The sequence below is a fragment of the Lepisosteus oculatus genome, unplaced genomic scaffold (genome assembly GCF_040954835.1).
Source record: "Lepisosteus oculatus isolate fLepOcu1 unplaced genomic scaffold, fLepOcu1.hap2 HAP2_SCAFFOLD_40, whole genome shotgun sequence".
In the NCBI taxonomy this organism is placed as follows: Eukaryota; Metazoa; Chordata; class Actinopteri; order Semionotiformes; family Lepisosteidae; genus Lepisosteus; species Lepisosteus oculatus.
The window spans coordinates 1,109,838-1,251,942 of NW_027167934.1; the positions used below are offsets into that span (position 1 = coordinate 1,109,838).

The window sequence follows — 142,105 nt, forward strand, 5'->3', positions numbered from 1 at the left end:
CCATTAGAATCAGCACTTTTATACAGTATATCGCCTTTAAACACATATATTTAAACACGCGTTTACGATTTAAATCAAAACGCGATTCAAATCAATATAAATGTTTATTTTGTAACGCATAGGTGACTATTCATTGTTATTAAAAAGACGTAAATTCGATCATGTTGTGATATTTAGAAATATAAATTTGTTTTGATGCGAGTGAGGTTTTATTTAATCTCTGACCAAGGGAAATGTTTCATTTTTTCAAAGAAATGTTTGTTAAAAATTAAAGTCATAGTTCCATGAGATTCAACCACAGACCATGTGACATAGGAGTCAGGAACCTAACCCACAGCACCACCAGCGCAGACACATGCTGAGGGCTGAAAAAGCACTACAGAAACATTATCGACTATAAAATAATGTAATTAGGCACAGAAGAAGTTTACAGCACAGTACAATAATAAATGCTGACCATGACTTTAGAAGCATAAATTACCTTACACTCAATTTAAACACAAGCTGTCTTTAGCCCTCTAAGCTGGTTCATACAGAAATGTAGAGAACCAGGCTCAGAACACACAGCTTCATTAGCGAATACATATGCAGAACAACTAGAGAAGATGTTTTACAGAGGATGGATTTTTAGAAACATCCCATCAGTGACATCACTGAAGTCAACTCCTAGGTAACTGTCGTGTGGATAGTTTCACAAGAATCAGACAAAGGTTTAAGCATCACTTATTTTAGATAAAACTGCAAAAAAACAACAACAACCCATAATGTACTTCTTTGCGGCTCTGTTTGCCCAAATCATATATTCACAACGTGAAATTAGAAAATAATATTACGTAACCAAAAACCGCAATATGGAAACAGAACCTGTGTAATTGTTGACAGATGATGTACTCGTAACATTTTTACAAGACGAACTACAACATTTAAAAAATGACTTGTATGTACTTGATATCTCTAATCAATCCACTGCACTGCATTAAAACAAAACGAAAACTAAAACGCCCTGGGCATACCGTTTCGCGCTTCTTATCAGTTGCTCAAAAGCAATTTGACCGTATGAAATGCATAATATAAACCTAGAAACATATACGTGAGGAGTATTTACGTAGTATCGGTGTCAAGACATACCTCTCAAATACTGTAAATCAAGTTAAAAATATCTCAAGACCGATTCTGGTCATAATGAAACCATGTTTCGTGTATGTTTTCTTTAAAGTACCGAGACCAGCCATATACTGTATGTTTATGTTCCAAAATTAATATCGTTTATGGCCTTCACACGTGTTGCAGTATGCTCCTATTCTTTTTATGCTCAGGCACTAAGATTTCCCTTCAGTGGTAAAATTCCAAATAAATATTCAATACTTAAACGGGCACAGTTAAGACATTACATATACATATACATATACATATACAAACTGTATACAGTACAGTTTGCATACGGTAATATGTTTATGTTCCTAAATCAACCTCTTTTATGAGCATGTGAAAGGCATGGTGAATCGATTCTCAAAAATTACTGTACTTTGCATGATTGGAAAAAAATGCGTGATTGCGAAATGCTGTGGTGTTACTTTTACAAAGACGGTCAATGAAAAAAATAATGTGGACCAGGGCAATACTTTGAGTTTACAGCTTGTCCAAGTTCATTTATTATTAATACTATTAGTAATATCTTCATTAAAGACTTTGATGGCTACAGCTCAAACATGAGAAGTTGAGCTTTATTAGCGCCACCTTGCGGAAATTCCGGATACTATTATTTTGCTAGCGGTATTTACCGGTAACTCGCGGTATTTACCGGTAACTTGTGGTAGACTGCGTACAGCGTACGCCCGCGCATTTTGAATGGCTGCATCTGTAGCAATCATATTGTAGCAGACACTCAATTGCCTGTTTCACAAATGATCATATTTTACTAGAGATTCTGTTTGGGATACGGATGTGCATTCTGACAGCAATCTCTTACAAAAAATGATTTTACCTTATCGCGGCTTTGCCCTTCTTGCCTCTTTGGACAATATCTCCATCTTGTGGTCGTTGTTGGTAATGTCTAGACAATATCTCCATCTTGTGGTCGTTGTTGGTAATGTCTTCTTATAGATAGATACTTTATTGATCCCGTGAGGGAAATTGCAGTGCAACAGCAGCTTAACACACACAACACAGCCACAGTGTAACAATTATATAATAATAGTACAATACTGTATATATACTGTATATATATATGAAACAGAAATAGAAACAGAAACAGGAATCGCTTACTACCTGGAGAATCTCTGTAGGAATATCTAGCATTTATCAATGGAAATAAAAGCTGCTTTAATACAGTGCATGTTCAAACTCAAACCCTCAGCTGCTGTTCTTGTTTGTTTTGGGACAAATTGCAACTGAGCATCGCATGAGCCGTTACGTACCCTTATCTGTTAGGGAATTTCAAGGGAGGAGTTAGGTCAGAATGGGTAGGCTGCAAAACAACAAGTAAAGATTTATTCCGAGATGAAACGTTGTGGCGGTTTTCTTATCTTTTCAGCATGGACTAAACTTTTACGTGTTCCTTATATGCTATATATGTATATATTAGCACCAATGTCGTTCTTAAAAACTAACATGAAATTGTCAGGGACATTCACCTATATACAAAGACGAGACAGACAAAGTAATAATTCTATATTAACGTGGCCTACATATTGACGCAATGATCGAACTAAGTGACGTGTTCTGATTCAGATCCCCTGCAGTTCATGCCAATTAGAACAATAGCAATGCTGAGTCCTCCCCACCCTACTGAGCACAAATTCAGCTGCTCTCCAGTTCTGTTCTGCATGTTTTTTCATTGCAATTGAGCTCGGAGCTGGAGATGATCTCCATACAGTTCTGTGTTAACTAGCCCGCACTTGCGTGCTAATTTACGGGTTGTGGCAGATGCTTTTCTATAGTTCATATACATGACGGCAACCTGTTACCGAGGAACCTGAGAGGTTTAAAAGCCTCACAAACCAGGCAGGACTCGAACCTACAATCTTCTGATCCAAAGTCAGACGCGTAATCCATTACGCCACTGGCCCATAGAACATGTGTTTGCATTCCACCACAGAGAGCTCTACACTGCTACCAGTAGTACACTTCCCCATCTAAATTTTCACAGCAAGAAACTTGTGTTTCCTACTATTTTTATCAGGTTTAAAATATCATCTCCTTAAAACAGAAAAAGTGTTGGTGTGTCGTGCTGAAATTCTGATTGATTTTGAATTCAAAGAAAAAAGGTTTTCTTCCAAAACACCGTGAAATTGTCACATCTTGCAGACAATAGGTGTATTCCATGTTGAAAAGAGAAGAAAGAAAACCATGGAGCCTTTTACAGGTGTGAGGCTTCTTCAGGTGTGAGAAGACCTCACGGCCGAAACGCTGTGTTTCCGTTCTTCTCTTTTCAGCATGCAATAAACCTATTACTTGTTCCTTTGCAGCCGAGGCATGCTGACGTAGCTACCCAGCTGAACATCTTGCAGACTCTACAGTACTTCTCTCCTGTAGAAGTAAAGCAGGGCTTGCTGGGTGAGCTTTTGCTCCGGTAAATTAGGTCACGTGTCATGTTAAATCACTTCTTCTAAACACAACATTTGCTGGTGCTAGCTTTCCCCATGAAAACAGACATTTCCCTTACAGTACATGACATATCGTTTTTATTCTATCAATAAGTATAGAAATAAAACAAAAGAAAAAATGTTGTCGCCAAAGAATGCACAGTTCTGTCGCCTTGGGGAGGTGTCAAGGGCATTGAGCTCCTCGGACATGAGAAGTGCCAGATAAATGCCATTTCTCATCATTTCTCTTGGCGTCAGTTCTGCTATTAAATGGGACGGAGGCAACGGGCTCAGAGAGCAGGTTAAGTGCACACCGAACGCAGATGTGTCCAAGTGTCTGTAAAAGCACGGTGCTCTGCTGGCGCTGTTCCCTAGTGGCTTAAAGTGCCTGCCTAGTAAGCAGGCGATCCTGGGTCTGAATACCAGCGGTGCCTCTCTCCGTGTCTTGTTGTGCCGCATGTCTCATTTCAGACAAACATGTACAGCTTGGTTCAGTTTAATGCAAGAATTCATTTCCTTTCTGGAATAACTTGTTTTTGAAGAAATCCATACAGCTTGTGAAAGATGAAATCCATTTCTTGGTTGTCAGTGGAAAAAGATTGCCGGCTGCAAGAAGCGCAAGTGATTGTTTTCTTTGACCATAAACCTGCAAATGTAGGGCGCACAAAAGACTGTCAGACTCTGTGGTGCTGAAAAGTTGGTGGTTCAAGCCCCTCCAGTATGCGTGTCTCAGTTTTTCCAATGTAAACATCATCACCATTGCTAAAGAAGATGGCGCAGAAGGCTCCACAGCCGAAACGTTGTGCTTCTTTTCTTCTCTTTTCAGCATGGAGTAAACCTTTGCTTTATCCTTTGCAGCCTAAGCATGCTGACGCAGCTACCTTTCTCTTAACACGCCTCAATCATTATTCACCAAAACGATCAGCAGAATAAGTCGCCTTTGTGGTGATGTCACTCCTCTGCTTCACAAATGTCCTTAGTGACGGGCCATTTCTTTCTGCCATTTTTCCGGAGCGGTTATTGATTGCTCCATCATTTCCCTCTTACTTTCCATCACTAGATTGAAAAAAAAAAACAGAAACAGGCTGACAGGACGACAATCAAATTGCAAAAACTCATCAAAGCACTCGATAGAGTATTTGAATCCACAAGTAGCTACGAGCAACTTTGTCCTGGCTTGCATGAAAGTCGGAAAATGTCAAAAAGAAAAAGATGGTGGCTTTTTCATATTCGTTCTTTTATTTTTGGTTCGTTGCTTCTTCTGTCCATTGTCCTCCTGCCTGGCTCTTGACCTGTGACTGTTTGAACGCACACAGTAGACTTTCATGCAGGGGATTTGTCCTGAGCCTCTGTGAAAGACCCACCCACCCCCATAAATAACTGCTCTAGAAACACATGAATGCAAAACTAAACCACAGCTTAAAGAGGAGCTTGTCATGACCGCCAGGCAGTTAAGACCAACTCTTAAGCAATCTAAACAGCACCAGCAGCGGGTGATTATTAACAAACGCCGCCGCACGAGTTAACCCACCTGCACACACTCCACCGTGCGGTACGCAGTGCTATTTTTACCATCTTTACCTGCTTCCCGCTGGTATTGAGTCTACTCCTTGAGAGCTCTACCTGGCGTTTTTTCCATTACCTCGTTTATTCTGGATATTGGACTCCCCTTCTGCCTTTTCGACTTTGGACCTCGCCTCTCACCTCGGACTGTTTGCCACCAGTGTTCTCCCTGGATTACGACTTACCTTACGCCTCTTGACCACGAAACAAAGCAAAGCAGAGCAAAACAAAATGAACAAACGAAAACCCTCACGTCCCGCACTTGCATATAACGCCGTTACGTGCCCAAGCGGTATTTTACGTCATCCTAGCACTGCACCCCGGGGCGTACGGTATATGGGAACGAGCACACGCCACGAATCATCTCGAATCACTCCCTACAGCTGTAAGGCACCTTGAAGCATGCACCCCCAACATTCTTCTTTGCGCATCTGTGAAAGGTAAACTCTTGAGCAAACTCTGAACCAGCTCTAAGGAAACTAATCTGATTAGACGTTACTTTGACTCATCTTTTAAGGGACCCTTGTTAATTGGAGAAATCAATGATTTCGAATGAATTCTGTATGCGTTAAAAGACAGCTATACACAGAAAACATGCAGGACACTTCTCATGATGTTTCCCGAGCCGAAACACAGTGCGTTTTTCCAAGCCATCTGACAAAGCCCGCCCACTGAAAACTGCAGCAAATCGTGTAAAGACGTTCAACTTTGTAACTACTGCACGCACAGGAAGCAGAATAAATTCCTCTTTTCAAACTGTCAAAGGTTTGCTTTGCGAACACTGCAGGACATCGCACAATCTCTTTTGAACGGGGACAAACGATTTCTTATGGGGCACAGTAAGTACAGACGTTTAAAAAGCTCCACTCATGCCGACGATGCAGCATGAAGAAGCGCAACCTAACGTTTGCATTCCTAGCAAATTCCTTTTATTTTTTGATAAATAAAGACAGTCTTGTTTAACAAACAACACACACAACATTTTACATTGTCAATTCAATTCAAATCAATGTATTTCTATATAGCGCCTTTCACAACAAGGTTGTCCCAAGGCACTTAACAATGCAAGTTGTTAAGAGCCTTGTGTCTAATATGCCGCCTAGGTAACGTGCTGTCTCTTTGAGGCAAATGTTTAAATCCTCTGAGTTAAGTGCTGAAGTTATAGTAGTCCTATCAGTATTGTTGCCTCCGATCAACAGATCCTCATTTTTCTCAGAGTTGAGTAACAAAAAGTTTTCACACATCCAAGTATTTCCTTCCTTAATGCATTTAACTAAACTGATAATAGAAGAGTTGTCGTTTGGTGTAAACAAAATGTTTATTTGAGTGTCATCAGCATATGAATGAAAGTTCATATTATTTTTTCAGATTATCCTACCTAGCAGCAGCATGTAGAGAGAGAGAGCAATATTGGTCCCAGCACTGATCTTCTGGTACCCCAAATTGAACTGGTGACATTGATGAAGCAGTACAATTATTAGATATTTGAACATAATGAAAACGATGAGTAAAATGTGAAGTAAACCACTGAAGGACGGTTCCAGATAAGCCAACCTCAAACTCAAGCCTGTGTAACAAAACAGAGAGGTCAACCGTGTCAAAGGCAGCTCTAAGATCTAGAAGCACAAGCACTGTTGCATTCCCCGCATCAGTAGCTAAGAGAATATCATTTACGACTCTTGTTAATGCAGTTTCAGAAACCAGACTGAAATTTCTCAAGTATATTATTTGAATCCAGATACGATTGACGTTGGGCAACAACTATTCTCCCAAGACTTTTAGATTGAAATGGGACCTTTGAGACAGGCCTGTAGTTGTTAAGAACTTGTGGATCCAAATTTGACTTCTTAAGGAGCGGTCTAACAACCGCTACCTTAAATTGATCAGGTACAACGCCTGACGCAAGCGATGCATTCATCATACTAATTATAGGTCCTGCCAGTCCTTCGAGGGAATCTTTGACTAGCTGAGTGGGGATGGGATCTAGCGAACAGGTGGTTGACTTTGTCTTACGTCTGTGTTCATGAGTCCACCATAAGAAAAAATCTGAACAGGAGTGGTGATCATGTGAGGTCACCATGGAGGAAACCACTGCTCTCCCCCCAAAAAAAACCACCACTGCCCCTCTCAAGTTTGCTAAAGACCACATGGATGTTCCACAACTCCTGGAACAATGTTCTGTGGACAGACGTGACAAAAGTTGAACTTGTTGGTAAATGTGCACAGCGTTATGTTTGGAGATAACAAAACACTGCATACCAACTCCAAAACCTCATCCCACCTGGGAAGCATGGCGGAGGCTGTACTGCTTGCAATCATCGAGGGACCGATGAATTCCAAGATGTATCAGGAAAATCTACAGCAGAACGTCAGGGTGTCTGCCTGTGATCTAAAACTCGAAAGACGCTGGGTCATGCAGCATGACAAAAACAAAGGAGTACATCAACAACAGAGTGGCTGAAACAAAAGAAATTCCGTATTTTGGGATGGCCAAGTAAGAGTCCTGACCCCAATCCCATTGAAGTGCTGTGGCGTGATCTGAAGCAGGCCGTTCAGTGCAAGACATCCCAAAAATATACATGAACTGAAACAGTTTTTCATAGAGGAATAGGCCAAAATACCTCCTAACCGCTGCTCAGGTCTGACCAGCCGCTACAGAAAGTGGGGGTTGAGGTTTTTGTCATAAAGGAGGTTCCACTAGCTCCTTAATATAAGGGTTCACGTACTTTTTCCATCAATGACCTTGATTGTTTAAACCATTTGGTCAATAAAGAAACAGCAATGTCAAATGTTGGGCGTGTGTTGTTTGTTAAATCAGACTCTCTTTATTAATTATTATGACTTAGATAAAGATAAGATCACATGTTAGGAGCCATTCATGCAGAAATCCACATCATTCCGAAGGGCTGTTTACAAAAGTTTTTCTCCCAACTGTATGTGAGAGAAAAGCAGAGACGCTCACTGAGTAAGGTGGGGTTGCAGCTTTGCAAATCAAAAGGACATTTGTACGCTCAAAATGGGACAGGAGCACCCCAGATGGGACTCAAACCCACAATCCCTGGCTTAGGAGGCCAGTGCCTTATCCATTAGGCCACTGCGCCACACTGGGTTGGGTCGATCATGCTGATGAAGAGCCAGTTTTTTTTTCCTTTGCTTTTTCAAAGGGATCCCCAAAATTAGGAAAGTTAGGCAGCAGAAGGTTTACTGTGACCTGAGAAGGACCGGCATCCAATCACGGTGGTACACACAGACACGCTCTCACTCATCTGAGCTACACGGCTACCAAGATGATCTCAGGTGCGCCGAGCTGGTACGGAACATATTGAACTGATCGACGGCGAATTGTCTCTCAGACAGGCTTTTCACCTCTGAGCTCCCTGACTGACAGTAATCAGCTAGGTAGTGAAACAGTCAGCTGCTTCTAAGCCTTAAACAGCTGCATCTCGGCGCTTCCACAGACAGATGATTTGAAAGCCAAACATCGCCCATTGGGAACACCTTACTATCACTAGTTTAAGAGACTCTTAAGGTCTTGCAGAGGTGCCTGTCTAATAGCATGCGCTTTGCAAGCTATAGGTGTTTAGGCTGAGGCAGAATGCCTGTTAACAAAATGTTTTTCTAAAGGGGCCTCGCACTCTTTTCCAAGCAATGGTCACCATCCCCACCGAGTGTCACAACGTAGTCATGTCCTAGGACATCACCTGTTAGTCTCCATTTGTCTGCCACCAACACTTTAGGTTACGGAGTCACAACCGCACCCCGGAGACCAGAGGAGCCGTTGGCGTTCTGGCGGCGCAGATTGGGCTGAAGGTGGGGCGCTTGAATCTCGCTGTTGGAGGCCGTCTGAAACTGACCCAAGCCTTTCCCTTGAATTAAATGTAAATAAGAAATGAACCCCAGATGCACATGGAATCAATCACGTGTTTCCTTTGAGCCGTTTTAGAGACTGCTCCAGAGTTTACCTTGCACAGATGCGCAAAGATTAATGATGGGGGTGCACGCTTCCAGGCGTCTTACAACTGTAGGGACTGTTTAGAGACAATTCGTAGCTTGTGCTCATTTCCCTCTATTCCCCGTGTTGCAGTGGTAGGATGACGTAAATTCCTGCTTCGACACGTAACGGCATTATAATCAAGTGCAGGAGCTGAGGGCTTTAGTTTTGTTTCGTTTTCCATGGCGTTCGTAAGCGCGCAAATCAAAGGCAATTCCTGCGTCTAACACGAATGTAAATGCTTTTGAAAGTGCAGTGTGGTGCAGCTTGTAAAATCCTTTTCCACATTTGTGGTTTGTTGATGTTTTTTCTGTCTGCCAAAGTTGCATTTTGACATCCGGACTGGGGGACTTTATCATTTGAACGTGAAGCCAGCCTTAAACCCTCTGAGGCGTGTCTGTCTGCCGGCACGAATCTTGTGTAAGGTATTTTTTTTTTAACGGAGAGCGACTTTAAAAAGGTTTCCGCAGCAACCTCGCACTCCGTGTTAGATTATAGGAGGAATGCGGCGGCAGCGAGCTCGCTTTTGTCATGGCCGAGTGGTTAAGGCGATGGACTCGAAATGCGTTGGGGACTCCCCGCGCAGGTTCGGAACTTGCCGACTCCGGCGTCTGCCGCAAGTCGCCTTGTGCCTGCGCGGCAAAGGCAAAGTGCCGCTTCTCCTTTCCCGGTACTATAAAAACGCTAAATCGCTTGGACCCGCTGCCATGGAAAGCAGTTCTTCAGATTACCACACATTCTGCGTTCGCACCTCTGGTGCTCTACTTATGCCTTTGAAAACCTAATGAATAAAGCTGAAAGAACCGACACGATATGTAGGTGCTCGTAAAGCACGCAGTAAAGAACTGTTAACAGCAAGGGTTTCAGTGGGTTAACTGAGGAGAAGGCGTGATCGCTAATTGTTGACTTTTTATTTGGTGTTAGAATCACTCTTACTGTGCATGACGTGCAACAAATGTAGCCACAGAAATTGCATCACGCTTTCATGTATGCTATTGCAGACACCAACGTTGCCTAGATAGAAAACCGAAATAGCCGTGGGTTTGCTTGCTGGTCTGAAGGATCTCTCTTCGAATCTCTATCATTTGTCAATGGAAGTAAAAGGCGCTGCAATCTCATACGTTCAGAATCAAACCCGCAGCTGTTGTTCGACTTTATTTCTTGACTAATTACAACTGAGTGTCGCATGAGCAGTTACGTAAACTTGTCTGGTATATTTGAACACAAATGCCGTTCTTCAATTAAAACTAACAGTACATTGTCAGGGACATTCAGTTCTATACAAACAAGAGACAGACAAGAGAATATTTCTACCTTTCATGTGGACTACGTGTTGACTTACTGATCGGAATAATTGAAAAGTTCGGGTTCATAGCCGATGCAGTGCGTGCTAATTAGAACAACAGCAACGATGAGCTCTCAGCACCGTACTGAGCCCAGGTGTTTTTCTAAAGCTGTCAGGTGCAGTTCATTTACATGAAGGAAATCTCTTACTGGGTACGATTACAATACAGTAAGTAGCACAGGCTACTTAGGGAGTAGCCTGATGCGTTTAAAAACGACCCGAGCCAGGCAGAAGTCGAACCTACAATCTCCTGATCCGTAGTCAGATGTGTTATCCATTGCACCACTGACCCTGGTGCAACACTGCAGGACTGCAACCCGGTGAGCTCAGCACTGCAACTAGTAAAATACCCCCGGTCCATTCTTTTACAAAAGTGAGAAACACCTGTTTTCTACATTTTGTCTGTTTTAAAACCATATCTCTTTAAACCAAACCAAGAGTTTGTCTTTTGCTTTGATATTCTGATTCATTTCGATTTCAAAGAAAAAAAAACTACCTTCCAAAGCATCATAAAATTGTCCCTTCTTCCAGACTCTACTTCTCTCTTGTAGTAGTACAGCAGACCTTTCCAGGTGAGCAGATCACAGAGTCCGAAATGAGCTTCCTCCATCAAGCAAAGTACCTGAACATGACTCTGTCATCATAAAAGCGCCCCTGTAATAAAGAAATTCAATCTGAAATCAAGAGGGCAGTTGCCTACTGAAATACAAGAAGTCATCAATTTTAACCTAGCAACACATTAAAGGCTGCATCTATACAAGTACGATTCTAGAAATGCTCACCAGATTACGTTTTAAGAAGGAACTGCGCTTCAGGTTCTGCCGAGATCTTAACTCGGATGGCAGGATTCAGAGTCCGGAGTGCGGACTGATTGCTCACGGAGGGTCCATATACTGTGGATCCCTCAGTGATCTTCCGCGTGTTCAAACAGCCAGCGTGTGACTCCCCTGTCCCCGTGACCTCATTGCTCTGCTCTCTCCTCTGTGCAGCCGAGCCCGATTCACGGTAAAGTGAAAAAAAATATCCCCTCAACGTGAGATTTACTCTGGAGCGAGGATAGATGTTACCTTTTTATCATTGAACAGGATGTATGTGATGTGGCGACTAGGTTCAATTTTGTATCCTCTTTAAAAGATTAAGGACTGGGGTGAGCGTGATTTACCACCCTTTCAGCTAAGAACCCGACGTGCGCACCGTTTAAGCTGCATAGACTCGGTCGTTTAACTCTTCTCCATTAGCAGGGTTAAGGTTAAAGAAAAAAAACATTGCTGACTTCTTTTTTTTTTGCCAGCTGCTAGCGCTGATTAGCAAGGTTTGTATTTCATGTTTTGCAAGTTGCATCCATTTTAAGAAAAACAAGTCGTGTTAAAGACAGGAAATGAATACTTGCATTTAATTAAGTCTAGCCGTAGGCGGTTATCCACTGGGATTCAGACCCAGGGTCTCCTGTTTACTAGACAGGCGCTTTAACCAACTAAGCCACAGCGCCCCGGGAGTGCTGTCCTTTTGCAGCCACTTGGACACACCACTCAGACACATCTGCATTCGGTGTGTGCTCCGCCTGCTCGCTAAGCAAGTTGCCACCTTTACATACAATAGCAACATCGACACCAAGAGAAAGGATATCAAATGGCTTTTATCTGGAACTTTTCATGTCCAAGGAGCTCAATGTGCTTTCTGTGTACAACAGGGCCACTGAACTCCACGCTGGCCACTGAACCACAGCAGTGGCTTGCTGGCTTGACATCTCCCAAGGAAAATGTTGAAATCGCATGTGGAACAGGAAAATGACCCTCGAGTACGAGGGAAAAAAAAGAAAAAGATCATCTGGAGCGCGCCAACCCAGTTGGGACAGCCCAGTTTTGTTGACGAAGTGGCCGAGTGGTTAAGGCGATGGGTTGCTAATCCATTGTGCTTTGCACGCATGGGTTCAAATCCCATCCTCGTCTGTTTCCATTCTGTTTTTGATCCCTATTGCTCAATGCACAGTGAAAGCATTGCATACATGTGTCTGACAATGAGAAATGGGCCCCTGAGACAGTCATTTGCCTGTTTCACAAATGATCGTATTTTACTAGAGATTCTGTTTGGGATTCAGATGTGCATTCGGACAGCAATCCCTTTCAAGAAATGATACGTTCTGGATGAGGTCAAAGGTGCATCATTTGGACACTTTGTGGGCTTGAAATACAAAGAAAATCATGTTCTATGGTACAAGATAAATACAAAACTTAAGCTTTTATTATAATTAGATTTGTTTATAAAGCATAAGCAATCATTTATTACATTAATATATGTAAAAATAACATTTTAGCATCATACGTTTAGTATATTTAGTCCCTAATGCTGAAAGAAATGATCATAGAACATGACTTCTAACCTTACCTGCGGTGTTTTTGATCCCTATTGCTCAATGCACAGTGAAAGCATTGCATACATGTGTCTGACAATGAGAAATGGGCCCCTGAGACAGTCATTTGCCTGTTTCACAAATGATCGTATTTTACTAGAGATTCTGTTTGGGATTCAGATGTGCATTCGGACAGCAATCCCTTTCAAGAAATGATACGTTCTGGATGAGGTCAAAGGTGCTGGAACACTGTATTTAGGATGTGTTTGCAGTTATTCTGTGTTTCTAGCTTCAACCCAGTGATATATATACAGTGCCTTGCGAAAGTATTCGGCCCCCTTGAACTTTTCAACCTTTTGCCACATTTCAGGCTTCAAACATAAAGATATACATTTTTTATTTTATGTGAAGAATCACCAACAAGTGGGACACAATTGTGAAGTGGAACGAAATCTATTGGATTTTTGAAACTTTTTTAACTAATAAAAAAATGAAAAGTGGGGCGTGCAAAATTATTCGGCCCCTTTACTTTCAGTGCAGCAAACTCACTCCAGAAGTTCAGCGAGGATCTCTGAATGATCCAATGTTGTCCTAAATGACTGATGGTGATAAATAGAATCCACCTGTGTGTAATCAAGTCTCTGTATAAATGCACCTGCTCTGTGATAGTCTCAAGGTTCTGTTGAAAGCGCAGAGAGCATCATGAAGACCAAGGAACACACCAGGCAGGTCCGTAATACTGTTGTGGAGAAGTTTAAAGCCGGATTTGGATACAAAAAGATTTCCCAAGCTTCAAACATCCCAAGGAGCACTGTGCAAGCGATCATCTTGAAATGGAAGGAGTATCAGACCACTGCAAATCTACCAAGACCTGGCCGTCCCTCTAAACTTTCAGCTCAGACAAGGAGAAGACTGATCAGAGATGCAGCCAAGAGGCCCATGATCACTCTGGATGAACTGCAGAGAACTACAGCTGAGGTGGGAGAGTCTGTCCATAGGACAACAATCAGTCTTACACTGCACAAATCTGGCCTTTATGGAAGAGTGGCAAGAAGAAAGCCATTTCTCAAAGATATCCATAAAAAGTCTCGTCTAAAGTTTGCCACAAGCCACCTGGGAGACACCCCAAACATGTGGAAGAAGGTGCTCTGGTCAGATGAAACCAAAATCGAACTTTTTGCCCACAATGCAAAACGATATGTTTGGCGTAAAAGCAACACAGCTCATCACCCTCAACACACCATCCCCACTGTCAAACATGGTGGTGGCAGCATCATGGTTTGGGCCTGCTTTTCTTCAGCAGGGACAGGGAAGATGGTTAAAATTGAGGGGAAGATGGATGCAGCCAAATACAGGACCATTCTGGATGAAAACCTGTTGGAGTCTGCAAAAGACCTGAAACTGGGACGGAGATTTATCTTCCAACAAGACAATGATCCCAAACATACAGCAAAATCTACAAAGGAATGGTTCACAAATAAACGTATCCAGGTGTTTGAATGGCCAAGTCAAAGTCCAGACCTGAATCCAATCGAGAATCTGTGGAAAGAGCTGAAAACTGCTGTTCACAAACGCTCTCCATCCAACCTCACTGAGCTCGAGCTGTTTTGCAAGGAAGAATGGGCAAGATTTCAGTCTCTCGATGTGCAAAACTGATAGAGACATACCCCAAGCGACTTGCAGCTGTAATCGCAGCAAAAGGTGGCTCTACAAAGTATTAACGCAAGGGGGCCGAATAATTTTGCACGCCCCACTTTTCATTTTTTTATTAGTTAAAAAAGTTTCAAAAATCCAATAGATTTCGTTCCACTTCACAATTGTGTCCCACTTGTTGGTGATTCTTCACATAAAATAAAAAATGTATATCTTTATGTTTGAAGCCTGAAATGTGGCAAAAGGTTGAAAAGTTCAAGGGGGCCGAATACTTTCGCAAGGCACTGTATATATGCTCACTGATTTTTTGGTACATGCCCAGGGCAATAATCATTATGAGGATTTATTTCCATATGTGCTAGAGGTAGTGTTGTGAAATTTTTCAACACACTGGATCGCAGGTTTAAACCTGCACTCTTACTCCTTAAATACCAACAAATGCAGATATGTAGCAATCATATTGTAGCGGACACTCATTTGCCTGTTTCACAAATGATCATATTTTACTAGAGATTCTGTTTGGGATACGGATGTGCATTCTGACAACAATCTCTTTCAAAAAATGATTTTACCTTATCGCAGCTTTGCCCCTCTTGCCTCTTTGGACAATATCTCCATCTTGTGGTCATTGTTGGTAATGTCTAGACAATATCTCCATCATGTGGTCGTTGTTGGTAATGTCTTCTTATGCCCTTTTTTTATTTCAATTCTTTATTAGTTGATTCTAGAATCTCTACAATAGAGCTGAAAATATCAGTTTTGTAGCAGACAATATGACATTAGTTATAGTCCAATTAAGACTTTATTACCCTGTTTGTAACATAACAAATTAAAATTGATTAAAACTAAGTTTGGAACACCAGGGAACATAAAAAATGATTTTTAGGAAAACCATGAGGTTCTCTGTGTCCAATGCCTGCAAGGGGAGAAAGCTAGAATCCTTTGCTTTTTCAAAATTTGAAAATAAACATCATATAACAACAGCTTTCATTCCTAGGAGTGAAAAACAACCATTTTTGAAGACATATTAGTTTCTAAAACACTACAATAAAGTTAAAAACATCCGTTTTATATTACTTTTAGTATTTTTAGTGAAATTAGTCATTTATTGCACTATTTTTAATATAATCTCTAATTAAAAGTGAATAGAATTAAGTTTGGAGCAACAAGGAACACAAAAAAAAAAGATTTTAAGGAAATAAAATGATGTCTTCTGTGCCAGGTCCTGCAAGGGGAGAAAGCTAGAATCCTACCCAGGCTCCTGGAGCTCTGTCCTGGCTAAAGGAGGGTGAATCCATCCCCTTCAAAGCTCCATGAAAAAATGATCATTTAAAATTTGAAAAAATAAACATGATATAACAACAGCTTTCATTCCTAGGAGTGAAAAATAACCATTTTTGAAGACATAGTAGTTTCTAAAACACTACAATAAAGTTGAAAACATCCGTTTTATATTACATTATTTTTTGTGAAATTAGTCATTTATTGCACTATTTTTAATAAAATCTCTAATTAAAAGTGATTAAAATTAAGTTTGGAACAACAAGGAACACAAAAAAAAAAAAGATTTTAAGGAAAAAAATGATGTCTTCTGTGCCAGGTGCCTGCAAGGGGAGAAAGCTAGAATCCTACCCAGGCTCCTGGAGCTCTGTCCTGGGTAAAGGAGGGTGAATCCATCCCCTTCAAAGCTCCATGAAAAAATGATATTTTTAAATCTGAAAAAAAACATTATAGAACAACATCTCTTGGTCCACAGAGTGCAAAAATCCAACTTTGAAGAAAATCCATTGACTGATCCCCGAATCCTGAAGTTTCTTCGCATGATATCGGGCTTGCAACCACTTTCTGGAAAATGAAAAATGCCAAAAATGAAAAAAAAGTTATCAATTCTAGAGCCTAAGAGGAAAATAAGACAAATGTATATCTCCAAATAATTTTATGTGCTTCAGAAGAGCCCAGGAAAGTTTTTTGCATACATGAAACCACGCCCGTTTGCACGTAAGCAGACATGGTTGCACACACGACTGCATGAAAGCACGCGTGCATGCAAAATCATCCTGTTAAGCATTTGAAAAGCCGCACCACGGCGCACTTGAAATAGCTCTTACATTAGTGGTAGACGCAGGAATCGCCTTTTTATTTACGCTCTTACCGACGCGATGGAAAGCAAAACAAAGCAAAGCAGAGCAAAATAAAATGAACAAACGAAAACCCTCACGTCCCGCACTTGCATATAAAGCCGTTACGTGCCCAAGCGGTATTGTACATCATCCTAGCACTGCACCCCAGGGCGTACGGTATATGGGAACGAGCACACGCCACGAATCGTCTCGAATCACTCCCTACAGCTGTAAGGCGCCTTGAAGCGTGCACCCCCAACATTCTTCTTTGCGCATCTGTGAAAGGTAAACTCTTGAGCAAACTCTGAACCAGCTCTAAGGAAACTAATCCGATTAGACGTTACTTTGACTCATCCTTTAAGTGACCTTTGTTAATTGGAGAAATCAATGATTTCGAATGAATTCTGTATGCGTTAAAAGACAGCTATACACAGAAAACATGCAGGAAACTGCTCATGATGTTTCCCGAGCCGAAACACAGTGCGTTTTTCCAAGCCATCTGACAAAGCCCGCCCACTGAAAACTGCAGCAGATCGTGCAAAGACTTTCAACTTTGTAACTACTGCACGCACAGGAAGCAGAATAAATTCCTCTTTTCAAACTGTCAAAGGTTTGCTTTGCGAACGCTGCAGGACATCGCACAATCTCTTTTGAACGGGGACAAACGATTTCTTTTGAGGCGCACTAAGTACAGACGTTTAAAAAGCTCCACTCTTGCCGACCATGCAGCATGAAGAAGCGCAACCTAACGTTTGCATTCCTAGCACTGTTGCAACCTAGCACTGTTGCATTCCGCGCATCAGTAGCTAAGAGAATATCATTTAAGGCTCTTGTTAATGCTGTTTCAGAAACCAGACTGAAATTTCTCAAGTATATTATTTGAATCCAGATACGATTGACGTTGGGCAACAACTATTCTCTCAAAACTTTTAGATTGAAATGGGACCTTTGAGACAGGCCTGTAGTTGTTAAGAACTTGTGGATCCAAATTTGACTTCTTAAGGAGCGGTCTAACAACCGCTACCTTAAATTGATCAGGTACAACGCCTGACGCAAGCGATGCATTCATCATACTAATTATAGGTCCTGCCAGTCCTTCGGGGGAATCTTTGACTAGCTGAGTGGGTATGGGATCTAGCGAACAGGTGGTTGACTTTGTCTTACGTCTGTGCTCATGAGTCCACCATAAGAAGAAATCTGAACAGGAGTGGTGATCATGCGAGGTCACCACGGAGGAAACCACTGCTCTCCCCCCAAAAAAAACCACCACTGCCCCTCTCAAGTTTGCTAAAGACCACATGGATGTTCCACAGCAACTCCTGGAACAATGTTCTGTGGACAGACGTGACAAAAGTTGAACTTGTTCAACTCAAAATCAAAGGATTCTAGCTTTCTCCCCTTGCAGGCATTGGACACAGAGAACCTCATGGTTTTCCTAAAAATCATTTGTTATGTTCCCTGGTGTTCCAAACTTAGTTTTAATCAATTTTAATTTGTTATTATGTTAAAAACAGGGTAATAAGTTTCTAATTGGACTATAAATAATGTCATATTGTCTGCTATAAAACTGATGTTTTCATCTCCATTGTAGAGATTCTAGAATCAACTAATAGAGAATTAAAATAAAAAAGGGCATAAGAAGACATTACCAATAACGACCACAAGATGGAGATGTTGTCTAGACATTACCAACAACGACCACAAGATGGAGATATTGTCTAGACATTACCAACAACGACCACAAGATGGAGATATTGTCCAAAGAGGCAAGAAGGGCAAAGCCGCGATAAGGAGATTGCTGTCAGAATGCACATCCGGATCCCAAACAGAATCTCTAGTCAAATATGATCATTTGTGAAACAGGCAAATGAGTCTCTCAGGTGCCCATTGCTCATTTTCAGACACATTTATGCAATACTTTCACCATGCGTTGAGCAATAGGGATTAAAGATACCAGAGGTAAGGTTTAAAAGTGATTCTGAGGTGCAACACATCAGCGAAACAGCTAGGCATCTGAAATGCGGGGTTTGAGAGCCCTTCAGGGAACACCGTACCCTAAAGGTACCAGAAGTCCACTAGTATAAGCATTAAGTCACTGTCAGCCCTGTTGCAATGTGATTGCTACATATCTTCATTTCTTTGGTTTATAAGGAGTAAGAGTGCAGGGGGTCTAAATCTGCGATCCAGTGTGTTGAAGTATTTCACAACACTACCTGTATCCCGTCTGGAAATAAATCCTCATTCTGATTATTGACCTGGGCATGTACCAATAAATCACTGAGTATATATATATATCACTGTGTTGAAGCTAGAGACCTGTATGTAATAATATGATGCTAAAATGTTATTTTCACATGTAAGAAAACCGGCTCAGGGACGCCAAATATGTAATGTTGCCATAGCAAAATTAAATGTAGTGGCTCTCTGAAGGCACCAGTTCTGTAGGGTTTGGGCATTTACTGAGACAATTATTAATTGTAGCAGTAAATCACAAAGTTGATTCTTTTGATGGCTTTAGAATCCAACCATGTGACATAACTCAAACAACGCGCACACACAGGTACTAATACACGAGGATACATTTATTAATACATAAAATATGCATGTAAACCTAACAGATCTTATTGTTCGTTTTGTTTTGCTCTGCTTTGCTTTGTTTTGCTTTCCATCGCGTTGGTAAGAGCGTAAATAAAAAGGCGATTCCTGCGTCGACCACTAATGTAAGAGCTATTTCAAGTGCGCCGTGGTGCGGCTTTTCAAATGCTTAACAGGATGATTTTGCATGCACGCGTGCTTTCATGCAGTCGTGTGTGCAACCATGTCTGCTTACGTGCAAACGGGCGTGGTTTCATGTATGCAAAAAACTTTCCTGGGCTCTTCTGAAGCACATAAAATTATTTGGAGATATACATTTGTCTTATTTTCCTCTTAGGCTCTAGAATTGATAACTTTTATTTCATTTTTGGCATTTTTCATAATTTTCCAGAAAGTGGTTGCAAGCCCGATATCATGCGAAGAAACTTCAGGATTCGGGGATCAGTCAATGGATTTTCTTCAAAGTTGGATTTTTGCACTCTGTGGACCAAGAGATGTTGTTCTATAATGTTTTTTTTCAGATTTAAAAATATCATTTTTTCATGGAGCTTTGAATGGGATGGATTCGCCCTCCTTTAGCCAGGACAGAGCTCCAGGAGCCTGGGTAGGATTCTAGCTTTCTCCCCTTGCAGGCACCTGGCACAGAAGACATCATTTTTTTCCTTAAAATCTTTTTTTTTGTGTTCCTTGTTGTTCCAAACTTAATTCTAATCACTTTTACTTAGAGATTATATTAAAAATAGTGTAATAAATGACTGATTTCACTAAAAATAATGTAATATAAAACTGATGTTTTTAACTTTATTGTAGTGTTTTAGAAACTACTATGTCTTCAGAAATGGTTATTTTTTACTCCTAGGAATGAAAGCTGTTGTTATATGATGTTTATTTTCAAATTTTGAAAAAATCAAAGGATTCTAGCTTTCTCTCCTTGCAGGCATCGGGCACAGAGAACCTCATGGTTTTCCTAAAAATCATTTGTTATGTTCCCTGGTGTTCCAAACTTAGTTTTAATCAATTTTAATTTGTTATTATGTTAAAAACAGGGTAATAAGTTTCTAATTGGACTATAAATAATGTCATATTGTCTGCTATAAAACTGATGTTTTCAACTTCATTGTAGAGATTCTAGAATCAACTAATAGAGAATTGAAATAAAAAAATGGCATAAGAAGACATTACCAACAACGACCACAAGATGGAGGTATTGTCTAGACATTACCAACAACGACCACAAGATGGAGATATTGTCCAAAGGGGCAAGTAGGGCAAAGCCGCGATAAGGTAAAATCATTTTTTGGAAGAGATTGCTGTCAGAATGCACATCCGTATCCCAAAGATAATCTCTAGTAAAATATGATCATTTGTGAAACAGGCAAATGAGTGTCTGCTACAATATGATTGCTAGATATCTGCATTTGTTAGTTTTTAAGGAGTAAGAGTGCAGGGGGTTTAAGCCTGCGATCCAGTGTGTTGAAGTATTTCACAACACTACCCCTAGCACATCTGGAAATAAATCCTCATAATGATTATTGCCCTGGGCATGTACCAAAAAATCAGTGAGCATATACATATATCGCTGTGTTGAAGCTAGAGACACAGAATAAGTGCAAACACATCCTAAATACAGTGTTCCTGCACCTTTGACCTCATCCAGAATGTATCGTTTTTTGAAAGGGATTGCTGTCGGAATGCACAACTGAATCCCAAACAGAATCTCTAGTCAAATGTGATCATTTGTGAAACAGGCAAATGAGTCTCTCAGGTGCCCATTGCTCATTTTCAGACACAATTATGCAATACTTTCACCATGCGTTGAGCAATAGGGATTAAAGATACCAGAGGTAAGGTTTAAAAGTGATTCTGAGGTGCAACACATCAGCGATACAGCTAGGCATCTGAAATGCAGGGTTTGAGAGCCCTTCAGGGAACACCTTACCCTAAAGGTACCAGAAGTCCACTAGTATAAGCATTAAGTCACTGTCACCCCTGTTACAATGTGATTGCTACATATCTTCATTTCTTTGGTTTTTAAGGAGTAAGAGTGCAGGGGGTCTAAATCTGCGATCCAGTGTGTTGAAGTATTTCACAACACTACCTGTAGCCCGTCTGGAAATAAATCCTCATTCTGATTATTGACCTGGGCATGTACCAATAAATCACTGAGCATATATATATATATATCACTGTGTTGAAGCTAGAGACCTGTATGTAATAATATGATGCTAAAATGTTATTTTCACATATATTAATGTAATAAATTATTGCTTATGCTTTATAAACAAATCTAATTAAAATAAAAGCTTAAGTTTTGTATTTATCTTGTACCATAGAACATGATTTTCTTTGTATTTTAAGCCCACAAAGTGTCCTTTGATCTCTATTCTGTGGTAATCCACGATGACCCCGTTCTTCAGGTGATTCATCATGTCCTCCCTCGCCTGTTGAGAGGCCATCCTGATCTCTTCTGCCGTGGCGTGCTTCATAAACGCCCTCTTCAAATGAGCAGGAAGCTGATCAAAAGTATTCAGGCACATCTTGCACACCAGGGGAATCCTCGCGGGTTTCCTTTGAAAATAAATAATACCATCTGTGTATAGAAACAAGCTAAGACTGATTTATTAAATTATCCTTAAAATTCTCTCTCATAGTTTGAGCATAATGATTTTATTGCATTTATATAAGAATTGCTCATTGCTCCAAAATAAATAATGGTTTCATAAAAAATTGAACACTTACTTGGTCTCAGTCACAGACTTTCCAATAGAAGCCATTGTGGAGTTCAGCAACTGCAGGTCCTAGAAGTGGGGAAGGAATTTTAAAAGAGAAATTGAATTACAATACAGAAGGAATGGCTGAGGGTTCACTGAAATATATAAATATACAAATTCCAAAGACTGAGTCCATATAGAAACAACTACTTTTCATTTTCAGTATAAGAAAAAAAAAACATTATCTTCCAAAGCATCATAAAATTGTCCCTTCTTCCAGACTCTACTTCTCTCTTGTAGTAGTACAGCAGACCTTTCCAGGTGAGCAGATCACAGAGTCCGAAATGAGCTTCCTCCATCAAGCAAAGTACCTGAACATGACTCTGTCTTCATAAAAGCGCCCCTGTAATAAAGAAATTAAATCCAAAATCAAGAGGGCAGTTGCCTACTGATTTCGTACTAATCGTACTTGTATAGTTGTATCTATACAAGTGCGATTCTAGAAATGCTCACCAGATTACGTTTTAAGAAGGAACTGCGCCTCAGGTTCCGCCGAGATCGTAACTCGGATGGCAGGATTCAGAGTCCGGAGTGCGGACTGATGGCGCACGGAGGGTCCACATACTGTGGATCCCTCAGTGATCTTCCGCGTATTCAAACCGCCAGCGTGTGACTCCCCTGTCCCCGTGACCTCATTGCTCTGCTCTCTCCTCTGTGCAGCCGAGCCCGACTCACGGTAAAGTGAAAAAAAAAGATGCCCTCAACATGAGATTTACTCTGGAGCGAGGATAGATGTTACCTTTTTATCATTGAACAGGATGTATGTGATGTGGCGACTAGGTTCAATTTTGTATCCTCTTTAAAAGATTAAGGACTGGGGTGAGCGTGATTTACCACCCTTTCAGCTAAGAACCCGACTTGCGCACCGTTTAAGCTGCATAGACTCGGTCATTTAACTCTTCTCCATTAGCAGGGTTAAGGTTAAAGAAAAAAAACATTGCTGACTTCTTTTTTTTTTGCCAGCCGCTAGCGCTGATTAGCAAGGTTTGTATTTCATGTTTTGCAAGTTGCATCCATTTTAAGAAAAACAAGTCGCGTTAAAGACAGGAAATGAATATTTGCAAGTCTAGCCGTAGGTGGTTGTCTGGAAGGACCAGTTCTGTTTGAGAAGACAGAACAAAGAAGGCACTGCTGGGATTTGAATCCAGGATCTCCTGTTTACTAGGCAGGTGCTTTAACCAACTAAGCCACGGTGCCCCGGGAGCACTGTCCTTTTGCAGCCACTTGGACACACCACTCAGACACATCTGCATTCGGTGTGTGCTCCGCCTGCTCGCTGAGCAAGTTGCCACCTTTACATACAATAGCAACATCAACACCAAGAGAAAGGATGACAAATGGCTTTTATCTGGAACTTTTGATGTCCAAGGAGCTCAATGTGCTTTCTGTGTACAACAGGGCCACTGAACTCCACACTGGCCAGTGAACCACAGCAGTGGCTTGCTGGCTTGACATCTCCCAAGGAAAATGTTGAAATCACATGTGGAACAGGAAAATGACCCTCGAGTACGTGGGGAAAAAAAGAAAAAGATCATCTGGAGCGCGCCAACCCATGTCCGGACAGCCCAGTTTTGTCGACAAGGTGGCTGAGTGGTTAAGGTGATGGACTGCTAATCCATTGTGCTCTGCAGGCATGGGTTCGAATCCCATTCTCATCGGTCTCCATGACTGACACGTATGCCTGTTCGACGTCGGCCCTCCTGTTGTTTGCTCCGGTGCTAGAGCTGTACATTTTCTAGCAGTGGCTGAACATGGTATAGTAGGCCAACGTCGGTATCGAGCAGTGACAGTAACAGTACTTACTGCGCCCCATAAGAAATCGTTTGTCCCTGTTCAAAAGAGATTGTGCGATGTCCTGCGGCGTTCGTAAAGCAAACCTTTGACAGTTTGAAAAGAGGAATTTATTCTGCTTCCTGTGCGTGCAGTAGTTACAAAGTTGAACGTCTTTACACGATCTGCCACAGTTTTCAGTGGGCGGGCTTTGTCAGATAGCTTGAAAAAACGCACTGTGTTTCAGCTCGGGAAACATCATGAGCTGTGTCCTGCATGTTTTCTGTGTATAGCTGTCTTTTAACGCATACAGAATTCATTCAAAATCATTGATTTCTCCAATTAACAAGGGTCCCTTTTTGAACCTGCGAGAAGCATTCTTTCAATGTAACAGATTTACTCCGGGGAAAAGCAGCATGACATTGAGAGTAGCTCAAGCTTTCAGCACCTGTATCGGACTGCGTGTTTGCAGACACCGCTCAGAATCCCCTGTAAGATTCTCCTTCAATTCCGTTTTTCAGTGCTTTAGCTCTTTCAAAAGGCTTCACTTTGCTAGTCACAATCCAAGGCTCATGACAGCATTTGAAAACATTCGCCACTGCGTTGGCCGGGAATCGAACCCGGGTCAACTGCTTGGAAGGCAGCTATGCTCACCACTATACCACCAACGCACACCCACAGGAAGCCTGCAGGACACCACCAGAGAATGCTTTTTTTAATTTTTTTTTTATTAAACAGAATTTACAAATACAAATACAACAAGAGGATCAGAGTCATGTACAAGAGAAAAAAAACGCAGCAGAAAAAAGCATTTAACTACCAGAGGTAATTAAGTAATTATGTGATCAAATTGTATATTTTACACGTATCATATTTTCCTTGCTTTAATATTTCTCAATTATTTATAAACTTTAGTTTCAACATGCATGCGTTTCCTGTAAAAAATAAAACTCAGCACACAGTTTTTCTTTTAACAACATTTCGAGTACCTCTGGCATTCATGAAAAAGACATACACAAAAGCAAATAACTAACTCTAAGACTGTCTAAACTATTGAGTTTTTCAAAGAACCAGAACTATAACAGTCCTTAACACTTAACTACACCATTCCAAACTAACACTAAAGAAACACTAGTATATACTGGTATAACAAATATAACCAAACATAATCATTAACTGAGCAGTCACTGGGAGCAAATCTCCTTCCCGTCCACAAAGGCCCTCGCTCCCACAAAGTAGGCTCTCCTCCCCTCTCTTCTGGCAGCTTCAACCTGGGGCCACAGCTGGTTCCTGGTACTCCTGTCCGCGGCAGACAGGTCCTCTGCAAACCTCAGTTTGTTCCCATTCAAATACTCATTCCCCCTCGCCGCTCGCCACAGCATGTCCCTCGCCGTCCTCTTGGTGAACTGTATTATAATCGATCTGGGGCGCACTTGCCCAGACATGTTCGCTCTCCCGAGCCTGTGAACAAAGTCAATGGCCGATATTACGTCCTCCTGGTCCGGCAGGGTCCTTTTACAGATACCCTTCACTGTTGCAACAAGGTCCTTATCACGTTCCTCTTTAACTCCAAATAATTTTAAATTCCATCATCGACGGTATCTATCTACATCGTTCACTTTCAATTCAAGTTCTTTAATATGCTTTTCTTGTTTGGTATTTACTTGTTTAAGAACTTTTACTTCACTCTTTAAGTACGCTGGGCAAACGTCCCGAGATCGAATTCTTCCGCGACGGGGGTACCTTTAAAGCGGAGACGACGGCACCGAAAATTTTTGGCGCGCCCTCTCTTTAAAGCCCTGGCCAAATACGAAGACAGTACGTACAGTTATAATTCAAACGGAATTAAAAACTACACATCCCAGTTACCATGGTGGTGCTTGTGATCATTGCGTTTAACCAACGAAACAGGGCGAAAAATCAGTCACATGACTTTGGGGCAGAGTTTCGAAAGCTTAACCTCAGCAACAAAGCGAAATTTACACGATAGGCTACCTCAAACTGTCAGTTACACGACTGTGTATGTCGCTTAAGCCACTCCTATTTGGCATTTTAGTTATGGAGGCGAGACGACGCCCCCCCCCCCCCCTCTCTGGGTGCCTGATTTGCCGCCATCTTTAACCGCTTCGTGTCCAAATCGCAGTAGCTACGCGTACGAAATAAAGTTCATCCCAGCTACAAAACATATATATTTTTGTGGTAAGAGGGAGCAAAACATCAGTATTTACTGCTATTAATTAGTGTACGATTTATAGTTGAAATCTGAGCCTAAATATAAAGTTAAAATCTCGACAAAGCAATGTAGGAAATACAGAGAAAAGAAATCCTTTCTGACATCTAAAATCAGTTTCGATCAAGGTCTCTAAAACGAACAAGAAAAAGAGGATTTTCGGAGGGCAATTACGCTGTGTTTATATAGGATAAGTGATCTATGAGCAATCTAATTTCTTGTTCGTTTAAAACAGTGAAATGTCAGCTCCAAAAGATCGCACCAGAAACAGCACTCTCTCTGCCTGTCATAGACGTTCAGGAAAGGCTGAATGAAGTCATGTCAAGAACAATAATTCGGTGATCAATAATAACAGTTGTAGGACAAGAAACAAAAGATAATGAAAACTTCTTTAGGCTAAAACTCAAGTTCATTCTACAAATTAAGGCAAATGAAAATTCAGGATGTTAAAGTGCTAGAGGTGTAAAAAATACAAAAATGCACATGAGTAAAAAGTTTTAGAAATGGAGCAGGTGTTGCTTTGAAATAAGCAAACAGAAAAAAAGCCATGACTAAAGTGCAGAAGAGGGATGCAGGAACACTTGCTTAGATATACAAAAAAAATCACAAAAAGGTGTATGTTACAAAAGAACATGCAAACATGTTCATCATGTACATCAATTTCCCTTCACGATCAATAAAGTCTTATCTATAAACATGAAACAGAGTGAGGAATCAGAAAATTAGCATGCATAAAAAACAGCAATTCTGTCAATAAGCCCTAAATGAATTAATAGCAACCATGGTTTCATGGAGGGCTTCTCAGATAGTTGGGCATTCAGGTAGATTGCCAGGTGAAAGGATTTGTAAACATACTTTGTTAAAGCAAGTCAGTTTTTTCTGCAACACATAAAAGACATTTTTCCAAGAAAGTTTAGCCTTTGTCACTAATGAAACCACTAAATAAAGACATAAATATAGAAATCCTAAGATTTTGTTATTCAATGTTGGTAGCAGGATGAACTGTGCTAAGTGTATATTTTGTCGCAGCTTTGCTGCAAGATGTTAACAGTGAAAAAAGGTATTTAGAAATGAGTTATTTCAAGAAGAAAATGTTCAGAATAATTGCAAATCTAGCAGGATAGAGAAAGCACAGAAAACAGGCAGTTAGATTGATCAGATTAATATGAAAAGTTATTTAGCAAAGGGAATGAGAAGAGTGACAAACTAGTATGCTTTAGATCTTTTTACAGTATCTGGACCAGGGAAAACTGATCATGTTTCTCTATAACAATAATAAAAAACTTTATTTTATATATCACCTTTAAAAGTGGCATCTCAAAGCAATACAGTAGATATAAAAACAGATAAAAGGACCACAGATTACAAAGTAAATACATATAAGAAAGACAAGCAGTTAGAGGTGCTACCAAAATTAGAAAATGAAGCAGATACAGACACTAAGTCTTCTGAAAAGAAAGGTTCTGAGGTTAGATTTAAATGCACTCAGGGTACGTGACTGATATCACTGGGAATACAAATTGAGAGCTCTGGGGTGCAGCTAGAGAAGACCCTGTCACCCACAGAATGTAGATGTTCTTGAGGACAGCTAGAAGACCAGAGTCAGACGGACAAAGGTGGGGAGTAGACAGATAATAAGCCATATACTGTAGGTACTGAATGAGGATGAGGATTTTGAAGTTGACTCAAAACCTGATAGGTAACCAATGCAAGGACTTGAAAACAGGTGTAATGCATCCCTGATAGGATTCTCGCTGTCATATTCTGAACATATTGAAGATTGCTCAGTGTGGATTTAATTTCCCCAGTGAACAGGATGTGCATTTATTAATTCTAGAAAAAAAAGCCTTTCTTGATTTCTCTAGTTCTTAGTTTCTCTAGTTCCCTTTAAAATAAACTATTATTCCACAATGCAGATTATTATATGGACAGTATTTACACATGATATTTGTGATTTAAAGAAATGAACACAAGCAGCTTTTCGAGATTTAAGTGTTGGCTGAGTTATTGCAGGATAAAAAACTAGAGATGTTGGTAAGAAGATAATTTTGGGATAGCTGAGGAATACACTGATAACAAGAACACTTCCTAATGGGGTTAGGCATACTTTTGATGAAGATGATGAAGTTAACAGACTGTATGTTTACATAGATACTGAAATGAGGATTGTATTTTAGATTTTGTGTAGTTGCTAGCATTGAACTGTGTGTTGGATGGACATGAATTGAAGGAATGGGCAAACATCGCTGATGCGGATCCACAGAGCCAGCATATTAAGATGTTTATAATTAGAGGCAATTTGTTTAAATAACTAGGTATGGATACTGATGTGCAAGAGAGTTGGAAAGGCTGTTTACTTAAGCCAGCACTATAAAATATTTTATTCTCAGTGAGATGCTGCCATTTCATAGTGGGTTTCTAACACTGTGTATAGTTCAATCCACACAGTGCCTTTACTTCCATCCATTTCTAATCTCTTTATCCAGTACAGAGGATTTGGAGCCTATCCCAGTAAGCAACAGACACAAGGCAGAATACACCCTGGACATAGCGCCAGTCCATCACAGGACAGACAGACACAAACACACACACACCAGGGCCAGTTTTCCCATAAACCAATTAACTTACCAGTATGTTTTGGAGTGCAAGAGGGAGTCATATCACACATATGGAGAAAAACCATGTAACCCAGAGAGAACATGCAAACCCCACACACACAGGATGGGACCTGGGACCCCAGTGCTCCAAGATAGCAATGCTAACCACTTTGCCACCATTATAAATGGATGGATATCTTAGTTATCTTTCTAGTTCACAGGTTTGCATGCAAAATTTAATTTTGAAAGCCACTGAGACATCAGGTACTACTGTTGTATTTATGAAAAAGAAACAAAACAAAAAGCATACTAACAACTGTGCCATCCTACTCTTTAGTTAATACAATTTATTATTTATAAATAGTTAACATTGTTAGCAAAATATTTTGAATTATATTTAACCCTATTTTTTCTTTAGTTTTGTATTTAACTTATTATATGATAGTCAGATTTAATGTATATTTGAACAATGAAAATATATTTTTACAAGATGCGGGGGAAAGTGCAACAAATTATTACAGTGCTAAATTTAATATTGATTGCTAATAGTTTATGCTAACACCTAACTTTCTTAATTAGATGTATTTAAAACAGTGAACTAAGTGTAACATACCATTCAGAAATACAATCGAGAATAGTTTTGTGGTGTTTGTATGGATGAAACGTTTCTAAAATGTATAACGTAACAAAATTAAAGACGATTAAAATCTGTAATCTTTCCACTTGTAATGTCATTAGACAGAACAAGACGTTTCTGCTTTGTCTAAGGATGGTATCAAAAAGTAGTCTAGGTGGTGAGAAAGCTGTGTTTAATGATAATTAAGTGACTTAAAAGTAAAAAGAGATGGTTCATATTGCTTGATTAATTTTAAAAACTAAGTTATAAATGCAGACGCGATCGCTGCCGTAAGCGCTCCAGGCAGTAGAACGTTCGTTCTGTACTGCTGCGCTCCGCGCCTCCTCCCTCTCTCGGTGCCGCGCCCCTCTCTGACGGAGGGCAGTGGGCGGTACGCTATTTTCAGAGCCTCTGATTGGGAAAAAAAGACCTGCTGATCAGTTTCACACATCAGGAAGAGAAAAGAATGGGATTTTTTCTCTTCGAAACGTGTGTTGTCTTTATGAAATTCGTGTATTTTAAACGTTTAATTAAGAAGTAAAAACCTTACAGCGTACACAAAGATTCTGAGCTGATCACGAGGAAGAAAAATCACCCATTTTTCGCGCATAAAAAGTGGTTTTTAACTCTCGAAACCTGTTTTTATATGTTTTAAAGTCGTGCAATGTCTAAGTTAAGCAGGAAAACATCATTATATCTCATTATTTATTTATTTTTTTTAAAATTTAAAAATCGTTTGCCCAGCCTACTTTAAGTCTTCAACCTCTTTAAACACACAGTCCATGGACTTTTTAAGACTTTCGATTGCGACTGTATTAGATCAAATCACTTCCTTCAGCTCACCCATGCTCTGTGCCATCATGTTGAAGATGTTGGTCTGGAGCTCCTCCAGCGTCAGGTCGCCCCTTCCTCTCTTGGCTGCCGGGGTTTTCACAGGTGTGCTGGGCAGGGACTCCGGCTCTTCCTCTGGCAGCTGAGTCTCACTTGGGCTGCGAGCGCTCGCGTACGAGCGCATCTCCAGCACTCTTTCCACGTCCCCTCCAGCTGCTTCACTTTTCCCTTTAGTTGCCATCAATTTTCTTGTAGTGCTATACATATACGATTGAGGTTTCTTAGACTTCTCCTTCGAAGACCCAGCACTCTCTTTTCTTTTCCCAGTGTTACTCATATCGAAATTCTTAAACCTAAAAAAAATCGTTTTTTTTTCTTTCAATTATAACTGAAGTTTAAACAAGTAGTGTTAAGTCCTTATTTTTCTGTAGTCAAAAAAAGCAAAAATTAACATTTAGGTCATGAAAAACTCAAAAAAAATCCTCAACCACTAAACTTTACCTCCCACCTGAGCGCCATCTTGAACGCCCCTACCACCAGAGAATGCTCACGATTTCGGAAGCTGTCTCCGGGACGTGCTGATTCCACACATCCTGAATAAATCATGATATTGTTAGTTGCTGTAGCTAGACGTTCAAATGAGTTTCATGGCCAGATGGACTGTTTCCTCCAGCGGTATAGTATTGCAGTGAGACAGCACGATGCCTGCAAGACTATGTCACGCTAAACGCCACAGATTGTGTTTGTCCGTTCGTGTCAGTCATCCTGCAGCCACGGGAAGTGGGACACAAACATCCCGCAATGCTTTCAAGACGTTAGGATTTGTTTGTGCAACATCCGAGAAGAGTACTTGTGGCTTGAATGTGAACTGTACGTGCCCGCCCCCTTTCCTCTGTAGTGCATGAGTTCCTCCCGGCATGCCCTTCGTCATTGTTCTGTCATCTTGTATTTAAAGGGTTGTATTTCTGCTGCTGAAAAGAATCAACGGGTTTCTTTGTTCCCAACGGAGCCCTTGTCTGTCATGAAATTCTTCAAAACCTCAAGCTAGAAGAAGACGACAAATATGAAGCGTTACAGCAACGACATGCCATGAGACGATTGATAACGATTTCCATAGGATCCCCGCGGTTGCCTGGCAACCGTCAGCTTTGCGCAGTGGCAGTATCGTAGCCTGTGAGGGTTAGCCGAGGCGTGATTATTGCCAATACAATCGGCGAAAGCAATTTTTGACAGTCTCGTTAGAGACTGAGCAAGGTGTTTAAAGACAGATTTGGTCATGGTGACATCATGGTAGAAAGAAGCGAGCTTGTTCCCAGTGGGCATTGATTCGTCGAATATACGTATATTTACGGCGAACGTACGGCTATACGTATATATACGTCGCCTCAACGTCGAATTGCAACCGTAAAATTGACGACATTAACAAACGCATATATAACGTCGAAAACACATCTAACACAGTGCCTGAGGCTTTTTACTGTATGTATCGTGTGTGCCGCAACTAGGAGTATACGGCACTCTGCACAGTGTACGAAGTAAATTATTTTCGCAGCAATTAATTTACACGTGTATAATAAATATAGTAAATATAATAAATTAATTACTGCGAAAATAATTTACTTCGTACACTGTGCAGAGTGCCGTATACTCCTAGTTGCGGCACACACGATACATACAGTAAAAAGCCTCAGGCACTGTGTTAGATGTGTTTTCGACGTTATATATGCGTTTATTCATGTCGTCGATTTTACGGTTGCAATTCGACGTTGATTATACGAACCCAGCATATTTTCCGGTTATATACCACAATGCATTGCTAGTATTCGTTGGTCACCATTTTGGACACGTTTTTCAAACGTAGAAGTATATCCGCAAATATCTCAGATATCCTCTTTTGACGAGTAAGTATGAACAATAATAATACTATCTGAATACATACAGATCTTTCTTAATATTATTTTGATTAAAATAGTATGTGAATAAGCAAAAAAATGGCACATAAAATAGTGTGAATGGGGAAGATGACACAAAATCGTTTTGCCGTTTCTCTTATTCTTATTCTATGTTGTACTTTCAAACTTTGGGTACTCTTTAATTAGGACAGACTTTATTGCTCAACTGCTATGATGCAAGCCAAATTTTATACATTTATTTCAGCTTTGAGCTTAGTAAACCGTTCATTTTTTAGATTATACTAAAGAAGATATTAATCATCATTTATTTGGGAAGTAATATTATATAATTTTCTCCTAGCTGCGGTGCTGAAGTCCCACCCTACATCAACAGAAAAAGAAATAAAGGAGCACGCAATGTGTTACTTGAAGAATGCATATGCAAGGCAGGGGGCCAGGAGATCTGGACTCTGAAAATAATAGGTTTTTGGTTCTAACTGTTAGGACAATTAGACAGGGTTTGCAAACAGTGGACAAAAATCGTCTTAACTTCCATTGTAATATTTTTTTTTCTTGGAAATATAGAAGTTGTACATTTTAAAATGTATATTTGAATCAAAATGTGGTTTTGAGTTAGTGTGTTAATGTAATTAGTTTTGTGTTTGTCATTACTATACTGTATATTGCCATGTTACCAGAATTTGTAGCTGAAGTTTAAGACTAGTTGTGTTTTTATGATTATTGCCCATATGTTGATTGTTGATTGATTGTATACAATGTATAATTTGAAATACATATGTTTCAGGTGTGAATGTGTATTTTCAGAATACATTTCTAAACCTAATCATTGGCTTGTTTTACTTGTTTCTACACCTATAAAATCTATCTTTGATGTATAATAGACCTCTACCCATATACGTATAATAGACCTCTAATGTTATCCGTATAATAGACCTCTAACCATATACGTATAATAGACCTCTAAAGTTATACGTATAATAGACCTCTAACCATATACGTATAATAGACCTCTAAAGTTATCCGGAACTCCAACCATATATGTATAATAGTCCTCTAAATTTATCCGTATAATAGAACTCCAACCATTTATGTATAATGAACGTCTAAATATAGACGTATAATTGACGTTTAACTTTAGACGTATATTAGAATTTCATTCTAGACGAATTGTAGACCACATTTAGACGTCTAAGATATGCGTTTATTAGACGTATATTATACGTCTTTTGCCCACTGGGTTACGTCTCAACAGAAACGCTCTTTAGCTCTTTCAGCTTTATGCAGAGAACATCGTCTGTCGAGATCACTTTTGAGTCAGCGCGAAACGCCGTGTGCTGTCAGTTTGATTTCATATTGCTCGTGGCGGCGCCCGGCTTTTGTCTGTCAAACGTTAGGTTGCACTTCTTCATGCTGCATCGTCGGCATGAGTGGAGCTTTATAAACGTCTGTACTTACTGCGCCCCATAAGAAATCGTTTGTCCCCATTCAAAAGAGATTGTGCGATGTCCTGCAGCAAACCTTTGACAGTTTGAAAAGAGGAATTTATTCTGCTTCCTGTGCGTGCAGTAGTTACAAAGTTGAACGCCTTTACACGATCTGCTGCAGTTTTCAGTGGGCGGGCTTTGTCAAATGGCTTGGAAAAACGCACTGTGTTTCGGCTCGGGAAACATCATGAGCAGTGTCCTGCATGTTTTCTGTGTATAGCTGTCTTTTAACGCATACAGAATTCATTCGAAATCATTGATTTCTCCAATTAACAAGGGTCCCTTAAAGGATGAGTCAAAGTAACGTCTAATCGGATTAGTTTCCTTAGAGCTGGTTCAGAGTTTGCTCAAGAGTTTACCTTTCACAGATGCGCAAAGAAGAATATTGGGGGTGCATGCTTTAAGGCGCCTTACAGCTGTAGGGAGCGATTCGAGACGATTCGTGGCGTGTGCTCGTTCCCATATACCGTACGCCTCGGGGTGCAGTGCTAGGATGACGTACAATACCGCTTGGGCACGTAACGGCATTATATGCAAGTTCGGGACGTGAGGGTTTTCGTTTGTTCGTTTTGTTTTGCTCTGCTTTGCTTTGTTTTGCTTTCCATCGCGTTGGTAAGAGCGTAAATAAAAAGGCGATTCCTGCGTCTACCACTAATGTAAGAGCTATTTCAAGTGCGGAGTGGTGCGGCTTTTCAAATGCTTGCGGGCATTTCTCTGTTGTTGATTCTTTTTTTGTGTGTAACAAAGTGGCATTTTCATGTCCGGACGGGGAGACTTTATCATTCCGACATGAAGCCACCCTTAAGTCCTCTGAGGCGTGTCTGTCTGCAAGGCTTGTATTTTGGAAATGTTTTTTTGAAACGGAGAACGACTTTGAAATAGGCTTCCGCCGGCGGCTCGCGATCCAGGTAAGATTGTAGCAAGAACGCAGCGGCGGTGGGGCTTGCTGTAGTCGTGGCCGAGTGGTTAAGGCGATGGACTAGAAATCCATTGGGGTCTCCCCGCGCAGGTTCGAATCCTGCCGACTACGTTGTCCGCCTCCAGTCGGTGTGTTCCGGCGCAAGCAAAGAAGCGCGCCTCCTTGCTGTTCCTGGTGGTTTTAAAACGCCCAATCGCTTAAACCCGCTGCCTTGGAAATAAGTTCTTCAGCGTCCGCGAATGACATTTTGCAGCTGGAAGCAGATGTCGACGCGTTTTGCACAGAGCACCAAAAAACCGTCTTTTTTGAAGGCTCAGGCACTGAGCATTGGTGGTTCAGTGGTAGACTTCATGCCTGCCACGTGGGAGGCTCGGGTTCGATTCCCGGTCAATGCAGTGGCTTTTGCAGCGAGCAGCTCCATCACTTGCATCCCCTTGCAACTCGCAACTGCAAACCCACTGAAGCTAAGTAGGTGCGAGCCAGGTCAGTACCCGAATGAGGGTGAGCTACAGGGAAAAACAAAGCTTCCAGCTGGAAGCGGTGTTAATGGTGTCGGCGGGGGGGCACTCACCCTGAGGTCTGTGCGGGTCCTAATGCCCCAGTATAGTGACGGAGATGCTGTGTTGTAAAAGGGCGCTGTCTTTTGGATGAGATGTAAAACCGAGGTCACAGCGCTCTGTGGTCATTAAAAATGACCACCAAAACCTTTGACAAAAGCTCTTGGTAATTGATGGTCTTCAATAATGCTTCTCCTTTAGGTACATTTTAAATCAGCTGAAAAATGCTGTGAAATGGGGGGGCACTTCAGGCCAGTGTAGGATTTGGGTTACAAGAACCATGAAACTGCACGAGAAAGCCCATACACTGAATTACACGGCTTTCTATTCAAAGGAGGGCAAAAGAAATTCCCTGAGATCGATTTTTTGCAGCACAGAGAGGATTGATGTCGTGAGGCCGGTTAGCTCAGCTGGTTAGAGCGTGGTGCTAATAACGCCAAGGTCACGGGTTTGAGCCCCGTACAGGCCAGGTCCTTTTCTCCTCTCTTACCAAAGCTGTTAGGTTCCTTTCCGTGGTGAGATGGGTTGTCATGCAACGCAGCCACATAGTGCCGACAGACAAGAGTGTTGCGGGAGAAGAGAAAAGTGTTTGAAGATTTAAGAGTGTCTTAGGTGGAGCCAAAATCAAGTGTCACAAATGCAAGTGGTTGGATTTCCAATGTTTAATATGGTAAAAATAAGCAGAAGTTATCTGCCGGTCCGGCACAGTCTGCCATGCTTTTGTCATATACTGTAAAGTGGTGTCGAACTGGGTGTCAATCTGGAGCCTCACCATTTGCATATGTGAGGCTCCAGTTATACATCGAGTGTCACATTAAATGACAAAAATGAAGAGAGTTAAAGCAGCTGGAGAGGTTTTCTTACAACTTTTGAGTTGACACAGTTTTGGAAAATGTTTCCTTCACGCTGCACTGTTCAACATAGGCAGCCAAGAGTCTCCAAAACAAAACAGAATTGACAGATAGGAGAAAATTCCCACTCGTCCTGAAGTTGCCAAAATCCAGCAGGTGGATTTTGGGAACGGCATACAGACCCCTGACACAAGTGGTCTGTGCCAGGGGTCTGTATGCCGTTAACCATGCCGCCATACCAGTAGCACCACCACAGTCTTAAAGGAAACCGGTGTAACAACATGTCCGGGTAACTTGTTCCATTCACCCGCAGCTCTTTGTGTAAGGATGTGCCACATATGTGGCGTTTTTCACACAGCAGCTGTATCGACGAGCGGTGAAAAAAGTGTGGTGGAAACGTCGGACCCTAAGGTGGTGACTGCATCGGAGACGGCTGTTAAGACACTGACCAAAACCAAACGTGTCAAGCCTTCGGAGAGAAATAATAACACGCCTAAAGACTTGGTGTTTGGTGATGTGGGAGACTCAGTGCGGTATATTGCACAGTTAGTATCAAAGGTGGGCACTAATGAGGTGGATAAAAAGCGGGGTTTAGAGAATCTAAGAGCCGCTTTAGCAAGTGTACATTCAGTGTTTCCAAAACCGATCCAGGTTTACGCCGCTAGACTCTTAGACGTTTTTTCTAAAGAAGATGCTGATCTAACCTCTGGATTTCGTTACCTGATAATGCTATTTCATGGTGCACTGGCGAAGACCCACCGGGATAAATGACTAAACATGTGCATGGTGCAGTCCAGAGAATATTGGATGAACTTTCTCCAAACATCGGGGCGAATGATTTTGTACAGCTGCGTTTGACTGCGGGTGGTTTTAACAAACCCTTGTTCTCACGCAGGAGACAACCCGGAGAATTAAATGCTGCTGATTTTTTAAGCCACATCTCAGACCTCTTACAGAGCCACACAGAAATTCTCACCGATGACAGCCTCCGATTAGTGGTGACGATAGTTAGGAATATGCAGGGGGGTGCCCGTCGAAGATTTAAATCCGTTCTGGGTAATTGCTCAGAAAAAAGCGCACCTTATCGACTTACATTACACGGGCGGTAATCTGTGTTTCACCAGGAGTGTGTACGGTTTGTTGAATGAAGGTTGTACCAATGGGGAAATGTTACAGGGCGCTAAACGAATGCACAAAGAGTTGGGTTTTTCAGAGAATCAGAAAATGAGTTTGTCAGACATTACCGCTTTTGAAAAACATTTAAAGGTGGTCATTAAAATTTTGTACCACGACCAGGGTGATTGAAAATATTTTACAACGGGGCCCACACCACCTAATTCTAAAATACTTTTTGTTCTACTGCATGAAGAGCATTTTTATGGGGTTTTAAATATTAAAGCTTTTGTGGGGGCGGCATATTTTTGCACTAACTACCATGCGGCGTATAGCCACAAGAACGCACACGCCTGTGTTAAAGCTTGTAAAACCTGTTTAGATCCCCAGTGTTGCGAAATTGATGCAGAAATTCAGAATTGCCCGGCCTGTAAGGTCTTTTGTCGTAGCTCTCAATGTTTGGCGAGACACTTTCGGAATGCAGCGACGGGTGTTAGTAAGTGTGAGCGCAGGGTCTTTTGTGAGAAATGTGAGGTTTATAACCTCTCTAGTCACAAATGTAAAGAGAAACTGTGCTCGCATTGTAACAACGTGATCGACACCCCTGACACACATTTGTGCTACATACTGCCTTTGGACAACCCCAAAATTTCAAACAAGTACATTTTTTTTTACTTTGAATGCATGCAAGAAACGGGGACACACATACCAAATTACATCCATGCCCTTCATATTAACAATAAACGAAGCTGGGAATTTTATGGTGAAACTTGTCTAAAGGATTTTGTGTGTAAATTTATCGATAGACGTTTCAAAAACCATACATTCATATCGCACAATGGCAAGGGATATGACAATTACCTAGTAATCAGACAGTTGTAAGATGAAAAGATGGACGTTGAACTAATTAATCAGGGTGGTAAGATAATGTGTATGACCGTAAAAGCTCTGAACATCAGATTTATCGATTCTTTAAACTTTCTACCTATGAAATTAAGCAAACTGTCGGCCGCCATGGGGTTCCCCGGGGGTAAGGGTCATTTTCCACACTTGATGAACACTTCAGAAAACCAAAATTATGTCAGCCCGATGCCGCCGCCAGAACTTTACGGCGTTAACTACATGCTGCCGAGGGAGAAAGCCGAGTTTTTGGTTTGGTATGAAGAATGCAAGGGAAGTGTGTTTAACTTACAGAGAGAGTTGAAACGTTACTGCCAGTTGGATGTGGCAATTCTAAGAGAAGGCTGTGTCAGGTTTTGGGACGAGGTCATGAATATGACCAGACAGACACGCGTGACTGAGTCAGGGGCCGCCTGCGTTGTGTGCATCGACCCCTTTCAGTTTGTGACCATCGCTAGTGTCTGCATGGCCATGTTCAGACTTATGTTTTTACAGGAAGAGACGATAGCGTTGCTACCCCATGACAATTACCACCACCAGCAAAAACGATTTTCTACACCCAGCATTCAGTGGCTTATGTACATCGAACACACAGAGCCCGTTAAAATCCAACACGCGTTAACCACGGCCGGTGAGTTCAAGGTTGGTCAAAGCTGAAAGCTCAAAGCTGAAATAAATGTATAAAATTTGGCTTGCATCATAGCAGTTGAGCAATAAAGTCTGTCCTAATTAAAGAGTACCTAAAGTTTGAAAGTACAACATAGAATAAGAATAGAGAAATGGCAAAACGATTTTGTGCCATCTTCCCCATTCACACTATTTTTATGTGCCATTTTTTGCTTATTCACGTACTATTTTAATCAAAATAATATTAAGAAAGATCTGTGTGTATTCAGATAGTATTATTATTGTTCATACTTACTCGTCAAAAGAGGATTGCTGAGATATTTGCGGATATACTTCTACGTTTGAAAAACGTGTCCAAAATGGTGACCAACGAATACTAGCAATGCATTGTGGTATATAACCGGAAAATATGCTGGGTTCGATATTTTCTCAACGTATGCGTTTATTAATGTTGTCGATATTATGGTTGAAATTTAACATTGATAATACATCACGGCTATGTGCCCCCTGCTATGTGCTGATGTGCAATTTTAACGCATGCAGTTAGTAAGGATCGTACTGTTGTATGGTATTATATATAATGACATTATGGAATAGGATGGGGACAGGCCTGGCATCACGGGGGGAGGGAGGAGTGTTGCCCCTTCAGTTTTGGGCAAAAAGATTTACCTAACTTAATTTGCGCCCTAAAAAAATAGTTGTACTTGGTCAATGGTCAGACAACACTAAATGACACGAACAGTCACTCAGTCTGTTTGATGGGCAGGAGGGCTATCCGTCCAGGAACTGCACATATCAGTGTCGTTATTGAGTGTCAACATTACGATCCTGTTTGCTCAGGTGGACCGATTCCTTGCAGTAGTTTATCATTATACTTAAAATCTTTATATAACTAGGACTAGTTATAGCAGTCTGTGCTTTCTGTTGGTTTTACAACATTTTTTTCTTAACGATTCAGAACGTCCATGTAGCTGCAAAAATGAACGCTTATGGTACTTTTCGCTCCAGGCAATACAAACCGTGAGAGTGACGAAAAATGTGAAACTGAACTTCATCGCAAATACCAGATTGCTAGTCGTTATCTTCTATCATGAAGCACTAATCAATGGCATAGCTGCGAGATTTCATTTGGGTAGCTGCACCCTACAGCTCCGTTTCAACCGAAATATCACCCCCCCCCCTCAGAATTTCAGACGCCCCCCTACAGATTTTTCCCCGGGCACCGCGCACTGATGGGGGACAGGGTGTCCAGGAAATGGTATCAACTTTTCTCAAGAAAATAAAAATAGAAACTCTATAGGCACTCAAACATTTTACTGTTTTTTTTTCAGGCAGTAAATTACGTAAATTACTGCTTCGACACGTAATGGCATTATAATCAAGTGCAGGAGCTGAGGGCTTTTGTTTTGTTTCGTTTTCCATGGCGTTCGTAAGCACGCAAATCAAAGGCAATTCCTGCGTCTAACACGAATGTAAATGCTTTTGAAAGTGCAGTGTGGTGCAGCTTGTAAAATCCTTGTCCACATTTGTGGTTTGTTGATGTTTTTCTGTCTGCCAAAGTTGCATTTTGACATCCAGACGGGGAGACTTTATCATTTGAACGTGAAGCCAGCCTTAAACCCTCTGAGGCGTGTCTGTCTGCCGGCACGTATTTTGTGAAAGGTTTTTTTTTTTAACTGAGAGCGACTTTGAAAAAGTTTCCGTAGCCACCTCGCACTCCGTGTTAGATTATAGGAGGAATGCGGCGGCGGCGAGCTCGCTGTAGTCGTGGCCGAGTGATTAAGGCGATGGATTCAAAATCAATTGGGGACTCCCCGCGCAGATTTGAATCCTGCCGACTACGGCGTCTGCCGCATGTCGCCTTGTGCCTGCGCGGCAAAGACGAAGTGCTGCTTCTCCTTTCCTGGTACTATAAGAACGCTAAATCGCTTGGCTCTGCTGTCGTGGAAATAAATTCTTCAGATAACCACACATTTTGCGTTCGCACCTCTGGTGCTCTACTTATGCCTTTGAAAACCTAATGAATAAAGCTGAAAGAACCGACACAATATGTAGGTGCTCGTAAAGCACGCAGTAAAGAACTGTTAACAGCAAAGGTTTCAGTGGGTTAACTGAGGAGAAGGCGTGATCGCTAATTGTTGACTTTGTATTTGGTGTTAGAAACACTCTTACTGTGCATGACGTGCAACAAATGTAGCCACAGAAATTGCATCACGCTTTCATGTATGCTATCGCAGACACCAACGTTGCCTAGATAGAAAACCGAAATAGCCGTGGGTTTGCTTGCTGGTCTGAAGGATCTCTCTTCGAATCTCTATCATTTGTCAATGGAAGTAAAAGGCGCTGCAATTTCATACGTTCAGAATGAAACCCGCAGCTGTTGTTCGACTTTATTTCTTGACTAATTACAACTGAGTGTCGCATGAGCAGTTACATAAACTTGTCTGGTATATTTGAACAAAAATGCCGTTCTTCAATTAAAACTAACAGTACATTGTCAGGGACATTCAGTTCTATACAAACAAGAGACAGACAAGATAATATTTCTACCTTTCATGTGGACTACGTGTTGACTTACTGATCGGAATAATTGAAAAGTTCGGGTTCATAGCCGATGCAGTGCATGCTAATTAGAACAGCAAAGCTGAGCTCTCAGCACCGTACTGAGCCCAGGTGTTTTTCTAAAGCTGTCAGGTGCAGTTCATTTACATGAAGGAAATCTCTTACTGGGTACTATTACAATGCAGTAAGTAGCACAGACTACTTAGGGAGTAGCCCGATGCATTTAAAAACAACCCGAGCCAGGCAGGAGTCGAACCTACAATCTCCTGATCCCTAGTCAGACGCGTTATCCAGTGTGATACTGCAGGACTGTAACCCAGTGAGATCAGCACTGCAACTAGTAAAATATTACCCCCGGTCCATTCTTTTCCAAAAGTGAGAAACACCTGTTTTCTACATTTTGTCTGTTTTAAAACATTATCTTCCAAAGCATCATAAAATTGTCCCTTCTTCCAGACTCTACTTCTCTCTTGTAGTAGTACAGCAGACCTTTCCAGGTGAGCAGATCACAGAGTCCGAAATGAGCTTCCTCCATCAAGCAAAGTACCTGAACATGACGCTGTCTTCATAAAAGCGCCCCTGTAATAAAGAAATTAAATCCGAAATCAAGAGGGCAGCACAGTGGGCAAAAGACGTATAATATTCGTCTATTAAACGCATACCTTAGACGTCTAAATGTGGTCTGCAATTCGTCTAGAATCTCTGCACTGTGTACGAAGTAAATTATTTTCGCAGTAATTATTTACATTAACGAAGAGCATAACGCGTGTACTGTATACACTGCAAGTACAACCCCCCTCTCTGCAGGAGTGCTGGCTGTGACGAATTGAAACGGTTTCACGGGTATTTTCAAAGTAGGAGGCGAGATTTCCAGCGAAAGACACCCCCCCTCAAAAACCCAGTAAATACAGTACTTACTAGTTAAAGGCTAGGCTCCCGACTACGGCGAAAGGAACCCTTCTTTCATTAGAAGACAATGAACATATTTTAGCCCTGAATGAATTAATAGCAAACATGGTTTACATAAAAGACATTTTTCCAAGAAAGTTTAGCCTTTGTCACTAATGAAACCACTAAATAAAGACATAAATATAAAAATCTTAAGATTTTTAAAATACATGACTTTGCTAAAATTTATTTGAAAATAAAAACAATTACAACCGCCAGGGGAGAGAGAGAACAGGGGAGGGATGTTGGTTTTGCATAAGGGGCGGGGCTATGGAAATTAGGTCTGTTTGGGAATGTGTAGTTACATTTTCTGGCTGTTTGTGAATTATCGTTGTTGAGTATGGAGTGTTGAGGTATTGATTTTGTGTAATGCTTTATGTTGAAAATTGAGGTTGATTTTGTTTATGATAAACAGGATAAACTGGGATGGGAGGAAGGTTTGGTTTTGCATAAGGGGCGGGATTATGATAATTGGAGGACTTTGCGAGAGTAAAATGGTTTGATTATTTGATTTTGTATTGTGGTTGTTATCTATGTTTTTGGTTGGTATTATGTTTATATGGTTGTTTTTGTTGGTTGGTTGTTATTATGGTTATTAATAATACGATCTATAGTTGAAATCTGCGCCTAAATAAAAAGAAAAAGCAAGTGATTAGGTTTATGAGCAATCTAATTACTTATTCGTTTAAAAAGCTATATAAAATAAAGTTTATTATTAATTTGCTGGACAGAGCGGTGAATATTATTATGCATGAGACAAAGATAACGATCCTGATCAGTTTAGAAATCTGTGTACGCTGTAAGGTTTTTACTTCTTAAACTTTTAAAATACACGTTTAGAATTGAAAGAAATCCTCTTCCTGGTATAGCACACCAGCACGTCTTTTTTCTCCAATCAGAGGGGTGTCAGATGGTGTCAGCCAATCACCATTCTGCGTTGGGTAGCAACGGGTGACTGTTCTCAGGCGGAAGATGTAAACAGCTTAATGTTCGTGTTAAATAATTTTTTTTAATTAAAATTCATTCTATACAGCAATCGCATATTTGGGTACCGTTTCATAAAACTTTCATGCTTAAAATGTTTAGGGAGAAATGGAAGACTGGTGTGTATTTTTTCTTTAAACTACCAAGACCAGCCATACACAGTACAGTTTACATACATACAGTAATGTTTATGTTCCTAAATTAATATCGTTTATGACCTTCAGATGCGTTATGCTCCTCTTCTTTTTATGCTCAGCTACTAAAATTTCCCTTTAGTGGTAAAATCCATATAAATATTCAAAACTAAGCGGATTAAAATGTGGACAGCAAAGACATTAAATGATTAAATCTTTGCACTACCAACCAATGCACCACGAGTGCCCCTGTCGGTCATTTTGGCCAGCCAATCACTTGTCCTGCGGTACCCTCCGGTGCCCCGCGGTGGCTTGTGGGTAGGTTACTGTACCGCGGGTTTTTACCGCGCATTTTGAATGGCTGCATCTATTAAACGCATACCTTAGACGTCTAAATGTGGTCTGCAATTCGTCTAGAATCTCTGCACAGTGTACGAAGTAAATTATTTTCGCAGTAATTAATTTACACGTGTATAATAAATATAGTAAATATAATAAATTAATTACTGCGAAAATAATTTACTTCGTACACTGTGCAGAGTGCCGTATACTCCTAGTTGCGGCACACACGATACATACAGTAAAAAGCCTCAGGCACTGTGTTAGATGTGTTTTCGATGTTATATATGCGTTTATTCATGTCGTCGATTTTACGGTTGCAATTCGACGTTGATTATACGTTGAGGCGACGTATATATACGTATAGCCGTATTTTCGCCATAAATATACGTATATTCGACGAATCAATGCCCACTGGGAAGGCGCATTGAAGGGTGCACCCCCATCATTAATCGTTGCGCCTCTGTGAAAGGAAAGCTCTTGAGCAGTCGTTGAAACAGCTCGGATGAAACACTTGATTGCTTTCATGTGCATCTGGAGCCCATTTCTTATTTTCACTTCACGCCGCCCAAAGCATTTCTAAAACAGGAGATTCGCGTTTGGGAATGCGCCCTGCCCTACAAATAAAACAGGTCTACGGGTCTGAAAGCTGCTCCACGGAAAACAGTTCTGTTGCGCTTTTGATCAAAGGGAGATTCGCTGTTCTTACTTTTTGATGACATAACACCCAAAGGGGCTTCTTTGGAGCTGTATTCCAACCAGCATCCTAAAGTTTCTTGGCGGTATCCTTTACAGTCCTCTGTTCGGTCGACAAGGGACAGAAGGGGGCAGTTTTCCTCACACATACAGTGCAATGTACTGTAGTGTTCCCGTTCATTGAATTCGCAGTTCTGCATCAGACCTCTAACTCGTTTCCTTAGCTTGGATTTAAGCCACGAAGCAGGCTTCTACTGTATAAACGTCTAGAGGAATCACAAACTATTTGAGAGGCCATCATCCCAGGGGGAACTGACAAAGTCTATCCCTAAACACCTAGCGCAGTCTCTCAAGAGACTGTCAAAAATCGCTTTCTCCGTTTGCATTGCAAGTAAGTGAAAACGCGGTCTCAACCCAGAGCCACTTGGCAGCAGCGGCACGTAAATACTGTTACTGTCACTGCTCGATACCGATGTTAGCCTACTATACCATGTTCAGCCACCGCTAGAAACTGCATGGCTCTAGTTCTGGAGCAAACGACAGGAGGGCCAACGTCGAACGGGCACACATGTCAGACATGGAAACCGACGAGAGTGGGATTCGAACCCATACATGCAGAGCACAATGGATTAACAAGCCATCGCCTTAACCACTCAGCCACCTCGCTAACAGAACTGGACTGTCCCAACTGAGTTGGCGCGCTCCAGATGATCTTTTTCTTTTTTTTCCCTCGTACTCGAGGGTCATTTTCCTGTTCCACATGCGATTTCAACATTTTCCTTGGGAGATGTCAAGCCAGCAAGCCACTGCTGTGGTTCAGTGGCCAGTGTGGAGTTCAGTGGCCCTGTTGTACACAGAAAGCACATTGAGCTCCTTGGACATGAAAAGTTCCAGATAAAAGCCATTTGTCATCCTTTCTCTTGGTGTCGATGTTGCTATTGTATGTAAAGGTGGCAACTTGCTCAGCGAGCAGGCGGAGCACACACCGAATGCAGATGTGTCTGAGTGGTGTGTCCAAGTGGCTGCAAAAGGACAGCACTCCCGGGGCGCCGTGGCTTAGTTGGTTAAAGCGCCTGTCTAGTGAACAGGAGACCCTGGGTCTGAATCCCAGCGGACAACCGCTAGACTTAATTAAACACAAGTATTCATTTCCTGTCTTTAACATGACTTGTTTTTCTTAAAATGGATGCAACTTGCAAAACATGAAATACAAACCTTGCTAATCAGCGCTAGCAGCTGGCAAAAAAAAAAGAAGTCAGCAATGTTTTTTTTCTTTAACCTTAACCCTGCTAATGGAGAAGAGTTAAACGACCGAGTCTATGCAGCTTAAACGGTGCGCACGTCGGGTTCTTAGCTGAAAGGGTGGTAAATCACGCTCACCCCAGTCCTTAATCTTTTAAACAGGATACAAAATTGAACCTAGTCGCCACATCACATACATCCTGTTCAATGATAAAAAGGTAACATCTATCCTCACTCCAGAGTAAATCTCACGTTGAGGGCATATTTTTTTTCACTTTACCGTGAATCGGGCTCGGCTGCACAGAGGAGAGAGGACGGTGACAGGGGAGTCACACGCTGGCGGTTTGAATACGCGGAAGATCACTGAGGGATCCACAGTATATGGACCCTCCGTGCGCCATCAGTCCACACTCCGGACTCTGAATCCTGCCATCCGAGTTAAGATCTCGGCGGAACCTGAGGCGCAGTTCTTTCTTAAAACGTAATCTGGTGAGCATTTCTAGAATCGTACTTGTATAGATGCAGCCTTTAATGTGTTGCTAGGTTAAAATTGATGATTTCTTGAACTTCAGTAGGAAACTGCCCTCTTGATTTCGGATTTAATTTCTTTATTACAGGGGCGCTTTTATGAAGACAGAGTCATGTTCAGGTACTTTGCTTGATGGAGGAAGCTCATTTCGGACTCTGTGATCTGCTCACTTGGAAAGGTCTGCTGTACTACTACAAGAGAGAAGTAGAGTCTGGAAGAAGGGACAATTTTATGATGCTTTGGAAGATAATGTTTTTTTTTTTCATTGAAATCGAAATGAATCAGAATATCAGTGCAAAAGACAAACTCTTGGTTTGGTTTAAAGAGATATGGTTTTAAAACAGACAAAATGTAGAAAACAGGTGTTTCTCACTTTTGGAAAAGAATGGACCGGGGGTAATATTTTACTAGTTGCAGTGCTGATCTCACTGGGTTACAGTCCTGCAGTGTCACACCAGGGCCAGTGGCGCAATGGATAACGCGTCTGACTACGGATCAGGAGATTGCAGGTTCGACTCCTATCTGGCTCGGGTTGTTTTTAAACGCATCGGGCTACTCCCTAAGCAGTCTGTGCTACTTACTGCATTGTAATCGTACCCAGTAAGAGATTTCCTTCATGTAAATGAACTGCACCTGACAGCTTTAGAAAAACACCTGGGCTCAGTACGGTGCTGAGAGCTCAGCGTTGCTGTTCTAATTAGCACGCACTGCATCGGCTATGAGCCCGAACCTTTCAATTATTCCGATCAGTAAGTCAACACGTAGTCCACATGAACGGTAGAAATATTCTCTTGTCTGTCTCTTGTTTGTATAGAACTGAATGTCCCTGACAATGTACTGTTAGTTTTAATTGAAGAACGGCATTTGTGTTCAAATATACCAGACAAGTTTACGTAACTGCTCATGCGACACTCAGTTGTAATTAGTCAAGAAATAAAGTCGAACAACAGCTGCGGGTTTGATTCTGAACGTATGAGATTGCAGCGCCTTTTACTTTCATTGACAAATGATAGAGATTCGAAGAGAGATCCTTCAGACCAGCAAGCAAACCCACGGCTATTTCGGTTTTCTATCTAGGCAACGTTGGTGTCTGCAATAGCATACATGAAAGCGTGATGCAATTTCTGTGGCTACATTTGTTGCACGTCATGCACAGTAAGAGTGTTTCTAACACCAAATAAAAAGTCAACAATTAGCGATCACGCCTTCTCCTCAGTTAACCCACTGAAACCCTTGCTGTTAACAGTTCTTTACTGCGTGGTTTACGAGCACCTACATATCGTGTCGGTTCTTTCAGCTTTATTCATTAGGTTTGCAAAGGCATAAGTAGAGCACCAGAGGTGCGAACGCAAAATGTGTGGTTATCTGAAGAATTGCTTTCAATGGCAGCGGGTCCAAGCGATTTAGCGTTTTTATAGTACCGGGAAAGGAGAAACGGCACTTCGCCTTTGCCGCGCAGGCACAAGGCGACGTGCGGCAGACGCCGGAGTCGGCAAGTTCCGAACCTGCGCGGGGAATCCCCAACGCACTTAACCACTCGGCCACGACAAAAGCGAGCTCGCTGTCGCCGCATTCCTCCTATAATCTAACACGGAGTGCGAGGTGGCTGCGGAAACCTTTTTAAAGTCGCTCTCCGTTAAAAAAAAATACCTTTCACAAGATTCGTGCCGGCAGACAGACACGCCTCAGAGGGTTTAAGGCTGGCTTCACGTTCAAATGATAAAGTCCCCCAGTCCGGATGTCAAAATGCAACTTTGGCAGACAGAAAAAACATCAACAAACCACAAATGGTTTTTACAAGCTGCACCACACTGCACTTTCAAAAGCATTTACATTCGTGTTAGACGCAGGAATTGCCTTTGATTTGCGCGCTTACGAACGCCATGGAAAACGAAACAAAACTAAAGCCCTCAGCTCCTGCACTTGATTATAATGCCGTTACGTGTCGAAGCAGGAATTTATGTCATCCTACCACTGCAACACGGGGAATAGAGAGAAATGAGTACACGCTACGAATTGTCTCTAATCAGTCCCTACAGTTGTAAGGCGCCTGGAAGCGTGCACCCCCATCATTAATCTTTGCGCATCTGTGCAAGGTAAACTCTGGAGCAGTCTTTGAAACGGCTCAAAGGAAACACGTGATTGATTCCATGTGCATCTGGGGTTCATTTCTTATTTACATTTAATTCAAGGGAAAGGCTTGGGTCAGTTTCAGACGGCCTCCAACAGCGAGATTCAAGCGCCCCACCTTCAGCCCAATCTGCACAGCCAGAACGCCAACGGCTCCTATGCTCTCCGGGGTGCGGTTGTGACCCCGTAACCTAAAATGTTGGTGGCAGACAAATGGAGACTAACAGGTGACGTCCTAGGACATGACTACATTGTGGGGATGGTGACCATTGCTTGGAAAAGAGTGCGAGGCCCCTTTAGAAAAACATTTTGTTAACAGGCATTCTGCCTCAGCCTAAACACCTATAGCTTGCAAAGCGCATGCTATTAGACAGGCACCTCTGCAAGACCTTAAGAGTCTCTTAAACTAGTGATAGTAAGGTGTTCCCAATGGGCGATGTTCGGCTTTCAAATCATCTCTCCGTGGAAGCGCCGAGATGCAGCTGTTTAAGGCTTAGAAGCAGCTGACTGTTTTACTGCCTAACTGATCACTGTCAGTCAGGGAGCTCAGAGGTGAAAAGCCTGTCTGAGAGACAATTCGCCGTCGATCAGTTCAATATGTTCCGTACCAGCTCGGCGCACCTGAGATCATCTTGGTAGCCGTGTAGCTCAGATGAGTGAGAGCGTGTGTGTGTACCACCGTGATTGGATGCCGGTCCTTCTCAGGTCACAGTAAACCTTCTGCTGCCTAACTTTCCTAATTTTGGGGATCCCTTTGAAAAAGCAAAGGAAAAAAAAACTGGCTCTTCATCAGCGTGATCGACCCAACCCAGTGTGCCCCAGTGGCCTAATGGATAAGGCACTGGCCTCCTAAGCCAGGGATTGTGGGTTCGAGTCCCATCTGGGGTGCTCCTGTCCCATTTTGAGCATACAAATGTCTTTGTGGTTTGCAAAGCTACAACTCCACCTTACTCAGTGAGCGTCTCTGCTTTTCTCTCACATACAGTTGGGAGAAAAACTTTTGTAAACAGCCCTTCGGAATGATGTGGATTTCTGCATGAATGGCTCCTAACATGTGATCTTATCTTTATCTAAGTCATAATAATTAATAAAGAGATTCTGATTTAACAAAGAACACACACCCAACATTTGACATTGCTGTTTCTTTATTGACCAAATGGTTTAAACAATCAAGGTCATTGATGGAAAAAGTACGTGAACCCTTATATTAAGGAGCTAGTGGAACCTCCTTTATGACAAAAACCTCAACCCCCACTTTCTGTAGCGGCTTGTCAGACCTGAGCAGCGGTTAGGAGGTATTTTGGCCTATTCCTCTATGCAAAACTGTTTCAGTTCATGTATATTTTTGGGATGTCTTGCGCTGAATGGCCTGCTTCAGATCACGCCACAGCACTTCAATGGGATTGGGGTCAGGACTCTTACTTGGCCATCCCAACATACAGAATTTCTTCTGTTTCAGCCACTCTGTTGTTGATGTACTCCTTTGTTTTTGTCATGTTGCAAGACCCAGCGTCTTTTGAGTTTTAGATCACAGGCAGACACCCTGACATTCTGCTGTAGAATTTCCTGATACATCTCGGAATTCATCGGTCCCTCGATGATTGCAAGCCGTACAGTCTCCGCCATGCTTCCCAGGTGGGATGAGGTTTTGGAGTTGGTATGCGGTGTTTTGTTATCTCCAAACATAACGCTGTGCACATTTACCAACAAGTTCAACTTTTGTCACGTCTGTCCACAGAACATTGTTCCAGGAGTTGTGGAACATCCATGTGGTCTTTAGCAAACTTGAGAGGGGCAGTGGTGGTTTTTTTTGGGGGGAGAGCAGTGGTTTCCTCCGTGGTGACCTCGCATGATCACCACTCCTGTTCAGATTTCTTCTTATGGTGGACTCATGGACACAGACGTAAGACAAAGTAAACCACCTGTTTGCTAGATCCCATCCCCACTCAGCAAGTCAAAGATTCCCTCGAAGGACTGGCAGGACCTATAATTAGTATGATGAATGCATCGCTTGCGTCAGGCAACGTACATGATCAATTTAAGGTAGTGGTTCTCCTGCAGTTTTCAGTGGGCGGGCTTTGTCAGATGGCTTGGAAAAACGCACTGTGTTTCGGCTCGGGAAACATCATGAGCAGTGTCCTGCATGTTTTCTGTGTATAGCTGTCTTTTAACGCATACAGAATTCATTCGAAATCATTGATTTCTCCAATTAACAAGGGTCCCTTAAATGATGAGTCAAAGTAACATCTAATCGGATTAGTTTCCTTAGAGCTGGTTCAGAGTTTGCTCAAGAGTTTACCTATCACAGATGCGCAAAGAAGAATGTTGGGGGTGCACGCTTCAAGGCGCCTTACAGCTGTAGGGAGTGATTCGAGACGATTCGTGGCGTGTGCTCGTTCCCATATACCATACGCCCCGGCGTGCAGTGCTAGGATGACGTACAATACCGCTTGGGCACGTAACGGTGTTATATGCAAGTGCGGGACGTGAGGGTTTTCGTTTGTTCGTTTTGTTTTGCTCTGCTTTGCTTTGTTTTGCTTTCCATCGCGTGGGTAAGAGCGTAAATAAAAAGGCGATTCCTGCGTCTACCACTAATGTAAGAGCTATTTCAAGTGCGACGTGGGGCGGCTTTTCAAATGCTTGTGGGCATTTCTCTGTTGTTGATTCTTTTTTTGTGTGTAACAAAGTGGCATTTTCATGTCCGGACGGGGAGACTTTATCATTCCGACATGAAGCCACCCTTAAGTCCTCTGAGGCGTGTCTGTCTGCAAGGCTTGTATTTTGGAAATGTTTTTTTGAAACGGAGAACGACTTTGAAATAGGCTTCCGCCGGCGCCTCGCGATCCAGGTAAGATTGTAGCAAGAACGCAGCGGTGGTGGGGCTTGCTGTAGTCGTGGCAGAGTGGTTAAGGCGATGGACTAGAAATCCATTGGGGTCTCCCCGCGCAGGTTCGAATCCTGCCGACTACGTTATCCGCCTCCAGTCGGTGTGTTTCGGCGCAAGCAAAGAAGCACGCCTCTTTGCTGTTCCTGGTGGTTTTAAAACGCCCAATCGCTTGTACCCGCTGCCTTGGAAATAAGTTCTTCAGCGTCCGCGAATGGCATTTTGCAGCTGGAAGCAGATGTCGACGCGTTTTGCACAGAGCACCAAAAAAGCGTCTTTTTTGAAGGCCCAGGCACTGAGCATTGGTGGTTCAGTGGTAGAATTCTCGCCTGCCACGCGGGAGGCTCGGGTTCGATTCCCGGCCAATGCAGTGGCTTTTGCAGCGAGCGGCTCCATCACTTGCATCCCCTTGCAACTCGCAACTCAAAAAACCCACTGAAGCTAAGCAGGTGTGAGCCAGGTCAGTACCCGGATGAGGGTGAGCTACAGGGAAAAACAAAGCTTCCAGCTGGAAGCGGTGTTAATGGTGCCGGCGGTGGGGCGCTCGCCCTGAGGTCTGTGCGGGTCCCAATGCCCCAGTATAGTGACGGAGATGCTGTGTTGTAAAAGGGCGCTGTCTTTTGGATGAGATGTAAAACCGAGGTCACAGCGCTCTGTGGTCATTCAAAATGACCACCAAAACCTTTGACAAAAGCTCTTGGTAATTGATGGTCTTCAATAATGCTTCTCCTTTAGGTACATTTTAAATCAGCTGAAAAATGCTGTGAAATGGGGGGGCACTTCAGGCCAGTGTAGGATTTGGGTTACAAGAACCATGAAACTGCACGAGAAAGCCCGTACACTGAATTACACGGCTTTCTATTCAAAGGAGGACAAAAGAAATTCCCTGAGTTTGATTTTTTGCAGCACAGAGAGGAGCACTGTCGTGAGGCCGGTTAGCTCAGTTGGTTCGAGCGTGGTGCTAATGACGCCAAGGTCACGGGTTCGAGCCCCGTACTGGCCAGGTCCTTTTCTCCTCTCTTACCAAAGCTGTTAGGTTCCTTTCCGTGGTGAGAGGGGTTGTCATGCAACGCTGCCACATAGTGCCGACAGACAAGAGTGTTGCGGGAGAAGAGAAAAGTGTTTGAAGATTTAAGAGTGTCTTAGGTGGAGCCAAAATCAAGTGTCACAAATACAAGTGGGAGGATTTCCAATGTTTAATATGGTAAAAATAAGCGGAAGTTATCTGCCGGTCCGGCACAGTCTGCCATGCTTTTGTCATATACTGTAAAGTGGTGTCGAACTGGGTGTCGAACTGGAGCCTCACCATTTGCATATGTGAGGCTCCAGTTATACATCGAGTGTCACATTAAATGACAAAAATGAAGAGAGTTAAAGCAGCTGGAGAGGTTTTCTTACAACTTTTGAGCTGACACAGTTTTGGAAAATGTTTCCTTCACGCTGCACTGTACAACATAGGCAGCCAAGAGTCTCCAAAACAAAACAGAATTGACAGATAGGAGAAAATTCCCACTCATCCTGAAGTTCCCAAAATCCAGCACTGAGCGTAAACAAAGTGTCTAAGTAGCGTGGGAATGCTAACCCTAACCCTAGCTGGAGTTTGAGCAATCCAGCACTGAGCGTAAAAAGATGAGTCAAAGTAACGTCTAATCGGATTAGTTTCCTTAGAGCTGGTTCAGAGTTTGTTCAACAGTTTACCTTTCACAGATGGGCAAAGAAGAAAGTTGGGGGTGCACGCTTCAAGGCACCTTACAGCTGTAGGGAGTGATTCAAGACGATTCGTGGCGTGTGCTCGTTCCCATATACCGTACGCCCCGGGGTGCAGTGCTAGGATGACGTACAATACCGCTTGGGCACGTAACGGCGTTATATGCAAGTGCGGGACGTGAGGGTTTTCGTTTGTTCGTTTTGTTTTGCTCTGCTTTGCTTTGTTTCGTGGTCAAGAGGCGTAAGGTAAGTCGTAATCCAGGGAGAACACTGGTGGCAAACAGTCCGAGGTGAGAGGCGAGGTCCAAAGTCAAAAAGGCAGAAGGGGAGTCCAATATCCAGAATAAACGAGGTAATGGAAAAAATGCCAGGTAGAGCTCTCAAGGAATAGACTCAATACTGAGCAGCGGGAAGCAGGTAAAGATGGTAAAAATAGCACTGTGTACCGCACGGTGGAGTGTGTGCAGGTGGGTTAACTCGTGCGGCAGCGTTTGTTAATAATCACCCACTGCTGGTGCTGATTAGATCGCTTAAGAGTTGGTCTTAACTGCCTGGCGGTCATGACAAGCTCCTCTTTAAGCTGTGGTTTAGTTTTGCAATCGTGTTTCTAGAGCAGTTATTTATGGGGGTGGGTGGGTCTTTCACAGAGGCTCAGGACAAATCCCCCACATGAAATTTTACTGTGTGCGTTCAGACAGTCACAGGTCAAGAGCCAGGCAGGAGGACAATGGACAGAAGAGCCAACGAACTAAAAATAAAAGAACGAATATGAAGAAGCCACCATCTTTTTCTTTTTGACATTTTCCGACTTTCATGCAAGCCAGGACAAAGTTGCTCGTAGCTACTTGTGGATTCAAATACTCTATCGAGTGCTTTGATGAGTTTTTGCAATTTGATTGTCGTCCTGTCAGCCTGTTTCTGTTTTTTTTTTCAATCTAGGGATGGAAAGTATGAGGGAAATGATGGAGCAATCAATAACCGCTCCGGAAAAATGGCAGAAAGGAATGGTCCGTCACTAAGGACATTTGTGAAGCAGAGGAGTGACATCACCACAAAGGCGACACATTCTGCTGATGGTTTTGGTGAATAATGATTGAGGCGCGTTAAGAGAAAGGTAGCTGTGTCAGCATGCGTAGGCTGCAAAGGATCAAGCAAAGGTTTACTCCATGCTGAAAAGAGAAGAAAAGAAGCACAATGTTTCGACTGTGGAGCTTTCTGCACCATCTTCTTTAGCGGTGATGATGTTTACATTGGAAAAAATGAGACATGCGTCCCTGGGTGGCCTTGAACCACCAACCTTTCGGTTAACAGCCGAATGCGCTAACCGATTGCGCCACAGAGACTGACGGCCGCTTGTGCTCTCTACATTTGCAGGTTTATGGTCAAAGAAAACAATCACTTGCGCTTCTTGCAGCCGGCAATCTTTTTCCACTGACAACCAAGAAATGGATTTCATCTTTCACAAGCTGTATGGATTTCTTCAAAAACAAGTTATTCCAGAAAGGAAATGAATTCTTGCATTAAACTGAACCAAGCTGTACATGTTTGTCTGAAATGAGACATTCGGCACAACAAGACACGGAGAGAGGCACCGCTGGTATTCAGACCCAGGATCGCCTGCTTACTAGGCGGGCACTTTAAGCCACTAGGGAACAGCACCAGCGGAGCACCGCGCTTTTACAGACACTTAGACACATCTGCATTCGGTGTGCACTTAACCTGCTCTCTGAGCCCGTTGCCTCCGTCCCATTTAATAGCAGAACTGACGCCAAGAGAAATGATGAGAAATGGCATTTATCGGGCACTTTTCATGTCCAAGGAGCTCAATGCCCTTGACACCTCCCCAAGGCGACAGAGCTGTGCATTCTTTGGCGACACCATTTTTTCTTTTGTTTAATTTCTATACTTATTGATAGAATAAAAACGATATGTCATGTACTGTAAGGGAAATGTCTCTTTTCATGGGGAAAGCTAGCACCAGCAAATGTTGTGTTTAGAAGAAGTGATTTAACATGACACGTGACCTAATTTACCGGAGCAAAAGCTCACCCAGCAAGCCCTGCTTTACTTCTACAGGAGAGAAGTACTGTAGAGTCTGCTAGATGTTCAGCTGGGTAGCTACTTCAGCATGCCTCGGCTGCAAAGGATCAAGTAATAGGTTTATTGCATGCTGAAAAGAGAAGAACGGAAACACAGCATTTCGACTGTGAGGTCTTCTCACACCTGAAGAAGCCTCACACCTGTAAAAGGCTCCATGGTTTTCTTTCTTCTCTTTTCAACATGGAATACACCTATTGTCTGCAAGATGTGACAATTTCATGGTGTTTTGGAAGAAAACCTTTTTTCTTTGAATTCAAAATCAATCGGAATTTCAGCACGACACATCAACACTATTTCTGTTCTCTGTGGTAGAGTGCAAGCGCATGTTCCATGGGCCAGTGTCGTAATGGATAACGCGTTTGACTTCGAATCAGAAGATTGTAGGTTGGAGTCCTGCCTGGCTCGTGAGGCTTTTAAACCTCTCAGGTTCCTCGGTAACAGGTTGCCGTCATGTATATGAACTATAAAAAAGCATTTGCCACAACCCGTAAATTAGCACGCAAGTGCGGGCTAGGTAACACAGAACTGTATGGAGTTCATCTCCAGCTCCGAGCTCAATTGCAATGAAAAAACATGCAGAACAGAACTGGAGAGCAGCTGAATTTGTACTCAGTAGGGTGGGGAGGACTCAGCATTGCTATTGTTCTAATTATTATGAACTGCAGGGGATCTGAATCAGAACATGTCAGTTAGTTTGATCATTGCGTCAATATGTAGGCCACGTTAATATAGAATTATTACTTTGTCTGTCTCTTCTTTGTATATAGCTGAATGTCCCTGACAATTTCATGTTGCCTGCGATGTGTCCCCTCTCCCCACAGCAGTGGCAGATGACCAGCCGTCATCGCTCCCCCAGCATCGTCGCGCTGGGCGTCTCCTCCTCCCCATCTGATTCCCCGTGCGCCCCTCCGTTGGCGCCCACCGGTTTCCTCGAATACGGCATCAGTCTGCTCAGCCAGAGCCAGGGCCTGCTCCAAGGGGACCAGTGCGGCCAGCATCACGTGGCACTGCACCTCAGTCGGCGCCGGGGCCAGGAACGCCTGGAGCGCTATTTCCCGGTGGGCCTCCTCCGGGAGAGTAGGGTAACCCTGGCGGGCTAAGTAGGCCACGTCTGCGGCTGTTACCTTCACTGTTACCTGGATACCTCTTTATCTAGAACTCACTCTTCCCCCTGCCTGTCTGGCTTCTTTTAATCCTTCTGTGCCCGGATTGCAGCGGGTAAGATATTTTTCCAAGAAAAAAAGAGAAATTAAAAAAAGAGAAATTTCACCAGAGCCCCTGCTCATGTCTAATTTTTAGTTTAGAAGGATTCAAGCAAGATTTTGGATGAAAGGCAGCGACCTTAATCAAGCCCAAATCATAATTGAACCCATTCAGAGCCTACATTACATTTTAGTGTTTCATTCTGAGCAGAATGCCCTCACACCTGAAGAAGGCTTGCGTTTTCTTCTCTTTTAAGCATGTGTACAATGCTGTAATACAATTTAAAATAATTAAAAGTTTAAAAAGTATCAACTAAACTCCATTAATATCGAGTGTCTTTTATACAGCTTTTATACAGCTTTTAAGTATAGATTACACTTTTCTAAAATGTATTTAAAAAATAAAAACGATTACTAATCTAATCTTTCCACGTTTGATCCCAAAATCCCAAGAAAAATTAATCTAAACTAGGAGAAAGCTATGCTGAAAGTTTATTAATATACTTAGAAGACAAAGATAACAATTTATGTTGCATTTGTCTGATTGTGAATCAAAAAATACATTTAATTAACTGCTCTCAGTGACAGCTGACAATCCTCCATACACTCAAGTGAAAAATTAGTAATGCCAATGTAAACGTCGTATTTACAATTTGTTGATAATAGAAATGTTAAGTTCTCTAAAGCTTTTTGAGGCAGCAAAAGATTTGAACACCCTATATTGTAATGAGCTGCTGAGCTGAGAATGGGTTATGTTCCTGCTGTCAGAGGGGGTGGAAAGTGCCCGCGGTTATTTAATTAGTATTACAATTCACACTGATTCCCTTGCAAAGGTATGGACATAAGAATATTCGTGCGTGGTCAAAAAATGGCATTAAGCACTTAAAATTAATATGGTTAATAAGAGTAAACTGGAACATGCTGTAACAAGATCGGCTAAACTGGGATCTATCGCTTACGCCTGAAATTGGAGCTGCTGTCGCAGTGAATAGCGACTAATAAGTCTGTCTTTCTGTGGGGGGAAGGGAATCTGATCTGATCTGCAAACCTCCAACAGAGCTGTTCAACTGGTTTTTGTCGGGCACATCAAGTGTCAGGTGTAAGCGATAAATATATTTAGCTGAAAAGCTGTACAACGCAAGACATTTCAGTACTCTAGGTTTCGTGAAAAAGCACATTGTGCTGCTGTAATACAGTTTAAAATAATTAAAAGTCTAAACAGTATCAGCTTATGTATGGGTTGTAATTTAAAAAAAGTCAAAAACCGCACTCAAAATGCAATTTAGCGCTTTCTGGCAAGAGGAGACACCCAAATTAATAATGTAACATGCTACTGTTTGTGCATGGATATAGTTATAATGCTATTTCCTTAGACACGTGATTCCATGTTTTATTTTGAATCCCCGGCGGAACCGGGCATCCATAAGAATCAAGTACTGTAACAGGTTTATTCTATGCTGAAAAAAAAGAAGAAAGAAAACACATTCCATAAGAATCAGCGCCTTTATATAGCGCCTTTAAAGGTGGCTTCTCAAAACGCTTTACAGGATAAAAACAACAATAACAACAACAACAACAACAATATTGTGTTTCATTGCACTTTGACAGATTGTCTTTAAATCAACTGTTGATTTAAAGTTTGACAGTAAATGTTTATATTGTAACGCATACAGCCTCCATTTCTTATTAAAAATGTAGCCTAAGAGGGGGGGTCTGCTCTCACAATCCTCCATATACTCAAGTGAAAAATTAATAATGCCAATGTAAACATCGTATTTACAATTTGTTGATAATAAAAATGTTAAGTTTTTTAAAGCTTTGTGATAGTTTACCCAGTTTACCCATTGTTATTAAAAATGACTTGGATTCGAACATGTTGTGATATTTAGAAATATAAAAGTCAATTAACTGTCAATTTCCATATTTATGTCTTTATTTAGCGGTTTCATTAGTGACAAAGGCTAAACTTTCTTGGAAAAATGTCTTTGCTGTCTTGCTGATACGTTAAGCTTTCTAAACTCAGCCACAAAGTCATGTGACTGATTTTTCGCCCTGTTTCGTTGGTTAAACGCAATGATCACAAGCACCACCATGGTAACTGGGACATGTAGTTTTTAATTCAGATTGAATTATAACTGTACGTACTGTAGCGGCGAGGCTTATTAATAAGACAGAATTAAGTGTTGCTGTGCTTTCCCAAATGAGGCCCCATCTCCCTCTTCATCTCTGTGGTGCAGTAACAGAGAAGCTATTCATGCAGACTGATTTAAAGATGTTTTCTTTTGATAAGGTACAGCTCCCAAATGGGGATGCACTTAGCTAAGCCTGGCTATCATGATCAATGGTCATCCATTGGCGCCTAAAGGTCTGCAAGATTCCAAGAGAGAGCCTCATCCAAGTGGTCTACAACCCCAAGGTCAACATCACCAGAGCACCGTCGCAAGCTGAACAGCAAAGCCTGGCATAGAGCCAGAGAGCGCGGATTAGACAGCAACAAGCCTGCAACTGCTTTGTGCCCGCAGGAGATCTGAATCCCCAGAGATTGGATGAGTATTCAACTTCACTGCATGACAGCTCGAGAATTCAATTGTTATCCCAACCAGTTGATATCAATTTAATTCCTAAGAGTTATGTACTTGTTTTGAGTATCTAGTGTAGAAGTTATAACCAAGTTCATTTACGAAACGGTCTAAATGAATGATATACTGAACGTATGTCCTCTTGATATATGTAACTCTTTGTAACTGACTGAATATATACCTTTTGTATTCTGATAACCCTCTCGATAAGATCTGTTAGGTTTACATGCATATTCTATGTATTAATAAATGTATCCTCGTGTATTAGTACCTGTGTGTGTGCGTTGTTTGAGTTATGTCGCATGGTTGGATTCTAAAGCCATCAAAAGAATCAACTTTGTGATTTACTGCTACAATGAATAATTGTCTCAGTAAATCCCAAATCCTACAGAACTAGTGCCTTCAGAGAGCACACTACAGATGTTACCTATTTATCGTTGAACAGGATGTATGTGATGTGGCGACTAGGTTCAATTTTGTATCCTCTTTAAAAGATTAAGGATTGGGGTGAGTGTGATTTACCACCCTTTCAGCTAAGAACCCGACGTGCGGACCGTTTAAGCTGCATAGACTCGGTCGTTTAACTCTTCTCCATTAGCAGGGTTAAGGTTAAAGAAAAAAACATTGCTGACCTCTTTTTTTTTTGCCAGCCGCGAGCGCTGATTAGCAAGGTTTGTATTTCATGTTTTGCAAGTTGCATCCATTTTAAGAAAAACAAGTCGTTCAAGACAGGAAATTAATGCTTGCATTTAATTAAGTCTAGCCGTAGGCGGTTGTCCATAATGACCAGTTCTGTTTGAGAAGACAGAACAAAAAAGGCACCGCTGGGATTCAGAGCCAGGGTCTCCTGTTCACTAGGCAGGCGCTTTAAGCAACTAAGCCACGGCGCCCCAGGAGCACTGTCCTTTTGCAGCCACTTGGACACACCACTCAGACACATCTGCATTCGGTGTGTGCTCCGCCTGCTCGCTGAGCAAGTTGCCACCTTTACATACAATAGCAACATCAACACCAAGAGAAAGGGTGACAAATGGCTTTTATCTGGAACTTTTCATGTCCAAGGAGCTCGATGTGCTTTCTGTGTACAACAGGGCCACTGATCTCCACACTGGCCATTGAACCACAGCAGTGGCTTGCTGGCTTGACATCTCCCAAGGAAAATGTTGAAATCGCATGTGGAACAGGAAAATGACCCTCGAGTACGAGGGAAAAAAAAGAAAAAGATCATCTGGAGCGCGCCAACCCATGTCCGGACAGCCCACTTCTGTCGACGAGGTGGCTCAGTGGTTAAGGCGATGGACTGCTAATCCATTGTGCTCTGCACACATGGGTTCAAATCCCATCCTCGTCGCTCTCCATGTCTGACACGTGTGCCCGTTTGGCATTGGCCATCCTGTCGTTTGCTCCGGTTCTAGAGCTGTGCATTTTCTAGCGGTGGCTGAACATGGTATAGTAGGCTAACGTCGGTATCGAGCAGTAACAGTAGTGGTATTTACGTGCCGCTGCTGCCAAGTAGCTCTGGTTTGAGACCGCGTTTTCACTTACTTGCAACGCAAACAGAGAAAGCGATTTTTGACAGTCTCTCGAGAGACTGCGCTAGGTGTTTAGGGATAGACTTTGTCAGTTCCCCCTGGGATGGTGGCCTCTCAAATAGTTTGTGATTCCTCTAGACGTTTATACAGTAGAAGCCTGCTTCGTGGCTTAAATCCAAGCTAAGGAAACGAGTTAGAGGTCTGATGCAGAACTGCGAATTCAATGAAGGGGAACACTACAGTACATTGCACTGTATGTGTGAGGAAAGCTGCCCCCTACTGTTCCTTGTCGACCGAACAGAGGACTGTAAAGGATACCGCTAAGAAACTTTAGGATGCTGGTTGGAATCCAGCTCCAAAGTAGCCCCTTTGGGTGTTATGTCATCAAAAAGTAAGAACAGCGAATCTCCATTTGATCAAAAGCGCAACAGAACTGTTTTCCGTGGAGCAGGTTTCAGACCCGTAGACCTGTTTTATTTGTAGGGCAGGGCGCATTCCCAAACGCGAATCTCCTGTTTTAGAAATGCTTTGGGCGGCGTGAAGTGAAAATAAGAAGTGGGCTCCAGATGCACATGGAAGCAATCAAGTGTTTCATCCGAGCTGTTTCAAAGACTGCTCAACAGCTTTCCTTTTACAGAGGCCCAACGATTAATGATGGGGGTGCACCCTTCAATGTGCCTTACGACTCTAGGGAGTGATTGAGACGATTCGTAGCGTGTGTTCATTTCCCTCTATTCCCCATGTTGCAGTGGTAAGACGGTGTGCATTCTGACAGCAATCTCTTTCAAAAAATGATTTTACCTTATCGCGGCTTTGCCCTTCTTGCCTCTTTGGACAATATCTCCATCTTGTGGTCGTTGTTGGTAATGTCTTCTTATGCCCTTTTTTATTTAAATTCTCTATTAGTTGATTATAGAATCTCTACAATGGAGTTGAAAACATCAGTTTTATAGCAGACAATATGACATTATTTATAGTCCAATTAGAAACTTATTACCCTGTTTTTAACATAATAACAAATTAAAATTGATTAAAACTAAGTTTGGAACACCAGGGAACATAACGAATGATTTTTAGGAAAACCATGAGGTTCTCTGTGTCCGATGCCTGCAAGGGGAGAAAGCTAGAATCCTTTGATTTTTTCAAAATTTGAAAATAAACATCATATAACAACTGCTTTCATTCCTAGGAATGAAAAATAACAATTTTTGAAGACATAGTAGTTTCTAAAACACTACAATAAAGTTAAAAACATCAGTTTTATATTACATTATTTTTAGTGAAATTAGTCATTTTTTGCACTATTTTTAATAAAATATCTAATTAAAAGTGATTAAAATTAAGTTTGGAACAACAAGGAACACAAAAAAAAAGATTTTTAGGAAAACCATGAGGTCCTCTGTGCCCGATGCCTGCAAGGGGAGAAAGCTAGAATCCTAAAAAAAAGTTATCAATTCTAGAGCCTAAGAGGAAAACAAGACAAATGTATATCTCCAAATAATTTTATGTGCTTCAGAAGAGCCCAGGAAAGTTTTTTGCATACATGAAACCACGCCCGTTTGCACATAAGCAGACATGGTTGCACACACGACTGCATGAAAGCACACGTGCATGCGAAGTCATCCTGTTGAGCATTTGAAAAGCCGCACCACGTCGCACTTGAAATAGCTCTTACATTAGTGGTAGACGCAGGAATCGCCGTTTTATTTACGCTCTTACCAACGCGATGGAAAGCAAAACAAAGCAAAGCAGAGCAAAACAAAACGAACAAACGAAAACCCTCACGTCCCGCACTTGCATATAACGCTGTTACGTGCCCAAGCGGTATTGTACGTCATCCTAGCACTGCACCCTGGGGCGTAAGGTATATGGGAACGAGCACACGCCACGAATCGTCTCGAATCACTCCCTACAGCTGTAAGGCGTCTTGAAGCGTGCACCCCCAACATTCTTCTTTGCGCATCTGTGAAAGGTAAACTCTTGAGCAAACTCTGAACCAGCTCTAAGGAAACTAATCTGATTAGATGTTACTTTGACTCATCTTTTTACTCTCAGTGCTGGATTGCTCAAACTCCAGCTAGGGTTAGGTTTAACATTCCCACACTATTTAGACACTTTGTTTACGCTCAGTGCTGGATTTTTGGAACTTCAGGACGAGTGGGAATTTTCTCCTATCTGTCAATTCTGTTTTGTTTTGGAGACTCTTGGCTGCCTATGTTGTACAGTGCAGCGTGAATGAAACATTTTCCAAAACTGTGTCAGCTCAAAAGTTGTAAGAAAACCTCTCCAGCTGCTTTAACTCTCTTCATTTTTGTCATTTAATGTGACAATCGATGTATAACAGGAGCCTCACATATGCAAATGGTGAGGCTCCAGTTCGACACCACTTTACAGTATATGACAAAAGCATGGCAGACTGTGCCGGACCGGCAGATAATGTCCGCTTATTTTTACCATATTAAACATTGGAAATCCTCCCACTTGCATTTGTGACACTTGATTTTGGCTCCACCTAAGACACTCTTAAATCTTCAAACACTTTTCTCTTCTCCCGCAACACTCTTGTCTGTCGGCACTGTGTGGCAGCATTGCATGACAACCCATTTCACCACGGAAAGGAACCTAACAGCTTTGGTAAGAGAGGAGAAAAGGACCTGGCCCGTACGGGGATCGAAGCCGCGACCTTGGCGTTATTAGTACCACGCTCTAACCAACTGAGCTAACCGGCCTCATGACAGTGCTCCTCTCTGTGCTGCAAAAAATCAAACTCAGGGAATTTCTTTTGTCCTCCTTTGAATAGAAAGCCGTGTAATTCAGTGTACGGGCTTTCTCGTGCAGTTTCATGGTTCTTGTAACCCAAATCCTACACTGGCCTGAAGTGCCCCCCCATTTCACAGCATTTTTCAGCTGATTTAAAATGTACCTAAAGGAGAAGCATTATTGAAGACCATCAATTACCAAGAGCTTTTGTCAAAGGTTTTGGTGGTCATTTTTAATGACCACAGAGCACTATGACCTCGGTTTTACATCTCATCCAAAAGACAGCGCCCTTTTACAACACAGCTTCTCGGTCACTATATTGGGAGATTGGGACCTGCACAGACCTCAGAGTGAGCGCCTCCCCGCTGGCCCCATTAACACCGCTTCCAGCTGGAAGCTTTGTTTTTCCCTGTAGCTCACCCTCATCCAGGTACTGACCTGGCTCACACCTGCTTAGCTTCAGTGGGTTTTCAGTTGCGAGTTGCAAAAGTTGGGATGCAAGTGATGGAGCCGTTTGCTGCAAAAGCCACTGCATTGGCCAGGAATCAAAACCAAGCCTCCTGCGTGGCAGGCGAGAGTTCCAACAATGAACCACCAATGCTCAGTGCCTGTACCTTCAAAAAAGACGCTTTTTTGGTGCTCTGTGCAAAAAGCGTCGACATCTGCTTCCAGCTGCAAAATGCCATCCGCAGACGCTGTGAATTTATTTATTTAGACACCGCTCAGAATCCCCTGTAAGATTCTCCTTCAATTCCGTTTTGCAGTGCTTTAGCTCTTTCAAAAGGCTTCGCTTTGCTAGTCACAATCCAAGGCTCGTGACAGCATCTGAAAACACTCGCCACTGCGTTGGCCAGGGATCGAACCTGGGTCAACTGCTTGGAAGGTAGCTATGCTCACCACTATACCACCAACACACACCCGCCGGAGCCCTCCAGGACACCACCAGAGAATGCTCACGATTTCAGAAGCTGTCTCCGGGACGTGCTGATTCCACACATCCTGAATAAATCATGTTATTGTTAGTTGCTGTAGCTAGACGTTCAAATGAGTTTCATGGCCAGATGGACTGTTTCCTCAAGTGGTATAGTATTGCAGTAAGACAGCACGATGCCTGCAAGACTATGTCACGCTAAACACCACAGATTGTGTTTGTCCGTTCGTGTCAGTCGTCCTGCAGCCACGGGAAGTGGGACACAAACATGCTGCAATGCTTTCAAGACGTTAGGATTTGTTTGTGCAACATCCGAGAAGAGTACTTGTGGCTTGAATGTGACTGAGCAAGGTGTTTAAAGACAGAGACTGAAAACTGTTAAAGGATGAGTCAAAGAAACGTCTAATCGGATTAGTTTCCTTAGAGCTGGTTCAGAGTTTGCTCAAGAGTTTACCTTTCACACATGCGCAAAGAAGAATGTTGGGGGTGCACGCTTCAAGGCGCCTTACAGCTGTAGGGAGTGATTCGAGACGATTCGTGGCGTGTGCTCGTTCCCATATACCGTACGCCCCGGGGTGCAGTGCTAGGATGATGTACAATACCGCTTGGGCACGTAACGGCGTTATACGCAAGGTTTTCGTTTGTTCGTTTTGTTTTGCTCTGCTTTGCTTTGTTTTGCTTTCCATCGCGTTGGTAAGAGCGTAAATAAAAAGGCGATTCCTGCGTCTACCACTAATGTAAGAGCTATTTCAAGTGCGACGTGGTGCGGCTTTTCAAATGCTTGTGGGCATTTCTCTGTTGTTGATTCTTTTTTTGTGTGTAACAAAGTGGCATTTTCATGTCCGGACGGGGAGACTTTATCATTCCGACATGAAGCCACCCTTAAGTCCTCTGAGGCGTGTCTGTCTGCAAGGCTTGTATTTTGGAAATGTTTTTTTGAAACGGAGAACGACTTTGAAATAGGCTTCCGCCGGCGCCTCGCGTTCCAGGTAAGATTGTAGCAAGAACGCAGCGGCAGTGGGGCTTGCTGTAGTCGTGGCCGAGTGGTTAAGGCGATGGACTAGAAATCCATTGGGGTCTCCCCGCGCAGGTTCGAATCCTGCCGACTACGTTATCCGCCTCCAGTCGGTGTGTTTCGGCGCAAGCAAAGAAGCGCGCCTCTTTGCTGTTCCTGGTGGTTTTAAAACGCCCAATCGCTTGTACCCGCTGCCTTGGAAATAAGTTCTTCAGCGTCCGCGAATGGCATTTTGCAGCTGGAAGCAGATGTCGACGCGTTTTGCACAGAGCACCAAAAAAGCGTCTTTTTTGACAGCCCAGGCACTGAGCATTGGTGGTTCAGTGGTAGAATTCTCGCCTGCCACGCGGGAGGCTCGGGTTCGATTCCCGGCCAATGCAGTGGCTTTTGCAGCGAGCGGCTCCATCACTTGCATCCCCTTGCAACTCGCAACTCAAAAAACCCACTGAAGCTAAGCAGGTGTGAGCCAGGTCAGTACCCGGATGAGGGTGAGCTACAGGGAAAAACAAAGCTTCCAGCTGGAAGCGGTGTTAATGGTGCCGGCGGTGGGGCGCTCGCCCTGAGGTCTGTGCGGGTCCCAATGCCCCAGTATAGTGACGGAGATGCTGTGTTGTAAAAGGGCGCTGTCTTTTGGATGAGATGTAAAACCGAGGTCACAGCGCTCTGTGGTCATTCAAAATGACCACCAAAACCTTTGACAAAAGCTCTTGGTAATTGATGGTCTTCAATAATGCTTCTCCTTTAGGTACATTTTAAATCAGCTGAAAAATGCTGTGAAATGGGGGGGCACTTCAGGCCAGTGTAGGATTTGGGTTACAAGAACCATGAAACTGCACGAGAAAGCCCGTACACTGAATTACACGGCTTTCTATTCAAAGGAGGACAAAAGAAATTCCCTGAGTTCGATTTTTTGCAGCACAGAGAGGAGCACTGTTGTGAGGCCGGTTAGCTCAGTTGGTTTGAGCGTGGTGCTAATAACGCCAAGGTCACGGGTTCGAGCCCCGTACTGGCCAGGTCCTTTTCTCCTCTCTTACCAAAGCTGTTAGGTTCCTTTCCGTGGTGAGAGGGGTTGTCATGCAACGCTGCCACATAGTGCCGACAGACAAGAGTGTTGCGGGAGAAGAGAAAAGTGTTTGAAGATTTAAGAGTGTCTTAGGTGGAGCCAAAATCAAGTGTCACAAATACAAGTGGGAGGATTTCCAATGTTTAATATGGTAAAAATAAGCGGAAGTTATCTGCCGGTCCGGCACAGTCTGCCATGCTTTTGTCATATACTGTAAAGTGGTGTCGAACTGGGTGTCGAACTGGAGCCTCACCATTTGCATATGTGAGGCTCCAGTTATACATCGAGTGTCACATTAAATGACAAAAATGAAGAGAGTTAAAGCAGCTGGAGAGGTTTTCTTACAACTTTTGAGCTGACACAGTTTTGGAAAATGTTTCCTTCACGCTGCACTGTACAACATAGGCAGCCAAGAGTCTCCAAAACAAAACAGAATTGACAGATAGGAGAAAATTCCCACTCATCCTGAAGTTCCCAAAATCCAGCACTGAGCGTAAACAAAGTGTCTAAGTAGCGTGGGAATGCTAACCCTAACCCTAGCTGGAGTTTGAGCAATCCAGCACTGAGCGTAAAAAGATGAGTCAAAGTAACGTCTAATCGGATTAGTTTCCTTAGAGCTGGTTCAGAGTTTGTTCAACAGTTTACCTTTCACAGATGGGCAAAGAAGAAAGTTGGGGGTGCACGCTTCAAGGCACCTTACAGCTGTAGGGAGTGATTCAAGACGATTCGTGGCGTGTGCTCGTTCCCATATACCGTACGCCCCGGGGTGCAGTGCTAGGATGACGTACAATACCGCTTGGGCACGTAACGGCGTTATATGCAAGTGCGGGACGTGAGGGTTTTCGTTTGTTCGTTTTGTTTTGCTCTGCTTTGCTTTGTTTCGTGGTCAAGAGGCGTAAGGTAAGTCGTAATCCAGGGAGAACACTGGTGGCAAACAGTCCGAGGTGAGAGGCGAGGTCCAAAGTCAAAAAGGCAGAAGGGGAGTCCAATATCCAGAATAAACGAGGTAATGGAAAAAATGCCAGGTAGAGCTCTCAAGGAATAGACTCAATACTGAGCAGCGGGAAGCAGGTAAAGATGGTAAAAATAGCACTGTGTACCGCACGGTGGAGTGTGTGCAGGTGGGTTAACTCGTGCGGCAGCGTTTGTTAATAATCACCCACTGCTGGTGCTGATTAGATCGCTTAAGAGTTGGTCTTAACTGCCTGGCGGTCATGACAAGCTCCTCTTTAAGCTGTGGTTTAGTTTTGCAATCGTGTTTCTAGAGCAGTTATTTATGGGGGTGGGTGGGTCTTTCACAGAGGCTCAGGACAAATCCCCCACATGAAATTTTACTGTGTGCGTTCAGACAGTCACAGGTCAAGAGCCAGGCAGGAGGACAATGGACAGAAGAGCCAACGAACTAAAAATAAAAGAACGAATATGAAGAAGCCACCATCTTTTTCTTTTTGACATTTTCCGACTTTCATGCAAGCCAGGACAAAGTTGCTCGTAGCTACTTGTGGATTCAAATACTCTATCGAGTGCTTTGATGAGTTTTTGCAATTTGATTGTCGTCCTGTCAGCCTGTTTCTGTTTTTTTTTTCAATCTAGGGATGGAAAGTATGAGGGAAATGATGGAGCAATCAATAACCGCTCCGGAAAAATGGCAGAAAGGAATGGTCCGTCACTAAGGACATTTGTGAAGCAGAGGAGTGACATCACCACAAAGGCGACACATTCTGCTGATGGTTTTGGTGAATAATGATTGAGGCGCGTTAAGAGAAAGGTAGCTGTGTCAGCATGCGTAGGCTGCAAAGGATCAAGCAAAGGTTTACTCCATGCTGAAAAGAGAAGAAAAGAAGCACAACGTTTCGACTGTGGAGCCTTCTGCGCCATCTTCTTTAGCGGTGATGATGATTACATTGGAAAAACTGAGACATGCGTCCCTGGGTGGGCTTGAACCACCAACTTTTCGGTTAACAGCCGAACGCGCTAACCGATTGCGCCACAGAGACTGACGGCCGCTTGTGCTCTCTACATTTGCAGGTTTATGGTCAAAGAAAACAATCACTTGCGCTTCTTGCAGCCGGCAATCTTTTTCCACTGACAACCAAGAAATGGATTTCATCTTTCACAAGCTGTATGGATTTCTTCAAAAACAAGTTATTCCAGAAAGGAAATGAATTCTTGCATTAAACTGAACCAAGCTGTACATGTTTGTCTGAAATGAGACATTCGGCACAACAAGACACGGAGAGAGGCACCGCTGGTATTCAGACCCAGGATCGCCTGCTTACTAGGCGGGCACTTTAAGCCACTAGGGAACAGCACCAGCGGAGCACCGCGCTTTTACAGACACTTAGACACATCTGCATTCGGTGTGCACTTAACCTGCTCTCTGAGCCCGTTGCCTCCGTCCCATTTAATAGCAGAACTGACGCCAAGAGAAATGATGAGAAATGGCATTTATCGGGCACTTTTCATGTCCAAGGAGCTCAATGCCCTTGACACCTCCCCAAGGCGACAGAGCTGTGCATTCTTTGGCGACACCATTTTTTCTTTTGTTTAATTTCTATACTTATTGATAGAATAAAAACGATATGTCATGTACTGTAAGGGAAATGTCTCTTTTCATGGGGAAAGCTAGCACCAGCAAATGTTGTGTTTAGAAGAAGTGATTTAACATGACACGTGACCTAATTTACCGGAGCAAAAGCTCACCCAGCAAGCCCTGCTTTACTTCTACAGGAGAGAAGTACTGTAGAGTCTGCTAGATGTTCAGCTGGGTAGCTACTTCAGCATGCCTCGGCTGCAAAGGATCAAGTAATAGGTTTATTGCATGCTGAAAAGAGAAGAACGGAAACACAGCATTTCGACTGTGAGGTCTTCTCACACCTGAAGAAGCCTCACACCTGTAAAAGGCTCCATGGTTTTCTTTCTTCTCTTTTCAACATGGAATACACCTATTGTCTGCAAGATGTGACAATTTCATGGTGTTTTGGAAGAAAACCTTTTTTCTTTGAATTCAAAATCAATCTGAATTTCAGCACGACACATCAACACTTTTTCTGTTCTCTGTGGTAGAGTGCAAGCGCATGTTCCATGGGCCAGTGTTGTAATGGATAACGCGTTTGACTTCGAATCAGAAGATTGTAGGTTGGAGTCCTGCCTGGCTCGTGAGGCTTTTAAACCTCTCAGGTTCCTCGGTAACAGGTTGCCGTCATGTATATGAACTATAAAAAAGCATTTGCCACAACCCGTAAATTAGCACGCAAGTGCGGGCTAGTTAACACAGAACTGTATGGAGATCATCTCCAGCTCCGAGCTCAATTGCAATGAAAAAACATGCAGAACAGAACTGGAGAGCAGCTGAATTTGTGCTCAGTAGGGTGGGGAGGACTCAGCATTGCTATTGTTCTAATTATTATGAACTGCAGGGGATCTGAATCAGAACATGTCAGTTAGTTTGATCATTGCGTCAATATGTAGGCCACGTTAATATAGAATTATTACTTTGTCTGTCTCTTCTTTGTATATAGCTGAATGTCCCTGACAATTTCATGTTGCCTGCGATGTGTCCCCTCTCCCCACAGCAGTGGCAGATGACCAGCCGTCATCGCTCCCCCAGCATCGTCGCGCTGGGCGTCTCCTCCTCCCCATCTGATTCCCCGTGCGCCCCTCCGTTGGCGCCCACCGGTTTCCTCGAATACGGCATCAGTCTGCTCAGCCAGAGCCAGGGCCTGCTCCAAGGGGACCAGTGCGGCCAGCATCACGTGGCACTGCACCTCAGTCGGCGCCGGGGCCAGGAACGCCTGGAGCGCTATTTCCCGGTGGGCCTCCTCCGGGAGAGTAGGGTAACCCTGGCGGGCTAAGTAGGCCACGTCTGCGGCTGTTACCTTCACTGTTACCTGGATACCTCTTTATCTAGAACTCACTCTTCCCCCTGCCTGTCTGGCTTCTTTTAATCCTTCTGTGCCCGGATTGCAGCGGGTAAGATATTTTTCCAAGAAAAAAAGAGAAATTAAAAAAAGAGAAATTTCACCAGAGCCCCTGCTCATGTCTAATTTTTAGTTTAGAAGGATTCAAGCAAGATTTTGGATGAAAGGCAGCGACCTTAATCAAGCCCAAATCATAATTGAACCCATTCAGAGCCTACATTACATTTTAGTGTTTCATTCTGAGCAGAATGCCCTCACACCTGAAGAAGGCTTGCGTTTTCTTCTCTTTTAAGCATGTGTACAATGCTGTAATACAATTTAAAATAATTAAAAGTTTAAAAAGTATCAACTAAACTCCATTAATATCGAGTGTCTTTTATACAGCTTTTATACAGCTTTTAAGTATAGATTACACTTTTCTAAAATGTATTTAAAAAATAAAAACGATTACTAATCTAATCTTTCCACGTTTGATCCCAAAATCCCAAGAAAAATTAATCTAAACTAGGAGAAAGCTATGCTGAAAGTTTATTAATATACTTAGAAGACAAAGATAACAATTTATGTTGCATTTGTCTGATTGTGAATCAAAAAATACATTTAATTAACTGCTCTCAGTGACAGCTGACAATCCTCCATACACTCAAGTGAAAAATTAGTAATGCCAATGTAAACGTCGTATTTACAATTTGTTGATAATAGAAATGTTAAGTTCTCTAAAGCTTTTTGAGGCAGCAAAAGATTTGAACACCCTATATTGTAATGAGCTGCTGAGCTGAGAATGGGTTATGTTCCTGCTGTCAGAGGGGGTGGAAAGTGCCCGCGGTTATTTAATTAGTATTACAATTCACACTGATTCCCTTGCAAAGGTATGGACATAAGAATATTCGTGCGTGGTCAAAAAATGAAATTAAGCACTTAAAATTAATATGGTTAATAAGAGTAAACTGGAACATGCTGTAACAAGATCGGCTAAACTGGGATCTATCGCTTACGCCTGAAATTGGAGCTGCTGTCGCAGTGAATAGCGACTAATAAGTCTGTCTTTCTGTGGGGGGAAGGGAATCTGATCTGATCTGCAAACCTCCAACAGAGCTGTTCAACTGGTTTTTGTCGGGCACATCAAGTGTCAGGTGTAAGCGATAAATATATTTAGCTGAAAAGCTGTACAACGCAAGACATTTCAGTACTCTAGGTTTCGTGAAAAAGCACATTGTGCTGCTGTAATACAGTTTAAAATAATTAAAAGTCTAAACAGTATCAGCTTATGTATGGGTTGTAATTTAAAAAAAGTCAAAAACCGCACTCAAAATGCAATTTAGCGCTTTCTGGCAAGAGGAGACACCCAAATTAATAATGTAACATGCTACTGTTTGTGCATGGATATAGTTATAATGCTATTTCCTTAGACACGTGATTCCATGTTTTATTTTGAATCCCCGGCGGAACCGGGCATCCATAAGAATCAAGTACTGTAACAGGTTTATTCTATGCTGAAAAAAAAGAAGAAAGAAAACACATTCCATAAGAATCAGCGCCTTTATATAGCGCCTTTAAAGGTGGCTTCTCAAAACGCTTTACAGGATAAAAACAACAATAACAACAACAACAACAACAATATTGTGTTTCATTGCACTTTGACAGATTGTCTTTAAATCAACTGTTGATTTAAAGTTTGACAGTAAATGTTTATATTGTAACGCATACAGCCTCCATTTCTTATTAAAAATGTAGCCTAAGAGGGGGGGTCTGCTCTCACAATCCTCCATATACTCAAGTGAAAAATTAATAATGCCAATGTAAACATCGTATTTACAATTTGTTGATAATAAAAATGTTAAGTTTTTTAAAGCTTTGTGATAGTTTACCCAGTTTACCCATTGTTATTAAAAATGACTTGGATTCGAACATGTTGTGATATTTAGAAATATAAAAGTCAATTAACTGTCAATTTCCATATTTATGTCTTTATTTAGCGGTTTCATTAGTGACAAAGGCTAAACTTTCTTGGAAAAATGTCTTTGCTGTCTTGCTGATACGTTAAGCTTTCTAAACTCAGCCACAAAGTCATGTGACTGATTTTTCGCCCTGTTTCGTTGGTTAAACGCAATGATCACAAGCACCACCATGGTAACTGGGACATGTAGTTTTTAATTCAGATTGAATTATAACTGTACGTACTGTAGCGGCGAGGCTTATTAATAAGACAGAATTAAGTGTTGCTGTGCTTTCCCAAATGAGGCCCCATCTCCCTCTTCATCTCTGTGGTGCAGTAACAGAGAAGCTATTCATGCAGACTGATTTAAAGATGTTTTCTTTTGATAAGGTACAGCTCCCAAATGGGGATGCACTTAGCTAAGCCTGGCTATCATGATCAATGGTCATCCATTGGCGCCTAAAGGTCTGCAAGATTCCAAGAGAGAGCCTCATCCAAGTGGTCTACAACCCCAAGGTCAACATCACCAGAGCACCGTCGCAAGCTGAACAGCAAAGCCTGGCATAGAGCCAGAGAGCGCGGATTAGACAGCAACAAGCCTGCAACTGCTTTGTGCCCGCAGGAGATCTGAATCCCCAGAGATTGGATGAGTATTCAACTTCACTGCATGACAGCTCGAGAATTCAATTGTTATCCCAACCAGTTGATATCAATTTAATTCCTAAGAGTTATGTACTTGTTTTGAGTATCTAGTGTAGAAGTTATAACCAAGTTCATTTACGAAACGGTCTAAATGAATGATATACTGAACGTATGTCCTCTTGATATATGTAACTCTTTGTAACTGACTGAATATATACCTTTTGTATTCTGATAACCCTCTCGATAAGATCTGTTAGGTTTACATGCATATTCTATGTATTAATAAATGTATCCTCGTGTATTAGTACCTGTGTGTGTGCGTTGTTTGAGTTATGTCGCATGGTTGGATTCTAAAGCCATCAAAAGAATCAACTTTGTGATTTACTGCTACAATGAATAATTGTCTCAGTAAATCCCAAATCCTACAGAACTAGTGCCTTCAGAGAGCACACTACAGATGTTACCTATTTATCGTTGAACAGGATGTATGTGATGTGGCGACTAGGTTCAATTTTGTATCCTCTTTAAAAGATTAAGGATTGGGGTGAGTGTGATTTACCACCCTTTCAGCTAAGAACCCGACGTGCGGACCGTTTAAGCTGCATAGACTCGGTCGTTTAACTCTTCTCCATTAGCAGGGTTAAGGTTAAAGAAAAAAACATTGCTGACCTCTTTTTTTTTTTGCCAGCCGCGAGCGCTGATTAGCAAGGTTTGTATTTCATGTTTTGCAAGTTGCATCCATTTTAAGAAAAACAAGTCGTTCAAGACAGGAAATGAATGCTTGCATTTAATTAAGTCTAGCCGTAGGCGGTTGTCCATAATGACCAGTTCTGTTTGAGAAGACAGAACAAAAAAGGCACCGCTGGGATTCAGAGCCAGGGTCTCCTGTTTACTAGGCAGGCGCTTTAAGCAACTAAGCCACGGCGCCCCAGGAGCACTGTCCTTTTGCAGCCACTTGGACACACCACTCAGACACATCTGCATTCGGTGTGTGCTCCGCCTGCTCGCTGAGCAAGTTGCCACCTTTACATACAATAGCAACATCAACACCAAGAGAAAGGGTGACAAATGGCTTTTATCTGGAACTTTTCATGTCCAAGGAGCTCGATGTGCTTTCTGTGTACAACAGGGCCACTGATCTCCACACTGGCCATTGAACCACAGCAGTGGCTTGCTGGCTTGACATCTCCCAAGGAAAATGTTGAAATCGCATGTGGAACAGGAAAATGACCCTCGAGTACGAGGGAAAAAAAAGAAAAAGATCATCTGGAGCGCGCCAACCCATGTCCGGACAGCCCACTTCTGTCAACGAGGTGGCCGAGTGGTTAAGGCGATGGACTGCTAATCCATTGTGCTCTGCACGCATGGGTTCAAATCCCATCCTCGTCGCTCTCCATGTCTGACACGTGTGCCCGTTTGGCATTGGCCATCCTGTCGTTTGCTCTGGTTCTAGAGCTGTACATTTTCTAGCGGTGGCTGAACATGGTATAGTAGGCTAACGTCGGTATCGAGCAGTAACAGTAATGGTATTTACGTGCCGCTGCTGCCAAGTAGCTCTGGTTTGAGACCGCGTTTTCACTTACTTGCAACGCAAACAGAGAAAGCGATTTTTGACAGTCTCTCGAGAGACTGCGCTAGGTGTTTAGGGATAGACTTTGTCAGTTCCCCCTGGGATGGTGGCCTCTCAAATAGTTTGTGATTCCTCTAGACGTTTATACAGTAGAAGCCTGCTTCGTGGCTTAAATCCAAGCTAAGGAAACGAGTTAGAGGTCTGATGCAGAACTGCGAATTCAATGAAGGGGAACACTACAGTACATTGCACTGTATGTGTGAGGAAAGCTGCCCCCTACTGTTCCTTGTCGACCGAACAGAGGACTGTAAAGGATACCGCTAAGAAACTTTAGGATGCTGGTTGGAATCCAGCTCCAAAGTAGCCCCTTTGGGTGTTATGTCATCAAAAAGTAAGAACAGCGAATCTCCATTTGATCAAAAGCGCAACAGAACTGTTTTCCGTGGAGCAGGTTTCAGACCCGTAGACCTGTTTTATTTGTAGGGCAGGGCGCATTCCCAAACGCGAATCTCCTGTTTTAGAAATGCTTTGGGCGGCGTGAAGTGAAAATAAGAAGTGGGCTCCAGATGCACATGGAAGCAATCAAGTGTTTCATCCGAGCTGTTTCAAAGACTGCTCAACAGCTTTCCTTTTACAGAGGCCCAACGATTAATGATGGGGGTGCACCCTTCAATGTGCCTTACGACTCTAGGGAGTGATTGAGACGATTCGTAGCGTGTGTTCATTTCCCTCTATTCCCCATGTTGCAGTGGTAAGACGGTGTGCATTCTGACAGCAATCTCTTTCAAAAAATGATTTTACCTTATCGCGGCTTTGCCCTTCTTGCCTCTTTGGACAATATCTCCATCTTGTGGTCGTTGTTGGTAATGTCTTCTTATGCCCTTTTTTATTTAAATTCTCTATTAGTTGATTATAGAATCTCTACAATGGAGTTGAAAACATCAGTTTTATAGCAGACAATATGACATTATTTATAGTCCAATTAGAAACTTATTACCCTGTTTTTAACATAATAACAAATTAAAATTGATTAAAACTAAGTTTGGAACACCAGGGAACATAACGAATGATTTTTAGGAAAACCATGAGGTTCTCTGTGTCCGATGCCTGCAAGGGGAGAAAGCTAGAATCCTTTGATTTTTTCAAAATTTGAAAATAAACATCATATAACAACTGCTTTCATTCCTAGGAATGAAAAATAACAATTTTTGAAGACATAGTAGTTTCTAAAACACTACAATAAAGTTAAAAACATCAGTTTTATATTACATTATTTTTAGTGAAATTAGTCATTTTTTGCACTATTTTTAATAAAATATCTAATTAAAAGTGATTAAAATTAAGTTTGGAACAACAAGGAACACAAAAAAAAAGATTTTTAGGAAAACCATGAGGTCCTCTGTGCCCGATGCCTGCAAGGGGAGAAAGCTAGAATCCTAAAAAAAAGTTATCAATTCTAGAGCTTAAGAGGAAAACAAGACAAATGTATATCTCCAAATAATTTTATGTGCTTCAGAAGAGCCCAGGAAAGTTTTTTGCATACATGAAACCACGCCCGTTTGCACATAAGCAGACATGGTTGCACACACGACTGCATGAAAGCACACGTGCATGCGAAGTCATCCTGTTGAGCATTTGAAAAGCCGCACCACGTCGCACTTGAAATAGCTCTTACATTAGTGGTAGACGCAGGAATCGCCGTTTTATTTACGCTCTTACCAACGCGATGGAAAGCAAAACAAAGCAAAGCAGAGCAAAACAAAACGAACAAACGAAAACCCTCACGTCCCGCACTTGCATATAACGCTGTTACGTGCCCAAGCGGTATTGTACGTCATCCTAGCACTGCACCCTGGGGCGTAAGGTATATGGGAACGAGCACACGCCACGAATCGTCTCGAATCACTCCCTACAGCTGTAAGGCGTCTTGAAGCGTGCACCCCCAACATTCTTCTTTGCGCATCTGTGAAAGGTAAACTCTTGAGCAAACTCTGAACCAGCTCTAAGGAAACTAATCTGATTAGATGTTACTTTGACTCATCTTTTTACTCTCAGTGCTGGATTGCTCAAACTCCAGCTAGGGTTAGGTTTAACATTCCCACACTATTTAGACACTTTGTTTACGCTCAGTGCTGGATTTTTGGAACTTCAGGACGAGTGGGAATTTTCTCCTATCTGTCAATTCTGTTTTGTTTTGGAGACTCTTGGCTGCCTATGTTGTACAGTGCAGCGTGAATGAAACATTTTCCAAAACTGTGTCAGCTCAAAAGTTGTAAGAAAACCTCTCCAGCTGCTTTAACTCTCTTCATTTTTGTCATTTAATGTGACAATCGATGTATAACAGGAGCCTCACATATGCAAATGGTGAGGCTCCAGTTCGACACCACTTTACAGTATATGACAAAAGCATGGCAGACTGTGCCGGACCGGCAGATAATGTCCGCTTATTTTTACCATATTAAACATTGGAAATCCTCCCACTTGCATTTGTGACACTTGATTTTGGCTCCACCTAAGACACTCTTAAATCTTCAAACACTTTTCTCTTCTCCCGCAACACTCTTGTCTGTCGGCACTGTGTGGCAGCATTGCATGACAACCCATTTCACCACGGAAAGGAACCTAACAGCTTTGGTAAGAGAGGAGAAAAGGACCTGGCCCGTACGGGGATCGAACCCACGACCTTGGCGTTATTAGGACCACGCTCTAACCAACTGAGCTAACCGGCCTTATGACAGTGCTCCTCTCTGTGCTGCAAAAAATCAAACTCAGGGAATTTCTTTTGTCCTCCTTTGAATAGAAAGCCGTGTAATTCAGTGTACGGGCTTTCTCGTGCAGTTTCATGGTTCTTGTAACCCAAATCCTACACTGGCCTGAAGTGCCCCCCCATTTCACAGCATTTTTCAGCTGATTTAAAATGTACCTAAAGGAGAAGCATTATTGAAGACCATCAATTACCAAGAGCTTTTGTCAAAGGTTTTGGTGGTCATTTTTAATGACCACAGAGCACTATGACCTCGGTTTTACATCTCTTCCAAAAGACAGCGCCCTTTTACAACACAGCTTCTCGGTCACTATATTGGGAGATTGGGACCTGCACAGACCTCAGAGTGAGCGCCTCCCCGCTGGCCCCATTAACACCGCTTCCAGCTGGAAGCTTTGTTTTTCCCTGTAGCTCACCCTCATCCAGGTACTGACCTGGCTCACACCTGCTTAGCTTCAGTGGGTTTTCAGTTGCGAGTTGCAAAAGTTGGGATGCAAGTGATGGAGCCGTTTGCTGCAAAAGCCACTGCATTGGCCAGGAATCAAAACCAAGCCTCCTGCGTGGCAGGCGAGAGTTCCAACAATGAACCACCAATGCTCAGTGCCTGTACCTTCAAAAAAGACGCTTTTTTGGTGCTCTGTGCAAAAAGCGTCGACATCTGCTTCCAGCTGCAAAATGCCATCCGCAGACGCTGTGAATTTATTTATTTAGACACCGCTCAGAATCCCCTGTAAGATTCTCCTTCAATTCCGTTTTGCAGTGCTTTAGCTCTTTCAAAAGGCTTCGCTTTGCTAGTCACAATCCAAGGCTCGTGACAGCATCTGAAAACACTCGCCACTGCGTTGGCCAGGGATCGAACCTGGGTCAACTGCTTGGAAGGTAGCTATGTTCACCACTATACCACCAACACACACCCGCCGGAGCCCTCCAGGACACCACCAGAGAATGCTCACGATTTCAGAAGCTGTCTCCGGGACGTGCTGATTCCACACATCCTGAATAAATCATGTTATTGTTAGTTGCTGTAGCTAGACGTTCAAATGAGTTTCATGGCCAGATGGACTGTTTCCTCAAGTGGTATAGTATTGCAGTAAGACAGCACGATGCCTGCAAGACTATGTCACGCTAAACACCACAGATTGTGTTTGTCCGTTCGTGTCAGTCGTCCTGCAGCCACGGGAAGTGGGACACAAACATGCTGCAATGCTTTCAAGACGTTAGGATTTGTTTGTGCAACATCCGAGAAGAGTACTTGTGGCTTGAATGTGACTGAGCAAGGTGTTTAAAGACAGAGACTGAAAACTGTTAAAGGATGAGTCAAAGAAACGTCTAATCGGATTAGTTTCCTTAGAGCTGGTTCAGAGTTTGCTCAAGAGTTTACCTTTCACACATGCGCAAAGAAGAATGTTGGGGGTGCACGCTTCAAGGCGCCTTACAGCTGTAGGGAGTGATTCGAGACGATTCGTGGCGTGTGCTCGTTCCCATATACCGTACGCCCCGGGGTGCAGTGCTAGGATGATGTACAATACCGCTTGGGCACGTAACGGCGTTATACGCAAGGTTTTCGTTTGTTCGTTTTGTTTTGCTCTGCTTTGCTTTGTTTTGCTTTCCATCGCGTTGGTAAGAGCGTAAATAAAAAGGCGATTCCTGCGTCTACCACTAATGTAAGAGCTATTTCAAGTGCGACGTGGTGCGGCTTTTCAAATGCTTGTGGGCATTTCTCTGTTGTTGATTCTTTTTTTGTGTGTAACAAAGTGGCATTTTCATGTCCGGACGGGGAGACTTTATCATTCCGACATGAAGCCACCCTTAAGTCCTCTGAGGCGTGTCTGTCTGCAAGGCTTGTATTTTGGAAATGTTTTTTTGAAACGGAGAACGACTTTGAAATAGGCTTCCGCCGGCGCCTCGCGTTCCAGGTAAGATTGTAGCAAGAACGCAGCGGCAGTGGGGCTTGCTGTAGTCGTGGCCGAGTGGTTAAGGCGATGGACTAGAAATCCATTGGGGTCTCCCCGCGCAGGTTCGAATCCTGCCGACTACGTTATCCGCCTCCAGTCGGTGTGTTTCGGCGCAAGCAAAGAAGCGCGCCTCTTTGCTGTTCCTGGTGGTTTTAAAACGCCCAATCGCTTGTACCCGCTGCCTTGGAAATAAGTTCTTCAGCGTCCGCGAATGGCATTTTGCAGCTGGAAGCAGATGTCGACGCGTTTTGCACAGAGCACCAAAAAAGCGTCTTTTTTGACAGCCCAGGCACTGAGCATTGGTGGTTCAGTGGTAGAATTCTCGCCTGCCACGCGGGAGGGTCGGGTTCGATTCCCAGCCAATGCAGTGGCTTTTGCAGCGAGCGGCTCCATCACTTGCATCCCCTTGCAACTCGCAACTCAAAAAACCCACTGAAGCTAAGCAGGTGTGAGCCAGGTCAGTACCCGGATGAGGGTGAGCTACAGGGAAAAACAAAGCTTCCAGCTGGAAGCGGTGTTAATGGTGCCGGCGGTGGGGCGCTCGCCCTGAGGTCTGTGCGGGTCCCAATGCCCCAGTATAGTGACGGAGATGCTGTGTTGTAAAAGGGCGCTGTCTTTTGGATGAGATGTAAAACCGAGGTCACAGCGCTCTGTGGTCATTCAAAATGACCACCAAAACCTTTGACAAAAGCTCTTGGTAATTGATGGTCTTCAATAATGCTTCTCCTTTAGGTACATTTTAAATCAGCTGAAAAATGCTGTGAAATGGGGGGGCACTTCAGGCCAGTGTAGGATTTGGGTTACAAGAACCATGAAACTGCACGAGAAAGCCCGTACACTGAATTACACGGCTTTCTATTCAAAGGAGGACAAAAGAAATTCCCTGAGTTCGATTTTTTGCAGCACAGAGAGGAGCGCTGTTGTGAGGCCGGTTAGCTCAGTTGGTTTGAGCGTGGTGCTAATAACGCCAAGGTCACGGGTTCGAGCCCCGTACTGGCCAGGTCCTTTTCTCCTCTCTTACCAAAGCTGTTAGGTTCCTTTCCGTGGTGAGAGGGGTTGTCATGCAACGCTGCCACATAGTGCCGACAGACAAGAGTGTTGCGGGAGAAAAGTGTTTGAAGATTTAAGAGTGTCTTAGGTGGAGCCAAAATCAAGTGTCACAAATACAAGTGGGAGGATTTCCAATGTTTAATATGGTAAAAATAAGCGGAAGTTATCTGCCGGTCCGGCACAGTCTGCCATGCTTTTGTCATATACTGTAAAGTGGTGTCGAACTGGGTGTCGAACTGGAGCCTCACCATTTGCATATGTGAGGCTCCAGTTATACATCGAGTGTCACATTAAATGACAAAAATGAAGAGAGTTAAAGCAGCTGGAGAGGTTTTCTTACAACTTTTGAGCTGACACAGTTTTGGAAAATGTTTCCTTCACGCTGCACTGTACAACATAGGCAGCCAAGAGTCTCCAAAACAAAACAGAATTGACAGATAGGAGAAAATTCCCACTCATCCTGAAGTTCCCAAAATCCAGCACTGAGCGTAAACAAAGTGTCTAAGTAGCGTGGGAATGCTAACCCTAACCCTAGCTGGAGTTTGAGCAATCCAGCACTGAGAGTAAAAAGATGAGTCAAAGTAACGTCTAATCGGATTAGTTTCCTTAGAGCTGGTTCAGAGTCTGCTCAAGAGTTTACCTTTCACACATGCGCAAAGAAGAATGTTGGGGGTGCACGCTTCAAGGTGCCTTACAGCTGTAGGGAGTGATTCGAGACGATTCGTGGCGTGTGCTCGTTCCCATATACCGTACGCCCCGGGGTGCAGTGCTAGGATGATGTACAATACCGCTTGGGCACGTAACGGCGTTATACGCAAAGTTTTCGTTTGTTCGTTTTGTTTTGCTCTGCTTTGCTTTGTTTTGCTTTCCATCGCGTTGGTAAGAGCGTAAATAAAAAGGCGATTCCTGCGTCTACCACTAATGTAAGAGCTATTTCAAGTGCGACGTGGTGCGGCTTTTCAAATGCTTGTGGGCATTTCTCTGTTGTTGATTCTTTTTTTGTGTGTAACAAAGTGGCATTTTCATGTCCGGACGGGGAGACTTTATCATTCCGACATGAAGCCACCCTTAAGTCCTCTGAGGTGTGTCTGTCTGCAAGGCTTGTATTTTGGAAATGTTTTTTTGAAACGGAGAACGACTTTGAAATAGGCTTCCGCCGGCGCCTCGCGTTCCAGGTAAGATTGTAGCAAGAACGCAGCGGCAGTGGGGTTTGCTGTAGTCGTGGCCGAGTGGTTAAGGCGATGGACTAGAAATCCATTGGGGTCTCCCCGCGCAGGTTCGAATCCTGCGGACTACGTTATCCGCCTCCAGTCGGTGTGTTTCGGCGCAAGCAAAGAAGCGCGCCTCTTTGCTGTTCCTGGTGGTTTTAAAACGCCCAATCGCTTGTACCCGCTGCCTTGGAAATAAGTTCTTCAGCGTCCGCGAATGGCATTTTGCAGCTGGAAGCAGATGTCGACGCGTTTTGCACAGAGCACCAAAAAAGCGTCTTTTTTGAAGGCCCAGGCACTGAGCATTGGTGGTTCAGTGGTAGAATTCTCGCCTACCACGCGGGAGGCTCGGGTTCGATTCCCGGCCAATGTAGTGGCTTTTGCGGCGAGCGGCTCCATCACTTGCAACTCGCAACTGAAAACCTACTGAAGCTAAGCAGGTGTGAGCCAGGTCAGTACCCGGATGAGGGTGAGCTACAGGGAAAAACAAAGCTTCCAGCTGGAAGCGGTGTTAATGGTGCGCTCACCCTGACGTCACCCTTAACGCTCACCCTGAGGTCTGTGTTGGTCCCAATGCCACAGCATAGTGACAGACAAGAGTGTTGCGGGAGAAGAGAAATGTGTTTGAAGATTTAAGAGTGTCTTAGGTGCAGCAGAAATAAAGTGTCACAAATGCAAGTGGTTGGATTTCCATTGTTTAATATGGTAAAAATAAGCTGAAGTTATCTACCGGTCCGGCACAGTCTGCCATGCTTTTGTCATATACTGTAAAGTGGTGTCGAACTGGTAGTGTTACATTAAATGACAAAAATGAAGAGAGTTAAAGCAGCTGGAGAGGTTTTCTTACAACTTTTGAGCTGACACAGTTTTGGAAAATGTTTCCTTCACGCTGCACTGTACCACATAGGCAGCCAAGAGTCTCCAAAACAAAACAGAATTGACAGTCATATAATGTCCATTAACCCCGGTTTTAAAAGCAGCATCATGTCTGCCATCATAAGAATATGAGTCCAATATTTTAGAATATAGTCAGAATGACTTCTAACCTTACCTGTGGCGTCTTTAATCCCTATTGCTCAATGCACGGTGAAAGCATTGCATACGTGTCTGACAATGAGGAATGACAGTCATTTGCCTGTTTCACAAATGATCGTATTTTACTAGAGATTCTGTTTGGGATTCAGCTGTGCATTCGGACAGCAATCCCTTTCAAGAAATGATACGTTCTGGATGAGGTCAAAGGTGCTGAAACGCTGTATTTAGGATGTTTGCAGTGATTGTGTCTCCTGCTTCAACGCAGTGATATATAGATGTGCTCCTGTAATTTATTGGTACATGCCCTGGGCAGTAAGCAGTCTGAGGATTTATTTCCAGACGGCATAGAGCAGTGAAGTAGTGAAGTAGTGCAACACACTTTATCATTATATTATTAGAACCTATTCTACTTAAATTATAACATTATACACAATTTGAGTTCATTTTAAAAATTAAAAGGTAATGAAAGGAATGCATATTAATGAGAAAGATAATACCGATATGCATGTGATAATCTTCCTTATATCATGTAGTGCGTCATTTTGACACTTTGTGGGCATGAAATACAAAGAAAATCATGTTCTATGGCACAAGATAAATACAAAACTTAAGCTTTTATTTTAATAAGATTTGTTTATAAAGCATAAGCAATCATTTATTACATTAATATATGTGAAAATAACATTTTAGCATCATATTATTACATACAGGTCTTTAGCTTCAACACAGTGATATATATATATATGCTCACTGATTTTTTGGTACATGCCCAGGTCAATAATCAGAATGAGGATTTATTTCCAGACGGGCTACAGGTAGTGTTGTGAAATACTTCAACACACTGGATCGCAGATTTAGACCCCCTGCACTCTTACTCCTTAAAAACCAAAGAAATGAAGATATGTAGCAATCACATTGTAACAGGGGTGACAGTGACTTAATGCTTATACTAGTGGACTTCTGGTACCTTTAGGGTACGGTGTTCCCTGAAGGGCTCTCAAACCCCGCATTTCAGATGCCTAGCTGTATCGCTGATCTATTCCACCTCAGAATCACTTTTAAACCTTACCTCTGGTATCTTTAATCCCTATTGCTCAACGCATGGTGAAAGTATTGCATAAATGTGTCTGAAAATGAGCAATGGGCACCTGAGAGACTCATTTGCCTGTTTCACAAATGATCATATTTGACTAGAGATTCTGTTTGGGATTCAGTTGTGCATTCTGACAGCAATCCCTTTCAAAAAACGATACATTCTGGATGAGGTCAAAGGTGCAGGAACACTGTATTTAGGATGTGTTTTAAAATCCATTGACTGATCCCCGAATCCTGAAGTTTCTTCGCATGATATCGGGCTTGCAACCACTTTCTGAAAAATGATGAAAAATGCCAAAAATGAAAAAAAAGTTATCAATTCTAGAGCCTAATTTATATCTCCAAATAATTTTATGTGCTTCAGAAGAGCCCAGGAAAGTTTTTTGCATACATGAAACCACGCCCGTTTGCACGTAAGCAGACATGGTTGCACACACGACTTCATGAAAGCACGCGTGCATGCGAAGTCATCCTGTTGAGCATTTGAAAAGCCGCAACACGCCGCACTTGAAATAGCTCTTACATTAGTGGTAGACGCAGGAATCGCCTTTTTATTTACGCTCTTACCAACGCGATGGAAAGCAAAACAAAGCAAAGCAGAGCAAAACAACGAACAAACAAAAACCCTCACGTCCCGCACTTGCAAATAACGCCATTACGTGCCCAAGCGGTATTGTACGTCATCCTAGCACTGCACCCCCGGTGTACGGTATATGGGAACGAGCACACGCCACGAATCGTCTCGAATCACTCCCTACAGCTGTAAGGCACCTTGAAGCGTGCACCCCCAACATTCTTCTTTGCGCATCTGTGAAAGGGAAATTCTTGAGCAAACTCTGAACCAGCTCTAAGGAAAATAATCAGATTAGACATTACTTTGACTCATCTTTTTACGCTCAGTGCTGGATTGCTCAAACTCCAGCTAGGGTTAGGGTTAGCATTCCCACGCTACTTAGACACTTTGTTTATGCTCAGTGCTTGATTTTGGGAACTTCAGGACGAGTGGGAATTTTCTCCTATCTGTCAATTCTGTTTTGTTTTGGAGACTCTTGGCTGCCTATGTTGTACAGTGCAGCGTGAAGGAAACATTTTCCAAAACTGTGTCAGCTCAAAAGTTGTAAGAAAACCTCTCCAGCTGCTTTAACTCTCTTGATTTTTGTCATTTAACGTGACACTCGATGTATAACTGGAGCCTCACATATGCAAATGGTGAGGCTCCAGTTCGACACCCAGTTCCACACCACTTTACAGTATATGACAAAAGCATAGCAGACTGTGCCGGACCGGCAGATAACTTCTGCTTATTTTTACCATATTAAACATTGGAAATCCTCCCACTTGCATTTGTGACACTTGATTTTGGCTCCACCTAAGACACTCTTAAATCATCAAACACTTTTCTCTTCTCCCGCAACACTCTTGTCTGTCGGCACTATGTGGCAGCGTTGCATGACAACCCATCTCACCACGGAAAGGAACCTAACAGCTTTGGTAAGAGGGGAGAAAAGGACCTGGCCCGTACGGGGCTCGAACCCACGACCTTGGCGTTATTAGCACCACACTCTAACCAACTGAGCTAACCAGCCTCACGACAATGGTCCTCTCTGTGCTGACACTGCTCATGATGTTTTCCGAGCCGAAACACAGTGCGTTTTTCCAAGCCATTTGACAAAGCCCGCCCACTGAAAACTGCAGCAGATCGTGTAAAGACGTTCAACTTTGTAATTACTGCACGCACAGGAAGCAGAATAAATTCCTCTTTTCAAACTGTCAAAGGTTTGCTTTGCGAACGCTGCAGGACATCGCACAATCTCTTTTGAACAGGGACAAACGATTTCTTATGGGGCGCAGTAAGTACAGAAGATTAAAAAGCTCCACTCATGCCGACGATGCAGCATGAAGAAGCGCAACCTAACGTTTGACAGACAAAGGCCGGGCGCCGCTACGAGCAATATGAAATCAAACTGACAGCACACAGCGTTTCGCGCTTACTCAAAAGTGATCTCGACAGACGCTGTTCTCTGCATAACGCTGAAAGAGCTAAAGAGCGTTTCTGTTGAGACGTAACAAGCTCGTTTCTTTTTACCATGATGTCACCATGACAAAATCTGTCTTTAAACACCTTGCTCAGTCTCTGACGAGACTGTCAAAAATTGCTTTCGCCGATTGTATTGCAAACCGGCGGAAGCGGGGTATTGGGAAAAGTTTTCAACTAGCAATAATCGCGCCTCGGCTAAACCTCACAGGCTACGATACTGCCACTGCGCAAAGCTGATGGTTGCCAGGCAACCGCGGGGATCCTACGGAAATCGTTATCGATCGTCTCATGGCATGTCGTTGCTGTAACGCTTCATATTTGTCCTCTTCTTCATCTAGCTTGAGGTTTTGAAGAATTTCATGACAGACAAGGGCTCCGTCGGGAACAAAGGGCGTTGTGAGAAAACCGTTGCTTATTTTCAGCAGCAGAAATACAACCCTTTAAATACAAGATGACAGAACAATGACGAAGGGCATGCCGGGAGGAACTCATGCACTACAGAGGAAAGGGGGCGGGCACGTACAGTTCACATTCAAGCCACAAGTACTCTTCTCGGATGTTGCACAAACAAATCCTAACGTCTTGAAAGCATTGCAGCATGTTTGTGTCCCACTTCCCGTGGCTGCAGGACGACTGACACGAACGGACAAACACAATCTGTGGCGTTTAGCGTGACATAGTCTTGCAGGCATCGTGCTGTCTCACTGCAATACTATACCGCTGGAGGAAACAGTCCATCTGGCCATGAAACTCATTTAAACGTCTAGCTACAGCAACTAACTATATCATGATTTATTCAGGATGTGTGGAATCAGCACGTCCCGGAGACAGCTTCCGAAATCGTGAGCATTCTCTGGTGGTAGGGGCGTTCAAGATGGCGCTCAGGTGGGAGGTAAAGTTTAGTGGTTGAGGAGTTTTTTTGAGTTTTTCATGACCTGAATGTTAATTTTTGCTTTTTTTGACTACAGAAAAATAAAGACTTAACACTACTTGTTTAAACTTCAGTTATAATTGAAAGAAAAAAAAACGATTTTTTTTAGGTTTAAGAATTTCGATATGAGTAACACTGGGAAAAGAAAAGAGAGTGCTGGGTCCTCGAAGGAGAAATCTAAGATACCTCAATCGTATATGTATAGCACTACAAGAAAATCGATGGAACTACAGGGAAAAGTGAAGCAGCTGGAGGGGACGTGGAAAGAGTGCTGGAGATGCGCTCGTACGGTAGAGCCGGAGTCCCTGCCCAGCACCCCTGTGAAAACCCCGGCGGCCAAGAGAGGAAGGGGTGACCTGACGCTGGAGGAGCTCCAAACCAACATCTTTAACATGATGGGTGAGCTGAAGGAAATGATTCGATTTAATACAGTCGCAATCGAAAGTCTTAAAAAGTCCATGGACTGTGTGTTTAAAGAGGTTGAAGACTTAAAGAGTGAAGTAAAAGTTCTTAAACAAGTAAATACCGAACAAGAAAAGCATATTAAAGAACTTGAATTGAAAGTGAACGATGTAGATAGATACTGTCGACGATGGAATTTAAAATTATTTGGAGTTAAAGAGGAACGTGATAAGGACCTTGTTGCAACAGTGAAGGGTATCTGTAAAAGGACCCTGCCGGACCAGGAGGACGTAATATCGGCCATTGACTTTGTTCACAGGCTCGGGAGAGCGAACATGTCTGGGCAAGTGCGCCCCAGATCGATTATAATACAGTTCACCAAGAGGACGGCGAGGGACATGCTGTGGCGAGCGGCGAGGGGGAATGAGTATTTGAATGGGAACAAACTGAGGTTTGCAGAGGAACTGTCTGCCGCGGGCAGGAGCACCAGGAACCAGCTGTGGCCCCAGGTTGAAGCTGCCAGAAGAGAGGGGAGGAGAGCCTACTTTGTGGGAGCGAGGGCCTTTGTGGACGGGAAGGAGATTTGCTCTCAGTGACTGCTCAGTTAATGATTATGTTTGGTTTTATTTGTTATACCAGTATATACTAGTGTTTCTTTAGTGTTAGTTTGGAATGCTGTAGTTAAGTGTTAAGGACTGTTATAGTTCTGGTTCTTTGAAAAACTCAATAGTTTAGACAGTCTTAGAGTTAGTTATTTGCTTTTGTGTATGTCTTTTTCATGAATGCCAGAGGTACTCGAAATGTTGTTAAAAGAAAAACGTTTTTTTTGTTTTGTAAAAAACTGTGCTGAGTTTTATTTTTTTACAGGAAACGCATGCATGTTGAAACTAAAGTTTATAATTGAGAAATATTAAAGCAAGGAAAATATGATACATGTAAAATATACAATTTGATCACATAATTACTTAATTACCTCTGGTAGTTAAATGTTTTTTTTTTCTGCTGCGTTTTTTTTCTCTTGTACATGACTCTGATCCTCTTGTTGTATTTGTATTTGTAAATTCTACATGTTTAATAAAAATAAAAAAAAAGCATTATAATCAAGTGCAGGAGCTGAGGGCTTTTGTTTTGTTTCGTTTTCCATGGCGTTCGTAAGCACGCAAATCAAAGGCAATTCTTGCGTCTAACACGAATGTAAATGCTTTTGAAAGTGCAGTGCAGGGAATGCGCCCTGCCCTACAAATAAAACAGGTCTACGGATCTGAAACCTGCTCCACGGAAAACAGTTCTGTTGCGCTTTTGATCAAAGGGAGATTCTCTGTTCTTACTTTTTGATGACATAACACCCAAAGGGGCTTCTTTGGAGCTGGATTCCAACCAACATCCTAAAGTTTCTTGGCGGTATCCTTTACAGTCCTCTGTTCGGTCGACAAGGAACAGAAGGGGGCAGCTTTCCTCAACATACAGCGCAATGTACTGTAGTGTTCCCCTTCATTGAATTCGCAGTTCTGCATCAGACCTCTAACTCGTTTCCTTAGCTTGGATTTAAGCCACGAAGCAGGCTTCTACTGTATAAACGTCTAGAGGAATCACAAACTATTTGAGAGGCCATCATCCCAGGGGGAACTGACAAAGTCTATCCCTAAACACCTAGCGCAGTCTCTCGAGAGACTGTCAAAAATCGCTTTCTCCGTTTGTGCTGCAAGTAAGTGAAAACGCGGTCTCAACCCAGAGCCACTTGGCAGCAGCGGCACGTAAATACTGTTACTGCCACTGCTCGATACCGACGTTAGCTTACTATACCATGTTCAGCCACCGCTAGAAAATGTAAGGCTCTAGTACTGGAGCAAACAAAGGGAGGGCCAACGTCGAACGGGCACACGTAGAGAGCAACGAAGATGGGACTCAAACCCATGCGTGCAGAGCACAATGGATTAGCAGTCCATCGCCTTAACCACTCAGCCACCTCGTCGACAAAACTGAGCTGTCCAGACATGGGTTGGCGCGCTCCAGATGATCTTTTTCTTTTTTTTCCCTCGTACTCGAGGGTCCTTTTCCTGTTCCACATGCGATTTCAACATTTTCCTTGGGAGATGTCAAGCCAGCAAGCCACTGCTGTGGTTCAGTGGCCAGTGTGGAGTTCAGTGGCCCTGTTGTACACAGAAAGCACATTGAGCTCCTTGGACATGAAAAGTTCCAGATAAAAGCCATTTGTCATCCTTTCTCTTGGTGTCGATGTTGCTATTGTATGTAAAGGTGGCAACTTGCTCAGCGAGCAGGCGGAGCACACACCGAATGCAGATGTGTCTGAGTGGTGTGTCCAAGTGGCTGCAAAAGGACAAGACTCCCGGGGCACCGTGGCTTAGTTGGTTAAAGCGCTTGTCTCTTAAACAGGAGATCCTGGGTCCGAATCCCAGTGGTGCCTTCTTTGTTCTGTCTTCTCGAACAGAACTGGTCCTTACAGACAACCGCCTATGGCTAGACTTAATTAGATGCAAGTATTCATTTCCTGTCTTTAACGCGACTTGTTTTTCTTAAAATGGATGGAACTTGCAAAACATGAAATACAAACATTGCTAATCAGCGCTAGCGGCTGGCAAAAAAAAAGAAGTCAGCAATGTTTTTTTTCTTTAACCTTAACCCTGCTAATGGAGAAGAGTTAAACGACCGAGTCTATGCAGCTTAAACGGTGCTCACGTCGGGTTCTTAGCTGAAACGGTGGTAAATCACGCTCACCGCAGTCCTTAATCTTTTAAAAGGATACAAAATTGAACCTAGTCGCCACATCACATACATCCTGTTCAACGATAAAAAGGTGACATCTATCCTCGATCCAGAGTAAATCTCACGTTGAGGGCATATTTTTTTCCACTTTACCATGAGTCAGGCTCAGCTGCACAGAGGCGAGAGCAGAGCAATGAGGTCACGGGGACAGGGGAGTCACACGCTGGCGGTTTAAACACGCGGAAGAAAACTGAGGGATCCACAGTATGTGGACCCTCCGTGCGCCATCAGTCCGCACTCCGGACTCTGAATCCTGCCATCCAAGTTAAGATCTCGGCGGAACCTGAGGCGCAGTTCCTTCTTAAAACGTAATCTGGTGAGCATTTCTAGAATCGTACTTGTATAGATGCAGCCCTTAATGTGTTGCTAGGTTAAAATTGATGACTTCTTGAACTTCAGTAGGCAACTGCCCTCTTGATTTCGGATTTAATTTCTTTATTACAGGGGCGCTTTTATGAAGACAGAGTCATGTTCAGGTACTTTGCTTGATGGAGGAAGCATATTTCGGACTCTGTGATCTGCTCACCTGGAAAGGTCTGCTGTACTACTACAAGAGAGAAGTAGAGTCTGGAAGAATGGACAATTTTATGATGCTTTGGAAGATAATGTTTTTTTTTCTTTGAAATCGAAATGAATCAGAATATCAGTGCAAAAGACAAACTCTTGGTTTGGTTTAAAGAGATATGGTTTTAAAACAGACAAAATGTAGAAAACAGGTGTTTCTCACTTTTGGAAAAGAATGGACCGGGGGTAATATTTTACTAGTTGCAGTGCTGATCTCACTGGGTTACAGTCCTGCAGTGTCACACCAGGGCCAGTGGCGCAATGGATAACGCGTCTGACTACGGCTCAGGAGATTGCAGGTTCGACTCCTGCCTGGCTCGGGTCGTTTTTAAACGCATCGGGCTACTCCCTAAGTAGTCTGTGCTACTTACTGCATTGTAATCGAACCCAGTAAGAGATTTCCTTCATGTAAATGAACTGCACCTGACAGCTTTAGAAAAACACCTGGGCTCAGTACGGTGCTGAGAGCTCAGCGTTGCTGTTCTAATTAGCACGCACTGCATCGACTATGAGCCCGAACTTTTCAATTATTCCGATCAGTAAGTCAACACGTAGTCCACATGAACGGTAGAAATATTCTCTTGTCTGTCTCTTGTTTGTATAGAACTGAATGTCCCTGACAATGTACTGTTAGTTTTAATTGAAGAACGGCATTTGTGTTCAAATATACCAGACAAGTTTATGTAACTGCTCATGCGACACTCAGTTGTAATTAGTCAAGAAATAAAGTCGAACAACAGCTGCGAGTTTGATTGTGAACGTATGAGATTGCAGCGCTTTTTACTTCCATTGACAAATGATAGATATTCGAAGAGAGATCCTTCAGACCAGCAAGCAAACCCACGGCTATTTCGGTTTTCTATCTAGGCAACGTTGGTGTCTGCAATAGCATACATGAAAGCGTGATGCAGGGTGAGCGCCCCCCCACCGGCACCATTAACACCGCTTCCAGCTGGAAACTTTGTTTTTCCCTGTAGCTCACCCTCATCCGGGTACTGACCTGGCTAACAAATGCTTTGCTTCAGTGGGTTTTCAGTTGCGAGTTGCAAGGGGATGCAAGTGATGGAGCCGCTCGCTGCAAAAGCTACTGCTTTGGCTGGGAATCGAACCAGAGCCTCCCACATGGTAAGCGAGAATTCTACCACTGAACCACCAATGCTCAGTACCCAGGCCTTCAAAAAAGACGCTTTTTTGGTGCTCTGTTAAAAAAGCGTCGACATTACCTCTTTCAAAAGGCTTCACTTTCCTAGTCACATTACAAGGCTCATTGAACCCGGGCTGTTTCCTCCAGCGGTATAGTATTGCAGTTAGACAGCACGATGCCTGCAAGACTATGTCACGCTCTGACGAGACTGTCAAAAATTGCTTTCGCCGATTGTATTGCAAACCGGCGGAAGCGGGGTATTGGGAAAAGTTTTCAACTAGCAATAATCGCGCCTCGGCTAAACCTCACAGGCTACGATACTGCCAATGCGCAAAGCTGACGGTTGCCAGGCAACCGCGGGGATCCTATGGAAATCGTCATCAATCGTCTCATGGCATGTCGTTGCTGTAACGCTTCATATTTGTCGTCTTCTTCTAGCTTGAGGTTTTGAAGAATGTCATGACAGACAAGGGCTCCGTCGGGAACAAAGGGCGTTGTGAGAAAACCGTTGCTTATTTTCAGCAGCAGAAATACAACCCTTTAAATACAAGATGACAGAACAATGACGAAGGGCATGCCGGGAGGAACTCATGCACTACAGAGGAAAGGGGGTGGGCACGTACAGTTCACATTCAAGCCACAAGTACTCTTCTCGGATGTTGCACAAACAAATCCTAACGTCCTGAAAGCATTGCAGCATGTTTGTGTCCCACTTCCCGTGGCTGCAGGACGACTGACACGAAGGGACAAACACAATCTGTGGCGTTTAGCGTGACATAGTCTTGCAGGCATCGTGCTGTCTCACTGCAATACTATACCGCTGGAGGAAACAGCCCGGGTTCGATGAGCATTGGAATGTGACTAGGAAAGTGAAGCCTTTTGAAAGAGGTAAAGCACTGCACAACGGAACTGAGGGAGAATCTTACAGGGGATTCTGAGCGGTGTCTGCATACACGCAGTCCGATACGGGTGCTGAAAGCTTGAGCTACTCTCAATGTCATGCTGCCTTTCCTCGGAGTAAATCTGTTACATTGAAAGAATGCTTCTGGCAGGTTCAAAAAGGGACCTTTGTTAATTGGAGAAATCAATGATTTCGAATGAATTCTGTATGCGTTAAAAGACAGCTATACACAGAAAACATGCAGGACACTGCTCATGATGTTTCCCGAGCCGAAACACAGTGCGTTTTTCCAAGCCATCTGACAAAGCCCGCCCACTGAAAACTGCAGCAGATCGTGTAAAGACGTTCAACTTTGTAACTACTGCACGCACAGGAAGCAGAATAAATTCCTCTTTTCAAACTGTCAAAGGTTTGCTTTGCGAACGCTGCAGGACATCGCACAATCTCTTTTGAACGGGGACAAACAATTTCTTATGGGGCGCAGTAAGTACAGACGTTTAAAAAGCTCCACTCATGCCGACGATGCAGCATGAAGAAGCGCAACCTAACGTTTGACAGACAAAGGCCGGGCGCCGCTATGAGCAATATGAAATCAAACTGACAGCACACGGCGTTTCGCGCTGACTCAAAAGTGATCTCGACAGACGCTGTTCTCTGCATAACGCTGAAAGAGCTAAAGAGCGTTTCTGTTGAGACGTAACAAGCTTGTTTCTTTCTACCATGATGTTACCATGACAAAATCTGTCTTTAAACACCTTGCTCAGTCTCTGACGAGACTGTCAAAAATTGCTTTCGCCGATTGTATTGCAAACCGGCGGAAGCGGGGTATTGGGAAAAGTTTTCAACTAGCAATAATCGCGCCTCGGCTAAACCTCACAGGCTACGATACTGCCACTGCGCAAAGCTGACGGTTGCCAGGCAACCGCGGGGATCCTATGGAAATCGTTGTCAATCGTCTCATGGCATGTCGTTGCTGTAACGCTTCATATTTGCGGCCGGACACTTCCCGCCTCCCAAAGAAAAGAGCGCCAATCAGACAGGCGGAGACCGAGGACTCGCAGAGCAGACGGCCACAGTCGCCGTAATAAGAGCGATTGTGAGCGGTTTTGTTTTCTCTCTTTGACCAGCCCAGCTGCGCCCCACCCGAAGGCAGGGAAGCACAAAAATTGTATGGAACTCATTCATGCTCCTCTCCATGGAAATCTTTAGTAAAAGGCAAAAGATTTGTACGAGATGAAGAGAAACCAGAGTGCGTGGCTGGACAGCTGCAGGAGCCCAGGCCGCCTTCAAGGCCTCTGCCCTGCCGGTCGTGGTTGGTAATGCACCTGGCCTTACAAACGAGCCAGTGGGGCCCGTTCAGCTCCGGGCTCATCGCCTGTGGCTCTCGGTTACCTGGCAGGGGAGATACCTTGATCAGCCTGTAGTTGGAGTAGTTGGATTGTTTTCTTGTTTTGTGGAAGCAGTGTTTGTTTTGCAGTTTGAGATGGCAACCTTTGGATCCCGCAAGAATGCTGTACGTTTTGAGCTTTTGGGTGACCTCTTCATAGATAGATAGATAGATAGATACTTTATTGATCCCGTGAGGGAAATTGCAGTGCAACAGCAGCTTAACACACACAACACAGCCACAGTGTAACGAATTATATACTAATAGTACAATACATACAATACAATACAAGAGTTACTCACAGTCCGGACACACAAGAGGAAACTAGAACAGAACAGTACACAGAAAATCGTATCACACGTATGAATATAAATATAGATGTAACCATAGATATAAATATAAATATAAATGTATTGCACAGGTCCCTGGCATATATTGCACAAAAGTGGTTGTAAACGGGAAAAAGAAAAAGAAAAAGAAAGAGAACAGATGTAGCAGTATATGTGTATATGCGTTTAGTCCAGAAACAGGTCACTGTCGCTGTTGCTTCTGCCAAGACGCAAGGTGGATGCGTTGTACAGTCTTATGGCAGACGGCAAGAATGACCTCCTGTAGCGCTCCCTGTCGCACCGTGGGTGAATCAGTCTATTGCTGAACATGCTCTTCATTCCTGCAAGCCTGTCATAGAGGGGATGGGAGAAGTTGTCCATGATGGCCTCCAGTTTGGACATCATTCTCCTCTCAGCCACTACCTCCAAGGGGTCCAGGTCAGACCCAATGACAGAGCTCGCTCTCCTGATGAGCTTGTTCAGCCTTTTGGAATCTACTGCTCTAATCCCAGAGCCCCAGCACACCACTGCGTAGAAAATGGCACTCGCTACCACCGACTGATAAAACATGTGTAGCATCTTACTACACACATTGAAGGACCTGAGCCTCCTCAAGAAGTAAAGTCGGCTCTGTCCGTTCTTATAGATGGCCTCGATGTTCTTAGACCATTCCAGTCTATCGTCGATGTGCACTCCCAGGTACTTGTACGAGTCCACCATCTCCACGCCACTCCCATGGATGTAGACAGGAGTAGGTTTGACCTTTTTCCTCCTGAAATCTACCACCAGTTCCTTTGTCTTTGTAACATTCAGTTCCAAGTGGTTCACCCCACACCACTCCACAAAGCTGCTGACCAGTCCTCTGTACTCCTCCTCCTGCTCACCCTTGATACACCCCACAATCGCAGAGTCATCTGAGAACTTTTGCAGGTGGCATGACTTTGAGTTGTACTTAAAGTCCGAAGTATAGAGGGTGAAGAGGAATGGAGAAAGAACTGTCCCTTGAGGTGCCCCTGTGTTACTCACTACCAGTTCAGACACGCAGTTCTGAAGTCTCACAGACTGTGGTCTGCCCGTCAGGTAGTCAGTGATCCACGAGGTCATGGAGGCATCGACTTGCATCTCCTCCAGCTTCCTCCTTAGAAGTAAGGGCTGGATGGTATTGAAGGCACTGGAGAAGTCGAAAAACATGATCCTTACAGTGTTGCCAGCCCTGTCCAGGTGTGAGTAGGCCCTTTGCAGCATGTAGATGATCGCATCCTCCACACCAACACTGGGCTGGTAGGCAAACTGTAGGGTGTCCAGTGATGAGCTGACCATGGGTCTCAGGTGGGATAAGACCAGTCTCTCCAGTGTCTTCATGATGTGAGAAGTCAGTGCAACTGGTCTGTAGTCGTTGAGGACAGAGGGGCGCCCTTTCTTTGGTACCGGGACCAGGCATGATGTCTTCCAGAGCACCGGGACTCTCTCCAAGCGCAGGCTCAGGTTGAACAGTCGCTGGAGCACTCCGCTCAGCTGATCAGCACAGGCCCTCAGAACTCTGGGACAGATGTTATCTGGTCCTGTGGCCTTACCCCCGTGCAGCCTCTTCAGCTCCTTCTTCACCTGGTCAGCTGTGATGGTCAGCCTGGCCCGGGGGATGATGCTCATAGTGCTTTCAGTGCCGGAGGTGTTAATGGCAGAGGTGTTGGAGAGTGGCAGCTGTGGGGGATGGGTGGGTGAGCAGCCGTCGGGGGTTGTAGCTGTAGGCGGCCATGTTTGTGGTGGGATGGAGGAGGTGTTGGGCAGTTGCAGCTGTGAAGGGTTAGGGAGCGTGTGGCTGTGGGGGGATGGGTGTTGCGCCACAGAGGACCCAGAATCAAACCTGTTAAAGAACTGGTTCAACTTGTTGGCCATCTCCAGGTTCCCTTCTGTTGCAACCCCAGCCTGTTTGAAGCCAGTGATCTCTCTCATGCTGCTCCATACATCTCTCACCCTATTCCTTTGCAGCTTGTCCTCTACCTTCCTCCTGTAGGCATCCTTGCTCTCTCTTAACTTCTGCTTTAGCTCCCTCTGTACACGCTTGACCTCTTCCTTATCTCCCCTCCTAAAGGCTCTCTTCTTGTCATTCAGAAGAGCCTTCAGGTCGCTGGTGATCCAGGGTTTGTTATTTGAAAAGCAGTGTACGTCTTTGGTGGGGATGGTGTTGTCTACGCAGAAGTTAATATAGTCAGTGACACAGTCCACCATGCTGTCTATGTCCTCCCCATGTGGTTCGCACAGCACATCCCAGTTGGTGGCCTCCAAAGCACCACGTAGATCCTCCATAGCCTCCTGAGACCATCTCCTCACGGTCCTCATGGTCACAGGTTGGCGCTGGACAATAGGCTTGTATAGTGGTGTAAGCAAGACAAGGTTGTGATCTGATCTGCCAAGGGGGGGAAGGGCTGTGGAACTATATGCATCCTTAGCATTGGCATATAATAAGTCCAGTGTTTTGTTTTCCCTGGTCGGGCACTTAACAAACTGGTGGAAAGTAGGCAGAGTGGTGGAAATAGATACGTGGTTAAAGTCTCCTGAAATAGCTATAAAAGCGCTTGGGTGCTTTGTTTGTAGCCTGGCTGTGACTGTGTTTATGACGTCACACGCTACCTCTGCATTTGCCGTAGGTGGAATGTAAACAACAACAAAGATGGCGCATGTAAACTCCCGCGGCAGATAGTACGGACGCAGTCCTACGGCTACCAGTTCAATGTCCGGGTTACAGACGCGCTCCTTAACATGAATATGTCCAGGATTACACCATCTGTTGTTTACAAGCACCGCGAGCCCCCCTCCTTTCCTCTTACCGCTTTCGGTATTTCTGTCCGCCCGCACCGTCTGAAAGCCGCCGATGGTAACGTTCGAGTCCGGAATAAGTTCCTGCAGCCACGTCTCGGTGAAACACATGATACTGCATTCACGATACTCCCTCTGGCTTCTCACCAATGCTCCCAGTTCGTCCATCTTGTTCGCTAAGGACCGCACATTTCCCATGATGATCGAAGGAAGGTAGGGTTTAAATCTCCTTCTCTTCGCCTTTCGCGTCGCACCAGCCCTACAGCCTCGGCTTCTCCTCCTCAGCTCCTCCGGCACCGATGGCTTCTCTCCAGTGAGTAGAGGCGGACGCGCTAGCGCGATCAGCTGGTCCCGCGTGTAGACAATGCCTCTGTGGCTATCGGCATTGCAACTCGATAGCCACAGAGGTCCGAGTATCAGAAAAAACAAGAAAAAGTTTCTCAGCTTCCTAGTATCCATCATGTTGTGATCGCAAATCTAGTTGCCGGCAAAGGTATGAAGAAAAAACACTAACACACTAGCATTTACTAACTGAAAGAAACAAAAAGACAACAAAAAGACACGGAGCTGCTGTAGCAGGCTGCCACTAACATGGCGCCATCTTGAATTACTGGCGTATGCAGTAATTGGATCGTATGCAGTTCAGCAGAAAAGTGTTACAGAAGGAACTTGGCTTTGAACCTCGGCACTTGGATTTCATCTTCGCTCTCCCAGGTCAGAAAGCATCTGAGGTTGTTTTTGCTACCTATTCTCTGTTTGAACAATGTGTGGATGTGTTTGAGGCAAAAAGAGGGAAAGTTCCTGCCCTTGAGAAGATCATCTTGCAGCCTCTGACACGGAGAGAGAGGAAAACGGTGCATGTTGTTGTGTTCTCGGAACTGGCAAAGACGGAGGACATTCACACCTGGCTTAACCAGTACTGCATCGTCCACCATGGAACTGAGGTTAGAGATGTTGACGGTATAAAAACAGGAGCAAGGAAATTCGAGGTTTGCTTGCTACCGGACAATGTAAATGGAGGCTTAAGGCACCTGCCCTCTACAATCCGGCTGGGCGCCTGCAATGGCTATGTTTTTTATGTGGGACAACCAAAGGTGTGTCGGCGCTGTGGTGCTGTGGGACACCTGGCATCGTCCTGCACTGTGAAATGCTGCAAGACCTGTGGCAAACAGGGACATTTAGCCTCTGACTGTTCAATGCTGCCAAAGTGCAATTTATGTGGCTCGGAAGGACACGTTTTTAAGAACTGCCCTCACGCCTACGCCAATAAACTCAAAATGAGAAAGGATGAGGCAGTGCTTGTTTCAGCCAAACCGGCCCGAAAAGCCAAAGCAAACAACAAGTCAAACAAAGAACCCTTGTTGGACAAAGAGTCTCAGGCTCCAGCCAGGATCAGTCCTGCTGTGGCGCTGGGGCCGGTGGAAGAGAAATCCACTACGCCCCCACAACCGCAGACTGCACCAGACAAGCACGAGGGTTTGAAAACCCCCGAGAACAGCGAGGACCCCTCCCCCATTCCTGCTCCTCAGAACGAGGGCCAGTGTGGGGCCCCCCGGTGGAGCGGGTCCAGCGAGGAGACCCAGGATTCAGCGGAGCTGCTTTTCTCAGACTCTGCAAGTGCTACAGATGCCCTCCTCTCCTCCATCCAGTCCATCACGGAGGATCTGCAGCAGCTGGTGGGTGAGGGGGAAGAGGAGACTGGTGCATTGGCTGCACCCCTTTCCCCTCAGTGCTCCCAGGAGCTGGACTTGAGGAAAAGGAAAAATGACTCTGTTTTCTCCCCGAGCGAGGAGGAAGGAGAGCATGGCGATGGGGACAGCTGGAACCCCTCCACCCCTCCCTCTACCCCCTTCCTTGAAATGGACTCCGTGAATGCTTTTACTGCTGCCACCCTGATGAAGGCTCATTCAGAGGATGGCTGGCAGGAAATTGGTAAGAAGAAAAAGAAAAAGAAGAAGGTAACTAGTGAGACAGAAAAGACTTTAAACTCTCAGACACATATAGATGTATATATCCCACAACAGCAGGATATACATGGTCAGGGAGGAATAGCAGCTCCAGAATTGACTATTGCTTTGTCTCAGAGAGAGTGAAAGTTGTTGGGGTCACTCTTCAGCCTGTCTTCTTCTCAGATCATCAGGCTTTAGGGTGTAGAGTGGAACTCCAGGGCGGGACTGTTTTTGGCCCAGGCCTCTGGAAACTCAACACAAAGCTGCTAGAGAACGAGGGGGTAGTATCCCGCTACAAGGAGAAACTATCACAGTGGCTGTCCTTGCAGTGTCTGTACGGGTCAGTAGGAGAGTGGTGGGAGGAGGTGAAGGTGAGGACAAAGGCCTTTTTCATGGCTGAGGGAAGGAAGGCTGCTGCCAGACGGAGAGGAGTGCTAGTCAGGAAACAGAGGCAGCTGCAGCGTCTCTACACGATGCTGCACAGTGGCTTCGATGTGCTCGAGGATATCGCCCTTTTAAAAAAGGACATCCGGAGCATAGCCGAAGAAAGTAGTCGAGGAGTGCTGTTAAGAAGCAGAGTGCAGTTCTTGGAAGAAAATGAGAAGTGTACTCGCTTCTTTTTCAGGAAAGTGGTAGGCTCCAAGTCTGTCATGGAAAGTGTAGTTGATGAGGAGGGACGAGAGAGAACAGAGCCGAGTGCTATTCTCTCCTGCACCGAGGCCTTCTACTCAAGACTGTACAGCTCTACAGAGGTAAAGGATGAAGAAATTCATTTTTTTACCTCAAAGCTAGAAAACGTTTTGAGTGAAGAAGATAGGGAAGTACTTGAGAGGGATTTGACAGTAGAAGAGCTGAGACAGGCTATGGAGAGCTTACAGCAGGGGAAAACTCCGGGTGCTGACGGGCTCCCTAAAGAATTTTATTGCACCTTTTGGGATCTGCTTCAGGATCCGCTACTGCTCCTATTCGTGGAAAGCTATAAGACAGAATTGCTGCCTGACTCCTTAAGAGAAGGCACTATCTCTCTCTTGTTTAAGAAAGGAGCAAAGAATAACATAAAGAACTGGAGACCCCTCAGCCTGTTAGGCGTGGACACTAAGATCCTCTCCAAAGCCCTTTTCCTGCGCCTACAAAATGTTGTGGCCTCACTGGTAGGGAAAGAACAGACTTGTGGGATAGCAGGACGCCTGATGAGCGACAACCTGGCCTTGTTGAGGGATGTCTGTCTGTACTCAGAGGATCGCTCCCTCCCTCTGTGCATTTTAAGTGTAGACCTAGAAAAGGCCTTTGACCGGTAGGCGGTGCGTGATTGGTTGACCGACAGGGGCACTCGTGGTCCATTGGTCTGTCGTAGAAAGACTTACTGTAAACGTCTTTACTGTGCCCGTTGTAGATATTGAATTTTGCCACTGAAGGGAAATCTTAGTACCTGAGCATAAAAAGAATAGGAGCATACTGTAACGCGTGTGAAGGCCATAAACGATATTAATTTTGGAACGTAAACATACAGTATATAGCTGGTCTTGGTACTTTAAAGAAAAAAATACACACCAGTATTCCATTTCTCCCTAACCATTGTAAGCTTCGAAGTCTTTAACTAACGTGATACCGGAGTCAACAAGCATACTTTTAGAATTTGATTAAAAGGGAATATAATATGGAATCACGTATCTCAAGAAATTAATAACGATATAATTATATTCATGTTGCAAAAGAACTGCAACGGACATAAAAACTCCCTTGCTTTTAACAGAGCGTTCCATAATTTCTAACTACGAAAATGCCAGGTGAAAGGATTTGTAAACATATTTTGTTAAAGCAAGTCAGTTTTTTCCGCAACACATAAAATACATTTTTCCAAGAAAGTTTAGCCTTTGTCACTAATGAAACCACTAAATAAAGACATAAATATAGAAATCTTAAGATTTGTTTTATTTAATGTTGGTAGCAGGATGAACTGTCAGAGTGTATATTTTGTCACAAAGTTGCTGCAAGATGTTAACAGTGAAAAAGGTATTTAGAAATGAGTTATTTCAAGATGAAAAAGAAAACATACACGAAACATGGTTTCATAACGACCAGAATCGGTCTTGAGATATTTTTAACTTGATTTACAGTATTTGAGAGGTATGTCTTAACACCGATACTACAGTGCTTAAGTACTGCTCACGTATATGTTTCTAGGTTTATATTATGCATTTCATACGGTCAAATTACTTTTGAGCAACTAATAAGAAGCGCGAAACGGTATGCGTTTTAGTTTCGTTTTGTGCTGGGACCCGTGGATTGATTAGAGATATCAAGTACATACAAGTCATTTTTTAAATGTTGTAGTTCGTCTTGAAAAAATGTTACGAGTACATCATCTATCAACAATTACACAGGTTCTGTTTCCATATTGCGGATTTTGGTTAGGTATTATCAAATCCAGTGGCGCTGTGTGTTAGTTTACTGAGTCTCATGTCACATGGTCTGTGATTGAAACCTGTAAAACCGGTTTAATTCGTCACAGCCAGCACTCTTCAGGTGTGAGGGTCTTCTGCTCAGAATGAAACGCTAAAATGTTTGTGTTTATTCTAATGGTAGTGGGGGCAGGGTGTGTGGGAACAGGTTTGGTTGAAATTGCATTGGACATCTATGTTCTTCACACCTGAAACATTTTCTCTGAAAGCATTTTCTTCGCAGTTTAACCGATCTTGTTACAGCATGTTACAGTTTACTATTATTAACCATATTAATTTTAAGTGCATTAAAGTGAATGTAAAATCTTGTAAAAATATATTTTCATTGTTCAAATATACATTAAGTCTGACTATCATATAATAAGTTAAATACAAAACTAAAGATAAAATAGGGTTAAATATAATTCAAAATATTTTGCTAACAATGTTAACTGTTTATGAATAATAAAATGTATTAACTAAGGAGTAGGATGGCACAGTTGTTAGTATGTTTTTTGTTTTGTTTCTTTTTCATAAATACAACAGTAGTACCTGATGTCTCAGTGGCTTTCAAAATTAAATTATGCATGCAAACCTGTGAACTTGAAAGATAACTAAGATATCCATCCATTATATTCCATAATATCCATGAAATATATGGCGCTGAAATATGTGTGACGCAGTGGTGGCCTGACACGGTGAGGTGCCCTGGCAGCTGTGTGATGCAGTGGTGGTCGGGTATGTAGAGGTGCACTGGCAGCTGTGTGTTGTGACGCAGTGGTGGCCTGGCACGGTGAGGTGCGCTGGCAGCTGTGTGATGCAGTGGTGGTCGGGTATGTAGAGGTGCACTGGCAGCTGTGTGTTGTGACGCAGTGGTGGCCTGGCACGGTGAGGTGCGCTGGAAGCTGTGTGATGCAGTGGTGGTCGGGTATGTAGAGGTGCACTGGCAGCTGTGTGTTGTGACGCAGTGGTGGCCTGGCACGGTGAGGTGCGCTGGAGCTGTGTGATGCAGTGGTGGTCGGGTATGTAGAGGTGCACTGGCAGCTGTGTGTTGTGACGCAGTGGTGGCCTGGCACGGTGACGTGCGCTGGAGCTGTGTGATGCAGTGGTGGTCGGGTATGTAGAGGTGCACTGGCAGCTGTGTGTTGTGACGCAGTGGTGGCCTGGCACGGTGAGGTGCGCTGGAGCTGTGTGATGCAGTGGTGGTCGGGTATGTAGAGGTGCACTGGCAGCTGTGTGTTGTGACGCAGTGGTGGCCTGGCACGGTGAGGTGCGCTGGAGCTGTGTGATGCAGTGGTGGTCGGGTATGTAGAGGTGCACTGGCAGCTGTGTGTTGTGACGCAGTGGTGGCCTGGCACGGTGAGGTGCGCTGGCAGCTGTGTGATGCAGTGGTGGTCGGGTATGTAGAGGTGCACTGGCAGCTGTGTGTTGTGACGCAGTGGTGGCCAGGCACGGTGAGGTGCGCTGGCAGCTGTGTGATGCAGTGGTGGTCGGGTATGTAGAGGTGCACTGGCAGCTGTGTGTTGTGACACAGTGGTGGCCTGGCACGGTGAGGTGCGCTGGCAGCTGTGTGATGCAGTGGTGGTCGGGTATGTAGAGGTGCACTGGCAGCTGTGTGTTGTGACGCAGTGGTGGCCTGGCACGGTGAGGTGCGCTGGCAGCTGTGTGATGCAGTGGTGGTCGGGTATGTAGAGGTGCACTGGCAGCTGTGTGTTGTGACACAGTGGTGGCCTGGCACGGTGAGGTGCGCTGGCAGCTGTGTGATGCAGTGGTGGTCGGGTATGTAGAGGTGCACTGGCAGCTGTGTGTTGTGACGCAGTGGTGGCCTGGCACGGTGAGGTGCCCTGGCAGCTGTATGATGCAGTGGTGGCCTGGCACGGTGAGGTGCGCTTGCAGCTATATGACGCAGTGGTGGCCTGGTACGGTGAGGTGCGCTGGCAGCTGTGTGATGCACAGCTCAGTTGGTTTTGTCCAACTGAGCAATCTTGCTTTCATAAAATATACCAACATTTTAATGACTGATGATTAACATGCTGTAATACACAGTTCAAAATTAAAGGCTCAAATGCTGTACATGAGAGGTTAAGCTCCCCCTGGCGGTTTTACAAGGCACACGTGAACCGCGTGATACCCCGGTGGGCGTGTCGCGGTATGCCGCGAAATACCTCACCCATTTTGAATGGCTGCATCTGTACGTTCAGAATCAAACCCGCAGCTGTTGTTTGACTTTATTTCTTGACTAATTACAACTGAGTGTCGCACGAGCAGTTACGTAAACTTGTCTGGTATATTTGAAAACAAATGCCGTTCTTCAATTAAAACTAACAGTACATTGTCAGGGACATTCAGTTCTATAAAAACAAGAGACAGACAAGAGAATATTTCTTCCTTTCATGTGGACTACGTGTTGACTTACTGGTCGGAATAATTGAAAAGTTCGGGTTCATAGCCGATGCAGTGCGTGCTAATTAGAACAGCAACGCTGAGTTCTCAGCACCGTACTGAGCCCAGGTGTTTTTCTAAAGCTGTCAGGTGCAGTTCATTTACATGAAGGAAATCTCTTACTGGGTGCAATTACAATGCAGTAAGTAGCACAGACTACTTAGGGAGCAGCCCGGTGCGTTTAAAAATGACCTGAGCCAGACAGGAGTCGAACCTACAATCTCCTGATTCGTAATCAGACGCGTTATCCATTGCACCACTGGACCTGGTGTGACACTGCAGGACTGTAACCCAGTGAGCTCAGCCCTGCAACTAGTAAAATATTACCCCCGGTCCATTCTTTTCCAAAAGTGAGAAACACCTGTTTTCTACATGTTGTCTGTTTTAAAACCATATCTCTTTAAACCAAACCAAGAGTTTGTCTTTTGCACTGCTATTCTGATTCATTTCGATTTCAAAGAAAAAAAAAACATTACCTTCCAAAGCATCATAAAATTGTCCCTTCTTCCAGACTCTACTTCTCTCTTGTAGTAGTACAGCAGACCTTTCCAGGTGAGCAGATCACAGAGTCCGAAATGAGCTTCCTCCATCAAGCAAAGTACCTGAACATGACTCTGTCATCATAAAAGCGCCCCTGTAATAAAGAAATTAAATCCGAAATCAAGAGGGCAGTTGCCTACTGAAATACAAGAAGTCATCAATTTTAACCTAGCAACACATTAAAGGCTGCATCTATACAAGTACGATTCTAGAAATGCTCACCAGATTACGTTTTAAGAAGGAACTGTGCCTCAGGTTCCGCCGAGATCTTAACTCGGATGGCAGGATTCAGAGTCCGGAGTGCGGACTGATGGCGCACGGAGGGTCCATATACTGTGGATCCCTCAGTGATCTTCCGCGTATTCAAACCGCCAGCGTGTGACTCCCCTGTCCCCGTGACCTCATTGCTCTGCTCTCTCCTCTGTGCAGCCGAGCCCGGCTCATGGTAAAGTGAAAAAAAATATGCCCTCAACGTGAGATTTAGTCTGGAGCGAGGATAGATGTTACCTTTTTATCATTGAACAGGATGTATGTGATGTGGCGATTAGGTTCAATTTTGTATCCTCTTTAAAAGATTAAGGACTGGGGTGAGCGTGATTTACCAGCTAAGAACCCGACGTGCGCACCGTTTAAGCTGCATAGACTCGGTCGTTTAACTCTTCTCCATTAGTAGGGTTAAGGTTAAAGAAAAAAACATTGCTGACTTATTTTTTTTTTTGCCAGCCGCTAGCGCTGATTAGCAAGGTTTGTATTTCATGTTTTGCAAGTTGCATCCATTTTAAGAAAAACAAGTCGCGTTAAAGACAGGAAATGAATACTTGCATTTAATTAAGTCTAGCTGTAGGCGGTTGTCCATAATGACCAGTACTGTTCAAGAAGACAGAACAAGGAAGGCACCGCTGGGATTCGAACCCAGGATCTCCTGTTTACTAGACAGGCACTTTAACCAACTAAGCCACAGCACCCCAGGAGTGTTGTCCTTTTGCAGCCACTTGGACACACCTTTAGAAAAACATTTTGTTAACAGGCATTCTGCCTCAGCCTAAACACCTATAGCTTGCAAAGCGCATGCTATTAGACAGGCACCTCTGCAAGACCTTAAGAGTCTCTTAAACTAGTGATAGTAAGGTGTTCCCAATGGGTGATGTTCGGCTTTCAAATCATCTCTCCGTGGAAGCGCCGAGATGCAGCTGTTTAAGGCTTAGAAGCAGCTGACTGTTTCACTACCTAGCTGATCACTGTCAGTCAGGGAGCTTAGAGGTGAAAAGCCTGTCTGAGAGACAATTCGCCGTCGATCAGTTCAATATGTTCCGTACCAGCTCGGCGCACCCGAGATCATCTTGGTAGCCGTGTAGCTCAGATGAGTGAGAGCTTGTGTGTATTTACCACCGTGATTGGATGCCGGCCCTTCTCAGGTCACAGTAAACCTTCTGCTCAAAAAAAGTGAGGTAAAACCTCACTCTGCACAGTAAAACCTAAAAAAGTGAGGTTTTATTTAATCTCTGACCAAGGGAAACGTTTCATTTTTTCAAAGAAATGTTTGTTAAAAAATAAAGTCATAGTTCCATGGGATTCAATCATAGACCGTGTGACATGGAAGTCAGGAACCTAACCCACTAAAGCACTACAGAAACATTATCGACAGACAATGTACAGCGTGTACTATTCTTGTGTTGTGGTACATGAATATAATTATATCGTTATTAATTTCAAATTTATAACTTTATTAACTTTATAAATTTATTAACGTTATTAATTAATTTCACGACGCACAGACAGAGCGTGGGGAGCTGCCGCCTGCAAACACGGCTCCAGGCAGGACTCCGCTCTGCAGGAGCCGCAGAGCAGAGGAGATGGGGGCAGCTTAGCTCCTTTGCAGAGACCTGAGCTGTTGTTGCTGCGGACGCTGTCTTTTCTGCACTCGGGGTAGGAGTGAATGTTGAGTTGCCCTTAGAAATGAAGCAAAGCACTTCAACGGCACGGGTGTGTGTGTGTGCGCCCTGGTGATTCTGGGAGACAGATCGAACCTGGGCTAAAAGAGAGGGGGCTTAGCCCTCTTCCATTTGCTACTTCAAAGTTGTACAACCCATTTGTATCTGCTAGGCGGCGCAGTCGTCGTGCACAAAGAACGCTTTGAAAAGCGTCAAAGGCAAGTCATTCTGAGTTGGTCGTTTGTGTTTTCCGTTCAGACGCGAAATGCTGAAATGATCTCTCGGCTCCTCGGTTGTCATTTCTGCTCCGTAAAGGAATCACAGCACGCGTCGGCTTCCAGCACGGTGGGTCAGGACACGATGCCGGGGGGTCGGAGAGAGCGATGTCTTCCTCGTTAGTATAGGACCTGTCACCTGTCCCCACCTGTCACGCGGGAGCAAGGGGTACATCAGGACGCGCATTGAAGTGAAAGCAGGATGCGCTGCGACATGCACTGTGCAGATCCTGCCACACTAAGAGGTGAGTGGGTCTGTTCGATCACAGCGCTAGGCGAATCCCCAATCCCCTTTTGTGCGTGGCGACAAAAGAAATCTGTTTGTTTTTCGCCCGGTTTCGAACTGGGGACCTTTCGCGTGTGAGGCGAACGTGATAACCACTACACTACGGAAACTGTGGTAAGACATGCCCAGCGGCCCAGTGCTGAGCTTCGCCAATGCGATTCAGCTGCTTCCAGTGCCTTTATTGGAGTGCGCTGATGGACCGTGCTCTCTCTCCAGAGACCAGCACGCCTCTCATGGACGGAGCAGGAAAGGCGGCGTCACATTCTACAGCCCTCTCCACGCAATCGACGAAATCGGGCTACTGACGTGGAGAAAATCGCCTCTCCAGAAAGTGCAAATATCATCTTGGAGAGTATAAATCCTATTGCCGAAGGTCAGCCCTGTCTACCAGAGTAACCCTCCCACCTCCTGCAGCGATGGTCAGCTGGTCTCACACGCGAGAAGTTTCGGCTGGAAACAAGCGCCCCCTCTTCTCGCACGTTTTGCACGTTCGAGTAGTTTTAATGCGGCTCCTTCGTACACGGTGCTGATCTTTTGGAAAGCAGGAGGCAAAACTGACACGTTCCCATACCAGGAGTCGAACCAGGGCCGCCTGGGTGAAAACCAGGAATCCTAACCACTAGACCATATGGCAGCGAACAACCCTGCTGTTCCCGGCATCATGCAAGCAAACTACATAAATATGAGAAAACACGCAAGAGAGTTGTCACTCAGAGTGTCGAAGGGTCGATGTATACTGGGACTCAGTTGAAATGCAACGTCAGGACTTTTCCGTTTATGTCACACGAAGAGAGCACAGCCTTTTCCGCCCTGCCACGTGTGTATCGGTAACTCGACGTGATCGTATAGTGGTCAGTACTTTGCGTTGTGGCCGCAACAACCCTGGTTCAAATCTGGGTCACGGCAGAATAGGGGTGTTTGCTTTTACTACTTGCATGAATGAAGGCAAAAAAAAGCCAATCGATGTGAACGAACGGCGCTTTACAGAGGAGTACTGCCTGACTGGATCGTTGATGAACGACAGAGGCCACTCCGACCTCTTCTCGGGGTTTCTTCAATGACTTACTAAGGATCTTCTTCACATTCGCCCATGCAGGGGAAGCCAGTTACACCATAGCAAACGCAGGAAAGTGCATTTCATGCAGAGACCAGGAGGGACCTGTTTACACCAAGAGTGGTCGGAGTATGGAACAATGCGCCCAGCCCTGTTGCTGGAGTCGATTCTTGATTAGATCTTGGGCTCACTAAGAGGCCCCCGCTGGGTACTAATCTTTCTGTTGTTCTCGCAGGTGTTGCGCTGCTTTTGAGCCGACAGAGCTCGTCTTGGTCTGTCGGGACAGCCCAATTGCAAATGATCGGCTCCAGGTACAGAAAAAACGTGCGTTTGGTACAAGAGTGCATGAAGGCACCGGAAATACATTGGGAACAAATGACTGGTGGTTCAAGACCTCTGTGAAGTGCAGGAGCGTGCAAGAAGAGGCTGTTTGCACCCGGTCTCGAACCTGGGACCTTTCACATGTTAGGCAAACGTGATAACCACTACACTACGGAAACCTGTAGGGTTTGTTGCTGGTGTATCGCTTGCGTTTCGGGCTGAGAAAGGGACGCGTCATTTTAGGCAGGGGGCGCTGGAGAGAGGAACAAAGGGAGCGATGAAACAAAATGCCGAAACCCGGGATCGAGCCAAGGACCTTTAGAACATACTCTCACGAATCGTTAGAATATGTGCGTTTGATCATCAATTGCGTAACAACCACATTCGTTCGACTTGAGCCATCAAGCTCATAGTTTTCAAATCTTGAAAGCTGTCATTGAGCACATCATAGTCTGCAGTACGCCCCGTAACTTGCGTACTTCAACAGAAAGAAGAGCAGACAGCTCCATAAATATGCGAGGCGCAGAGAGTGCAAGGCGAGCCGCACACGTTTCGGTGGCTGAGAGAGGGCAGTTTTTGCTTCTGCATTTCCCAAGTAAGGACGCATGACAACAAGCGATCGCGGTGCTCATTTACGACATAGTGGTGATGAGTTTTCAGTACGTGTTCTTTTGAACGAGCAATGAGGTTGCTGCCTTGGACAGCTGACTGCACGCTCTCATTGTGCCACGTGATGAGTATTCACCAGGCTCGTTCAGTCATTAGTCACATTCCATTGTTTGCCATAAGCAGATGCTGCAAGGTGATGTGGATATCAGTTCCCAGTCTTGTGGACGAGGACAGAAAGAGCACACAAGGGCTCAGCCGGGAGTTGAACCCGGGACCTCCCACACCCTAAGCGAGAATCATACCCCTAAACCAATGAGCCACGGCAGCACTTTCTATTTTATCCTGTCAGCGAGCTTGAGGATGGGGGAGAGGCGTCATTCGCTCGTCCAGTCAGACCTTCATCAATAAGTCAAGAAAGCCGCAATTACACGACTGCCTTGCAGACGAAGGGCAGTGAACTGCACCCGGTAAGAGGGGAACAAGCGGCACTAGGCGACACTGAGGCATGAGCCCCAGCAAGGGGGGTTAGCTTGCATGGTACAGCGCTCGCTTTGCATGCGAGAGGTAGCGGGATCGTTTCCCACGTCCTCCAGGTGTGTGCTTAGAGCTTGATGTGCCGAAAGGTGTCCTTTAGCCTGTGGTCACACCTTGCATGGAGAGCGTCATGCAGCTGTCAATCATTTCGCAGCCACGCCCCCTCTTCATCTTCTCTCTGCCTTAAGCGTCTCCGCCACTCTCTCTTGACATTTCATGTCAGCATGTCAGAAGTCCGAGTGACGTTTTTAATGGCTGAGTGAGGGCACGATGCTGAAGCAGAGAGGCCACTTCAGCCAGAGAGACTTGTGCTAGGTGAGATCTGAAAAACGGACTCGCAACAGAAACAGACCAAAAAAGTATCGGTGAGATCAAAAGGCAAATGCAACATCCAGCAGAGGGCGTCTAAAGATTAGGGAACGGGCGACTGAAATCCATATGAGGCAAACTTTCCGGCTGTGCACTGCAGCTGGCCTCGTTGGCGTAGTTGGTAGCGTGTCAGTCTCTTCATCTGAAGGTCCTGAGTTTGATCCTCACACGGGGCAGGGCTGCTTCCTCTCTTGCTCTTTTCAAACACTTGCGGCAACTGTTCGCTCATAACCACGTCTGGAATGCGTGACCTTTACACGGGGGAGAAGCAACGCCGCATCCCTTTTCTAAAGAACATTCACATTCAGAAATAAGTCAAGAAATTTGCCATTACTTTTGCTGTCAGCCTGCCCATGTTGCCAAAGAAAGATTCACTCGGCGTCAACATGACAGAACAGCGATCACTTGAAAACACTGTTCCACACTCCGTAAGCAAGAACTTCAGTGTTTGCAGTCACCCGATATGCCGATAGTCAAAGGAGCACAAAACACGAAACGTCAAAAGACAAGATGAGTTGATGGAAAGAGCGTTGAATTGATGAGCACAAAAGTTCAGCTCGTACAATAGGCAACGAAGGTCCCGGCGTCATCATCGCACTTGAAAGGACTGCCTTGCAGACTAAGGGCAGTGGGAGGTTGCTGTTTTGAGATGGAGGCATTGGGATGGTGGGCCGAGATCTATTCTTCTTAAGGAATTCTTCATCGTGAAAGATCGGTCCACAGATCATCCAAAGAACTTACAAATTTTTTTGACTCAGGGAATCACGTCTTGAAAATACGGCTTGGACGCGTAACGGCATTCTATCCAACTATCCAACTGCAGGACTTGAGGGTTTTTTGTGCTTTGTTCTGTTTTCGTTGACATCGCATTCGTAAGAGCGTCAAAAAAAGGCAATTCCAGCATCTAACACGAATAAAAGGGCTATTGAAACTGCAGGGCTGCTCCGTTATTGTTACTTCCTTCTTTCTGTCTAACAAAGTTCCCTTTTCCTGACCGGACGGGGAGACTATCATTCCAACTTGAAGCCAGCCTTAAGTTCTCCGAGGCGCATTTGTCTGCTAGCATGCATTTTGTGAAATTTTTTTTTGTTGTTGTTAAACCGAAAGCGACTTTGAAAAAGGGTTCCGCCGCCGCCCGGCACTCTATGTTAGACTGTATCAAGAAGGCAGCGCGTGCTGCAGCCGTGGCCGAGTGGTTAGGGCGATGGATTAGAAAGCCGTCGGGGTCTCCCCGCGAAGCTTCAAGTCCTGCCGCCTACGGTGTCGTCGTGTGTCTGCGCAACAAAGGAAAAGCACCCGTTTCGCTTTTCCCGCGACTTTTAAAACACGAATGATCTGGATTTCTAAATGAATGGCTCTTAAAATGTGATCTGATCTTCATCTGACGCATAATAATAAATAAAGACAGTCTTGTTTAACAAACAACACACAACATTTTACATTGTCAATTCAGTTCAAATCAATGTATTTCTATATAGCGCCTTTCACAACAAGGTTGTCCCAAGGCACTTAACAATGCAAGTTGTTAAGAGCCTTGTGTCTAATATGCCGCCTAGGTTACGTGCTGTCTCTTTGAGGCAAATGTTTAAATCCTCTGAGTTAAGTGCTGAAGTTATAGTAGTCCTATCAGTATTGTTGCCTCCGATCAACAGATCCTCAGTTTTCTCAGAGTTGAGTAACAAAAAGTTTTCACACATCCAAGTCTTTCCTTCATTAATGCATTTAACTAAAGTGATAATAGAAGAGTTGTCGTTTGGTGTAAACAAAATGTTTATTTGAGTGTCATCAGCATATGAATGGAAGTTCATATTATTTTTTCGTATTATCCTACCTAGCAGCAGCATGTAGAGAGAGAGAGCAATATTGGTCCCGGCACTGATCCGTCTGGTACCCCAAATTGAACTGGTGACGTTGATGAAGCAGTACAATTATTAGATATTTGAACATAATGAAAACGATGAGTAAAATGTGAAGTAAACCACTGAAGGACGGTTCCAGATAAGCCAACCTCAAACTCAAGCCTGTGTAACAAAACAGAGAGGTCAACCGTGTCAAAGGCAGCTCTAAGATCTAGAAGCACAAGCACTGTTGCATTCCCTGCATCAGTAGCTAAGAGAATATCATTTACGACTCTCGTTAATGCAGTTTCAGAAACCAGACTGAAATTTCTCAATTATATTATTTGAATCCAGATACGATTGACGTTGGGCAACAACTATTCTCTCAAGACTTTTAGATTGAAATGGGACCTTTGAGACAGGCCTGTAGTTGTTAAGAACTTGTGGATCCAAATTTGACTTCTTAAGGAGCGGTCTAACAACTGCTACCTTAAATTGATCAGGTACAACGCCTGACGCAAGCGATGCATTCATCATACTAATTATAGGTCCTGCCAGTCCTTCGAGGGAATCTTTGACTAGCTGAGTGGGGATGGGATCTAGCGAACAGGTGGTTGACTTTGTCTTACGTCTGTGTTCATGAGTCCACCATAAGAAGAAATCTGAACAGGAGTGGTGATCATCCGAGGTCACCACGGAGGAAACCACTGATCTCCCCAACAAAAAAACCACCACTGCCCCTCTCAAGTTTGCTAAAGACCACATGGATGTTCCACAGCAACTCCTGGAACAATGTTCTGTGGACAGACGTGACAAAAGTTGAACTTGTTGGTAAATGTGCACAGCGTTATGTTTGGAGATAACAAAACACTGCATACCAACTCCAAAACCTCATCCCACCTGGGAAGCATGGCGGAGGCTGTAGGGCTTGCAATCATCGAGGGACCGATGAATTCCAAGATGTATCAGGAAATTCTACAGCAGAATTTCAGGGTGTCTGCCTGTGATCTAAAACTCGAAAGACGCTGGGTCATGCAGCATGACAAAAACAAAGGAGTACATCAACAACAGAGTGGCTGAAACAGAAGAAATTCCGTATTTTGGGATGGCCAAGTAAGAGTCCTGACCCCAATCCCATTGAAGTGCTGTGGCATGATCTGAAGCAGGCCGTTCAGCGCAAGACATCCCAAAAATATACATGAACTGAAAGTTTTGCATAGAGGAATAGGCCAAAATACCTCCTAACCGCTGCTCAGGTCTGACCAGCCGCTACAGAAAGTGGGGGTTGAGGTTTTTGTCAATAAAGGAGGTTCCACTAGCTCCTTAATATAAGGGTTCACGTACTTTTTCCATCAATGACCTTGATTGTTTAAAACATTTGTTAAAACAGCAATGTCAAATGTTGGGCGTGTGTTGTTTGTTAAATCAGACTCTCTTTATTGATTATTATGACTAAGATAAAGATAAGATCACATGTTAGGAGCCATTCATGCAGAAATCCACATCATTCCGAAGGGCTGTTTACAAAAGTTTTTCTCCCAACTGTATGTGAGAGAAAAGCAGAGACGCTCACTGAGTAAGGTGGGGTTGCAGCTTCGCAAATTGCAAGGACATTTGTACTCTCAAAAGGGGACAGGAGCAACCCAGATGGGACTCGAACCCACAATCCCTGGCTTAGAGTGCCAGTGCCTTAGCCATTAGGCCACTGCACCACACTGGGTGAGGTTGATCACGCTGATGAAGAGCCAGTTTTTTTTTCCTTTGCTTTTTCAAAGGGATCCCCAAAAATAAGGGAAGTTAGGCAGCAGAAGGTTTACTGTGACCTGAGAAGGACCGGCATCCAATCACGGTGGTACACACACACACGCTCTCGCTCATCTGAGCTACACGGCTACCAAGATGATCTCAGGTGCGCCGAGCTGGTACGGAACATATTGAACTGATCGACGGCGAATTGTCTCTCAGACAGGCTTTTCACCTCTGAGCTCCCTGACTGACAGTGATCAGCTAGGTAGTGAAACAGTCAGCTGCTTCTAAGCCTTAAACAGCTGCATCTCGGCGCTTCCAAGGAGAGATGATTTGAAAGCCGAACATCGCCCATTGGGAACACCTTACTATCACTAGTTTAAGAGACTCTTAAGGTCTTGCAGAGGTGCCTGTCTAATAGCATGCGCTTTTCAAGCTATAGGTGTTTAGGCTGAGGCAGAATGCCTGTTAACAAAATGTTTTTCTAAAGGGGCCTCGCACTCTTTTCCAAGCAATGGTCACCATCCCCACCGAGTGTCACAATGTAGTCATGTCCTAGGACGTCACCTGTTAGTCTCCATTTGTCTGCCACCAACACTTTCGGTTACGGGGTCACAACCGCACCCCGGAGAGCAGAGGAGCCGTTGGCGTTCTGGTGGCGCAGATTGGGCTGAAGGTGGGGCGCTTGAATCTCGCTGTTGGAGGCCGTCTGAAACTGACCCAAGCCTTTCCCTTGAATTAAATGTAAATAAGAAATGAACACCAGATGCACATGGAATCAATCACGTGTTTCCTTTGAGCCGTTTCAAAGACTGCTCCAGAGTTTACCTTGCACAGATGCGCAAAGATTAATGATGGGGGTGCATGCTTCCAGGCGCCTTACAACTGTAGGGACTGATTAGAGACAATTCGTAGCGTGTGTTCGTTTCCATATACGCCCCGTGTTGCAATGGTAGGATGAAGTCAAATACGGCTTGGACGTGTAACGGCATTCTATCCAACTGCAGGGCTTGAGGGTTTTTTTGTGCTTTGTTCTGTTTTCGTTGACATCGCATTCGTAAGAGCGTCAAAAATAGGCAATTCCAGCATCTAACACGAATAAAAGGGCTATTGAAACTGCAGGGCTGCGCAGCTTCTAAAATCCTTGCACACAATTCTCCGTTATTGTTACTTCCTTCTTTCTGTCTAACAAAGTTCCCTTTTCCTAACCGGACGGGGAGACTTTATCATTCCAACTTGAAGCCAGCCTTAAGTCCTCTGAGGCGCATTTGTCTGCTAGCATGATTTTGTGAAAGTTCAAATTCGGACAAACACAATCTGTGGCGTTTAGCGTGACATAGTCTTGCAGGCATCGTGCTGTCTCACTGCAATACTATACCGCTGGAGGAAACAGTCCATCTGGCCATGAAACTCATTTGAACGTCTAGCTACAGCAACTAACAATATCATGATTTATTCAGGATGTGTGGAATCAGAACGTCCCGGAGACAGCTTCCGAAATCGTGATCATTCTCTGGTGGTGTCCTGCTGGGATCCTGTGGGCGTGTGTTGGTGGTATAGTGGTGAGCATGCAAAAGCCACTGCATTGGCCAGGAATCGAACCCGAGCCTCTTACTTGGCAGGCAAGAATTCTTCCACTGAACCACCAATGCTCAATACCTGTACCTTCAAAAAAGACGCTTTTTTGGTGCTCTGTTCAAAAAGCGTCGACATCTGTTTCCAGCTGCAAAATGCCATCCGCGGACGCTGAAGAATTTATTTATTTAGACACTGCTCAGAATCCCCTGTAAGATTCTCCCTCAGTTCCTTTGAGCAGTGTTTTACCTCTTTCAAAAGGCTTCACTTTCCAAGTCACATTCCAAGGCTCATCGAACCCGGGCTGTTTCCTCCAGCGGTATAGTATTGCAGTGAGACAGCACGATGCCTGCAAGACTATGTCACTCTAAACGCCACAGATTGTGTTTGTCCGTTCGTGTCAGTCGTCGTGCAACCACGGGAAGTGGGACACAAACATGCTGCAATGCTTTCAGGACGTTAGGATTTGTTTATGCGACATCCGAGAAGAGTACTTGTGGCTTGAATGTGAACTGTACGTGCCCGCCCCCTTTCCTCTGTAGTGCATGAGTTCCTCCCGGCATGCCCTTCGTCATTGTTCTGTCATCTTGTATTTAAAGGGTTGTATTCCTGCTGCTGAAAATAAGCAACGGTTTTCTCACAACGGCCTTTGTTTCCGACGTTGCCCTTGTCTGTCATGAAATTCTTCAAAACCTCAAGCTAGAAGAAGAAGACGACAAATATGAAGCGTTACAGCAACGACATGCCATGAGACGATTGATAACGATTTCCGTAGGATCCCCGCGGTTTCCTGGCAACCGTCAGCTTTGCGCAGTGGCAGTATCGTAGCCTGTGAGGTTTAGCCGAGGCGCGATTATTACTAGTTGAAAACTTTTCCCAATACCCCCCTTCCGCCGGTTTGCAATACAATCGGCGAAAGCAATTTTTGACAGTCTCGTCAGAGACTGAGCAAGGTGTTTAAAGACAGATTTTGTCATGGTGACATCATGATAGAAAGAAACGAGCTTGTTACGTTTCAACAGAAACGCTCTTTAGCTCTTTCAGCGTTATGCAGAGAACAGCGTCTGTCGAGATCACTTTTGAGTCAGCGCGAAACGCCGTGTGCTGTCAGTTTGATTTCATATTGCTCGTAGCGGCCCCCGGCTTTTGTCTGTCAAACGTTAGGTTGCGCTTCTTCATGCTGCATCGTCGGCATGAGTGGAGCTTTATAAACGTCTGTACTTACTGCGCCCCATAAGAAATCGTTTGTCCCCGTTCAAAAGAGATTGTGCGATGTCCTGCAGCATACCTTTGACAGTTTGAAAAGAGGAATTTATTCTGCTTCCTGTGCGTGCAGTAGTTACAAAGTTGAACGCCTTTACACGATCTGCTGCAGTTTTCAGTGGGCGGGCTTTGTCAAATGGCTTGGAAAAACGCACTGTGTTTCGGCTCGGGAAACATCATGAGCAGTGTCCTGCATGTTTTCTGTGTATAGCTGTCTTTTAACGCATACAGAATTCATTCGAAATCATTGATTTCTCCAATTAACAAGGGTCCCTTAAAGGATGAGTCAAAGTAACGTCTAATCGGATTAGTTTCCTTAGAGCTGGTTCAGAGTTTGCTCAAGAGTTTACCTTTCACAGATGCGCAAAGAAGAATGTTGGGGGTGCACGCTTCAAAGCGCCTTACAGCTGTAGGGAGTGATTCGAGACGATTCATGGCGTGTGCTCGTTCCCATATACCGTACGCCCCGGGGTGCAGTGCTAGGATGACATACAATACCGCTTGGGCACGTAACGGCGTTATATGCAAGTGCGGGACGTGAGGGTTTTCGTTTGTTCGTTTTGTTTTGCTCTGCTTTGCTTTGTTTCGTGGTCAAGAGGCGTAAGGTAAGTCGTAATCCAGGGAGAACACTGGTGGCAAACAGTCCGAGGTGAGAGGCGAGGTCCAAAGTCGAAAAGGCAGAAGGGGAGTCCAATATCCAGAATAAACGAGGTAATGGAAAAACGCCAGGTAGAGCTCTCAAGGAGTAGACTCAATACCGAGCAGCGGGAAGCAGGTAAAGATGGTAAAAATAGCACTGCGTACCGCACGGTGGAGTGTGTGCAGGTGGGTTAACTCGTGCGGCGGCGTTTGTTAATAATCACCCACTGCTGGTGCTGATTAGATCGCTTATGAGTTGGTCTTAACTGCCTGGCGGTCATGACAAGCTCCTCTTTAAGCTGTGGTTTAGTTTTGCATTCATGTGTTTCTAGAGCAGTTATTTATAGGGGTGGGTGGGTCTTTCACAGAGGCTCAGGACAAATCCCCCACATGAAATTTTACTGTGTGCGTTCAGACAGTCACAGGTCAAGAGCCAGGCAGGAGGACAGTGGACAGAAGAGCCAACGAACTAAAAATAAAAGAACGAATATGAAAAAGCCACCATCTTTTTCTTTTTGACATTTTCCGACTTTCATGCAAGCCAGGACAAAGTTGCTCGTACAGATGCAGCCATTCAAAGTAAGCGGTACAGACACGTACCGCAGGTAAGATGACACGCGATACCGGGGTGCGTGATTGGTTGACCGACAGGGGCACTCGTGGTCCGTTGGTCTGTCGTAGAAAGACTTACTGTAAACGTCTTTACTGTGCCCGTTGTAGATATTGAATTTTACCACTGAAGGGAAATCTTAGTAGCTGAGCATAAAAAGAATAGGAGCATACTGTAACGCGTGTGAAGGCCATAAACGATATTAATTTTGGAACGTAAACATACAGTATATAGCTGGTCTTGGTACTTTAAAGAAAAAAATACACACCAGTATTCCATTTCTCCCTAAACATTGTAAGCTTCGAAGTCTTTAACTAACGTGATACCGGAGTCAACAAGCATACTTTTAGAATTTGATTAAAAGGGAATATAATATGGAATCGCGTATCTAAAGAATTTAATAACGGTATGATTATATCCGTGTACTGCGGCAGAGCTATGTAGGGCTGTTTCGCCTGCCTGATCATGCGAGCTGTCTTGTAGCCTACTGGTCTAGGTGCGTGACTACCAACTGGCAGGTTGTGTGTTCGAATCCAGCTGCTGCTGGACTTTTCATTTTTATTTATTTATTTTTTAATCGCGTAACATAAACATATTACCGTATGCAAACTGTACTGTATACAGTATGTATATGTATATTTAATGTCTTAACTGTGCCCGTTTAATTGAATTAAAAAAAAATATTTAACACGAACATTAAGCTGTTTACATCTTCCGCCTGAGAACAGTCACCCGTTGCTACCCAACGCAGAATGGTGATTGGCTGACCCCTCTGATTGGAGAAAAAAGACGTGCTGGTGTGCTATACCAGGAAGAGGATTTCTTTCTATTCAAAACGTGTATTTTAAAAGTTTAAGAAGTAAAAACCTTACAGCGTACACAGATTTCTAAACTGATCAGGATCGTTATATTTGTCTTATGCATAATAATGTTCACCGCTCTGTCCAGCAAATTAATAATAAACTTTATTTTATATAGCTTTTTAAACGAATAAGTAATTAGATTGCTCATAAACCTAATCACTTGCTTTTTCTTTTTATTTAGGCTCAGATTTCAACTATAGATCGTATTATTAATAACCATAATAACAACCAACCAACAAAAACAACCATATAAACATAATACCAACCAAAAACATAGATAACAACCACAATACAAAATCAAATAATCAAACCATTTTACACTCGCAAAGTCCTCCAATTATCATAATCCCGCCCCTTATGCAAAACCAAACCTTCCTCCCATCCCAGTTTATCCTGTTTATCATAAACAAAATCCACCTCAATTTTCAACATAAAACATTACACAAAATCAATACCTCAACACTCCATACTCAACAACGATAATTCACAAACAGCCAGAACATGTAACTACACATTCCCAAACATACCTACTTTCCATAGCCCCGCCCCTTATGCAAAACCAACATCCCTCCCCTGTTCTCTCTTTCCCCTGGCGGTTGTAATTGTTTTTATTTTCAAATAAATTTTAGCAAAGTCATGTATTTTAAAAATCTTAAGATTTTTCTATTTATGTCTTTATTTAGTGGTTTCATTAGTGACAAAGGCTAAACTTTCTTGGAAAAATGTCTTTTATGTAAACCATGTTTGCTATTAATTCATTCAGGGCTAAAATATGTTCATTGTCTTCTAATGAAAGAAGGGTTCCTTTCGCCGTAGTCGGGAGCCTAGCCTTTAACTAGTAAGTACTGTATTTACTGGGTTTTTGAGGGGGTGTCTTTCGCTGGAAATCTCGCCTCTTACTTTGAAAATACCCGTGAAACCGGTTCAATTCGTCACAGCCAGCACTCCTGCAGAGAGTTGGGTTGTACAGTACTTGCAGTGTATACAGTACACGCGTTATGCTCTTCGTTAATGTCTGTGAAGTTTTATTTAATCTCTGAGCCATACTGATTCTTCTGGAAGCACACCAGTATTCCACTTTCTCCCTAAACATTTTTAGGATCAGAGTCTTACATGTGGTTATTTCGAAAACGTTTGTACGTGCTCCTTCTTACCATGTTACTGTTTACCGTTACTGACCATATTAAGTTTAAGTGCCTGTGGGCACTTTTCCTGTCCGTGGGGGGTGGACCGTCTTTCATTAGAAGGTTAGTCTGTTCTACTCTGAGAATGTAGAGGGGGTGGGAAGTGCCCGCGGTCATTTAATTAGTATTAAAATCTTAGTTATCTTTCTAGTTCACAGGTTTGCATGCATAATTTAATTTTGAAAGCCACTGAGACATCAGGTACTACTGTTGTATTTATGAAAAAGAAACAAAACAAAAAACATACTAACAACTGTGCCATCCTACTCCTTAGTTAATACATTTTATTATTCATAAACAGTTAACATTGTTAGCAAAATATTTTGAATTATATTTAACCCTATTTTTTCTTTAGTTTTGTATTTAACTTATTATATGATAGTCAGACTTAATGTATATTAATGTATATTTGAACAATGAAAATATATTTTTACAAGATTTTACATTAAGCACTTAAAATTAATATGGTTAATAATAGTAAACTGTAACATGCTGTAACAAGATCGGTTAAACTTCGAAGAAAATCCTTTCAGAGAAAATGTTTCAGGTGTGAAGAACAAACCTGTTCCCACACACCCTGCCCCCACTACCATTAGAATATACACAAACATTTTAGCGTTTCATTCTGAGCAGAAGACCCTCACACCTGAAGAGTGCTGGCTGTGACGAATTAAACCGGTTTTACAGGTTTCAATCACAGACCATGTGACATGGGACTCAGTAAACTAACACACAGCGCCACTGGATTTGATAATACCTAACCAAAATCCGCAATATGGAAACAGAACCTGTGTAATTGTTGATAGATGATGTACTCGTAACATTTTTTCAAGACGAACTACAACATTTAAAAAATGACTTGTATGTACTTGATATCTCTAATCAATCCACGGGTCCCAGCACAAAACGAAACTAAAACGCATACCGTTTCGCGCTTCTTATTAGTTGCTCAAAAGTAATTTGACCGTATGAAATGCATAATATAAACCTAGAAACATATACGTGAGCAGTACTTAAGCACTGTAGTATCGGTGTTAAGACATACCTCTCAAATACTGTAAATCAAGTTAAAAATATCTCAAGACCGATTCTGGTCGTAATGAAACCATGTTTCGTGTATGTTTTCTTTTTCATCTTGAAATAACTCATTTCTAAATACCTTTTTCACTGTTAACATCTTGTAGCAACTTTGCGACAAAATATACACTCTGACAGTTCATCCTGCTACCAACATTAAATAAAACAAATCTTAAGATTTCTATATTTATGTCTTTATTTAGTGGTTTCATTCGAAGCTTACAATGTTTAGGGAGAAATGGAATACTGGTGTGTATTTTTTTCTTTAAAGTACCGAGACCAGCCATATACTGTATGTTTATGTTAAGATTTCCCTTCAGTGGTAAAATTAGATATGAATATTCAATACTTAAACGGGCACAGTTAAGACATTAAATATACATATACATATTGTATACAGTACAGTTTGCATACGGTAATATGTTTATGTTACGCGATTAAAAAATAAATAAATAAAACTGGAAGGTCCAGCAGCAGCTGGATTTGAACACACAACCTGCCAGTTGGTAGTCACGCACCCAGACCAGGAGGCTACAAGACAGCTCGCATGATCAGGCAGGCGAAACAGCCCTACACAGTTCTGCCGCAGTACACGGATATAATCATACCGTTATTAAATTCTTGAGATACGCGATTCCATATTATATTCCCTTTTAATCAAATTCTAAAAGTATGCTTGTTGACGTATCCGGTATCACGTTAGTTAAAGACTTCGAAGCTTACAATGTTTAGGGAGAAATGGAATACCGGTGTGTATTTTTCCTTGTGATATTTTAAGCTCTAGTTGAATGATAGGTGTCGCATTTTAAATCATTCTCGTAGTAGAAATTATGAAACGCCCTGTTAAAAGCAAGGAAGTTTTTATGCCCCGTTGAAGTAAAACAAAATGCCTGACAAAGTATGGCTTGGACAGATTCCAAGTGCTTGTACAAATGTGCTAAAGAAATTATACTTTGAGTATACAGCTTGTCCAAAGTCATCCATTATTAATACTATTAGTAATATCTTCAGTAAAGGCTTTGATGCATAAATATTTCTGATAAAGGTAGGTTGTGTACTTTTGTCCAACTGAGCAATCTTGCTTTCATAAAATATACCAACATTTGAATGACTGATGATTAACATGCTGTGATACACAGTTCAAAATTAAAGGCTCGAATGCTGTACATGAGAGGTTAAGCTCCCCCTGGCGGTTTTACAAGGCGACGCCGGATAGCTAGTCACGTGACACACGTGATACCGCGTGATACCCCGGTGGGCGTGTCGCGGTATGCCGTGAAATACCTCACCCATTTTGAATGGCTACATCTGTAGCTACTTGTGGATTCAAATACTTTATCGAGTGCTTTGATGAGTTTTTGCAATTTGATTGTCGTCCTGTCAGCCTGTTTCTGTTTTTTTTTTCAATCTAGTGATGGAAAGTAAGAGGGAAATGATGGAGCAATCCATAACCGCTCCGGAAAAATGGCAGAAAGAAATGGCCCGTCACTAAGGACATTTGTGAAGCAGAGGAGTGACATCACCACAAAGTGACTTATTCTGCTGATCGTTTTGGTGAATAATGATTGAGGCGCGTTAAGAGAAAGGTAGCTGCGTCAGCATGCTTAGGCTGCAAAGGATCAAACAAAGGTTTACTCCATGCTGAAAAGAGAAGAAAAGAAGCACAACGTTTCGACTGTGGAGCCTTCTGCGCCATCTTCTTTAGCGGTGATGATGTTTACATTGGAAAAACTGAGACATGCGTCCCTGGGTGGGCTTGAACCACCAACCTTTCGGTTAACAGCCGAACGCGCTAACCGATTGCGCCACAGAGACTGACGGCCGCTTGTGCTCCCTACATTTGCAGGTTTATGGTCAAAGAAAACAATCACTTGCGCTTCTTGCAGCCGGCAATCTTTTTCCACTGACAACCAAGAAATGGATTTCATCTTTCACAAGCTGTATGGATTTCTTCAAAAACAAGTTATTCCAGAAAGGAAATGAATTCTTGCATTAAACTGAACCAAGCTGTACATGTTTGTCTGAAATGAGACATTCGGCACAACAAGACACGGAGAGAGGCACCACTGGTATTCAGACCCACGATCGCCTGCTTACTAGGCGGGCACTTTAAGCCACTAGGGAGCACCGCACTTTTACAGACACTTGGACACATCTGCGTTCGGTGTGCACTTAACATGCTCTCTGAGCCCGTTGCCTCCGTCCCATTTAATAGCAGAACTGACGCCAAGAGAAATGATGAGAAATGGCATTTATCGGGCACTTTTCATGTCCAAGCTGTGCATTCTTTGGCAACACCATTTTTTCTTTTGTTTAATTTCTATACTTATTGATAGAATAAAAACGATATGTCATGTACTGTAAGGGAAATGTCTCTTTTTTTTAATGGGGAAAGCTAGCACCAGCAAATGTTGTGTTTAGAAGAAGTGATTTAACATGACACGTGACCTAATTTACCGGAGCAAAAGCTCACCCAGCAAGCCCTGCTTTACTTCTACAGGAGAGAAGTACTGTAGAGTCTGCAAGATGTTCAGCTGGGTAGCTACGTCAGCATGCCTCGGCTGCAAAGGAACAAGCAATGGGTTTATTGCATGCTGAAAAGAGAAGAACGGAAACAGCGTTTCGACTGTGAGGTCTTCTCACACCTGTAAAAGGCTCCATGGTTTTCTTTCTTCTCTTTTCAACATGGAATACACCTATTGTCTGCAAGATGTGACAATTTCATGGTGTTTTGGAAGAAAACCTTTTTTCTTTGAATTCAAAATCAATCGGAATTTCAGCACGACACATCAACACTTTTTCTGTTTTAAGGAGATGATATTTTAAACCTGATAAAAATAGTAGGAAACACAAGTTTCTTGCTGTGAAAATTTAGATGGGGAAGTGTACTACTAGTAGCAGTGTAGAGCTCTCTGTGGTGGAGTGCAAGCGCATGTTCTATGGGCCAGTGGCGTAATGGATAACGCGTCTGACTTCGGATCAGAAGATTGTAGGTTCGAGTCCTGCCTGGCTCGTGAGGCTTTTAAACCTCTCAGGTTCCTCGGTAACAGGTTGCCGTCATGTATATGAACTATAGAAAAGCATTTGCCACAACCCGTAAATTAGCACGCAAGTGCGGGCTAGTGAACACAGAACTGTATGGAGATCATCTCCAGCTCCGAGCTCAATTGCAATGAAAAAACATGCAGAGCAGCTGAATTTGTGCTCGGTAGGGTGGGGAGGACTCAGCATTGCTATTGTTCTAATTGGCATGAACTGCAGGGGATCTGAATCAGAACATGTCAGTTAGTTCGATCATTGCGTCAATATGTAGGGCACGTTAATACAGAATTATTACTTTGTCTGTCTCGTCTTTGTATATAGCTGAATGTCCCTGACAATTTCATGTTAGTTTTTAAGAACGACATTGGTGCTAATATATACATATATAGCATATAAGGAACACGTAAAAGTTTAGTCCATGCTAAAAAGATAAGAAAACCGCCACAACGTTTCATCTTGGAATAAATCTTTACTTGTTGTTTTGCAGCCTACCCATTCTGACCTAACTCCTCCCTTGAAATTCCCTAACAGATAAGGGTACGTAACGGCTCATGCGATGCTCAGTTGCAATTTGTCCCAAAACAAACAAGAACAGCAGCTGAGGGTTTGAGTTTGAACATGCACTGTATTAAAGCAGCTTTTATTTCCATTGATAAATGCTAGATATTCCTACAGAGATTCTCCAGGTGAGTACGCGATTCCTGTTTCTGTTTCTATTTCTGTTTCATATATAAATATATACAGTATATATATATGTTACATGTGTCTCTGCAATAGTACAAATGTGTTATACACTATCAGGGGCTGCTTTTTTGTGCACCTCATCTACAACAAGGGTTTTTTTTCATTTATGTTTGTGGACCTTCACTATTTGAGGAAGTGAGTTAGATAAGAAAGTTACAGGTATGGTGAGCAATGACTGACAAAGGCACGTACTGCGTATTCCTTACAGAAGTGTAAGCAATTTGTTCTAAAAAACACCGGCTAAAGTCCAACATCGTTAGCAATCTTATTACTTAAACAGAATTAACATCAATAAACTGTAAGGTGCTGGTACATGCGAGTAGATTTGATCTTCTATTAAACAAAAATGCAATTACAGCTCTAAAAAGGTCAACCTAGACTTCTGTAACAGATCTGTTCAGGTCATCGCTGTTCCTCTGACCTTGTGAGTCTTTGGAATTTTAAAAGTGTATTTTGCTTGCCTTTCATGTGGTCTGTGTACAAGTCACTGTGGCGTATGCGGTCCTACACAGCCTTGCTATAGACGTGACGAGCCTCCGCTATGTTGCAATGGAGAACAGGTTCAGTACGGAGCTGCCGAGAAAATTCAGCTGGAAAGCTCGTTGCAGAAAAGCATCGGTATCTGTGTCCAGCGGCAAAGCGTCCTTCGTGGGTGCTGAAGAATCGATTTCACAGGCTGCGGGTCCAGGCGATTTAGAGTGTTAAAGGTCCCAGCGAAAACGAAACGGCGCTGGTCCTTTTACACGCACGCACGCAACCAAATGCAAAGGACGCTGTAGTCGGCAGGATTTGAACCTGCGCGGGGAGACCCCAACAGATTTCAAGTCCGTCACCTTAACCACTCGGCCACGACTACAGCGAGCGCCGTGGCCGCTGCCTTCTTGCTACAATCGAACAGGGAGTGCGAGGCGGCGGCGGCAGCGGAGGCAACTTTTTTCAAGTTCGCTCTCCGTTTAAGAAACCTTTTACGCCATACGTGCAAGCACACACACACACACCTCAGAGGACTTAAGGGTGGCTTCAAGTTGGAATGATAAAGTCTCCCCGTTCGGACATGAAAACAGAACGTTCTTAGACAGAAAGCAATCAACAACGGAGACATGTGGACGACGATTTTAGTCACTGCACTTTGAATAGCATTTTTGCTCCAGTTACAGGAGATGCACCAATGGCCCTTGACCTACGCTCTTACCAATGCCTTGAACATTCAAACAAAACAGCCCTCAAGTCCTGCGGTTTAATATAACGCTGTTACGTGTCGAGGCAGTATTTGACTCTGTCCTACCGTTGAGACACGGGGCGTATATGGAAACGAACACATGCTACGGATCGTCTCTAATCGGTCCCTACAGTTGGAAGGCTCCTTGAAGCGTGCACCCCCATCATTCATCTTTGCGCATCTGTGAAAGGTAGACTCTTGAGCAATGTTTGAGCCAGCTCTAAGGCAACTAGTGCTATTGGATAGAGACCTCTGGAAGATCCTAAGAGTCTCTTAACACCACTTCCAGCAGCAAGCTTAATTGTTCGCTGGAGGTCTCCCACCCAGGTACTGACCAGGCAAAGAATCACCACTACATTGAATGAGGAAGTTAATCCTGAAATCCAATTACATATCTCAAGGTAAGACAAATCCATAAGAACATGTCTTAGTATTACTTCGTTTATCCTATTCCATAATGTCATTATATATAATACCATACAACAGTACGATCCTTACTAACTGCATGCGTTAAAATTGCACATCAGCACATAGCAGGGGGCACATAGCCGCGATGTATTATCAATGTTAAATTTCAACCATAATATCGACAACATTAATAAACGCATACGTTGAGAAAATATCGAACCCAGCATATTTTCCGGTTATATACCACAATGCATTGCTAGTATTCGTTGGTCACCATTTTGGACACGTTTTTCAAACGTAGAAGTATATCCGCAAATATCTCAGCAATCCTCTTTTGACGAGTAAGTATGAACAATAATAATACTATCTGAATACACACAGATCTTTCTTAATATTATTTTGATTAAAATAGTACGTGAATAAGCAAAAAATGGTACATAAAAATAGTGTGAATGGGGAAGATGGCACAAAATCGTTTTGCCATTTCTCTATTCTTATTCTATGTTGTACTTTCAAACTTTAGGTACTCTTTAATTAGGACAGACTTTATTGCTCAACTGCTATGATGCAAGCCAAATTTTATACATTTATTTCAGCTTTGAGCTTTCAGCTTTGTCCAACCTTGAACTCACCGGCCGTGGTTAACACGTGTTGGATTTTAACGGGCTCTGTGTGTTCGATGTACATAAGCCACTGAATGCTGGGTGTAGAAAATCGTTTTTGCTGGTGGTGGTAATTGTCATGGGGTAGCAACGCTATCGTCTCTTCCTGTAAAAACATAAGTCTGAACATGGCCATGCAGACACTAGCGATGGTCACAAACTGAAAGGGGTCGATGCACACAACGCAGGCGGCCCCTGACTCAGTCACGCGTGTCTGTCTGGTCATATTCATGACCTTGTCCCAAAACCTGACACAGCCTTCTCTTAGAATTGCCACATCCAACTGGCAGTAACGTTTCAACTCTCTCTGTAAGTTAAACACACTTCCCTTGCATTCTTCATACCAAACCAAAAACTCGGCTTTCTCCCTCTGCAGCATGTAGTTAACGCCGTAAAGTTCTGGCGGCGGCATCGGGCTGACATAATTTTGGTTTTCTGAAGTGTTCATCAAGTGTGGAAAATGACCCTTACCCCCGGGGAACCCCATGGCGGCCGACAGTTTGCTTAATTTCATAGGTAGAAAGTTTAAAGAATCGATAAATCTGATGTTCAGAGCTTTTACGGTCATACACATTATCTTACCACCCTGATTAATTAGTTCAACGTCCATCTTTTCATCTTACAACTGTCTGATTACTAGGTAATTGTCATATCCCTTGCCATTGTGCGATATGAATGTATGGTTTTTGAAACGTCTATCGATAAATTTACACACAAAATCCTTTAGACAAGTTTCACCATAAAATTCCCAGCTTCGTTTATTGTTAATATGAAGGGCATGGATGTAATTTGGTATGTGTGTCCCCGTTTCTTGCATGCATTCAAAGTCGAAAAAAATGTACTTGTTTGAAATTTTGGGGTTGTCCAAAGGCAGTATGTAGCACAAATGTGTGTCAGGGGTGTCGATCACGTTGTTACAATGCGAGCACAGTTTCTCTTTACATTTGTGACTAGAGAGGTTATAAACCTCACATTTCTCACAAAAGACCCTGCGCTCACACTTACTAACACCCGTCGCTGCATTCCGAAAGTGTCTCGCCAAACATTGAGAGCTACGACAAAAGACCTTACAGGCCGGACAATTCTGAATTTCTGCATCAATTTCGCAACACTGGGGATCTAAACAGGTTTTACAAGTTTTAACACAGGCGTGTGCGTTCTTGTGGCTATACGCCGCATGGTAGTTAGTGCAAAAATATGCCGCCCCCACAAAAGCTTTAAAATTTAAAACCCCATAAAAATGCTCTTCATGCAGTAGAACAAAAAGTATTTTAGAATTAGGTGGTGTGGGCCCCGTTGTAAAATATTTCCAATCACCCTGGTCATGGTACAAAATTTTAATGACCACCTTTAAATGTTTTTCAAAAGCAGTAATGTCTGACAAACTAATTTTCTGATTCTCTGAAAAACCCAACTCTTTGTGCATTCGTTTAGCGCCCTGTAACATTTCCCCATTGGTACAACCTTCATTCAACAAACCGTACACACTCCCAGTGAAACACAGATTACCGCCCGTGTAATGTAAGTCGATAAGGTGCGCTTTTTTCTGAGCAATTACCCAGAACGGATTTAAATCTTCGACGGGCACCCCCCTGCATATTCCTAACTATCGTCACCACTAATCGGAGGCTGTCATCGGTGAGAATTTCTGTGTGGCTCTGTAAGAGGTCTGAGATGTGGCTTAAAAAATCAGCAGCATTTAATTCTCCGGGTTGTCTCCTGCGTGAGAACAAGGGTTTGTTAAAACCACCCGCAGTCAAACGCAGCTGTACAAAATCATTCGCCCCGATGTTTGGAGAAAGTTCATCCAATATTCTCTGGACTGCACCATGCACATGTTTAGTCATTTATCCCGGTGGGTCTTCGCCAGTGCACCATGAAATAGCATTATCAGGTAACGAAATCCAGAGGTTAGATCAGCATCTTCTTTAGAAAAAAACGTCTAAGAGTCTAGCGGCGTAAACCTGGATCAGTTTTGGAAACACTGAATGTACACTTGCTAAAGCGGCTCTTAGATTCTCTAAACCCCGCTTTTTATCCACCTCATTAGTGCCCACCTTTGATACTAACTGTGCAATATACCGCACTGAGTCTCCCACATCACCAAACACCAAGTCTTTAGGCGTGTTATTATTTCTCTCCGAAGGCTTGACACGTTTGGTTTTGATCAGCGTCTTAACAGCCGTCTCCGATGCAGTCACCACCTTAGGGTCCGACGTTTCCACCACACTTTTTTCACCGCTCGTCGATACAGCTGCTGTGTGAATAACGCCAATGCTCCATATCTCAAAATCAGAAAACTACACTGTGATAAAAATAAAAGACTTTTCAACACAACAATCAATTAAATCTAAATGGTCAAAATCAGAAAACTATGATAACTATGATAAAAACGCCACATATGTGGCACATCCTTACACAAAGGGCTGCGGGTGAATGGAAAAAGTTACCCGGACATGTTGTTACACCGGTTTCCTTTAAGACTGTGGTGGTGCTACTGGGTTAAGCGGCATGGTTAACGGCATACAGACCCCTGGCACAGACCACTTGTGCCAGGGGTCTGTATGCCATTCCCAAAATCCACCTGCTGGATTTTGGGAACTTCAGGACGAGTGGGAATTTTCTCCTATCTGTCAATTCTGTTTTGTTTTGGAGACTCTTGGCTGCCTATGTTGTACAGTGCAGCGTGAAGGAAACATTTTCCAAAACTGTGTCAACTCAAAATTTGTAAGAAAACCTCTCTAGCTGCTTTAACTCTCTTCATTTTTGTCATTTAATGTGACACTCGATGTATAACTGGAGCCTCACATATGCAAATGGTGAGGCTCCAGTTCGACACCACTTTACAGTATCTGACAAAAGCATGGCAGATTGTGCCATGACCGGCAGATAACTTCTGCTTATTTTTACCATATTAAACATTGGAAATCCAACCACTTGCATTTGTGACACTTGATTTTGGCTCCACCTAAGACACTCTTAAATCTTCAAACACTTTTCTCTTCTCCCGCAACACTCTTGTCTGTCGGCACTATGTGGCAGCGTTGCATGACAACCCATCTCACCACGGAAAGGAACCTAACAGCTTTGGTAAGAGAGGAGAAAAGGACCTGGCCCGTACGGGGCTCGAACCCGTGACCTTGGCGTTATTAGCACCACGCTCTAACCAGCTGAGCTAACCGGCCTCACGACAGTAATCCTCTCTGTGCTGCAAAAAATCGATCTCAGGGAATTTCTTTTGCCCTCCTTTGAATAGAAAGCCGTGTAATTCAGTGTACGGGCTTTCTCGTGCATTTTCATGGTTCTTGTAACCCAAATCCTACACTGGCCTGAATTGCCCCCCCATTTCACAGCATTTTTCAGCTGATTTAAAATGTACCTAAAGGAGAAGCATTATTGAAGACCATCAATTACCAAAAGCTTTTGTCAAAGGTTTTGGTGGTCATTTTTAATGACCACAGAGCGCTGTGATCTCGGTTTTACATCTCATCCAAAAGACAGCGCCCTCTTACAACACAGCATCTCCGTCACTATACTGGGGCATTGGGACCCGCACAGACCTCAGGGTGAGCGCCCCCCCCCCGCCGGCACCATTAACACCGCTTCCAGCTGAAAGCTTTGTTTTTTCCTGTAGCTCACCCTCATCCGGGTACTGACCTGGCTCACACCTGCTTAGCTTCAGTGGGTTTTTTGAGTTGCGAGTTGCAAGGGGATGCAAGTGATGGAGCCGCTTGCTGCAAAAGCCACTGCATTGGCCGGGAATCGAACCCGAGCCTCCCGCATGGCAGGCGAGAATTCTACCACTGAACCACCAATGCTTAGTGCCTGGGACTTCAAAAAAGACGCTTTTTTGGTGCTCTGTGCAAAACGCGTCGACATCTGCTTCCAGCTGCAAAATGCCATTCACGGACGCTGAAGAATTTATTTCCAAGGCAGCGGGTACAAGCGATTGGGTGTTTTAAAACCACCAGAAACAGCAAAGAGGCGCGCTTCTTTGCTTGCGCCGGAACACACCAACTGGAGGCGGACAACGTAGTCGGCAGGATTCGAGCTTGCGCGGGGAGACCCCAACGGATTTCTAGTCCATCGCCTTAACCACTCGGCCACGACTACAGCAAGCCCCGCTGCCGCTGCGTTCTTGCTACAATCTTACCTGGATCGCGAGGCGCCGGCGGAAGCCTATTTCAAAGTCGTTCTCCGTTTCAAAAAAACATTTCCACAATACAAGCCTTGCAGACAGACACGCCTCAGAGGACTTAAGGGTGGCTTCATGTCGGAATGATAAAGTCTCCCCGTCCGGACATGAAAATGCCACTTTGTTACACACAAAAAAAGAATCAACAACAGAGAAATGCCCACAAGCATTTGAAAGCCGCACCACGTCGCACTTGAAATAGCTCTTACATTAGTGGTAGATGCAGGAATCGCCTTTTTATTTACGCTCTTACCAACGCGATGGAAAGCAAAACAAAGCAAAGCAGAGCAAAACAAAACGAACAAACGAAAACCCTCACGTCCCGCACTCGCATATAACGCCGTTACGTGCCCAAGCGGTATTGTACGTCATCGTAGCACTGCACCCCGGGGCGTACGGTATAAGGGAACGAGCACACGCCATGAATCGCCTCGAATCACTCCCTACAGCTGTAAGGCGCCTTGAAGCGTGCACCCCCAACGTTCTTCTTTGCGCATCTGTGAAAGGTAAACTCTTGCGCAAACTCTGAACCAGCTCTAAGAAAACTAATCCGATTAGACGTTACTTTGACTCATCCTTTAAGGGACCCTTGTTAATTGGAGAAATCAATGATTTCGAATGAATTCTGTATGCGTTAAAAGACAGCTATACACAGAAAACATGCAGGACACTGCTCATGATGTTTCCCGAGCCGAAACACAGTGCGTTTTTCCAAGCCATTTGACAAAGCCCGCCCACTGAAAACTGCAGCAGATCGTGTAAAGGCGTTCAACTTTGTAACTACTGCACGCACAGGAAGCAGAATCAATTCCTCTTTTCAAACTGTCAAAGGTTTGCTGCAGGACATCGCACAATCTCTTTTGAACGGGGACAAACGATTTCTTATGGGGCGCAGTAAGTACAGACGTTTATAAAGCTCCACTCATGCCGACGATGCAGCATGAAGAAGCGCAACCTAACGTTTGACAGACAAAAGCCGGGCGCCGCTACGAGCAATATGAAATCAAACTGACAGCACACGACGTTTCGCGCTGACTCAAAAGTGATCTCGACAGACGCTGTTCTCTGCATAACGCTGAAAGAGCTAAAGAGCGTTTCTGTTGAGACGTAACCCAGTGGGCAAAAGACGTATAATATACGTCTATTAAACGCATACCTTAGACGTCTAAATGTGGTCTACAATTCGTCTAGAATGAAATTCTAATGTACGTCTAAAGTTATACGTCTATGTTTAGACGTTCATTATACATAAATGGTTGGAGTTCTATTATACGGATAAATTTAGAGGACTATTATACATATATGGTTGGAGTTCCGGATAACTTTAGAGGTCTATTATACGGATAACTTTAGAGGACTATTATACGTATATGGTTAGAGGTCTATTATACGTATAACTTTAGAGGTCTATTATACGTATATGGTTAGAGGTCTATTATACGTATAACTTTAGAGGTCTATTATACGTATATGGTTAGAGGTCTATTATACGGATAACTTTAGAGGTCTATTATACGTATATGGTTAGAGGTCTATTATACGCATAACTTTAGAGGTCTATTATACGTATATGGTTAGAGGTCTTTTATACGGATAATTTTAGAGGTCTATTATACGTATATGGGTAGAGGTCTATTATACATCAAAGATAGATTTTATAGGTGTAGAAACAAGTAAACCAAGCCAATGATTAGGTTTAGAAATTTATTCTGAAAATACACATTCACACCTGAAACATATGTATTTCAAATTATACATTGTATACAATCAATCAACAATCAACATATGGGCAATAATCATAAAAAACACAACTAGTCTTAAACTTCACCTACAAATTCTGGTAACATGGCAATATACAGTATAGTAATGACAAACACAAAACTAATTACATTAACACACTAACTCAAAACCACATTTTGATTCAAATATACATTTTAAAATGTACAACTTCTATATTTCCAAGAAAAAAAAATATTACAATGGAAGTTAAGACGATTTTTGTCCACTATTTGCAAACCCTGTCTAATTGTCCTGTTAGAACCAAAAACCTATTATTTTCAGAGTCCAGATCTCCTGGCCCCCTGCCTTGCATATGCATTCTTCAAGTAACACATTGTGTGCTCCTTTATTTCTTTTTCTGTTGATGTAGGGTGGGACTTCAGCACCGCAGCTAGGAGAAAATTATATAATATTACTTCCCAAATAAATGATGATTAATATCTTCTTTAGTATAATCTAAAAAATGAACGGTTTACTAAGCTCAAAGCTGAAATCAATGTATAAAATTTGGCTTGCATCATAGCAGTTGAGCAATAAAGTCTATCCTAATTAAAGAGTACCCAAAGTTTGAAAGTACAACATAGAATAAGAATAAGAGAAATGGCAAAACGATTTTGTGTCATCTTCCCCATTCACACTATTTTATGTGCCATTTTTTTGCTTATTCACATACTATTTTAATCAAAATAATATTAAGAAAGATCTGTATGTATTCAGATAGTATTATTATTGTTCATACTTACTCGTCAAAAGAGGATTGCTGAGATATTTGCGGATATACTTCTACGTTTGAAAAACGTGTCCAAAATGGTGACCAACGAATACTAGCAATGCATTGTGGTATATAACCGGAAAATATGCTGGGTTCGATATTTTCTCAACGTATGCGTTTATTAATGTTGTCGATATTATGGTTGAAATTTAACATTGATAATACATCGCGGCTATGTGCCCCCTGCTATGAGCTGATGTGCAATTTTAACGCATGCAGTTAGTAAGGATCGGTCACTGTTGTATGGTATTATATATAATTACATTATGGAATAGGATGGGGACAGGCCTGGCATCACGGGGGGAGGGGGGAATGTCGCCCCTTCAGTTTTGGGCAAAAAGTTTTACCTAACTTAATTTGCGCCCTAAAAAAATAGTTGTACTTTGTCAATGGTCAGACAACACTAAATGACACGAACAGTCACTCAGTCTGTTTGATGGGCAGGAGGGCTATCCGTCCAGGAACTGCACATATTATTGAGTGTCAACATTACGATCCTGTTTGCTCAGGTGGACCGATTCCTTGCAGTAGTTCCTTGCAGTAACGATTTAATACTTAAAATTGTTATATAACTAGGACTAGTTATAGCAGTCTGTGCTTTCTGTTGGTTTTACAACATTTTTTTCTTAACGATTCAGAACGTCCATGTAGCTGCAAAAATGAACGCTTATGGTACTTTTTGCTCCAGGCAATACAAACCGTGAGAGTGACGAAAAATGTGAAACTGAACTTCATCGCAAACACCAGATTGCTAGTCGTTATCTTCTATCATGAAGCACTAATCAATGGCATAGCTGCGAGATTTCATTTGGGTAGCTGCACCGAACAGCTCCGTTTCAACCGAAATATCACTCCCCCCTCAGAATTTCAGACGCCCCCCTACAGATTTTTCCTCGGGCACCGCACACTGATGGGGGACGGGGTGTCCAGGAAATGGTATCAACTTTTGTCAAGAAAATAAAAATAGAAACTCTATAGGCACTCAAACATTTTACTGTTTTTTTTCAGGCAGGTGGCAAGACCCCTCAGCAAAACCCTTGTATGCTAAGCTGTGGGCATTGATTCGTCGAATATACGTATATTTACGGCGAAATTACGGCTATACGTATATATACGTCGCCTCGACGTATAATCAACGTCGAATTGCAACCGTAAAATCGACGACATGAATAAACGCATATATAACGTCGAAAACACATCTAACACAGTGCCTGAGGCTTTTTACTGTATGTATCGTGTGTGCCGCAACTAGGAGTATACGGCACTCTGCACAGTGTACGAAGTAAATTATTTTTGCAGTAATTAATTTATTATATTTACTATATTTATTATACACATGTAAATTAATTGCTGCGAAAATAATTTACTTCGTACACTGTGCAGAGTGCCGTATACTCCTAGTTGCGGCACACACGATACATACAGTAAAAAGCCTCATGCACTGTGTTAGATGTGTTTTCGACGTTATATATGCGTTTGTTAATGTCGTCAATTTTACGGTTGCAATTCGACGTTGATTATACGTCGAGGCGACGTATATATACGTATAGCCGTAATTTCGCCGTAAATATACGTATATTCGACGAATCAATGCCCACTGGGAACAAGCTCGCTTCTTTCTACCATGATGTCACCATGACCAAATCTGTCTTTAAACACCTTGCTCAGTCTCTAACGAGACTGTCAAAAATAGCTTTCGCTGATTGTATTGCAAACCGGCGGAAGCGGGGTATTGGGAAAAGTTTTCAACTAGCAATAATCCCGCCTCGGCTAAACCTCACAGGCTACGATACTGCCACTGCGCAAAGCTGACGGTTGCCAGGCAACCGCGGGGATCCTATGGAAATCGTTATCAATCGTCTCATGGCATGTCGTTGCTGTAACGCTTCATATTTGTCGTCTTCTTCTAGCTTGAGGTTTTGAAGAATTTCATGACAGACAAGGGCTCCGTTGGGAACAAAGAAACCCGTTGATTCTTTTCAGCAGCAGAAATACAACCCTTTAAATACAAGATGACAGAACAATGACGAAGGGCATGCCGGGAGGAACTCATGCACTACAGAGGAAAGGGGGTGGGCACGTACAGTTCACATTCAAGCCACAAGTACTCTTCTCGGATGTTGCACAAACAAATCCTAACGTCTTGAAAGCATTGAGGCATGTTTGTGTCCCACTTCCCGTGGCTGCAGGATGACTGACACGAACGGACAAACACAATCTGTGGCGTTTAGCGTGACATAGTCTTGCAGGCATCGTGCTGTCTCACTGCAATACTATACCGCTGGAGGAAACAGTCCATCTGGCCATGAAACTCATTTGAACGTCTAGCTACAGCAACTAACAATATCATGATTTATTCAGGATGTGTGGAATCAGCACGTCCCGGAGACAGCTTCCGAAATCTTGAGCATTCTCTGGTGGTAGGGGCGTTCAAGATGGCGCTCAGGTGGGAGGTAAAGTTTAGTGGTTGAGGATTTTTTTTGAGTTTTTCATGACCTGAATGTTAATTTTTGCTTTTTTTGACTACAGAAAAATAAGGACTTAACACTACTTGTTTAAACTTCAGTTATAATTGAAAGAAAAAAAAACTATTTTTTTTAGGTTTAAGAATTTCGATATGAGTAACACTGGGAAAAGAAAAGAGAGTGCTGGGTCTTCGAAGGAGAACTCTAAGATACCTCAATCGTATATGTATAGCACTACAAGAAAATTGATGGCAACTAAAGGGAAAAGTGAAGCAGCTGGAGGGGACGTGGAAAGAGTGCTGGAGATGCGCTCGTACGCGAGCGCTCGCAGCCCAAGTGAGACTCAGCTGCCAGAGGAAGAGCCGGAGTCCCTGCCCAGCACACCTGTGAAAACCCCGGCAGCCAAGAGAGGAAGGGGCAACCTGACGCTGGAGGAGCTCCAGACCAACATCTTCAACATGATGGCACAGAGCATGGGTGAGCTGAAGGAAATGACTTGATCTAATACAGTCGCAATCGAAAGTCTTAAAAAGTCCATGGACTGTGTGTTTAAAGAGGTTGAAGACTTAAAGAGTGAAGTAAAAGTTCTTAAACAAGTAAATACCAAACAAGAAAAGCATATTAAAGAACTTGAATTGAAAGTGAACGATGTAGATAGATACCGTCGATGATGGAATTTAAAATTATTTGGAGTTAAAGAGGAACGTGATAAGGACCTTGTTGCAACAGTGAAGGGTATCTGTAAAAGGACCCTGCCGGACCAGGAGGACGTAATATCGGCCATTGACTTTGTTCACAAGCTCGGGAGAGCGAACATGTCTGGGCAAGTGCTCCCCAGATCGATTATAATACAGTTCACCAAGAGGACGGCGAGGGACATGCTGTGGCAAGCGGCGAGGGGGAATGAGTATTTGAATGGGAACAAACTGAGGTTTGCAGAGGACCTGTCTGCTGCGGACAGGAGTACCAGGAACCAGCTGTGGCCCCAGGTTGAAGCTGCCAGAAGAGAGGGGAGGAGAGCCTACTTTGTGGGAGCGAGGGCCTTTGTGGACGGGAAGGAGATTTGCTCCCAGTGACTGCTCAGTTAATGATTATGTTTGGTTTTATTTGTTATACCAGTATATACTAGTGTTTCTTTAGTGTTAGTTTGGAATGGTGTAGTTAAGTGTTAAGGACTGTTATAGTTCTGGTTCTTTGAAAAACTCAATAGTTTAGACAGTCTTAGAGTTAGTTATTTGCTTTTGTGTATGTCTTTTTCATGAATGCCAGAGGTACTCGAAATGTTGTTAAAAGAAAAACTGTGTGCTGAGTTTTATTTTTTACAGGAAACGCATGCATGTTGAAACTAAAGTTTATAAATAATTGAGAAATATTAAAGCAAGGAAAATATGATACATGTAAAATATACAATTTGATCACATAATTACTTAATTACCTCTGGTAGTTAAATGCTTTTTTCTGCTGCATTTTTTTTCTCTTGTACATGACTCTGATCCTCTTGTTGTATTTGTATTTGTAAATTCTATGTTTAATAAAATTTTTTTTTAAAAAAGCATTCTCTGGTGGTGTCCTGCAGACTTCCTGTGGGCATGCGTTGGTGGTATAGTGGTGAGCATAGCTGCCTTCCAAGCAGTTGACCCGGGTTCGATTCCCGGCCAACGCAGTGGTGAATGTTTTCAAATGCTATCATGAGCCTTGGATTGTGACTAGCAAAGCGAAGCCTTTTGAAAGAGCTAAAGCACTGAAAAACGGAATTGAGGGAGAATCTTACAGGGGATTCTGAGTGGTGTCTGCATACACGCAGTCCAATATGGGTGCTGAAAGCTTGAGCTACTCTCAATGTCATGCTGGCTTTCCCCGGAGTAAATCTGTTACATTGAAAGAATGCTTCTCGCAGGTTCAAAAAGGGACCCTTGTTAATTGGAGAAATCAATGATTTCAAATGAATTCTGTATGCGTTAAAAGACAGCTATACACAGAAAACATGCAGGACACTGCTCATGCGTGTGGAGTTCAGCCGAAACACAGTGCGTTTTTTCAAGCCATCTGACAAAGCCCGCCCACTGAAAACTGCAGCAGATCGTGTAAAGACGTTCAACTTTGTAACTACTGCACGCACAGGAAGCAGAATAAATTCCTCTTTTCAAACTGTCAAAGGTTTGCTTTACGAACGCCGCAGGACATCGCACAATCTCTTTTGAACAGGGACAAACGATTTCTTATGGGGCGCAGTAAGTACTGTTACTGTCACTGCTCGATACCGACGTTGGCCTACTATACCATGTTCAGCCACCGCTAGAAAATGTACGGCTCTAGCACCGGAGCAAGCAACAGGAGGGCCGACGTCAAACAGGCACATGTGTCAGACATGGAGAGCGACGAGAATGAGATTTGAACCCATGACTGCAGAGCACAATGAATTAGCAGTCCATCACCTTAACCACTCAGCCACCTTGTCGACGAAACTGGGCTGTCCGGACATGGGTTGGCGCGCTCCAGATGATCTTTTTCTTTTTTTTCCCTCGTACTCGAGGGTCATTTTCCTGTTCCACATGTGATTTCAACATTTTCCTTGGGAGATGTCAAGCCAGCAAGCCACTGCTGTGGTTCAGTGGCCAGTGTGGAGTTCAGTGGCCCTGTTGTACACAGAAAGCATATTGAGCTCCTTGGACATGAAAAGTTCCAGATAAGAGCCATTTGTCATCCTTTCTCTTGGTGTCGATGTTGCTATTGTATGTAAAGGTGGCAACTTGCTCAGCAAGCAGGCGGAGCACACACCGAATGCAGATGTGTCTGAGTGGTGTGTCCAAGTGGCTGCAAAAGAACAGCACACCTGGGGCGCCGTGGCTTAGTTGGTTAAAGCGCCTGCCTAGTAAACAGAATATCCTGGGTTCGAATCCCAGCGGTGCCTTCTTTGTTGTGTCTTCTCGAACAGAACTGGTCATTACAGACAACCGCCTACGGCTAGACTTAATTAAATGCAAGTATTCATTTCCTGTCTTTAACGCGACTTGTTTTTCTTAAAATGGATGCAACTTGCAAAACATGAAATACAAGCCTTGCTAATCAGCGCTAGCGGCTGGCAAAAAAAAAAGAAGTCAGCAATGTTTTTTTCTTTAACCTTAACCCTGCTAATGGAGAAGAGTTAAATGACCGAGTCAATGCAGCTTAAACGATGCGCAAGTCGGGTTCTTAGCTGAAAGGGTGGTAAATCACACTCACCCCAGTCCTTAATCTTTTAAAGAGGATACAAAATTGAACCTAGTCGCCACATCACATACATCCTGTTCAATGATAAAAAGGTAACATCTATCCTCGCTCCAGAGTAAATCTCACGTTGAGGGCATCTTTTTTTTCACTTTACCGTGAGTCGGGCTCGGCTGCACAGAGGAGAGAGCAGACCAATGAGGTCACAGGGACAGGGGAGTCACACGCTGGCGGTTTGAATACGCGGAAGATCACTGAGGGATCCACAGTATGTGGACCCTCCGTTCGCCATCAGTCCGCACTCCGGACTCTGAATCCTGCCATCCGAGTTAAGATCTCAGCGGAACCTGAGGTGCAGTTCCTTCTTAAAACGTAATCTGGTGAGCATTTCTAGAATCGCACTTGTATAGATGCAGCCTTTAATGTGTTGCTAGGTTAAAATTGATGACTTCTTGTATTTCAGTAGGCAACTGCCCTCTTGATTTTGGATTTAATCTCTTTATTACAGGGGCGCTTTTATGAAGACAGAGTCATGTTCAGGTACTTTGTTTGATGGAGGAAGCTTATTTCGGACTCTGTGATCTGCTCACCTGGAAAGGTCTGCTGTACTACTACAAGAGAGAAGTAGAGTCTGGAAGAAGGGACAATTTTATGATGCTTTGGAAGATAATGTTTTTTTTTTCTTATACTGAAAATGAAAAGTAGTTGTTTCTATATGGACTCAGTCTTTGGAATTTGTATATTTATATATTTCAGTGAACCCTCAGCCATTCCTTCTGTATTGTAATTCAATTTCTCTTTTAAAATTCCTTCCCCACTTCTAGGACCTGCAGTTGCTGAACTCCACAATGGCTTCTATTGGAAAGTCTGTGACTGAGACCAAGTAAGTGTTCACTTTTTTATGAAACCATTATTTATTTTGGAGCAATGAGCAATTCTTATATAAATGCAATAAAATCATTATGCTCAAACTATGAGAGAGAATTTTAAGGATAATTTAAGAAATCAGTCTTAGCTTGTTTCTATACACAGATGGTATTATTTATTTTCAAAGGAAACCCGCGAGGATTCCCCTGGTGTGCAAGATGTGCCTGAATACTTTTGATCAGCTTCCTGCTCACTTCAAGAGAGCGTGTATGAAGCATGCCACGGCAGAAGAGATCGGGATGGCCTCTCAACAGACGAGGGAGGACATGATGAATCACCTGAAGAACGGGGTCATTGTGGATTACCACAGATAAGAGATCAAAGGACACTTTGTGGGCTTGAAATACAAAGAAAATCTTGTTCTATGGTACAAGATAAATACAAAACTTAAGCTTTTATTTTAATTAGATTTATTTATAAAGCATAAGCAATCATTTATTACATTAATATATGTGAAAATAACATTTTAGTATCATACATTTAGTATATTTAGTTCCTAATGCTGAAAGAAATGATCATAGAACATGACATCTAACCTTACCTGCGGTGTTTTTAATCCCTATTGCTCAATGCACGGTGAAAGCATTGCATACATATGTCTGACAATGAGGAATGGGCCCCTGAGACAGTCATTTGCCTGTTTCACAAATGATCGTATTTTACTAGAGATTCTGTTTGGGATTCAGATGTGCATTCTGACAGCAATCCCTTTCAATAAATGATACGTTCTGGATGAGGTCAAAGGTGTTGGAACACTGTATTTAGGATGTTTGCAGTGATTGTGTGTCTTCTGCTTCAACGCAGTGATATATAGACGTGCTCCTGTAATTTATTGGTACAAGCCCAGGGCAGTGAGCAGTCTGAGGATTTATTTCCAGACGGCATAGAGCAGTGAAGCAGTGAAGTAGTGCAACACACTGGATCATTATATTGTTAGAATCTATTCTACTTACATTATTACATTATACACAATTTGAGTTCATTTTAAAAAGTAAAATGTAATGAAAGGAATGCATTTTCATAAGAAAGATAATACCGATATGCATGTGATAATCTTCCTTATATCATGTAGTGTGTCATTTGGACACTTTGTGGGATTGAAATACAAAGAAAACCATGTTATATGGTACAAGATAAATACAAAACTTAAGCTTTTATTTTAATTAGATTTGTTTATAAAGCATAAGCAATCATTTATTACATCGCTTCTTGAATTAAATCTTTTGACAAGAGGTAAGACTTCTATTTTACATTTAAACCCATGTTTAGCTGTGTTTTTTAGATTTAACTGAACCAATTTCTGTGTGTGATAATGTCCTTGAATTCTGACAACATCACACTAAATTACATGATATAAAACAGCTAATGTTTCTAGAGATAGAATGTTTCTAGAATGTTTCTGGGATGCTGGGATGTTTCTGGGATGCTTCTAATTACTTTTTATTACCAGGGACAGTTTAATTCACCTTGTACAGTACTGAAAGACCAAGATGCTTTTTTCTAAAGTTATTTAACATTTTATAGAACTTTGTCTACTATGGCAACATGATGAGCTTGGTGAAACTTGGAAAAATACTGCTTGGACACTTATCTTAAGATAAAGATAGGATAAAGGTTTATCTTTTGCACCTACCTGACCCCCAGGGAAGGCCAATCCTTTCTAAGTTGATGGTTCCCTACAGTAGACTGTACTTTAATTTCAAAGGTAATGTATATTGACCCAAATCAGTTTTGGACTCCAATCTACTGACGAAATGGAGCCTATCCTTTTTTCAGGATTTTAGCATCATACGTTTGGTATATTTAGTCCCTAATGATGAAAGAAATGATCATAGAACATTTGGACACTTTGTGGGCTTGAAATACAAAGAAAATCATGTTCTATGGTACAAGATAAATACAAAACTTAAGCTTTTATTTTAATTCGATTTCTTTATAAAGCATAAGCAATCATTTATTACATCGCTTCTTGAATTAAATCTTTTGACAAGAGGTAAGACTTCTGTTACATTTAAACCCATGTTTAGCTGTGTTTTTTAGATTTAACTGAACCAATTTCTGTGTGTGATAATGTCCTTGAATTCTGACAACATCACACTAAATTACATGATATAAAACAACTAATGTTTCTAGAGATAAAGTTTCTGAGATGCTTCTAATTACTTTTTATTACCAGGGACAGTTTAATTCACCTTGTACAGTACTGTAAGACCAAGATGCTTTTTTTTAAAGTTATTTAACATTTTATAGAACTTTGTCTACTATGGCAACATGATGAGCTTGGTGAAACTTGGAAAAATACTGCTTGGCCACTTATCTTAAGATAAAGATAGGATAAAGGTTTATCTTTTGCACCTACCTGACCCCCAGGGAAGGCCAATGCTTTCTAAGTTGATGGTTCCCTACAGTAGACTGTACTTTAATTTCAAAGGTAATGTATATTGACCCAAATCAGTTTTGGAATCCAGTCTACTGACGAGATGGAGCACATCCTTTTTTCAGGATTTTAGCATCATACGTTTGGTATATTTAGTCCCTAATGCTGGAAAGAAATGATCATAGAACATTTGGACACTTTGTGGGCTTGAAATACAAAGAAAATCATGTTCTATGGTACAAGATAAATACAAAACTTAAGCTTTTATTTTAATTCGATTTCTTTATAAAGCATAAGCAATCATTTATTACATTAATATATGTGAAAATAACATTTTAGCATCATACGTTTAGTATATTTAGTCCCTAATGCTGAAAGAAATGATCATAGAACATGACATCTAACTTTACCTGCGGTGTTTTTAATCCCTATTGCTCAATGCACGGTGAAAGCATTGCATACATGTGTCTGACAATGAGGAATGGGCCCCTGAGACAGTCATTTGCCTGTTTCACAAATGATCGTATTTTACTAGAGATTCTGTTTGGGATTCAGATGTGCATTCGGACAGGA

The 142,105-nt window shown here is 43.2% G+C and overlaps 39 non-coding genes and 1 pseudogene across 39 annotated transcripts; 22 read left to right on the forward strand and 18 right to left on the reverse strand.

The window, feature by feature from the left end:
• Positions 1–2,995: 2,995 nt before the first annotated feature.
• trnaq-uug (transfer RNA glutamine (anticodon UUG)) lies at positions 2,996–3,068 on the reverse strand. The gene has a single exon. It is a non-coding gene; the product is annotated as a tRNA-Gln (tRNA).
• A 21,273-nt stretch (positions 3,069–24,341) lies between these two features.
• On the reverse strand, positions 24,342–24,413 carry trnag-ucc (transfer RNA glycine (anticodon UCC)). Its single transcript has one exon. It is a non-coding gene; the product is annotated as a tRNA-Gly (tRNA).
• Positions 24,414–31,160: 6,747 nt separating this feature from the next.
• LOC138228291 (U4 spliceosomal RNA) lies at positions 31,161–31,261 on the forward strand (annotated as a pseudogene).
• A 3,100-nt stretch (positions 31,262–34,361) lies between these two features.
• Positions 34,362–34,443, forward strand: trnas-aga (transfer RNA serine (anticodon AGA)). Its single transcript has one exon. It is a non-coding gene; the product is annotated as a tRNA-Ser (tRNA).
• Positions 34,444–35,284: 841 nt separating this feature from the next.
• On the forward strand, positions 35,285–35,358 carry trnai-aau (transfer RNA isoleucine (anticodon AAU)). Its single transcript has one exon. It is a non-coding gene; the product is annotated as a tRNA-Ile (tRNA).
• A 4,783-nt stretch (positions 35,359–40,141) lies between these two features.
• On the forward strand, positions 40,142–40,223 carry trnal-caa (transfer RNA leucine (anticodon CAA)). Its single transcript has one exon. It is a non-coding gene; the product is annotated as a tRNA-Leu (tRNA).
• An 8,536-nt stretch (positions 40,224–48,759) lies between these two features.
• On the forward strand, positions 48,760–48,832 carry trnar-ccu (transfer RNA arginine (anticodon CCU)). The gene has a single exon. It is a non-coding gene; the product is annotated as a tRNA-Arg (tRNA).
• A 2,000-nt stretch (positions 48,833–50,832) lies between these two features.
• Positions 50,833–50,914, forward strand: trnas-aga (transfer RNA serine (anticodon AGA)). The gene has a single exon. It is a non-coding gene; the product is annotated as a tRNA-Ser (tRNA).
• A 213-nt stretch (positions 50,915–51,127) lies between these two features.
• Positions 51,128–51,198, forward strand: trnag-gcc (transfer RNA glycine (anticodon GCC)). Its single transcript has one exon. It is a non-coding gene; the product is annotated as a tRNA-Gly (tRNA).
• Positions 51,199–51,757: 559 nt separating this feature from the next.
• On the forward strand, positions 51,758–51,831 carry trnai-aau (transfer RNA isoleucine (anticodon AAU)). The gene has a single exon. It is a non-coding gene; the product is annotated as a tRNA-Ile (tRNA).
• Positions 51,832–53,804: 1,973 nt separating this feature from the next.
• Positions 53,805–53,878, reverse strand: trnan-guu (transfer RNA asparagine (anticodon GUU)). Its single transcript has one exon. It is a non-coding gene; the product is annotated as a tRNA-Asn (tRNA).
• A 5,807-nt stretch (positions 53,879–59,685) lies between these two features.
• trnas-gcu (transfer RNA serine (anticodon GCU)) lies at positions 59,686–59,767 on the forward strand. Its single transcript has one exon. It is a non-coding gene; the product is annotated as a tRNA-Ser (tRNA).
• Positions 59,768–63,550: 3,783 nt separating this feature from the next.
• On the reverse strand, positions 63,551–63,622 carry trnag-ucc (transfer RNA glycine (anticodon UCC)). Its single transcript has one exon. It is a non-coding gene; the product is annotated as a tRNA-Gly (tRNA).
• A 1,046-nt stretch (positions 63,623–64,668) lies between these two features.
• trnas-aga (transfer RNA serine (anticodon AGA)) lies at positions 64,669–64,750 on the forward strand. Its single transcript has one exon. It is a non-coding gene; the product is annotated as a tRNA-Ser (tRNA).
• Positions 64,751–64,963: 213 nt separating this feature from the next.
• trnag-gcc (transfer RNA glycine (anticodon GCC)) lies at positions 64,964–65,034 on the forward strand. The gene has a single exon. It is a non-coding gene; the product is annotated as a tRNA-Gly (tRNA).
• Positions 65,035–65,593: 559 nt separating this feature from the next.
• trnai-aau (transfer RNA isoleucine (anticodon AAU)) lies at positions 65,594–65,667 on the forward strand. The gene has a single exon. It is a non-coding gene; the product is annotated as a tRNA-Ile (tRNA).
• Positions 65,668–67,640: 1,973 nt separating this feature from the next.
• On the reverse strand, positions 67,641–67,714 carry trnan-guu (transfer RNA asparagine (anticodon GUU)). The gene has a single exon. It is a non-coding gene; the product is annotated as a tRNA-Asn (tRNA).
• A 5,808-nt stretch (positions 67,715–73,522) lies between these two features.
• Positions 73,523–73,604, forward strand: trnas-gcu (transfer RNA serine (anticodon GCU)). The gene has a single exon. It is a non-coding gene; the product is annotated as a tRNA-Ser (tRNA).
• Positions 73,605–77,387: 3,783 nt separating this feature from the next.
• trnag-ucc (transfer RNA glycine (anticodon UCC)) lies at positions 77,388–77,459 on the reverse strand. The gene has a single exon. It is a non-coding gene; the product is annotated as a tRNA-Gly (tRNA).
• Positions 77,460–78,505: 1,046 nt separating this feature from the next.
• trnas-aga (transfer RNA serine (anticodon AGA)) lies at positions 78,506–78,587 on the forward strand. The gene has a single exon. It is a non-coding gene; the product is annotated as a tRNA-Ser (tRNA).
• Positions 78,588–79,430: 843 nt separating this feature from the next.
• trnai-aau (transfer RNA isoleucine (anticodon AAU)) lies at positions 79,431–79,504 on the forward strand. The gene has a single exon. It is a non-coding gene; the product is annotated as a tRNA-Ile (tRNA).
• Positions 79,505–80,769: 1,265 nt separating this feature from the next.
• On the forward strand, positions 80,770–80,851 carry trnas-aga (transfer RNA serine (anticodon AGA)). The gene has a single exon. It is a non-coding gene; the product is annotated as a tRNA-Ser (tRNA).
• A 213-nt stretch (positions 80,852–81,064) lies between these two features.
• On the forward strand, positions 81,065–81,135 carry trnag-acc (transfer RNA glycine (anticodon ACC)). The gene has a single exon. It is a non-coding gene; the product is annotated as a tRNA-Gly (tRNA).
• A 3,269-nt stretch (positions 81,136–84,404) lies between these two features.
• On the reverse strand, positions 84,405–84,478 carry trnai-aau (transfer RNA isoleucine (anticodon AAU)). Its single transcript has one exon. It is a non-coding gene; the product is annotated as a tRNA-Ile (tRNA).
• A 545-nt stretch (positions 84,479–85,023) lies between these two features.
• Positions 85,024–85,165, reverse strand: LOC138228173 (U4 spliceosomal RNA). Its single transcript, XR_011185259.1, has one exon. It is a non-coding gene; the product is annotated as a U4 spliceosomal RNA (small nuclear RNA).
• Positions 85,166–89,858: 4,693 nt separating this feature from the next.
• On the forward strand, positions 89,859–89,931 carry trnar-acg (transfer RNA arginine (anticodon ACG)). Its single transcript has one exon. It is a non-coding gene; the product is annotated as a tRNA-Arg (tRNA).
• A 1,020-nt stretch (positions 89,932–90,951) lies between these two features.
• LOC138228223 (U4 spliceosomal RNA) lies at positions 90,952–91,093 on the reverse strand. The gene has a single exon (XR_011185309.1). It is a non-coding gene; the product is annotated as a U4 spliceosomal RNA (small nuclear RNA).
• Positions 91,094–92,420: 1,327 nt separating this feature from the next.
• LOC138228174 (U4 spliceosomal RNA) lies at positions 92,421–92,562 on the reverse strand. The gene has a single exon (XR_011185260.1). It is a non-coding gene; the product is annotated as a U4 spliceosomal RNA (small nuclear RNA).
• A 230-nt stretch (positions 92,563–92,792) lies between these two features.
• LOC138228349 (U5 spliceosomal RNA) lies at positions 92,793–92,909 on the reverse strand. Its single transcript, XR_011185429.1, has one exon. It is a non-coding gene; the product is annotated as a U5 spliceosomal RNA (small nuclear RNA).
• Positions 92,910–104,452: 11,543 nt separating this feature from the next.
• trnat-agu (transfer RNA threonine (anticodon AGU)) lies at positions 104,453–104,526 on the reverse strand. Its single transcript has one exon. It is a non-coding gene; the product is annotated as a tRNA-Thr (tRNA).
• Positions 104,527–106,615: 2,089 nt separating this feature from the next.
• trnae-uuc (transfer RNA glutamic acid (anticodon UUC)) lies at positions 106,616–106,687 on the reverse strand. Its single transcript has one exon. It is a non-coding gene; the product is annotated as a tRNA-Glu (tRNA).
• Positions 106,688–114,901: 8,214 nt separating this feature from the next.
• On the forward strand, positions 114,902–115,043 carry LOC138228259 (U4 spliceosomal RNA). Its single transcript, XR_011185345.1, has one exon. It is a non-coding gene; the product is annotated as a U4 spliceosomal RNA (small nuclear RNA).
• A 6,433-nt stretch (positions 115,044–121,476) lies between these two features.
• trnan-guu (transfer RNA asparagine (anticodon GUU)) lies at positions 121,477–121,550 on the reverse strand. Its single transcript has one exon. It is a non-coding gene; the product is annotated as a tRNA-Asn (tRNA).
• A 1,126-nt stretch (positions 121,551–122,676) lies between these two features.
• trnar-ucg (transfer RNA arginine (anticodon UCG)) lies at positions 122,677–122,749 on the forward strand. Its single transcript has one exon. It is a non-coding gene; the product is annotated as a tRNA-Arg (tRNA).
• Positions 122,750–124,295: 1,546 nt separating this feature from the next.
• On the reverse strand, positions 124,296–124,377 carry trnas-uga (transfer RNA serine (anticodon UGA)). The gene has a single exon. It is a non-coding gene; the product is annotated as a tRNA-Ser (tRNA).
• A 4,544-nt stretch (positions 124,378–128,921) lies between these two features.
• trnai-aau (transfer RNA isoleucine (anticodon AAU)) lies at positions 128,922–128,995 on the reverse strand. The gene has a single exon. It is a non-coding gene; the product is annotated as a tRNA-Ile (tRNA).
• Positions 128,996–129,557: 562 nt separating this feature from the next.
• On the reverse strand, positions 129,558–129,628 carry trnag-gcc (transfer RNA glycine (anticodon GCC)). The gene has a single exon. It is a non-coding gene; the product is annotated as a tRNA-Gly (tRNA).
• A 4,596-nt stretch (positions 129,629–134,224) lies between these two features.
• LOC138228277 (U4 spliceosomal RNA) lies at positions 134,225–134,366 on the reverse strand. The gene has a single exon (XR_011185363.1). It is a non-coding gene; the product is annotated as a U4 spliceosomal RNA (small nuclear RNA).
• Positions 134,367–136,612: 2,246 nt separating this feature from the next.
• Positions 136,613–136,684, forward strand: trnag-ucc (transfer RNA glycine (anticodon UCC)). The gene has a single exon. It is a non-coding gene; the product is annotated as a tRNA-Gly (tRNA).
• A 1,174-nt stretch (positions 136,685–137,858) lies between these two features.
• On the forward strand, positions 137,859–137,932 carry trnat-agu (transfer RNA threonine (anticodon AGU)). The gene has a single exon. It is a non-coding gene; the product is annotated as a tRNA-Thr (tRNA).
• Positions 137,933–142,105: the final 4,173 nt, after the last annotated feature.